The 144,179-nt window shown below is 45.9% G+C and overlaps 3 protein-coding genes across 4 annotated transcripts; all 3 read right to left on the minus strand.

Moving 5' to 3' along the window:
- Window positions 1-5,422: 5,422 nt before the first annotated feature.
- LOC311338027 (tripartite motif-containing protein 16-like) lies at window positions 5,423-107,434 on the minus strand. Of its 2 annotated transcripts, none has more exons than XM_084488946.1 (5): window positions 107,290-107,434; window positions 106,833-106,904; window positions 104,688-104,738; window positions 102,219-102,521; window positions 5,423-5,982 (listed from the first exon to the last, which is right to left on the minus strand). In XM_084488946.1, exons 1-5 carry the CDS (start codon window positions 107,378-107,380, stop codon window positions 5,438-5,440), a joined length of 1,062 nt encoding a protein of 353 aa, XP_084345072.1. In that variant the 5' UTR covers window positions 107,381-107,434; the 3' UTR covers window positions 5,423-5,437. The 2 variants fall into 2 exon arrangements, with proteins under 2 accessions (XP_084345072.1, XP_084345073.1); XM_084488947.1 differs by lacking the exon at window positions 5,423-5,982 and adding an exon at window positions 96,022-96,682.
- LOC311338029 (fibroblast growth factor receptor 1-like) lies at window positions 6,724-17,957 on the minus strand (the record flags this gene model as incomplete). Its single annotated transcript, XM_084488948.1, has 5 exons — window positions 17,922-17,957; window positions 14,953-15,090; window positions 8,662-8,733; window positions 7,677-7,979; window positions 6,724-6,767 (listed from the first exon to the last, which is right to left on the minus strand). The coding sequence occupies exons 2-5, from the start codon at window positions 15,029-15,031 to the stop codon at window positions 6,724-6,726; spliced, it is 498 nt and encodes a 165-aa protein (XP_084345074.1). The 5' UTR covers window positions 15,032-15,090; window positions 17,922-17,957.
- Window positions 107,435-109,369: 1,935 nt separating the features above from the next.
- Window positions 109,370-118,916, minus strand: LOC311338037 (fucolectin-like; the record flags this gene model as incomplete). The annotated part of the gene is made up of 5 exons (XM_084488954.1): window positions 109,370-109,462; window positions 113,988-114,067; window positions 115,458-115,597; window positions 116,712-116,949; window positions 118,907-118,916. The coding sequence occupies 5 exons, from the start codon at window positions 118,914-118,916 to the stop codon at window positions 109,370-109,372; spliced, it is 561 nt and encodes a 186-aa protein (XP_084345080.1).
- Between the last annotated feature and the right edge of the window lie 25,263 nt (window positions 118,917-144,179).

Below are 144,179 nucleotides of genomic sequence, written 5' to 3' on the forward strand. Positions count from 1 at the left end.
TATTTAATGTATGCACACAAGAGTCTCCTCTGTATCAGAGTGAGCAGTGATCATAGCCTTAGTCTTTTAACAGTTTCACACCCTGGCAGGAACGCTACGTCATTTTACAGAGAGCAGGGGCCTCATGTACTAAGACTTGCATGGATTTCTGACTAAAACTTTGCGGACGCCAAAATCTGGAAAGCTGCTGCGCACAAAAAAATCTGGATGTATCAATCCTTGCATAAGCACGATTCCACACAGATTCTCTTTGTACATTCCAATTAACGTGAAATTGAGCGCACATGCACGAGCCAGACTCTCCGCCCAGTCTCCTCCCTCATTTAATATGCTAATTAGTATAAATAGGCCTGCAGTAGTGCCATCGTTAGGAGAAATACATAGTTCCAAGAGGATAGTTCTTAGGAATCCGAATCGGCTGATAAGTCATCAAAATGAGCCAAAAAATCATAATAGTCACGGAATACCTGTTAATTTTGAATATCTTCTAACAAGGCCAACACTGCACACACACACGCACGCACACACATACATCGATTATAGACACATTTTGCGCATGCTTTTATATTCTAATTCATTTGGATGCATGCTGACGATAGGTTGTTCCCATACACCCAAGGTGTCAATAATGATGGATTGATTTTAAGTGACAATGGCTTGTGCTTACTCCACTCAACATCACATAATAATATTGCAGTCAAGAAACAAATGCGTGAAGAGAGATCAATTAGCCCAGATGTCCAATTTAAACTAGACTCATATTGCAATATTACTTCATGACTTGTGATCGAGTAGGCCTAATGTTAAGCCAGGCAATGGTAAGCCAGGCATTTAGTTTGCGTGGAGAACCGCACTTTCTCACGTCAAGTCAGTCTTTGTACTTCTGAACGTTTGCGTGAGAAGTTGCTTACGCAGCTTTTTTGTGTGTAAGCAAGCTTTGTACATGACAGGGGAGACAAACAAGGTAGTACTAATATAGTTAGTACTATAGTATAGTACTAATTATATCAGTAGTATATTGTCCCACACTTCACTGACTGTTTTGTTTCTTCTCGTCTTTGGCTCCTCTGTTCCGTCTCCCTCTCCCTCCTCCTCCTCCTCCTCCTCCTCCTCCTCGGATTCCCAAGAGCTATCCTCTTGGAACTATGTATTTCTCCTAACGATGGCACTACTGCAGGCCTATTTATACTAATTAGCATATTAAATGAGGGAGGAGACTGGGCTGAGAGTCTGGCTCGTGCATGTGCGCTCAATTTCACGTTAATTAGGATGTACAAAGCAGACTCCAGGCCTCTGGCAGCAGGGGGGCAGGTGAAGAGGGGTGATGCGGTGGGGGTCCAGGCAGAAGGGGGACGTCTCTGACCACGTTGTGCTGGCCCAGAGCAAGCTCCAGTTTGGCCAGTACCGCGGCCCAACGCTCCAGAGGCTGCTGGGGGAATGCGGTGGGCGGTACGGCCTCTCCATCTCGGCGTCCCACCAGAAGGAGAAAGAGGGAGGGAGGGGACACCGGCCAGTCTCCCCTCATGGAGAACAAGGACGCCCTGGCCCTCCTACGCCAGGCTGTTGGTCCCTGAAGGGCATTCACCACTTCAACACAAAGTCAGAGAGTTCCAGAAGACTGAAGCCTGAAAGGCACGGCAAGGCAACTTTATTTATATAGCACTTTTCATACACAAGGCAGACTCACAAGTGCTTCACATATAAACATTGTGTAGCCCAGGCTTCATAAGCTGTGAAAAGGTTAAAAGAAAAAAGAGTAAAAGTCTGCTATTACTCTGTATGAATGTGTGAGAGAGCGATAGCTGGCATTTATGGGGTTAACTGCGTCGGACAGAGCAGAGAGACGTGCGTCATGACGTCACGGTGCAGCGGCGTTGCAGGTGCGCATAACTCTGCGTGATAATTAGTGGGATAGGAGAAAACGCACCGTTCGGTTGCACGAGGAACGCTCTGATTGAAAAATATCTAGAAGTAGTTAAAAGTAAGAGGAAAAGTTGGAAAACACCACGAGCTGACTCACCAGTCCACGGTTGATGTTGCCCGCTCGGCGGTGAGTTTAATGTGTCTTTTGAATGTGGGGAGCATCGAGTGGAGGTGTGTGTGCGTCAGTGCTAACTTGTCGCTAACTGCTGAATTGATACCTTGTGCGTTAGCCGCTAGTGTAGCGACCAAGGCGAATTAGCATTGAACTCGAGCTAACGCACAAGTTAACTGCTAACAACGTGGGGTAATTCTAAATGTTAAGCTATTGTGTGCATTGTATGGAAGGAGAGAAAAAGGGGAATAACACCTTGTTTCTTTATTTAATTCGGACAATTGATGCTAAAAGGCTATTTTGAGTTATTTGAGTTTTTTATTTCATTCACTGGTAAAGTGAGACCTATGTGAATAATATATTTTTGTTAATTGATTTAAATTAATATATAGGTCATATTTATGTTATTATTTATTTTAACTGAGAAACAATGGCCTGTTGTAATTTAATTTACTGAGATGTATGAATGTGGCCTGTTCTACAGGTCAGGTTTTTGTGAAAGGATTTGATTTGGTGACGCTCGATGTCGAGGGGACATCAGCGACACCGGTAGTCGACGATAGATAGGACACCAGCACTGGATAGCCACCAGGCGGCTTCCAGACATCCGCTGGAGATAACCAGATGGCGAGCCGGAACTAAAGAACCAGAGTCAACTGAACTACCTCCCAAACCTGCGGTGTGGTAGGAAACACACAAAGATCAAAGGGCCCCAACGATATAAACTGAACTCATAACAAGGAAGAGAAGACCATAAAGACACTTTTCTTTATATTTATTTTATTTTGCGCGCATTTTATTATTTTCCATGTTGAAAATTGTTGTTAAGAATACAGTTTTTGAAACTATATTTTGTGTGAGTGTGGTCAATGTTGACGTTCCATCCTGGGCTCCATGAGCGTTAACCTAGAATCCTGGTAACTGGTCCAACTACGAATTGAAACCGAAACCCAAAAATACCTGTAACCTCATAAGGCAAAGAGGGGTTACAATTGTCATACAATAAAAGAAAATAATAGATAAGTAAAAAGTCTAATAGATAGAAAATAAAGGCAAAGTTTAAAAAAAACATTTTAGAAAGGCAAAGTAAAAAAAAAAATACATTTTAGAAAGTGAGAAAATAAAGCCAAAGTTCTACGCCAGGCTGTTGGTCCCTGAAGGGCATTCACCACTCCACCTCCACCATATGGAGGCTCTCCACACACTGCATGTTCAACAAGCTCTGGCCCTAACTCTCACCTGGGCAGCCATACTGGTGGTGTCCTACAGCTGTTGTCCTTGAAGGGACTCTGTTCCTCCCATACTGCCCCCATGGTGACGGCCGTCGCCAGGCGCAGGAGACCAGGGCTCCCAGTCTACCGGGGGGGGGGCCAGGGGGGGACCAGGCGCAGGAGGCCAGGGCTCCCAGTCTACCGGGGGGGGTGGGGACCAGGGCTCCCAGTCTACCAGGGGGGGGGGGGGGACCAGGGCTCCCAGTCTACCAGGGGGGGGAGACCAGGCGCAGGAGGCCAGGGCTCCCAGTCTACCAGGGGGGGGGGGGGGGGGCTCTGGGGTCAGGGGTCACCTCACACCAGACCTACAAGTCCCTGTACGGCGCGGGACCAAGAGCCGGTCCTGAGGAGTGTGTGTGTGTGTGTGTAGTGTGTACTGTGTGTGTGTGTGTGTGTGTGTGTGTGTGTGTACTGTGTGTGTGTGTGTGTGTGCTTGTGTTGATTTTGTGTGTATATGTATATGTATGTGTGTGTGTGTGTCTCTGTGTGTGTGTTGTTGAGAGTCTGTCACTGTCGCGGCTACTTTAACTTTAATAACCAACCGCTCTGTCGCGGTCCCCGAGGCGTAGACCCTACTCGTCTACCCCGAGCACCCCGAGCACCACCACCCCGAGGAAGCCGGGCCCTAGGTGGGTCCAAATCACCCCTCACCGTCGTGAAGCTTCTCAGCGCATGACCCCGCCCTCTTCCCCCGATGGGCTTCGGGACCTGAGTCACGCCTGTCCGCCCTGCGTCGGAGGCCCTCGGTCTAGTCTAGCTCTGTCGTGTCGAGACCCCCAGTCCTACAGGCTCGCTCCTCTCAGTCGGTCCCTCTAGGATATATTCAAATTTTACGCTGGCACGCTTCGATCAACTCGGACCGTTCCCCGCATCAACAACACTGCAACACAACAACACCAATCCTTTGTATCATGTGCTCCTCACCTGTAGACGACCGGGAGAGCGGGTCCTCGCGGTGGGGGGGGGGGGGGGGGGGGGAGACCCCTCCTGGGTCACCCTCCAAAGCAAGAGTCAGAAACGGGGGTTGTAATTGCCTACTACAACACGTAGTCAGGTAGTTTTATTCCAATGAATCCAATTTGTTTTATGCTTTTTATTAGAAAAGTAAAAAAGTAATACAAAGTAACTATAAAAAAGTAAAGCTGTGCTCTCACTGACTGGCTGTCCCTAGAGTCTATCTATCTCCTACGTGTGACAAGCAAGAGTAAGAACAAGAACAAGTGCAAGTGCAAGAACAAGAGGCCTTGCCGCGATGTTGCGTGGTCTATTTATAACTTTTCCTATTCTCCTTCTCGAACATTCTAGTTCTAGCTGGTTCCAAACGGTACATGCAAACAGGTGACATTTGTTGCTACAGAGGTCAAACTGAAGTCAAACCACATCCTGCCTCGTATGTCTGGCTCTAGGTAGGGGGCCCCTTTGCAAAAGGTGAGCATGTTGCAAGAGGGGGCCTGCTGCACAGTAGTTTTTCTAACACAACACAAAGGTTTCCATCAGACAGTATATTTCTATCAGACAGACAATATAATGGTTATATAGGTCCTTTAGCTAAAGCATGAATACATGGTAGGCGTGAATACATGATGTGCTGGCATATAGTGCCTAAGGAAATGCACTTTTGAAATTGAATGCAAAATGATAGGAAGCAATGTCCACATAAGTGCGCACAACTGGACTGCAAGGGTAATAAGTAACGTCCATATGAGGACTGATGGGCTGGAGAGCAGAGTGCGTTCTCAGGTGCCTCCTGGGGGCCACCACAGTGTGCGCATGCATGTGTGTTTGTCTCTACGTGTGTGTGTGTGCGTGTGTGTGTGTGTCATGGCCTAGGGTAACCAGACAATGAGGGAGGACGGAGGTGTGATAAGGTTTAACAACAATCAGGCTTATTTGATAAACCACAATGTTACATCACACAAATTATCAATTATGGCAAGCAGCGGCAGCAGACACCGCAAGCAGGTGCGCCAACCCCGTGAGCGCTGGAACCAGGCTCATATATAGGTCGACCATCAGTCCTAATTGGGAGACAGGGAAACAATCACCGGCAAGGCCTTGCGGCCGTCACTGTCTGTCTGTCTGTCTGTCTGTCTGTGTGCGCGCAGCCGCCCGTCCGCCCTTTATTTCTTTTCTACAACCGACACAGAGACACTGACCCCCACAAAAACCTAAACCCAGGGAGGAGGTCCTCCTGGGTGAAGGTGGACCTGAAGGTGTGGATGTGTGTCAGTGTGTCTGAGGACCCTCCTACACCTCGGGACACTCTGTAGAAGGACAGAGTGCCAGCAGGCCGGTCCAGATACACTCCTACTCTGGTAGAGCCAGCGGGGGGGAGACGTATGTCTGTCCGTCTACCGTTGTACATGGCAAAGTAACCATCATCATGACAATAAAGAGTCCAGGACTTGTTCTTTCCAAGCCAGCTGTCATCACCCCCTCCTCTCCTTGTGATTCCTCTGTATGTCACTCCTATATAAACACGTCCTTTCCACTCTACCTCCCAGTAACAGCGGCCAGTCAGAGCCTCTCTACACAACACCTGGCCCCAGTAGTCAAATCTCTCTGGGTGATCCGGATACGACTGGGCATTTCTAACCAGCGTCACATTTCTGTTGTCCTCAGACAGAGAGAGTTGTCTGTGGGCTGTGTTTGGGTCCAGTGTGAGTTCACAGGCATCTGACGGGAGAACAAGACATGATATTATTCATAATTCCCAAGATATTCCAGGTTATTCCCCCAAAATCCCCCCATTCGTTTCTATTGGAAAATTCAAAGAATGCTGATTCATCCTCTTCAACCACTTAAGACATCATAACTTGGTCAAAATGACCATCATTACCGTTTACCGTCGTTCAAACAATTAAACAAATCTACACATTTGTATCTTCAATAATATGTAAACAGAATTTCAATATCATTCATACTTTTTTCATAATCACAGTTTTAGTTTCATTCCGGATTCGTTTTCAGTTGGTCTCGCTCTAGCCTTCTGACTCAGCTGTTGCTCGTTGAGCAATCAGCACTCTGGAGGAGTCTGGTCATGTGGTGGAGGGTAGTGTGGTCTTTGTTAGCCTCTCTCTCTCCCTCATGGACTTCAACAATGGACTACAATAGTGGACTACAATAATGGACGTTAGCGCTGACGTTAGCGCGGATGTTAGCGTTAGCGCTGAGGTTAGCATTGACATTAGCATTAGCGCTGCAGTTAGCGTTGACGTTAGCGTTAGTGCTGCAGTTAGCATTGACGTTAGCACTGCAGTTAGTGTTGATGTTAGCGTCAGCGCTGAAGTTAGCGTTGATGTTAGCATTAGCGCTGAGGCTTGCATTGACGTAAGCATTAGCACTGATGTTACCGTTGAAGTTAGCGTTAGCACTGACATTAGCGTTAGTGCTGACGTTAGCGTTAGCACTCAACCCTCAACCGCCTGAGGACAGGTATGGGACGCTTCGGGGCAGCAATGCTGAAGTGGGGCATCACAGACAGTGCCCAATGCGAGTGTGGAGACCCAATACAAACTGTGGAACACGTCCTAACCAGCTGCCTCAAACACCGGCCCCCAAACACCGGCCCCCGAACGGCGAGCGTGGTCTAATTGACCTTGATTATAGGACGCTGGACTGGCTCGCCTCAACAGAATTGAAGGTCTAAGGACATACGACAGAAGAAGAAGCGTTAGCACTGAAGTTAGCGTTGATGTTAGCATTGACAGTAGCGTTAGCACTGATGTTAGGTTTAATGTTAGCATTAGCACTGAAATTAGCGTTAGCGCTGACGTTAATGTTGAAGTTAGCGTTAGCAATGACGTTAGCATTAACGTTAGCGTTGACGGTTTGCGTTGATGTTACGTTGACATTAGCGTTAGCACTGAAGTTAGCATTAGTGCTGAAGTTAGCATTTACGTTAGCGCTGCAGTTAGCGTTGACATTAGCATTAGTGCTGATGTTAGGTTTGACGTTAGCATTAGAACTGATGTTTGCGTTTATATTAGCGTTAGCGCTGACATTAGCATTGACATCAGTGTTGGTAATGACTTTAGTGTTAGCGCTGACGTTAGCGTTGCCGTTAGCGGTGAGACTCAAAACCCTTCACCTCATTCATACTTCATTCTACAGACTTGAATCTACCTTCAAATTGTTCAGCAGATTTCCTGGATTCATTGTAATATTCAACATTCAGCTTCAGCAGTGGAGTGGAGCATTTCAGCGCCAGCATTCACACCGCAATAACTTCAGGAATTGCATTATATATATATATATATATATATCAACAACAATGTTATGAATACATCAACAACAACAATGTTGTGAATACATCAACAACAATGTTATGAATACATCAACAACAAACTCTTCTTGTATCCAGATCTTACCAAAGACAAGCAGCTCAGCAGTGTGATTGGCCGTGCCAGCGCTGTTGCTCACCATGCAGCAGACCGTGTTCACGCCATACCTCACCCCTCTGATAAAGAGGAACCCCCTCTCCACCCAGGCCTCCGATTGGTCATCTGTGCCGTTCCTCTCCAGGGGCCTGCCATTGTGGAGCCACTCGACGGTGGGCTCCGGCGTGCCGCTGGCATTGCAGGTGAAGCGGGCCATTTGGCCCACAGGCAATCGCAGGGTAGAGGAGTGTAAATCTATGATGCTGGGGGCCTCCTCCTCCTCCGTGGGCATTGCTGAACCAGAAGAAACCAGGAGGAGCGGAGTGAACATTGTACACGTATCTAGAGATGCACCATCAAACAGTCCCTTCACTCTCTCCTAATACCTGTCCACCAGAGGGCAACCAATAAGATTCTGACCCAGTTTTCTCACCTGCCTTTTCCTACATGATTGAATAACACAGCCGTATCTACAAAGATTTCCCAGGGAGGGGAAGACACTCCCGCTTAGAGATTAACGAGTCAGGGGTGGAGCTTGCGGTGGAGAATGCAAAACCGCTAACCAGCTCCAATTGAAACTAATGAAAGCAAACACAGAAAAAGACGCTATGTAGCCGCTAGTAATGTGCATACAGAGTAAGACATGAGTAATGGGCCCACGTGACACCCCGTGCATAACCCCAGGTCTAGGCGTGTGGATCAGCTTTTTTCTTTTTTTATATATGCAGGTTTAATATATTTAATATGTGCAGGTTTAATATATTTAATATATGCAGGTTTAATATATGAGGGTTAGTTAAAATTAGCTTCTAAATTTCTTGCAATTCTTGCTATTTCTTGTATGCATCCTAATCATTTTGTCAAGTTTGGTATTACATAACCTTTAATGCCGTTATAACCTGTCCTACAAAATATTTGTAGGACAGTATTCTGATCTCTTGTCCATCATATTCAGGAAGATATGATTTAGACTCACTGAAGCGCAGGGAGATTAGGAGGATACTCAGCAGTCCGAAGATCAGAATGATAATGCTGCACGACTTTAGGGCTGTTAAAGAGTAGGACACACACACTCACACACATTAATGTACACAGAGATATATTCATACTGCATGGCTATCATTCACAGTCCAGACAGTCTCTCTACGGTCTGCAGAATCCCTCCCCGTCTTGAAGAAACACCTGAAGACCTCTACTGAGAACACCTCAGTAAGTGATGACTGGTACTGTGGCTCTTGTGTTGAGTTTAGAACACACTTAAGCACAAGTACTGGTCTCTTGCATACATGTTATTATTCCCTCATTATTGAAATATAGGCACACATACAGTAATACATACAGTAATAAAGTAATACATACAGTAATACATAGGTAATCATAGAAAGGGGGAGGGGGGGCAATATGTGGCCTGCGTGTCACCAGGGTCATTAACAACGGCTCACGCAGAAAATGTGAGGATATGTATTCTGGGATCATTTTAGATATGTTTAATAAACTTAATGTATTTTTTTTAATTCCATAAGTCCCCTTGATATCACTTCAGTTAAATGAGCAGCCTTTATATATATGCATAAAAAAATTATTGGCACACAATGCTTTCTTTTATTATTGGCAGGACATTACAAATGTTGGGGACCCCTGCAGTAAAACATACACACAAAAATACACACATACATACTTAGATACATGCAGAAACATATATACACACACAAACACACACAGTAACATACATACAAACATAAATACATACATACATAAATACATACATAAGCATACACACATTGTGGCGACCCGGTTCACAATTGTCTTATCTCACGGCAAGCACCACACCACGAATCCAGGTTAAGCCGAAGTCGGCGTTTATTCACAAAACCACTAGTGAACAAGAAATATACTATATTGACTATGGCCTCCGAGAGACTCAAGTCTGGCGGTCTTCCACAGTGCTCGTCCTTCTTGTTCCCCCTGGAATGAGTCCTTGGTCGCCTTTTAAGCTGTCCCCCAGGTCTCCTTCTCCCTCCGGCTAGGTGTACTTCATCTGGGTGATTGCGGTGAGTGAAGTCGTGCTCTCTGCCGCCGGCTAGTGGGTGGCGGCGGTATACGCCGTCCACCACTAGCCCACGGTTCCCCCTGGTGGGAAGCGGGTTGTCACACTCCTTCCCCGTTTGCTGAAGCCTCCGGTCGCTTGGGGACCAGCCCAGGCATGCATCCCGGCGTGACAGGGAATCGGCATTGGCGTGCTCCTTGCCGGGTCGGTGGTCCACCTTAAAACAGTCCTGGAGTGCCAGGAACCACCTCGTCACCCTGGCATTGGAGTCCTTAGCGCTGGCCATCCACTTCAGTGGGGCATGATCTGTGACCAGGGTGAACTCCTGACCTAGAAGATAATATCGTAGTTTATCCAGTGTCCACTTGATGGCCAGGGCCTCCTTTTCTACAGTTGAGTAGTTCCTCTCATTGGGGAGGAGCTTCCGGCTGATGTATGTTATGGGGTGTTCTTCTCCAGACCGGACCTGGGAGAGAACTCCCCCCAGCCCCACCTCCGAAGCGTCCGTGTGTACTATAAGAGGGAAGGCAAAGTCAGGGGTTATGAGTACCGGCTCCAAGCATACGGCTCCCCGGAGCGTCTCGAAGTCCTGTTCGCACCGCGAACAGGACATGGGGCAGCAGCTGGTCCCAGTTTTTCCCGTTGGTGTCCATGGTCTTCTTCAGCATCTGTTTCAATGTCTTATTAAAACGCTCCACCAGGCCGTCCGTCTGGGGGTGGTACACCGACGTCCGGAGCTGCTTGACCTGGAGGAGGCTAAGCAGTGTTCCCGGGTTTTGTCCATGCCCAGATGCGCCCCCAGGAGGTGTGTGTGTGCCATAAATAGCACCTTGCTAACGTAGGATCGTGGGACCACTAATTGTTCCGTCACCGCCCCGTCCTTTTCCACCACCCGGTATAGCAGCGCCCCCCTGGTGCTAAAGTGTGGGTGCGGAAGGCAACTCACCGAATCCCGGGTCTGTCCGTCATGGGCGAGAACATGGCTCCAGGCGTGTTTTAGGGCATCGTCCTGCAGTTGGGCGCTAGCGAACTGACCCGCCCGAGCAGTTCCTTCCCCCCCTGCCGGTAAGAAGTCAGAGAACTCGGTGAGAGGGGAACTCTCGGACCCCTCGGGTGGGTCGTTCTGCTCTGGCGCTGTCAGGGTATCTGAGGTGTCGGGGCCGAGCCCCTGCGATCCGGGCCAGGCGGACCCCCATTCCGTGTGGAGCGGAGATCCCGGTGGTGAGGGCCCGTTCCCCTCGGATCCTTGGTCCTCTGCCGTCGACTCCTCCCGGGTCGCCGGAACCCACGTGGCCCCGTACGCTGGCCGAACCATCCTCCCCCCTCGGCGAGAGGGCTCTCTCCCGGGGCCGGTTTTCCTCCTCATCCTCATCCTCATCCGCTTATCCGGGGTCGGGTCGCGGGGGCAGCAGCTCAAGCAGGGGGCCCCAGACTTCCCTTTCCCGGGCCACATTGACCAGCTCTGACGGGGGGATCCCGAGGCGTTCCCAGGCCAGTGTTGAGATATAATCTCTCCACCTAGTCCTGGGTCTTCCCCGGGGTCTCCTCCCCACTGGTCGTTCCTGGAACACCTCCCAAGGGAGGCGTCCAGTGGGCATCCTTACCAGATGCCCGAACCACCTCAACTGACTCCTTTCTAAGCAAAGGAGCAGCGGCTCTAATCCGAGTTCCTCCCGGATGACTGAACTTCTCACCCTATCCCTAAGGGAGAAACCAGCCACCCTCCTGAGAAAACTCATCTCGGCCGCTTGTATCCGCGATCTCGTCCTTTCGGTCATCACCCATCCCTCATGACCATAGGTGAGGGTAGGAACGAAGATCGACCGGTAGATCGAGAGCTTTGCCTTGCGGCTCAGCTCTCTTTTCGTCACAACAGTGCGGTAAAGCGAACGCAATACCGCCCCTGCTGCTCCGATTCTCCGGCCAATCTCACACTCCATCGTACCCTCACTCACGAACAAGACCCCGAGGTACTTAAACTCCTTCACTTGGGCTAAGGACTCATTTCCTACCCGGAGAAGGCAATCCACCGGTTTCCTGCTAAGAGTCATGGCCTCAGATTTAGTGGTGCTGATCCTCATCCCAGCCGCTTCACACTCGGCCGCCAGCCGATCCAGTGAGTGCTGAAGGTCACAGGCCGATGATGCCATCAGGACACATGCACATCATCTGCATGGGCATACTCCCAGGCCCCCTCCAGGATCCTTGCGAGAGTGAAGAGCTGATCCGTAGTTCCACGTCCAGGGCGGAAACCACATTGTTCCTCTTCAATCTGAGGTTCGACAATCGGCCAAACCCTCCTTTCCAGCACCTTAGAGTAGACTTTCCCAGGGAGGCTGAGAAGTGTGATACCCCGGTAATTGGCACACACTCTCTGGTCCCCCTTTTTGAACAGGGGAACCACCACCCCGGTTTGCCACTCCTTTGGCACTGTACCAGACTTCCACGCAATGTTGAATAGGCGTGTCAACCAAGACAGCCCCACAACACCCAGAGCTTTTAGCATTTCTGGCTGGATCTCATCAATCCCTGGGGCGTTGCCACTGCGGAGATGTTTAACTACCTCAGTGACTTCCACCAGGGAAATTGACGACGAAACACCATCAACCTCGAGCTCTGCCTCCATCATAGAGGACGTGTTAGTCGGATTCAGGAGTTCCTCAAAGTGTTCCTTCCAACGTTCGACTACCTCCTCAGTCGAGGTCAACAGAGTCCCACCCTTACTGTACACAGCTTGGATGTTTCCCCGTTTACCCCTTCTGAGGTGTCGGATGGTCTTCCGGGCCGGTTTTCCCGCTCCAGATTCCAGAGTCTATGAAAAATCGGGCAATCCCTTCCGATCAGGAGTGGTACCGGTAGGTGGGGTACAATCCCCACCCGGGCCGTGAACACCCCGTAGGGGGTCCAGACGACCACGTGGCAGGTCCCATAGGTCCGGGTGTCCCCGTGTACACAGGCAACCTCCATTGGTTCCCCCTTCTTTCCTCCCGCCAGTTCAGGACGAAGAAGGGTTACCACACTACCAGTGTCTAGAAGGGCCTGCGTGTCCTGGGTCATGACCCGTGCTGGGATTGTCGGGGTCCCCGACATCCCCTACGCCCAACAGGTGGCCAACATGCAGAGTTGGTGCGTCCCCTCGTCCGCGTAGGCCGACGGCATCGACACATCCCGGTCTCCGGGGCAGCATCGGGCCAAATGTCCGGTCTGTCCGCAGGTGTAGCACCGCCTCCCTTCGCGGCCCTCCTGGGACACGATCTGCGGCTCCGGTGGGGGTATCCGTGGCGATGTCATGGGTCCCCGCCGGTCTCGACAGGTCTCGGTAGACCGAGGGCTGGCGCTCAGCTGCTGGGCTACCTGCCAGTTCTCCAGCTGACGGACCAGATCGTCCACCGTGTTGGGGTGATGGTGGGCAGGATCCTCTGTGCGTCTGGCGGAAGCTGGCGAATGGTATTGTCTATGAGGACCCTGTCCAACGGGCTGGGTCCCTCACCCGTCGCCAGCCACCTTCTCACTAGGCGGCCATGCTGGGCGATCTGTGTCCATACTGCACCCCGGATGTCGAATCGCCAGTCGTGGAAGCATTGGGCCCTGGCCGCGAGGTTGTGCCCATAGTAGGCCAGTATAGCCTAAAGGTGAAAGCCTGAAGTGCGGGATACTGGCTGGCGGTCTCGGACGAGAGGTCCTGGCTCGCCTGTTGTGCGGGTCCGGTGAGAAAGGGAGACAGGATGTGGGCCCACTGCTCCTCCGGCCAGCTCTCCCTCCGGGCGGTCCTCTCGAACACCTCCAGGTAAGCCTCCACGTCGTCTTCAGGGCTGAGCTTGGTGAGCCGACTGGTCGGGGCGGCGGTCGGAGCGTCGCGGTCAGCGTGCTGGGTGAGACGGAGCACCGCTTCGCGGAGCAGGGCTATACTCTACGCCGTCTCCCGCTGCATAGCGGCAGCCTGTGCCTGAAGCTGCTGCTGTCGCTGGGCGACAGAGGCTGCGGTGGCGCCGTCGGGGTTCTGCATGCTGGGTGGGTGGGTACTTTACCGTGAGTTGTAGTGGTTTCGAGTTGTCCGCATTTCACACCATATGTGGCGACCCGGTGGTTTTCCCTGATTCCCCCTGGTGGGGAGTGGGAAGTCACATACATACTATACATGCAGACATAAACATACACACACACACATGAACATAGATATAAACATAAATACATACATACATAAAGACAGATACATACATGAACATAGATACAGTTCCTACACAAGCGTTTACCAGAGATGGGGACTTGAGTTAGAGACTTGGAGTCAAGTCGCAGTTAATTTGCCCACACAGTGACTTGAGACTCGCCTTGAGACTCGTCTAATAACAAGTATGCAAAAGACAGTACTTGTTCTGCTTAAGTGTGTTCCAAATCGTCCTCAAAAGATGAGTCCCAAAACTCGAGATTTGGGACTTGCGAACAATCATATTTTTGTTTATTTTTTTGGTGCATTAACCTTCAGGAAATGTCTGAAGAGGGGATTATAATTCCTGGGTGTGTGTTATCCTCACAGTCTATGGTATTATCTGTTATAGCTCCTTTCATGCTGTCACATCTTTTCTTAAAAGGCATACAGGGAAAGGCTGTTTTCAGGGAAAGGCTGGAATAAGGCCTGAAGTGAGGGAGGAGTTGATGAGGGTGGTGAGGAATGGCAGGACGTCACTCGAGACGACCTGGAGGAGTGAGGAAGGGATCGAGTCAAGGGGGCACATGGTGTTGTGGTTAGACTTAACTATTCTGTTGACATCACCAGAGGAGAGAGGGATAAAGTGGGTAAAAACAGAGGTGGGGATAGGGGGAGGGAGAATGGCGGCAGGGGTAAAAGAGGAGCTGATGTCCTTCACCTTTTGGGTAATGACGGCTAGAAAGTCATCAGCTTTGATGGAGGAAGGAAGTGGGGGGAGGAGGGAAGGGAAGATGGAAAACAGTTTCCTGTGGTTGGAGGCGGAGGAGTTTATTTTGGTCGGAAGAAGGCAAATTTGGCTGTTGACACAACGGAGGTGAAGGTAGTGAGAGAGATCATCAGGACAGTCTGATCTCTTCCATTTCCTCTCAGCTTCCTGCAATAAATCTGTCTATGCGGTCATCAGGTTGGTCTTTTAGGCTACAAACGTTTGCTAAATTTAAATCTTGAGATGTAGATAGAAATATTTGTTTTACTGGTTTATTTCTTTTAAATTCTTTAAAAAGGGCACCTACCACATCTTCTCTTCCTGGTCTCTTTCAGGTCCAAAGACGTGTCCTCAGGTCCCATAGTGAGTCCAGAGATGGTTTCCATGGTTTCTCTCTGACAGCTTCCACCACTTCTGCCCTCAAGCTTCAGCTCTGCTTCATCAGCTGGAAAAAACAATGTCGCATGTTTTAATTCTGACCAATCAGCTTGCATCTAATACCATCAGTATCAGGTAAGGTTTTGATATTTCTCTTATCAGATGCCTTCATTTTACACATTCAGGCAACCACACACACACACACACACACACACACACACAAGATTATTATTCATATCATCTAAAGATACCACATATACAATTTAAAGATACAACATATATAATGCAAACATACAACATTACACATAAAGATAAAACATAAAATGTAAATATATAACGTATATCACAAAGATAAAACATACAGAGGGAGAATACAGCAGGTAGCATAGTAGACATATCAGGGAGTGGTCAAGCTGTATACTAGAAGGTAGTGGACATGTCTAGGAGTGGTCAAGCTGTACACTAGAAGGTAGTGGACATGTCTAGGAGTGGTCAAGCTGTACACTAGAAGGTAGTGGACCTGACTAGGAGTGGTCAAGCTGTACACTAGAAGGTAGTGGACATGTCTAGCAGTGGTCAAGCTGTACACTAGAAGGTAGTGGACATGTCTAGGAGTGGTCAAGCTGTGCACTAGAAGGTAGTGGACATGTCTAGGAGTAGTCAAGCTGTACACTAGAAGGTAGTCTAGTGGACACGTGATGGTCCTTCTCTTTCACAAACTCCATCATCATTCTCAAAAGTTTGTTTATTTTTTGAAAGACACACACACACACACACACATACACAAACACACACACACACACACACACACACACACACACAAAAGCTGAATGTCAGGAGATTATCTTGCATGGACTTTGGGCTCGATGAATAAAAGCAACTCACCAATTCTATTCCACAGCAGTTAGCTGGCAACTCTGGCAAAATATCGATTAGGTTGAGAAATATCACTGGATTAGGTTTTAATTTTCGGTCAGAACCTTAATGAGGGGTGTGTTTAAAGCTCTATCACTGTAAGAACCTTAATGAGGGGTGTGTTAAAAGCTCTATCACTAAGGACCTTAATGAGGGGCGTGTTTAAAGCGCTATCACTGTAAGGACCTTAATGAGGGGCGTGTTTAAAGCTCTATCACTGTAAGGACCTTAATGAGGGGCGTGTTTAAAGCTATATCACTGTAAGGACCTTAATGAGGGGCGTGTTTAAAGCTCTATCACTGTAAGGACCTTAATGAGGGGCGTGTTTAAAGCTCTATCACTGTAAGGACCTTAATGAGGGGCGTTTTTCAAGCTCTATCACTGTAAGGACCTTAATGAGGGGCGTGTTTAAAGCTCTATCACTGTAAGAGCCTTAATGAGGGGAACACGCCTCTCATTAAGGTCCTTACAGAGATAGAGCTTTAAACACGCCCCTCATTAAGGTCCTTATAGTGATAGAGCTTTAAACATGCCCCTCGTTCTGACCGGATATCAAAACCTCATCCAGTGATACTTCTCACCCTAGCCAATATTTACAAAACTAAAAGGTCTTATTTAAACTCAGACTGAAAAGGGACAAAGAAACGACTCTATCAACTAATCAAGCCTATACTCAAACCTCAATATAACTTTATACAGTCCAGGGTCTGACAGACATTTGTCCTTCTCCCTTCATCCAACATGGCAACTCTATCTGCCAGCTAACAGCTGTGAAATGGAAGAACAAATAAATGCTGTACTAACTACTAATAAATTAAGCACAATTTTCTCATTGTTATTGTCTGTTTAGTTTTAGGTGTTGATCTTTGTCTCCAAAAAGGGAGAAGTAACTCCACGTTGTGTGGAATTCTCATTTCCTGAAAAAACATCCCTCCCTAACCACGGATGTTTCATAACAGCCTGGGGCTCCCAGCTTTAGAAACAAGCACTTCCTCAATCAGCGGTCTGGTCTGTACTTGTGTTCTTGTGGACTTGGGAAACATCCAACATACTAGGGCTAACATGAAATCTGTTACATACGCCCCCCCCCCTCCAACTAGAAATGTCCCTGTTTCTTATCAGCGCTGTTAACAGAACTAAGGCTCATGAAGTTGAATGTGTGTTATTTAACACACACACACACACACACACACACACACACACACACACACACACACACACACACACACACACACACACACACACACACACACACACACAGTTTTGGGAAGTCTAATAATATTCCCCAAACACAGTGGAGCTGAGCAGCGAACATAAAAGGGAAACACACCCTGTCATTCTAGTCCAGGGTCCGGAGAGAGACAGTGGACCATTAGTGACTGTCTGTTCTGCTAACGTCATCATAGACAGCTGCTCAGGGTTACATATATAAAGACTACACAGATATGTCATGTTGTTTTACTTACTGATTCATTCTAACACACATTATGAACACACAAACCAGTTCATAAAATGATAGCACATTGATTTGGATTCATATAATACATTTATCTTTACACATGTTATTGATTGGTCCATATCAGTCTACTTTATGGAGCAAAGGTCCATGCTACACGCCACCTAGGTGGTCTGGGATACATTTACTGAATTTTAACGGTATAAGCATTATCTTAACTACATGACTGAAATCAGTACGGGAAAAAAGCAGAGTCAACGAAGGACCACATTCTGAGGGAAACCCATGTGTCCCTCATTACACCTCCTGATAGCCCTCTGAAAGGAGGTCCTCGCCTCATGTTTAGATTAGAGCTAAAACAAAGTCAGTTGGAGACCTCACCCAAATGTACAGTCACTCTGAGACCCCACCCAAACACAGTCAGTTAGAGACCCCCCCCCCCCCCCCCCCCACATTGTTAGCAGAAGAAATTCCCAGAAAACAAGTTCAAACATAGTCACATAATCTTTTCTATTCTCTGTGCTCACCTTCTAATGTTTCTCCCAGACCTCTCGGTTTAAAAGGTGTTGCTCTCTGTCTCCAGAGAGAGAGAAGTGACTCCACGCCGTGTGACTTTGGTTTGGGCTTTAAACTTGGCTTTCATTTCCTGAAAAATACTTCCTGTTCTCCCCTAACCACACACACACACACACTGATGGGCAAAACAGCCCAATGAGCACACCACATGATATGTACGTTATGAACACACCACATGATACGTACATTACGAATATAGTTAACCCGTGTTCTAAACTAACACACACATAACCAGCTATTCTTCAGGTCAAGGCCTGAGCCAGAAGCCGGATGTCCCAACATGGAGAGATGCTAGAGACTCAGACAATGCCCCACACATTCGCAAGAACAGGTGTGTAGTACGCCTTTCAACTTTTATGTCATGACCCATAAGATCCAGTCAACCCAGAAGACGGTTCCCACCGTTGGACCACAGTCATTAACACATAGTCTAACCGCAGCCCAGGGCGCCTCCCGCCTTTCCCAAGGTTAGGGAGCTGAATGGGGAGCTGGATCCAGGTAACCCCCACGCCAGCCCTGATAACATCCAAAAACACACACACCAACCCAAACGCACACACACCTCGTTAGGAGGAAAACACAGCATAAGACTGTACCACACAGATTATCACACACTCTTCTGAAGCAGAACTTCCACGGAGGTGAAGCTCCAGACGACCTCAGCGCTGTTAGGGACTTAGAAATATTCGATCTCTCACGCTTTATGAACCTGTACCACTTTTACCACTTTACTTAATAAATCCGAGGCCCTCGTGCTGACAGACTTTATTACCTCTCCGTCTCATTTTCTCTGGTCAAGTAACTAGACAGACTGATTTTCCCAACAAATTGGTGACCCCGACGTGATTTTTTCCGAATTGAACCGCAACTGGGAAAACCACAGAGGACGGAGAGGGGCACGCCCCGGGACCCCGGAGCGCCGGACTGATTCCTGCAGTCTCATCTCGGGCCCAAACAAAAGGTAGGCAGAACCTGTTGATAAAACCCGAACTCTGCATAGTTATATAGGAATCACATTAGGAGATGAGGCTGTAAGAACGGTCTGCTACGGGGTATCCCGCGGGGACGAATCCCACTGCAACGTAGTGTTAACCCGTAAAAACCCGATTGACCCTAAACGCGTGGCCTATCGAATATCGGCTCGCCGCACGGTGAGACCATCACGGCCTGTAACTAGTCGGACCTAGGTGTTACGAAGCCACCGACGGCCAAGGTAATGAAGAGAAATGGAATGAACTGGGCTATGAGAGAGACCCAGAGGAATCACGGCCTGTAACCAGTCGGATCCAGGTGATACAAAGCCACCGACGGCCAAGTTGAATAGGGCTCGACCTATTGACCCATTACATTCAGGATGAAGTCCATCTCCTGAGTCGACAGCTGCGGGAAAAGCAAGAAGGCGGAGACCAGCGTAACTCTGGAGGTGAGACCCGCGGGACGGACACAGATGCACGACAGAGGGACCTGATCGAATGGCTCGACGCGAGCCGATCAGGGAACTGAAGAAGTCCCACCCCGACTACGGCCGCCACCAGCACCCCCAGGGGACCCCAAACCCCGGGTCCCCCTGCACATGGACAAAGGGCCACCACCAGCTCCCAGGAGCGCCACGACCAGGACGGGACTCCGGAACCAATGTGTCCACTGATGGAGACGTCCCCTGGACCCACCGCGACCTCAGGGGACTAGTGGACGACCTCCCCCCTATCAAGGAAGGGGCGGGCAAGTGGATCAGAACCCTCGAAGAGCTGACCTCGGCCGATCGGCTCACCATGGGGGATGCCCGAGCAGTCCTCATGAGAGGGGAAGGACCCCGAGCAGTCCAAGACGTGGAAAACGTGGCCAAAACCACCAGAGAGCCCGACGACTCCCCCTTCGACCCCTACCGTCCCGCATGGTGGAACGCTCTGAGGGGCCTCTATCCCCCCAGAACTCTGTGGCATGCATGACCGGCCTGAAAAGAAAACCCGGAGAATCGGCGGGCGAATACCTCACCCGAGCCACTGAAAGATGGAAAGACGGATTCGGAACTCGGCCGGGAGCCAGCACTGCCACGGAAGCCATGTTCCGAGTCGCGGTTGAAGCGGGTCTCAGCGCCAAGACCCGCGAGGGCCTCAAGACAGTGATCGGGCTCGGAAGAATGAACGCCATGGACTGGGAGGAGGCTGTCACACACCACGTGAATCTGCAGCAAGACTGGGAGGACGAAGACGCCAAGGAAGATCATGACCTGAGGAAACGGCTCCTGTGAATGGATGTGAAAAAAGCGACCCAGGAGCATAACTGCGACAAGAAAGAATCCAACAAAGACCAAGCCTCCAAGATCATGCCCCTCGAAGTGGCACCGCCACCAGCATCCAACCCCTCGGTTCAGCCAAGCGGCCCGCCCCCAACCCAGGGACAGGCTCCCCCCACCCAAACCTGGGGGCAACCTCCCCCGCAGACCCCACAGTACCCACACCCAAACCCGCCACCACCAATGGGCCACGGAGGGTACCAGAACCAGCAGCCCAGACAGTACGCCCCCGGCCCTTCCCAGGGTCGGGGCGGATACAGAGGAAGAGGAAGAGGCCACCCAAACCGGTACTATCCCTGCCATTCCTGCGGGCTCCTGGGACACTGGGCATACGAATGCCCCCAGAATAACCCGGGAATGCAACAACACCAACAAAACCAACAGAACCAAAATGGACCCCACCCCGACCAACCAACTGGAAACCCTGGAAATGGACCGGCACAGACACCCAACCCCGGTTCCCCGATGTACCCCGTCTGGAATGACCCGGGCTACGACGCCCAATGCTGACAAGCCCCGAGCACCCCAGGTGGTAATCCTGGGATCGGGAGCCCCGATGGTGGAAGGACTTGTAAACCAGACCCCGGTTAGCTTTATGGTCGACACCGGAGCCACAGTATCCACCATTGGGGACCTGAACCACCAAGTCCCACCCCTCTCCACTCGAACCCTGACAACCATGGGGTTCTCAGGAATTGAAAAAGTCAGCCCCTTCACCACCCCCTTGCCGCTCACCATACTGGGCCAAACATTCCACCATTCCCTTCTGTATGCCCCCAAGTGCCCCACCAACCTCCTAGGTAGAGACGTCCTGAGCAAAATCAGCTGTCACATCAGCTGCTCCCCGGAAGGCACTTCAATAACAGCAGACACCGACCAGCCCCTTCAGATGATGATGATGATGTATGAACCCCCGCCCCTGAGTCCACCCGGATCTCCTTTCCCCGCACGGCTTCCTGGGGAGTGGCGGAACGGGTGGAGTGCGGCCGCACGCCCAACCCGGTAGTTACCAACACCCCTGCTCCCCCGAAGGAAGAAGACCCCGACGTAAAGACCATGTTGGACGACCTACCTCAGAAACTCTGGGCCACAGGAGCCTACGACATGGGGTTTACTCCCCAGCACAACATCCGCGTACCCCTCAAACCCGACCAGCCCCCTGGTTCACCAACCCCAGTACAAGGTCAGACCCGAAGCAGAGGTGGGGATCACAGCCACCATAGAGGGCCTCAAAAACGCAGGAGTGCTCCGGCCCTCTCAGTCCCTTTGGAACACCCCAATTCTCCCAGTCAAGAAGGCAGATGGACTCACGTGGAGGATGGCCCATGACCTCCGCCTAGTGAACGACGCAACGGAAGGACCCCCCGAAAGGGTGCCAAACCCACAAGTAGCGCTCCACGGGGTTACCCCCGATCACCTCTGGTTCTCTGCAGTAGACCTGGCCAACGCCTTCTTCTGCATCCCCCTGGACGAAGGCTCACAAGACATCTTCTCTTTCACTTGGAGGGGAGAAAAACTCACCTACACCCGTATGCCACAGGGGTACCGATCAACCCCCACCATATTCAACGACTGCGTGCGGAAGGATCTCAAAGACACCGTACTACCTGAGGGGGTGGTAATGATCCAGTATGTAGACGACATCTTACTCGCCGCCCCCACCAGACTGACATGCATAGACGCAACCAAGACCTTGCTCGAGACCCTGGGGAAAGCAGGGTATAAGGTCAAGCGATCTAAACTCCAGGCTGTCCGGCCCATGGTCAAATTCCTGGGGAGGATGGTCGGTGGAGACGTCAGAGACATGACCCAGGACACCCGAGAAACCATCTTGCATTACCCAAGACCCACCACGGTCCAGCAAATGTTAGCTTTTCTGGGACTGTGCAACTACAGCCGCCAGTACCTCCCAGACTTCACTGAGCGAACGACAGACCTCCGCCGGTTGGTCACCACAGCCGGCACCCGACACCTTCAAGCCCTGCTGGAATGGGACTCAGCGGCAGACACCGTCTTCCAACAACTGAAGCAAGCCCTCCACTCGGCCGCAGCCCTCCAAGCCCCAGACTATACGATCCCCTTCCACCTGGACGTCACACAGAGGAACGGAAATGTGGCGGCCACACTCTGGCAGGCAAAGGCCGGCACCCGGAAAATCCTCCTCTACCACAGCTCGGCCCTGCCCACCCCGGGCCTTGGACTCCCTCGCTGCGCCAGACACCTCATGGCCATCGCTATCGCCCTACGAAAGACACAGTCCCTCACTATGCACAACCCCACAGTGGTGCACACCACACACGGAGTCAAAGCTGCAGTGGAAAGCTCACTCTTCACGCTGTCAACCGCCGTTACCCAAGTCCGACTGACCGAGGCCCTGATGGATCCCTCGGTGAGTTACTCAACGGAAGGAGTAAACATGACCGGGGAGTATCCCGCAAACACAGACGGGACCCCCCACAACTGCGCGCCTCACATCCTGTCGGAACTCCGAGCGCGCCCAGACCTCCAAGGCTCGCCCCTAACAGCCCCCAAGACAGTATGGTACACCGATGGCTGCTGCTACAAGGACGCCCTGGGGACCAACATCGCCTCCTGGGCGGTGGTGGAACAAGGCCCAACAGGACTCTGTCACACCAGACACTCGGGAATACTCCCTGAGTTTCCCTCGGCCTAAAGAGCTGAACTCACGGCCGCGGTCGTCGCCCTCGAAGCCGCAAGTGGCCTACGCCTCGACCTCTACACCGACAGCAATTACGTATACGAACTCTGCCATATGAACGCAACCCAGGCTGAAAGACGGGGCATGCTGACCTCCACGGGTGCGCCCCTGAAGCACCGAGACCTCGTCATCCGCCTGCTACTCGCCATCCAGCTGCCGGAATCTGTGGCCATCATCAAGTGCCAGGGACACACCAAAGGAGAATCTCTAGTCACTTGGGGTAACAACGCCGCCGATGCGGCCGCAAAGGAGGCAGGAGGCTACACACCGCCGCTTATCCTCTACCTGTTTGACCCCATCCACGGAAAGCCATGGAAGGGGTCTCAGCGTGACTACCTGGTATCCCTCGGCGAGATGCAACACCATGCCCTAACACCCTATGAAAAGAGCACCTGGATCGACCGAGGATGCACCCAGGACGCGTCCGAGGTCTACCGCTACTCAAACGGCAAACCGGCACTCAGCACCCGAGCTCTCTCTCTCATGGCTCGATCCCACCACTCCCGCACCCACCAGGCCGCCACCGCGACAATGGAGACAATCCAGCAAGACTGGTGGCACCCTGAGATGAAAACCTACATCCAGGAAGTGATCAGAGACTGTCATGCCTGTCAGATACACAACCCATGCCCGACCTACAAACCTCCTAAAGGAATCTTCCCCGTCCCCCAACTGCCCTTCCAAGAACTCTACATGGACTACACCGACATGGGGGCGGACCACCGTGTCAAGGGGAAGCGCTACCTCCTGGTGATCATCGATCGGTTTACCAAATGGGTAGAAGCTTTCCCCACCCGCCGTGAAGACAGCGCGTCAGTGGTCAAAATCTTACTGGACGAGATCATTCCCCTCTGGGGCTACCCCAAGTTAATCTGCTCAGATAATGGGTCACACTTCTCCAACGAAAAACTGCAGGAGGTAGAAGCCGCTCTAGGGATAGCACACCGGTTTGGCTCCGTCTACCATCCCCAGAGCCAGGGGCTGGTGGAAAGGGCAAACCGGGCCCTCAAGGGCGTGATCACTAAAACAGTTAATCCTGGGGACACGGGTCCCCAGCAGCTACAACTACTGAAAGAGGAGCTAGCGGGCTACGCCACTACGAAGAAGATGAACTGGATAGAAGCCCTCCCATTGGCGCTGTTCAGCGTGCGCTCCCACCCTAGCTCACGATCTGGACTAAGCCCCTTCGAATTAGTGACAGGGATGTGCAGGCCCTAACTCTGGCTTCCCGAGCTCTGTACTCACAGGTCACCTCCCCGCCGCCCCCCACAGAGTCCACACCCGTGCTCGTCAACCCCGGAGATTGGGTCTGGGTCTGGGTCAAGGTCCACAAGAGACAGTCCCTTCAGCCAAGGTGGGACGGCCCCTATAAGGTACTTTTGGCTACACCCTTTTCTGTCTCCCTTGCAGGAAAGAACGGCGCCCGCTGGCACCATCTGACCACCGTCCGCAAGGCCGACAACCCCAACGACCGCTCCCTTGCCGCCACTCAGCGCGACCTCGTCCAGCAGCACCATGAGGCTACCGACGACGGCGCTCCAGGCCCGAGCCAATAGACATTGCATCATCGGCATGGTGGGGCTAACCTGGGCTCTGCTGGGTTTCCTGATCCTGTGGGGGATTGAGGTCCATCGGATCTCCCCGGCAAGGGCCTTCACCACCGAACCCCCGTCTGCAGTGCTGCAACTCTCCCCGGAACCCCCGACCCAGGGTCCACAACACCGCAAGAGAGAGACCTCCCAGCGGGCCATCAAGTCCCCTGATGACCCCTGCCTCACCAGGTACGGTGGGTTATCTCTAACCTATACTTACGGTTCCAGCTCTGCCTATGCCTTCCTCCTATGCGACATCATCCCGTGCGTTGGCGGGCCCGCAGCCTGGGAAGGGTACGACGTCTACATCTGCGATGCCCCGAAGGGCTCCTTCACGGGGGTCCAAGGCAATGGGGTAATGGTATCCGCCGAAAACCGAGGTTGGTGTCGAGGACGGGGCAATGTACTATGGATGACAGGGGGGTACCGGAATCACTATGTCACTAACCGCTCTCAGACTCTCCACAGGCCTGACGCAACGGCCGCGCTACAAGCTAATGGCTTCCTTTCGGGAGGCAACGGCGGGGTCTCCCTCACCCTCAGGAACGTTACCAGCAACCCCTACCAAGGATGGGGCAGCCCCACGCTACGGTCGACTCGGGCGTGCGGCGTGGACACTGACTCTATGCCTATTTTGTTTTCGGTGTATCTCATTCTGGCGCTGACACGATGGCTTTGTTAAAGATAAATTTCAGGAAGGCCCCCGCCGCGCCCGCCACACCATCCCCTATGGCCAACGCGACAACTCCTATGCCCCCAGTCCGACCCTTAATTACTCACGACGGCCCGGTTACGGTTTTTGATTTAGATTCCGTGGGGGACCTCCCCACTCATGACTCTATCGCGCTCGCGACCGGCTACACCGACGACAACGCGTGGCTCAATTGGATTGCCGCTACGGTCAGATTCCAGGGCCTGTCCGACTGCGTAGCCTGTGCATCGGCCCGCCCCCATCTCGTCTCGGCCCTAGTACTGTTCAATTTCACCAGCGACCCCATCGGTTCTCATTGCATGTTAGCTCTGTTTACGACCATCTCCCCGGCCGAGTGCGGCCTCCTTAGCTCTCTGTTTCCCCCCGGCCTTAATGACTCACTTCCCCCGGTGTATTCACCTGGGGGGTCGACCCACTCGTGCATTACCAGGGTCAGAACGGTAAGCGTCGGGGCGGTACCACCGTCGTGGTGCCACTCCGACACGAACGTCACACTTTGGTCCAATATGACCAACCCTTGCGTAGGACGCCAGGACCTATTCTGGTCCTGTGACGAGTACACCCTTAGACTGACTCTTCCGGCACAATGGTCCGGTACCTGCATTATAGTACGCCTACTGATGCCCGTCACGCTCTTTACCCGGGGTTTGCACGGGCCCGGCAACCAGACTACCTCACGCAACCAAACTACCTCACGCAACTGAACTACCTCCCGAAGCCGTCGCTCCACCGCGCTGACCGACCACTTTGACCTGACCAAGAACACTCCCACGTACATGGATGCCATAGGCATTCCTCGGGGCATGCCAAACAAGTTTAAATTGTTGTTTGGGGCTCAGTGCTGCACCTTCATTCCCAACAACACGGCCCCTGACGGGTCAGTGACAAGAGCACTGGGCGGCCTTCGGGCTCTTTCCGTCCAGATGGCCGAGGACTCCGGGGTCGATAACCCAATGGAGCAATGGATGACTGACATGTTCGGTAAGTGGAAGGGCCTCCTCATGGCCATCATGTCATCCCTGGCCTGTTTTGTCGGAATTGTGGTCTGCTGCGGGTGCTGCTGCATCCCCTGCGCCCGCACCCTCTGCTCACGCCTCATCACCACGGCCCTCGAGAAGGAGAAACAACAACCCCCTCCCTAATCCGAAGCAGCCCCCCTCATGCCCCTACTGGACCTGCCTGTCCAGCTTCCCCACGACGACCAGGAAGACCAGCTAGTGCCTGTGAGCTTTGGCTGTGAGTACCTTCGACTACGTCCCTGGCGGCCCGGACATCTTCCTGTGATGTGCTAGTGGTCTCCCCGGTAACACGGCCCGGCTTCCGGTTTCCACCTTTGGCTGCTGCCGCCCCGCCCCCCCCCCCCTCCCCTTGCCCCCCACCCTGCCTGTGAAGTGCTAGTAACCTCTCCAGGAGGGTGGCCCCCATTCCCCGTCTACGACGTCGCCCCTCCTCCCACCTGCTGCACCCGTGCCGCTCGGACCAGGGACCTGCGTTCCGATACCAGGGGCCCGGCCCGTTCCCTTATGGCTTGAGGGCGCCCCTGGCTGTATTTGCTTTTGTACGCCTCAATATGTTTAGCCGCTCCCGTATCTATACCTGTGCCTTTTGAGATTGTTTGATGACTCGTTTTTATCCTGCACCGCACTTAGCCACACGCTGGTACGGACGATGTTTTGCTATGGGTTGATTTGGTTTGTTATGATGTCCCCCGCTGTATTGCTTATGTTCACCAGGATAGCGCCCTGCCGGGACCGTTGAATAAACGGGTCGTAAACTAGTATGGGGGTAGTACCGCCCATACTCCCTTGTGGCTCCCTGGCAGGGGCTAATGAAGGATTTCCCCGCTGCTCGTATATTCATTGTTGTTTCTTTTGATTGTTGTTTGATGTTTTTTGAGATTGTGTGAAGTTGATTTTAAGGTTGTATGTTGTTTGTTTGATTGTTGTTTGATGTTTTTTGTGATTGTGTAAAGTTGATTTTAAGGTTGTATGTTGTTTGTTTGATTGTTGTTTGATGTTTTTTGCGATTGTTTGAGGTTGATTTTAGGGTTGAATGTTGTTTGTTTTCGTGTTGTTTGTTGTTGTTTTTTGTGATTGTTTAGGGTTAAGTTTAGGGTTGATTGTTGCTTTGTGTATTGTTTGATGTTTGTTTGATTTCCTTATTCACTTTCTGTTTATTTAGCAATCTCGGATTCTTCCCTGATCGCATATTCTCATTTTGCCTTTCCTTTTGTGTAGTTTTGTCACGGGGTGCTCGCATTGTGAGGCCGGGGTGGATGCCACCCCCTATAAGGGGTGTGTATGGCATACTCATGTCCGAAGCATGGGTAGCGTTTCTCCCACGTGGTTCCCCATACACCCGGTCGAACGAGTTATTAGTATCCCGTGCTCGTTGTTGCCTAGTTTGTATTCGGGTTTGTCACCTTTCTAGTGTTTTTGCTTGTGCTACATTTTTGCGTATGCGCTGAGGTCCTGGCCCTTCATATCCATAGTAGGTTAAGTCGCCTGGCGGCGACTTGAGGGGGATGTGATGGGCAAAACAACCTAATGAGCACAGCACATGATATGAACACGCCACAAGACATATACATCACATAGTTAACCCTTGTTCTAACTGATGGGCAAAACAACCTAATTAGCACAGCACATGATGTGTATATTAAGAAACACACCACAAGACATATACATCACATAGTTAACCCTTGTTCGAACCAACACATGCATAACCAGCCATCCTCCAGGTCAAGGCCCGAGCTGGAGGCCAGATGCCACAACATGGAGAGATGCTAGAAACTCAGACAATGCACCACACATTCGCAAAGCCAGGAGTCGGTCTGCTGATAGTATACCATAACTCTGGGTCAAGATACCCCTCGGGAACCCCTCGCACCTGGTTAGAAACACAGAAGACACTCATAAATTATATCAGTGCCCAGAGGCTCAAGGTCAAGATAAGCATTCAGAGACACACACAAACACCAACCCTAAGCACACACACCTCGTTAGGAGGAAAACACAGCATAAAACCATACCACACAGATCATCTCACGCTCTTCTGAAGGAGAACTTCCACGGAGGCGAAGCTCCAGACGACCTCAGCGCTGATAGGGACTTAAAAATCAAATATTCGATCGTTCACGCTTTACAAACCTGTATCACTTTTACCACTTTACTTAATAAATCCGAGGCCCTCATGCTGACAGACTTTATTACCTCTCCGTCTCATTTTCTCTGGTCAAGTAACTAGACAGACTGATTTTCCCAACACCACCACAGAGTGGTCCAGTGCCATCCGTCTCTTCCTCCTTCTTGGGGTACTCACAGAGAGAGATGGCGAGGATGCCACCGCTCTCGGAACAGCATGGGTGATGGGGGAAAGTGGGGTGGCGAGGGCTGGTGAGCTTGACTGACACGGTGTGGAGGATCTCGTCGATTCTGGGCTTTCTGTGGTCCCGGCTTCCGAATCTGACATAGATCCTGAGCCACACAGCTGTGAAGCCTCCGTCGCTTGGTCGCACATCTGTGAAGCCTCGGCCACTGGGCTATATCTATATATTATCCCCTTTCTAGTGCGACTGAAGGTTCCTATATAGCCCTCATACTATAACAACCCGTTATAGGCGAAACACTCAACACCATCAATAGGTATTTACAGTGGTGGGCCGTCAGGGCCAGCAGGGCCTTCTCTGCTGGCCCTGTCAAAATCTAAATAATATATATATATTTTATTTTATTACATTAATGTGTGTCTGAACGCATCTTAATTCCATATTTCTTTCAGTACATTACAATATAATTCCAGAAGGAAAACAGTCCTTTTTGTAAGGCTGAGCTCAGCTGAATAACGCATCACAGCTACATGGACCAGCGGGGCCAGCACTAGAAGTATTGCTAGCCTTCTGCTGAAGCTACCACCTCCCATTGGATAATAAATTTGACTGACGTGTGTCATCAGCCAATCAAATGTTGATGTGTAGTGATAGAACGCCCCCAGGGCCCAGCAATATGCCGGCGTTGATATGAACTACTATGGCCACCGCCTTCACACCACCTAGCGATCCTGTTTCTGATCTCCTTCGTTTGCCTTTTTCAAGGCGATCGTTTGGAGAGAAGACAGAGTTAATTTCAAGCGATCTTTCTCAACTCTCAAGCGCATTAAAACGTACTCACAGAGTCGCGGAATGCAACCGGACAGACCCGACTCTCTGGCGTCTATTGCCATCGAGAAGGAGCTGCTCATTAAACTAAAACAGGACGCCCGACTGCATGAGGTCATTTAACGTTTTTCCCTGAAAGGATGGGATCCACCGATCCGAAGTGATGGGTGAGTGTTACTTTGTACTGTGTAGGAGGAGCGATAATGTTGTTGTAATACTTTAGTTTATAAAGCATTTTTTTGTATTGATTGGAAACATAAATATATTGCTGGAATTTGGGTAGTAGGCTAAACGTTAATGCTGTGTTTCAGTGATGCCGCTTAATAAGTAGGCCTGTGTTAAATGAACCCGTTCTCAACTACTCCTGGGCTGGAGGCGGTGCACTTGTAATATTGTCGCTATACTTAATTGAATCCATTGAAGTTGAAGTTGTGAAAGCATCTGGTGAACAATATAACAATAACTTGTTTTTGTGTCATCTGTGTGATGTACAATCTGGTTGCAGAGTGACGTAATGAAATATCTGATGGTGATGCTGCTTAAGTCTAGCTGTGGTAAAGCACAGTGGTGTGCATGTGCGCTGTTGTTGTTGAAGATCATCTGTCTTGTTGTTGATGTAATGCAGTAGCGCATAGTGTGATGCACATATGGCTTTGTTGGCTGTATCGGCACCTAATATGATATTTGTGGGCATGTCTGTGGGTGGGGGGGGCGTTGTTGGGTGTTGGAGTTCGTTAGTGAAGGCCCTGACTTAAACCCCACGGTACGCTACTGGGTATTTAATATACATTTCAAATAATAACTTAGCTTATCTAAATATGGAAGATATTAAAAGTTGTTTATCATGGTTTATCATATACTTTTCAGAAGGGAGAGAGAGAGGGGTAAAGAAAAAGAGAGAGAGGGAAAGAAAAATAGAGAGAGAGACAGAGACCAGTGGCGGTTTTAGGCACGGGCGAAGCGGGCAGCCGCCCAGGTGGGCATTATTTTATGTCACATTGGGGGCGGCATGAGCACACAAGCAAAAAAAAATCATCCGCGACGCGTTTTTCTATAATCTATCATATCACTGTGGGGGGAGTTGAAGCGTTTTTCTATAATCTATCATATCACTGTGTGGGGAAGCTGTGTGAGAAGGGGAAAGGGGAGGGGGGCGCGGGACAGTTCACCTCTGGGTCCCCCGAACGGACAAGGGGGGGAACGGGGGGTCCACTGTATAGAGCAGTAGTGTGCAGTGACCCTACATTTCAGTGGGGCAGAAACTACTGGCGTATGACCACACCCACAATTTATATATTTTTAATATGTATATTTTGAGCTACATTAAAACCGGCGGAATAATTTGAGTTAAAACAACACCAGTTCTAGAATATGACCATGGGGCAGACTACTTTACGACCATATTAGGCGTCTATTAGCGTGGATTGAAATCCTTATTGAAGCCTGCAGGGTTATGCGATAAACATACGGAGGAACGCGGTCGCTAAACTAAACTAAACATTGCTTGACACGTTAAACTCAACTAGAATCGTCGTCCACCATCATCCAAAATTTGATGTCAACAGACCAAAAATAGTCAGAAAGCCTACAGAAACTAAAGATAGTTAATGTGACAATCACATTATTAAAAATAGACTTGTAGCAATGATTTACTGAGGAAGTATTTTATTGGGAGCTTGCTTTTGCAAGTAGTTTGCCCCACCTGCCCATATGGACGGCACGAGCCCGGTATAGAGCAACACTCTAATGGGATTAGTGGGCTAAAGTCAGGCACACCTCCACTTTCTTGCAATTGAGAAATATAAGTTTCTCTTTCACTCATATTGTTACAATAAAACATGGCTGCCGGACGATGACCCCGTCCCACCCTGGGTGGGGGTGGGGGGGTCAGCCCAGCCCGTCCTGTTACCATAGAAACTGTTGTCTCCTGAGTGGACCCGCCTTGACCCCCTCAGGTTTGACGGTCACAACCTAAACCCCGGCCGTGAGTCGCTCTCTGTGACGCAGAGCTTTGTCCACCTGTAGTCCATGTGTCAATCATGGATAACAATAACAATCAACAAGAACAATCACTCGCTGAAATGCAGACACACACAAACACACACACACACACACACACTCTCTGACCTCTGGGGAGTCTCACACAGGGCTTTCAGTGCTTTTCTATTTGAATACATGCACACCCACACACGCTTACACAAACAGAGAAGCACACACGCAGGTACACACATGCACACGCAGACAGACGGGCACACAAAGACACACACACACACACATGCAGATAGATAGAGACACACACACACACACAGGCAGGTGCACACAGGCAGGCGCACACACACACACGCAGGCAGACACACAAACACACACACCTACACACCCAAACACACAGAGTCACGCACACCCTCAGAGAAAGTTGCACAAAGTGACAAACCAGCATATCACTTGAACACATGAATGATTCATGAGGGTAGAATAAGATAAGATAATACTTTATTGTCCGTTTGCACAGAAATTTCTCTTGCAGTACACGCTCCGAACAATTACACATGAGGACATGAAACAACATTAAAAACACAAACAACAACAGTGAATAATAAATATGATGGGGGGGTCCAGCCCTGCAAGAGTGGCCATAAATAATGTGGGGTTAAAAAGTAACTTCTTCGCTGTGCTGATTCAGCAGTGCTATGGACAAGGAAACAAATGAATGTTTGTATTTGACTTTCCTGCACTCTGGAGCCTACAGCGCCTCCCAGAGGGCAGGAGCCGCTACTCCCGGTGATACTCAGTGTACTATGATGAAGTGTTGACTGCATGGAGCTCAGAGGGGTGTTCCAAGAACAGAGGTTTAACAAACACAGAGTTAACGCTGAACTCTTAATTCAATTAATTCTTAATTAATTCAATCAACATGGGGTTGGTTAACACAGGGTTGTGCACGTTCACGGCAAACCTATAAAGACGTGATGTATGGACCATGGAAATCCTGATCAAAATGGCGAAACGGGCCGCATATTTTACCGATCTCGAGCAGAAATTCAAAGTGGACGATGATGATATTGCTATTCAAGGTACTAATTATTCTTTTTTGTCCCTCAGCAACTAAAGAATAAAAATGATGGAAGAAAACAGTGTTTGGTGTGTTTTGTTTTTTTTAATTGAAATGATTTCTGCAAATGTGGTCTTGCATCCTTTGTCCAGCCCTTACAACCATTTGCGGAATGTGTTCCTCCTCGAGGAATGGGTCAAAGTGGGGAGTGTGACATTTTTTAATTGTAATATTCCCTAGCGATACATTTTTACTGTAATACTCTCACATAGCCATATCCAGTAGCACCAAGCATAGTTTAGAGGTAATTTCCCCTCCTAATCGCCTGAGGGCAGCACTGAACACATTTGACAAAGTTACGAAACATTTACACTAGGGGCAGCAACGGACACACAGAGGAAGTGGGAAAACCATAGATGAAAGGGGGCGGGCTTTTAAAGCCACAGAACACGCCCACCTTTTACCTTCTTATTTAACTCGGACTCCGCCAGTTTATATTCAGAATCTCTCAGCAGCGTATCCTGGATGCTAAGCTCTGAGACGCTCCGCGCGTGTTATTTACCATTCCTCTCCTTTTGTTTCATAGACGATAGACAATAGACCAATAACCTCAACCAAATAAAGTGAGTTAAAAGCGATCCTGTCTCGGCGGCCTTTCCTGGACCAAAATCCACAACAATTTGGTGACCCTGACGTGATTTATCCAAGGAAAGGCAGACCTGGACTGACCGAGCCGATCGAACACGAGGATCTGATCATCCCTGCCACGGGCCCAATAAAATAAGGTAAGCAGAACCTATTGTCGCAAAGACTAATTCTGCATAGATTAGTTATAGGAACTTTAGGTGGCAGAGGTAATCAGTATTCGTTTTCGTGAAAGCTCCGTTATTCCGGTCCATAGTCATTACAGTTAAGCCAAAGTAAAGATGAACGATCGCTGATAACTCCGATTGGGAATTAATTATAAACAATGATTTAGTCGCCATTATAAGACTAAACCGAGGAAACAAAGGGCCAGAATTGTATATATGTTTGTCTAAATGTGATACCCGACGGGGTTTTAGAGGTGATCTGTATAAAGGATTTGTTAAGTTTTCGACGTGTCCGCGTTTTGACCGGGACACAGTAGCCTACTGATGAGCTTAATTGTTATCCAAGTTGTATTAAACAGTTCGTTGAGACCTCGAAGCTGGAAAGAGTGTTCAGAGCATTGTCGAGTCTGCAATACCGTGGTGTTATTAGGCCCAGAAGACTAGAATGGGAGTCCACACGTGGTGGTGTCTCTAGGTCCCATGAAACAAAGACAATCTGTATGGAATACAGTTCTCGTCGTGTCGGTGGCCATGTTAACGCATTTTTTAATGGCGATTATGGTCGACCACATGGTGGAAGCATTGTTTAAACATTGGGGGATGAGAGACATTGTCGTGAAGACTGCCTATCACACCTAGAGGAGCTTCAAAGGGTGGATCACCATCTGGTTAACAAAGAGAACACCTCCCCCCCCCCCCTCTCTCCCTCTCGACCCCTCCCTCCCCCTACGACCCCCCCCTCTCTCCCTCTCGACCCCTCCCTCCCCCTACGACCCCCCCCTCTCTCCCTCTCGACCCCTCCCTCCCCCTACGACCCCCCCCTCTCTCTCCAGTTCGACCCCTCCCTCCCCATACGACCCCCCCCCCCCCAGTTCGACCCCTCCCTCCCCATACGACCCCCCCCCCTCTCTCTAGTTCGACCACTCCCTCCCCCTACGACCCCCCCTCTCTCCAGCTCGACCACTCCCTCCCCCTACGACCCCCCCTCCTCTCTCCAGCTCGACACCTCCCTACCCCTACAATCACCCCCAGTCTCTCTCTCTCTCTAACTCTAACTCTAACTCTAACTCTAACACTCTCACCCTCACTCTCTCTCTGTCTCTCGTATTTTGAGCATGGCAGATGCTCATGGCTCAATCAATGAATGTTCCCTTCTATATTGTGTTCTTGCTTGAGAACCCTTGGCTGGGCCTTCAGCTGGCTGGATGTCTTACCAGGGCTGACAGGGCTTCATGCAGGGTGTCTCAGGAGGGCCAACTCGGGGAACCATCTACCTATCCCCCCAACTCTCTCTCTCTCTCCCTCTCTCACTGGGTGAAAAGTGGGATTTCCGTCCCGTTGCACGCCCGGAAATTCCTGCAAACCAGACCAATTTTCGGCAGTAAACGACAATTTCCACGTCGCGTCACTTCACGTTTCCGACGGACGCATATCGTCGTATACGGACTCTCTCGCGGAGGCATTCATATGCTAATCTCGCGGATTAGCATATGGATAGCAGCGAAACCGCGCTAGCCAGACGGATTCTCACCCAGGATTGGATGTAAACAAAACGTAAAATCATTTGTGATTGGCTGGCACCCTTGGCCGTTCTTTGCCCTGCCTAAAATTCTTCCCCAGCATTGGATGAAAAGCCTAGTTTTTAAACAGGAAACTCATTCGTGATTGGTTGACAGACATGTCACTCTAGGTCAGCCTGGGTCATTGTACATTTAAACCACACCCCCAACCCACATAAATGTAACCAGCCCCGCTCCTCCTATATCCAATAATATTAATATTAATAATTAATTATTAATATTTAAATTAATAATTGTAATTATGTTATATTATGACCATCAAGGACATGAATAAATTTACCAGGAGGAAAGGAAAATTTGCCAGGAACATGTTTATTCATAGAAAGATATAACCTTCATCCCTAGGGGAAATTCAGGGTCCAAGTAGCTTAGAGACAGATACATAACATACACATACAACAAGCAGGATTGCAGAAAGGAAATTTCTGGAATACAATCAACAAATAAGAATAAATATACTATACACTAGACAATAAGGATTAAGAAACTAAGAGAAATATACTAAGTAACAGACAAACAAGTTCCACATTAATGTGCTGAGGCAGTATGATAATGGTGACAGGGCAGGGACTAACCCTGTGGTACAGGAGATCTGGTATGATTTGTTGAGGTGCAAATAAGTAAGGCAAGACAGTGCAATTTTAAGTCAGTAGACCAGCATTAAATACTAAAAACTAAAAATGGGTAGCAGCACAGAGATGTATTGTAAACCAGTGTGTGTTAAGGTGCAAAAGGTAAGGCAAGACAGTGCAAGTATGAGTTAGGAGACCAGCATTTGATATTAAATATGGGCTAACTAGAGTAGTTATGTTTACCTATTAGGGGAGGCCTGTGGCAACGTAGCGATGGATTGAAGATATCGACAATAGATAAATAAATATGGCCAATAAAGTGCACAATGTACAATGTAAACATTGGAAGAAAAAATAACAGTCAATAACATGCAATACTAGAGTTTAAAGTGAATTTAGTCCAGGCTGTTGGAGGGAGGGAGAGGCATTGCATGAGGGCTAACATAGCCAGTAGACATTGTAATTAGTGAGGTAAAAAAAACTGCAATTTTGCACAGAGCTCGGTGAGCTCCTTGCTGCGGTAGGACGGAGTCCGTACTATCCATCCCGACACCACGCCAACGATGCCATCTTCCTCTTCCGACATCATATCTATGGTGGCGCTCTCCCAAAGGTCTCTCTCATCCTCAGCTAAAACACTGTCTTGCTTCCAGCAGCTGTAAAACAATAAAATAAAGACAATCAGTACTGCACGATGCAATGCGTATGGACAAAACACATCTATTAATGCACCTGAGAAATACTCATTCAGGGTAGAAAAAAACAATGATGGTGCAATGTAATGGTTAACTCATAGCTATAGCAACAGCAACACCTTCTAGTCTATATTGTGATGTGGTATTGACACATCACTAACTGTTGAAAGTTACCAGCCACTGGCTGGTAGCTTATTTATTGTACTGTCCAATTCAGCATTTGGCCGGTGCTAATTTTAAACCCTGCTCACATTAACCAAAAACAGATCTTATCTAGTCTTACCCTCTTACTTCTCGATAGACTCCGAGCTGAATTCTTTACAGCTTCTGCATGTACTGCAAGGTCTGGTTGCCTGTATCTGCAAGTCCTGCGTACCGTCTCATAATGTCTTGCAGGCAGCTGGGAAACAATTAAATGAGTGGAATGAATAGAAAAAAAACCTTAAGTCACAGTAAAAATTGAACAAGGAAGGAGAAAACAGTTCTGCAGTAAGTTACTTACACAATGTCGTCAGAATCAGCATGTTGTAAATCTGAACATGCAGACAACGCTCTGAGCAAATGTGTAGTCACAGACTCGTTATGAGGAGAGGACAGTCTGCGAAAACAAAATTAACGGTTAAGGTCGGCATCTGAATAAAATACTCCTGACTAATCACTCATACGGCACATAAATCGCTTATCTTAACCCATCTACAAGGCTAGGGTGTAATAAGGTTCTTAACATTTTAAACGAGGAAATGGCAACATACAATGGCGCCGCAATTTTTAATTCAAGACCCATCCGATAAGTCTATCGATGAAAGTGAATCTCAAAATCAACGTATTCAGGATCAGATGCGTACTCCACCATTTTAGCAAACTCCCATCATCTTTCCCCATGTAGGACAAGCGCACTGTCCTCCCTCCGTCCACAAACATTCCAAACATTCTGGCGCCATGTTAAAGCGACCTCCTGCTGAGCTCGGAACGCTACGGTCAGGATAGGCCACGACTTTACCGTAGACTATGGTCATTTTTAAAATATCTAAATCCGATTTACCACCGGAATTCCCCTTTCACGTATCTAGATGAGTACAGCAGAATGAAAGCATTATTGTTTAAATCTTACCCTTGCTCTGGGTCGTAGGGCATATGATTTGTCTCGGCGTTATGAAGTCGACGCACAGCTGCCTGTAAATCACAAGACCAAAACAAACAATTTAATAAAGCAACTTACACTGGTTCTGCTCATGGGTTATTTTACAAGGCTAATTTTAGCTGTTTGGGCTAGGCAGGCTACTTAAACGCTTTACTTTAAGGCTACTTTTAGCAGAGCTAGCTAGGTAGCTAGCAATCACTGAACATAATCTTACCGCGATCTTCGGACGGTGTACCCGCCTTCTCTTCTTAGAGTTAGCGGTAGTGCTGGAGTCTTCCGTACAGACCCTTTTCTCCAAAATGCTGCCATCCGATCCTCCATGGACTGCATCCTTGATTGCGTTATTTTTAATTCAGCAGACATCTGTTGAAAGCCGTCATTGAGCTGCCGAGACAGGCCCGAGATTGCGTTCAACAGCCGCTTCTCTGTGTTCTGCCGACTGGCGGTAGCACTACGGGTTCGCGTCGACGGTTCGCATGCTGAGGAGTTCCAGGAGATAATCCGTAAAAAAGACGGCGACTAGTCATAATAGCAGCTAGAGATCAAAAGTCAAAACCACATGAAACGTGAGAGTACAAGAACTCGTTTTAAAAGTACTCTTGGCCATGTCCTCGCACGTGATTGGACAAAGGGACCTTTGTGGCAAAGCCTGATTAAAACTAATTGTTGAAATGAATTGTTTTGTGTGTCTTTTTAACATAACATTGGCCATTGCTAATGACATACACTACCGTCCAAAAGTTTGGGGTCACCGGTTCATTTCTGCATTGAATTCCATTATATATCAGCTTCATGAAATAATCAACTGGAATGCTCTACGGTCATTATTATTGTACAAATATAAGTCAAGATGTGCTGAACACATATGGGATGGATTCGAGAGTGTTTGTCTTTGATTGTCTAATTCAAGGTGATTTTAGATATGCAGTCATTACAGAAGTTGAATTCTTTAAAATGTCTAAAAATGTAAACATTTCTCAAACAAAGCTTATAATCACACTTAGTTGTGTGCTAAACCATGAAAGAGTAAACAAAGCATTGTGGTTTATATTTTAGGCTCTTTAAAACTGCCAACTTTTATTGTGTTCACACAGAATTTTGCACACTTGGGATTCTCTCAATCACTTTTTAATTAGACATTGGAAATGGTTTGCATGGAACACTAAAATGTTCCCATAGTTGTTGAGCAAATCTTGACTAATTTCTGTGCATTCATAATGTTCATCAGGGGTCGGCAACCCTAGGCATGCGTGCCACCACTGGCACGTGGACGCATAATCATTGGCACACTTGCAATGCGCTACAATGCGGCAGCGTAATCATTACTACCGATTTGTTTTGCACTTTATTCAGTTTTGGGCATTTCCTCCCAGTGCAAATATGTTTAAATGAGTTACTGAAAGCAGTGTTCTGAATTGGGATAAATTAATCGTTTTTAAACCTATGTTGTGAGTAATAGAGAAGAAAATATTTAAAAGATTGTTGCAAGTGGCCTGTATGCATGGCCTTCACATGTTTTTTTGCAAAGCTGTACATGTCTTCAAGATATTGATGTGGATGTTTCCATCATTCTCATATAATGTAATTTTTTACATTTTACATTTCTCACAGTGCAAATCTGTTTTTGAGTTTCTGAAAGCAGTATTTTAAGATGGGATATATGTAATTATAATTTGTAAGCCCATGTTGCAAATATAACAACAACAAAAAAACTTTAAAATGTTGATGCATGATTGTGATTCTGGTTATAATGGAGTTTAATGCTGAAATGAGCAGGTGACTTAAACTTATGAACTGTAGTGTATTCAGTAATTAATCTAGCATACTTTCATTAAATAAATCAATTTAAGTTAAAATGTAAGAGTATAATTAGGCTATACTGAGCCTAATCTATTTATACCAGAGATTTTCTTAAAGTGAAGTTAATACCTTTGTATAGCTAATTTGCATATGTATAGCTCACAGAATCTGCATTTACATGTTAAAGCTTCCCCTACAATTAGGGGGAGGGGGGCCATGGGGGACGAAACCTGAACTTCTGCGACAATTTCCGGTGCTGTTTTTTGACGGGAATCCCGCTTTTCATGCAGTGTCTCTCCCCCCCCTCTCCCTCTCTCCCCCCCCCTCTCTCTCTCTCTGTCTGTCTGTCTGTCTGTCTGTCTGTCTGTCTGTCTGTCTGTCTGTCTGTCTGTCTGTCTGTCTGTCTCTCGCATTTTGAGCATGGCAAATGCGCATGGCTCAATCAGTGAATGTTCCCTTCATTATTGTGTTCTTGCTTGAGAACCCTTGGCTGGGCCTTCAGCTGGCTGGATGTCTTACCAGGGCTGACAGGGCTTCATGCAGGGTGTCTCAGGAGGGCCAACTCGGGGAACCATCTACCTATCCCCCCAACTCTCTCTCTCTCTCCCTCTCTCTCCCCCCCCTCTCCCTCTCTCCCCCCCCCTTCTCTCCCTCTCTCCCCCCCCCTCTGTCTGTCTGTCTGTCTGTCTGTCTGTCTCTCGCATTTTGAGCATGGCAAATGCTCATGGCTCAATCAATGAATGTTCCCTTCATTATTGTGTTCTTGCTTGAGAACCCTTGGCTGGGCCTTCAGCTGGCTGGATGTTTTTAACGGGCTGACAGGGCTTCATGCAGGGTGTCTCAGACGGGCCAACTCGGGGAACCATCTACCTATCCCCCCAACTCTCTCTCTCGCTCTCGCTCTCGCTCTCTCTCTCTCTCTCTCTCTCTCTCTCTCTCTCTCTCTCTCTCTCTCTCGATCCCTCCCCCAACACCCTCACCCTCTCAGTAACTGTATCACATACTATCTCTCACACACACAGACTATCTCACACATATACGTACAGGCTTAAACACACTAACAGAAACACTCTGTCTCACACACACACCCACACAAACTGTCACACACACTCAGTGTGTTTTTACTACTAAATAATTATATTTCTTTTTACCACATTATGTACATAGGATGTAAGAGGTATTCATGCATTGGAGACCTTCGTTATATGTGAAGCCGTAGAATTGATTTACGATAGATTGATTGATTTGTGTTTTTTGTGGATTTACCCCATTATGTACATACGACAGAGTAGGTCTACTTGCATTTATCCACATGTAGTGGAGACCTCCGTTATTATTGAACCATGAAGAAATTTATGGAGGATGAAACTGTATGAAACTGGATCCCTACTGTCAAAGATACCTTCATTATATGTGGAAGCCGTAGAATTGATTTATGGTGGATTTATTAATGTTCGATGTATTTGTTTTTGAACATTTTTTAAATGATCTATGTTATTAAAGTTGTGATAAGAAGTTGGCTGGAACCCAGAGGGCCTGAGAGGATTGCTCGGGGGTTGTTCAGTAAGATGATGTGATCAGTGTGATGTTTGTTCACAGATAGACAAACAGACAAACCGACCAGAGGTTGAGAATATTGTATCGATTAGATGTTGACCAACGGAAAACTAGATAAATATAATAATAATATTTTTGTAATGGTATAGATAGATAAGGGACTTGAATAACTAGGAAACTGTTTTGGAAATAATAATGAACAGGTTTGATACTCACGTAACTATAAGAATGTAAAGATGAAACCAGGTCATATGCACGTTTGATGTGGTATGCAGAAGGTAGAAGTGTGGCAAAGGATAGACAATATTAAATACAAACAATATGTAGCATAAATAAAGATCAGGTCATCCGATTTAGATAGTTGGGTTAAAAAAGAGACAATAGAATGATAGAGCATTAATTGTGATTATGAATAACTGTCAAAGCAAAATATTCGTCTACTATTGAAGATGCAAATCTTAATATTGTAATTTTTTTTTTTTCATGGGCAAACAATAAGGTGAAATAAAGCTGCAAACAGCATTTTACGGTGCCAAGCCTGAGCCGACAAATAAACGATCAAACCATTTTTTGCATTTTTGGACTGTTGCAATAGCGCCAACTTTAGACTGATTTAGATACAATTTGGACAGTTTCATCTTGACCCATGTACCTTTGACTATCCCAGGTTTGATGGTGATTGGGTTAAGTTAACCCTGACTTTTGACGTTAAATTTTGACAATTTTTGAGGATTTTGAGCCTCTAGCAGCCATGTTGTTTTGCCAATCACTTTCATTTCATTTAGCTGGAACTTTGGGCCCAACAGCCACGAAGTTGGTCCCGCTCAAAGCAAACATTGTGTCTATGAGCTGTGGTGTTTTTTGTGACAGGCCACACCCATTTCGATGCCACGCCGTATTTGTAAATATGTTGACTTTATCTTGTTCAGAATTTGACTTTTGCATTGGAGTCAAGATCATAGGAGTCCAACTTGATGTTCATATGAGCATTTAACTATTTTTGTGTTTTAAACCACGCCTCTTTTAGAAGTCAATGACTCATGGGTGCTTTAAACTTTATTGTACAGACTCATGCGGCAAATCTAGGAACCGCAAGTCATAGGTTCCTGAGGCATATTTGTCCAGCCTGAGGATATGCACGTGTGAACAAAGTTTCATGAGTGTAGGTCAAACCGGCTACGAAATATGCTTGTGCAAAGTTTGCATTTTTGGGCAGTTAGTATAACGCCACCTTTGGGCCAATCAGTGTAATATTTGCTCTCTGTTAATCTTGGGTCAACCTCTACAGGTCTAGTAAATTTCATAAAAAGGGTGCGAGCGGTTTAGACTGTGTAATGCAAACGGGGCGGAATAATAATAATAAAACTAACAATTACAATAGGTTCCTCGCACTTTGTGCTTGGCACCTAATAAACGTCCATGCTAATAATCGCCCCCCCTACTGCCCAGAAGAACACTTTTCGTTCTCCCTGATTGTCTGTGTAAATATTTGCTCTGTACACCTAAGATCCATCATGCACACTAACAGTGATACTTAGTTATTAAACCAGCATTTTTACCCATGTCCCTGTCTCTTCTAAGAGATAGGAAGAGACAGAGACACCGTTAAATATTATCTACAGATTATCGTCAGAGTAAACGTTTTCAAAATCAGCTACTAACCCATTGGTGTTTATTTTTGGATTGTGTTATTTTTTGTAATGTACATATTAGTTTGCAACTGTTCCTATTTTTTGTGGGAAATTTGAGTCCCCTTTTTTTTTTCTATTCGGCAAGTGGTTCCCCTAAGAGGGTTAAAATCCACCATGACGGTGTTGAATTTAGACGTGTAGGAATCTGGAATAACCAGAAAAGATTATTGAAAACCTGAAATCGGTCAGTTCGACTTATATGGTTCGAACTTGTAAATATGTGTTTAGTTATGATGAACATTATTTTTTGTGGTGTACGATTGTCCATGTGTTGAAAACCTGAAATCAGTCAGTTCGACTTATATGGTTCGAACTTGTAAATATGTGTTTAGTTATGATGAACATTATTTTTTGTGGTGTACGATTGTCCATGTGTTGAAGGAAACCCTATAAAGTGGAGATTGTTTTTAAGATTTTGTCTCCCACTAAGAGAAGTGGGACAAGGGTACTTCTGGGGGTTATCGATTTATGACCCCAGGTGCAGCCAAAAATGTTTAGAGTCAGAAAAAAGAGACACGCAGAGAGACAAAGGGCCCAGCCCAGAGGTAGTAAATCAGAGGAGAAAAACTTTAGAAGATAAGAAAAGCACCAAATGGTGTTTCAGGTGTAAACTCTTTTCTAGTAAAGGGACACCATGATCAATACGTCCCATGGTAATCGCAGAATTTAGGGGTTATTATCTAGACTCCATAACGTGAACAATTAGCATATAAAGTTGTCCATAGCACACACACCGCTCGTCCACAGAAGTCCAGGGGTCAACCAGCGCTGGGGACTCTTAGAGTTCAGGGAAAATCCTCTCTCACCAATCTGAGCAGAAGGACCCGCCCCAAAAGGACTCGGGGACGGCGGAGTTAATGCACAGTTCAACATATCACAAATATCATTGATATCACATAAAAAAAAAAAATAAAAAAAAAAAAAAGGGTAATAGGAAAAATCACACTGGAAAGGATAATTGAATAAAAATGGGTATGACGATTATGAGACTGAAATACATATAATAAAAAGTAAATCTAAAACTGTACAAGTAGAATTACTTGTCAATTAAATCAATTAAAATCTAGAATCATGGTCGAGTAACTGCTATCTGTTAGGAAGTGATCCTACATGCTATGTTCTCAATTTCAATTATCATTTAATGCTCATGGAGTTAACTTGGAGTTAACCATGAGCAAGGAGGGAAGTAGTGAGACTAATCAAACTTTTGACTCAATTGAATTGTGTAGAACAATACCACTAACACTAATGAGTTCTCACATGCAAGCTAACAGAATGACTCATCTAACCTCGCATGAAATATTTACTGGTTGATCCATGCCTTCAACTTCATTTCAAGGATCCCATAAGGGACTTCCGTTAAAGCAATTATATAGAATTAAGAACAATATGTTTGACGACTAACTGCTGTACATGAGTTTGTATTCCAACAAGAGAAAAGCAGAACCTCAAAGCCAGACGAGAACCCACCAAGGGGAGTGGAGCCGGGTGACCAGATCTACCTAAGGGTTTTCAAGAACAAACCCAGGAGAGAAAGACCATACAAAGTCATCAGAGCAACGCCAACAGCCATCCAGGTGGAAGGAAGCACCACATGGACCCGATAGACCCGGAGAATACAACGGAAGAGAATCAGCCGTGGCGACCCGTTCCGCCTGTTGCTGAGGGGTTGACACTGTAACCGTGGAGCCTTCCCTTCTGGAAGGTTAGACGCAGAGGTGTAGAAGAACGACCCCAAGAGGCATAGAGGCACGGGCGCCACACAAAGACGATGGCTGATACCACCTCCGCCCAATGCACAGTCTCTCTCTCTCTCTCTCTCTCTCTCTCTCTCTCTCTCTCTCTCTCTCTCTCTCTCTCTCTCTCTCTCTCTCTCTCTCTCTCTCCTCACACACAGTCACCAGACTCACACACAGTCTCTCTCTCTCCCTCCCCCCTCACACACAGTCACCAGACTCACACACAGTCTCTCTCTCTCCCTCCCCCCTCACACACAGTCTCTCTCTCTCTCTCTCAGTCACCAGACTCACACACAGTCTCTCTCTCTCACACACACACACACACACACCAGACTCACACACAGTCTCTCTCTCTCTCACACACACACCAGACTCACACACAGTCTCTCTCTCTCTCTCACACACAGTCTCTCTCTCTCTCACACAGGCTCCCTCTCTCTCACATACAGGCTCCCTCTCTCTCTCACACAGTCTCTCTCTCTCTCACACAGGCTCCCTCTCTCTCACATACAGGCTCCCTCTCTCACACACACAGGCTCCCTCTCTCACACACACAGTCTCACACACAGTCACCAGCCTCACACAGTCTCTCTCTCTCACATACAGGCTCCCTCTCACACAGTCACCAGCCTCACACAGTCATTGTCACACACACAAAAGACGATGACTGATACCACCTCCAGATGCATGGGATCCGTCCGGACCCCAATGCACAAAGATGCAACAATAACGGAAGTAACCACGTTGGCATACTTGTTACGGAATAACAACAATATTTTAACTTGATTTGCCATTTAAAGGACTGCAGACAAAGTGAAGACTCATTCTACAAGGCTGAGAAATATCTGTGTATATCAACTGAGCCTACAATATACTACCGCGGCCCCAGTGCCTTCAAGGTATGAAAGCAGACGTCATGGTTCACACATCCTGGGTACAAGGAGGGATACTATCTCTGTGCAAGCAGATAAATGGGAAGTAGAAACAGGGGGACATAATGTAAATATACGGTTAAAATGGTTGAATTACACGGCACAATCTCAGGGAAAGACCGACTGTATGATCTGCGCTGAAGGACGACCCACTCTAACCACAGCTCCCGCTAGGATTACCCCGTTTAACTCAAAAGAAGGGTTTGCATGCTTACTAGAACTGTTTGTAGACGGCCACATCACTGGGTGTATGACTAATGTAAAAGGCTTATTAGACATTATGTATCCTGAGACCCTAATTAGGGCTATACCCCCCAGCTTCGAAGTTAATCTTACTCCTGGCTACCATTGCATCCAAGGTAATGGCATAGGTAAGAAAGTGGGGTCCCTTCCTCCTGAAGTATGTAACACCACTAGAGTGATAGATCTGTTATCTAATATGACTCATGCTCATAGTGACATATGGTGGTTCTGCGGAGGACAAATCATCAGAGGGTTCTCCCCATAAATTTCTCAAGGACATGCACTGTAATTCAACTTGCCTATGCCTATCTATATTTTACCAGATAGCAAACATGTGATGAATCTCAAGATATGGAAGAATAGAGACTTCCCAAATTTTATTCGCCAGAAACTAACACTGAAACCGGTCTCAGGAAGCTTAGATAAAAATATTTACATAGACTCCATAGGTGTGCCCCGAGGCGTCCCCGAAGAACATAAAACTCCCAATCAAGTAATAGCAGGATTTGAATCTATTTTTGTTTGGTGGGCCACCATTAATAAAAATGTTGATTGGATGAACTATATATATTATAACCAACAGCGGTTTGTCAACCATACCACCGAAGCGATTAGGGGAATATCAGAACAATTAGATGCTACCTCTCGTATGGCCTATCAAAACCAGTTAGCATTGGACATGTGGACGGCTGAGCAAGGAGGGGTGTGCCAGATGATAGGAACAGCATGTTGTACTTATATCCCTAATAACGCAGCTCCAGATGGGTCAGTGTCCAGAGCGCTGGCAGGCCTACAGGCCCTCAGATTAGAGTGGGCGGAGAACTCGGGCATCACTAACCCTATCACCGGGTGGATGGAGAACATACTTGGTAAATGGATGGGTCCAATTCACTCAGTCTTCATGATGGGAATAGTAGCAATGACCGTGTTAGTTGTTATTTGTTGTTGTTGCATTCCTTGCATACAAGGACTACTGAATCGGTTGATCACCACAGCAGTGAGTGCTCCAAGACTGCCAGATGTCTTACAGGCTTATGTAGGAATCGAACCTACTCCAGAGACAATGAGTGAACAGCAACCCGAAGGGCCCGATGTGATCAGATTAAATTACATAGAATAGTCCCCGGTCCCCAGAAGTTATGTGCATGTATCTAAGAGAAGCCATATACCTGGTTTACTTGAATGAGGAAACATTGAACAAACCCATGAGAGTCATGTTTACTATTACAAAATGTTGTTTAGATTTAAATATAAAATGTCCAAAACTCTACATACATAAAGCTCACTGAGCCATTCAAACCTATGCATACTCGAAGGAAAATTTAAAATTGTGTTACTTTTTATGTTCAGTAAATTTTCATACATGCTGAAAAAATTGTGTTACTTTTTATGTTCAGTAGATTTTCATACATGCTGAAAAAATTTTGTTACTTTTTATGTTCAGTAGATTTTCATACATGCTGAAAAAATTGTGTTACTTTTTGTTATGTTCAGTAGATTTTCCATACATGCTGAAAAAATTGTGTTACTTTTTGTTATGTTCAGTAGATTTTCCATACATGCTGAAAAAATTGTGTTACTTTTTGTTATGTTCAGTAGATTTTCAATACTTACTGAAATTTTTTTTTTTTTTGTTTGTTTGTTTTGTTTTGTTTTTGTTATATTCGGTAAATTTTCAATGCATACTGAAAGGGTATAAATTCTGTGTTATGACAAACAAGTGAATTTAAAAAAAGGGTTTAACCATTTACCTATGCTGCTCAATTTTTTGTAATGTTGAAAGTATGTGAATTTAATTTTGTTTTATGCCTAGAAGTGTTTTGACAAAGTTTCCATTGATGAATACATATGTGCCTTTCTGATTATGCCTTTATGACCATATGACGTACTGATTGTATTGTGTAGTGTTGATTATGTTGATGATTGTTCCATTGTAACCAACCCATGGGTATGTACATATTTTCTCTTTTGCTTTTTACTCTTGTTTTTATATATACTGTTGGTAATATTAGTGGTTTGTAGAATGGTCATCTGAGATGACCAAGGAGGGAATTGTGACATTTTTTAATTGTTATATTCCCTAGCGATACATTTTTACTGTAATACTCTCACATAGCCATATCCAGTAGCACCAAGCATAGTTTAGAGGTAATTTCCCCTCCTAATCGCCTGAGGGCAGCACTGAACACATTTGACAAAGTTACGAAACATTTACACTAGGGGCAGCAACGGACACACAGAGGAAGTGGGAAAACCATAGATAAAAGGGGGCGGGCTTTTAAAGCCACAGAACACGCCCACCTTTTACCTTCTTATTTAACTCGGACTCCGCCAGTTTAGATTCAGAATCTCTCAGCAGCGTATCCTGGATGCTAAGCTCTGAGACGCTCCGCGCGTGTTATTTACCATTCCTCTCCTTTTGTTTCATAGACGATAGACAATAGACCAATAACCTTAACCAAATAAAGTGAGTTAAAAGCGATCCTGTCTCGGCGACCTTTCCTGGACCAAAATCCACAACATGTCAACCATCATCTTCATTCCCAGTAGGATCTGAATGAACAGACGTCATCTCCTGCTGTGTGGATGGACTTTACATCTCAATAGTTACAGTGTGTGTCGTGATGAATCAAACTAAACAGACACTTACACTTGTTTAGAGCTGGTTTCAGCCTCCACACTCCACCGTGCTCCACACTGGGGGGGGGAACAAAGTGAGAGCTATCTTATCTGCTACCAAGAAATATTCAGAGAATGTTTCATGAAAGAGAGCAAGGTTATGATTTAAGAGAGAAATCAAATCTAAAGGTTGGTAGAGCTCGTACAACAAAGAAAAGTTTCTGTATCACCATTTGTGGAGTAAAACTGTGGAATAATATGAGTACTGAAATCAAAAACATTTCGAGTGTAATCATGTTTAAAAAGAGACATAAAGAAATGATTCTCCAGAGGTCCATTGAATAATTCACACAAGGTGTTTGATTACTTACTATTTGGATTAAAATGTGTAATGTGTAAAATGTTTAATTAGAACATATAGTTAAAATTATAGGGGTAGGATTAGATAAGTTTATACTTCTTCCTACTCCTTTTCGCTCATGTAAACTGCGTTGCTTATGAGATGTTGTGTATACATTTTTCTGTTCACTTATTATATTATTATTTTATCTTATTTATTTATTATTATTATTATTATTTTTTTTACACTGTCGTTTACATGATCGAAATAAAGATATCAATCAATCAATCAATCAATCAGAGCAGCATGTTGAAACATTCACCTTCATCATCTGCTGTCTCATCACTCTCTACACAACAGAGTTACAGCTGCCTTTTCAAACCGCTTCATCTAGCAGCGGTTTCAACCCTTGTAGGAGACTTTGACCCTGAGTGGAGAGCTGTCCTCTCCATACCTGAGAGTGTCCAGTCTCCAGCGTGGATCCTCCAGTCCAGCAGAGAGCAGTGCAGCTCCTGAGTCTCCTGGGTGATTGTAGCTCAGGTCCAACTCTCTCAGATGGGAGGGGTTGGAGCTCAGAGCTGAGGCCAGAGAAGCATAGCCTTCCTGTGTGACCAGGCAACCAGACAACCTACACACACACACACACACACACACACACACACACACACACACACACACACACACACACACACACACACACACACACCATTTATTCTATCTAGCAGTTTGTACCAAAGTAACCACATTTAGAAAGTGTATTAATTCCATATGGAGGACAAGTAAAAGCTTTATTGATACTTTGGACTTGAAACAAATGCTTCTTTCTCAATAGCTACAACTCATTGAGATATTGTTCGGTTAGAGTCAGGAGAAGTCTGCTGTGTTTGGTACGCTAAGACCGTTTCTTCACATGTTTTAACATTGTGTAGAGTGTACAGTGTGGACTCCCCAGTCCAGCAGAGAGCAGCTTCACTCCTGTATCCTGCAGATCATTGGTACTTAGGTCTAGCTCTCTCAGACTAGAGGAGTTGGAGCTGAGAACTGAGACCAGAGCTTCACAGCATCTCTCTGACAGATGACAGCCGGTTAAACATATAGTCAGCCTTCACACACAATAAACACAACATGTTAGGAACTGTAATTAAAATAACTTGCATCTTTTACTTTTAAAATAATGAAGGAATTGTTTATTCAATATTGGGTGTCAAATGTAAAACTATTTAATCGTTGTTTGGTAGTGTTTGAAAATAGTTTAGTATATTAATTAGTGCTGTCAAAGGATACAAATATTTAATCGCATTAATGTCATAGTTAACTCGCAATTAATCGCACATTTTTATCTATTCTAAATGTCCCTTGATTTCTTTTTGTCCCATTATTTTTTTTCATTTTAATGCTCTTATCAACATGGAAAAGTGGATGGGCTTGCTTTGTGCAAATGTTTTTTTATTGAAAACAACATTGGCATATACTGTTGTATTCAATTTCAAACTAACATTCTCACTTGGATCAGTCATTCACACTTGGAGCAAATAATCTCTATAATAAAATATATTTTTTATAATAATATCGAAAAAGAATTTCGATATAATTTATACTTTATTCAGAATCACAGTTTAAGTTTCATACAACTTTGTTTTCAGTTGGTCTCATTGATTTACGTTGACACTAGAGCGTGAAGACGTTCAGGCAGTGTTGCCAGATTGGGCTGTTTTTCCCGCAGATTAAAGAATGTTAATGTCAGAATAAAAAATTTGACGCCGTTTAATTGGGTTTGCGTTAACGCCGTTAATAACACGTTTCACTGACAGCACTAATATTAATATTGCTTTTTAACCGAGTGAGCAGGAAAATACTTTTCGAGCACAAGAGCAAAGACAGCACTTGTCCGCGTGGGGGTGTCAGTTGCATGCTGCTTCACTTTACGTGCACACTTTTATGGATGTAAATCTGTTGAATGTCTTCTGATATTGAACCTTGTGGTGTAACTGTTTGACCATTGAGTAAAACTAACCTGAGAGTTTCCAGTGTACAGTGTGGACTCCCCAGTCCAGCAGAGAGCAGCTTCACTCCTGAATCCTGCAGGTCATTGGTACTCAGGTCCAGCTCTCTCAGACTAGAGGAGTTGGAGCTCAGAGCTGAGGCCAGAGAAGCACAGCCTTCCTGTGTGATCAGGCAGCCAGACAACCTGCGCGCGCGCACACACACACACAAACACACACACACACACACACACACACACACCATTTATTCTTTCTGGTTGAGAGCAGTTCATACTAAAGTAACCATATTTATAAAGTGTATTCATCATTCTATTTGGAGGACAAGTAAATGCTTTATTGATACTTTATGGGGACAAAGCTGTGTCACCCTGTCTGAGAACAGGAAGAGGAAGTGGGGAGATGACATCATCACAGACAGTAGAACTTCCTTCACATGGATGTGAAACAGGATCTTAAACAAATGCTCCTTTCTCAATAGCTACAACTCAGGTGAGATATTGTTTAGAGTCAGGAGAAGTCTGCTGTGTTTGGTATGCTATGACCGTTTCTTCACAGGTTCTAACATTATGCAGATCCATGGAGTGTTTTTTGTCATCAGGGAAAAGAGCAACAGAAATGCATCAGGCAGGAGCAGCACTTACTGGAAGCTAGAATAACCAGTTTGAAGAAGAGGCTGATAACTGACCTGAGAGTTTCCAGTGTACAGTGTGGACTCCCCAGTCCAGAAGAGAGCAGCTTCACTCCTGAATCCCGCAGATCATTATTACTCAGGTCCAGCTCTCTCAGACTAGAGGAGTTGGAGCTGAGAACTGAGGCCAGAGATTCACAGCAATCCTCTGACAGATGACAGCCATTCAGCCTTCACACACAATAAACAGGAACATGTTAGGAACTGTTATTAAAATAGCTTGCATCTTTTACTTTTAAAATAATGAAGGAATTGTTTATTCAATATTGGGTGTCAAATCTAAAACTATTTAATATTTGTTTGGTAGTGTTTGAAAATCATTTTGTAGAGTAATATTACTTTTTATTTCAGTATTATGAATGACATGTATTGTATTGTAATACATGTTGTAAGTAGATCTACAGAGATGTTTTGCTGATAATTAGAAGTTTTATTCCAATATTATGTATATTGTTTTGTGAGGAGAATAAATATCTGAGCGAGCAGGAAAACACTTTTTGAGCACGAGAGCAAAGACAGCATTTGTGTGCGATGGGGTGTCAGTTGCGTGCTGCTTCACTCTACGTGCGCACTTTTATGGATGTAAATCTGTTAGACGTCTTCTGATATTGAATCTTATGGTGTAACTGTTTGACCATTGAGTAAAACTGACCTGAGAATTTCCAGTGTACAGTGTGGACTCCCCAGTCCAGCAGAGAGCAGCTTCACTCCTGAATCCTGCAGATCATTGTTCCTCAGGTCCAGCTCTCTCAGACTAGAGGAGTTGGAGCTGAGAACTGAGGCCAGAGCTTCACAGCATCTCTCTGACAGATGACAGCCATTCAGCCTTTACACACAATAAACAGAACATGTTAGGTACTGTGATTAAAATATCTTACATCTTTTACTTTTTAAATAATTAAGGAATTGTGTTTAAATCTTAGTTGTATTATAATTGTTTTATTAATATAACCTGTGTATATGAGTCTATAAATTAGATAACTAAATTGTAATTCAATATTGGGTGTAAAATGTTGGATATTGAAAATGTTTTGATGTGTAATATTACTTGTTATTGTAGCATTATGTATAGTGTGTTGCGTGTATTGTGCATGTTTTAAGTACAACTACAGACATGATTTGTATGTTATTCTAACTTTTATATTCTAGTATTATATATATTTTGTTGTGTATTGTAAAACATGTTATTAGTGCACCTACAGAGATCTTTTGGATATTATTATAACCTTGTATTCCAGTTTTATGTATATTGTGTTGTGTGTATTGTAATACATGTTATTAGTGAACCTACAGAGATGTTTTGGAGGCTTTAACCACTGGCAGCAGCCTCTGAAGACCCTCCTTTGAATCAGAGTATTTCGTCAGGTCAAACACGTCCAGCTCCTCTTCTGATGTCAGTAAGATGAAGACCAGAGCTGACCACTGAGCAGGGGACAGAGATTTTCTGGAGATACTTCCTGATGTCAGGTATTGTTGGATCTCCTCCACTAGAGAACGGTCATTGAGCTCATTCAGACAGTGAAACAGATTGATGCTTCTCTCTGGACAAAGATCTTCTCTTATCTTCTCCTCGATGTAAGACACTGTTTCTTCATTGGTTTGTGATGAAACTCTTCTATGTCCCAGCAGATCTTGTAAGAGAATCCTATTGGTCTCCAGAGAGAGGCCCAGGAGGAAGCGGAGGAACAAGTCCAGGTGTCCATTCTCACTTTGTATGGATTTGTCCACAGCACTCTTGTAGAAGAGGAGGAGTTGGTCTTCCCCAGAGGTTGGTGGTTCTTCTGAGAGCAGATTGACACCTTTGTGGATGAAGTACCAAAAGACATAAAGGGCAGCCAGAAACTCCTGGATGCTCAGATGGACAAAGCAGAACACCTTGTCCTGGTTCAGCCCACACTTCTCTTTAAAGATCTGGGTGAACACTCCTGAGTACACTGTGGCTTCTTCCATATAATTCTTACACTCTGCCAGGTCTGCCTCGCAGAAGATCAGGTTGCCTTTCTCCAGCTGGTTAAAAGACAGTTTTCCCAGAGAAACAATGATCTCCCTGCTCTGTGAACTCCAGTATGGATCTGTTTCAGCTATCCAACGATACTTTCTGTCCCCCTGTATGGACTGAACCCTCAGGAATTTGCTGTACACCTGAGTCACGGTGGCCATCTCTTCTCCTATCTGGGATGTTTCGAGGATGTCCTCCAGAACTGTAGCAGTGATCCAACAGAAGACGGGGATGTGACACATGATGTGGAGGCTTCGTGATTTCTTGACGTGGGAGATGATTCTGCTGGCCAGCGTCTCCTCTCTGAATCTCTTCCTGAAGTACTCCTCCTTCTGTGGGTAGGTGAACCCTCTCAACTCTGTTACCATGTCAACACACGAAGCAGGGATCTTATAGGCTGCTGCAGTGCGTGTGGTTATCCAGATGCAAGCGAAGGGAAGCAGGTTGCCCCTGATGAGGTTTGTCAGCAGCACATCCACTGAGGTCGGCTTGGTGACATCTGTCCAGGTCTGGTTGTTCTGGAAGTCCAGAGGCAGTCGGCACTCATCCAGACCATCCAAGATGAAGATAACTTCTTCATTGAATCTGCAGATTCCTGCTTCTTTGGTCTCAATAAAGAAGTGATGAAGAAGTTCCACCAAGCTAAACTCTTTCCCTTTCAGTAAATTCAGCTCTCTGAAAGTTAAGAGAAATGTGAAGTGTATGTCCTGGTTGGCTTTGCCTTCAGCCCAGTCCAGAGTGAACTTGTGTGTTAAGATAGTTTTACCAATGCCGCCCACTCCAGTTGTCAATATTGTCCTGATTGATTTATCTTGTCCAGGTAATGGTTTAAAGAGGTCTTCACATTTTAATGATGTTTCCTCCTTGGCTTGGCTCCTGGAAGCTGTTTCAATCAGTCTGACCTCATGTTCCTTGTTGACCTCTCCACTGCCTCTCTTTGTGATGAAGTGCTCTGCATAGAAGTCATTCAGACCTGTTGGCTGTCCTGTTATAGCAATTCCCTCAAACACATGCCTGAACTTCTTCTTCAAACGAGACTTCATTTTATTTTGGCACTCAGCAGATTCTAAATGAGAAAACAACAGGAGACTTCAGTTAGTAAACATATCAATATCTCCTATAAAATTATCACCTTCATGATATTTAGTGGCTTTATAACTTGTGGTTATCATTATCTTGCCTACATGAAGGAAATCAGTGTGAAAAAAAGCCCAGAGTCAATGAAGGACCACATTCCAAGGGACATCCACATCGCCCTCATTCCACCTCCTGACTGCCCTCTGAGATGAACCTGTTTTACTTAGCAGAATTCAAGTGGATCCCTAAAATGATTAACCCCTCTATACCTGGCTCCACTCATCCTGACAGGATGGGTTACGCCAGTGGCGTAACATCATGGTGATGGCCCCGGTGCAAATATTTTTTTTGTGCCCCCCAAAGATTCAGCCAATGAGAGTACTGTTACAGCAGGTAGCAATCGCGTTGCCATGGCACATGGGTAAACAAATGACAAGACACCACACAAGTTAACTAACGATCGCTGTAGGTTTCAATATCATGCAAGCACTTTTTTTCCTTTTATTTTGTTCTACATCACAATTGCATGCTTTAATAAAGTATTGTTTTTTCCTACCATTACGAAAATAAAACAGAGCTTTGTCTCCCCGCGACCTTATATTGATTGAGTCTAAAACGTTCTCAATGATTCAGCCAATGAGAGTAGGGGTAGCAATCGCACACGGGTAAACAAATGATTGGAATGATTGAATGAATGAATTTGGACAAATTATCATTCCTCCTCCCATACCAGCCACTCAGCGTTAGCCTACCTTACCGACCCGCCCCCAAGCAATTTCATTCACAAGAACAATATATATATATTTATAAAACGGGGGGCCTAAATCAAGCGATCTGATTGGTTCCCAACCGTATACACACAGCTATGACGCCCGTTCAGTTTACAGAGTTCAGTATCACTCCGCGCCTAACTCTAACTGTTGTATCTGTTTCGACCTCACTCTGACCGTCACTACGGTCTAAAAAGGGAATGGTCACCTTCGTTCTGCCTATCACCGAGACCATATGTCAAAATAGTCATGTCCATGACCTCCGGAAGCAGAACGACTTGCGTTAATAAATAGCAGAGAATGCTCCCGGGTCAGTCTCTTTCTCCTTCTCGCCTCAGAGACCTTGTGAGTATTGAAGAGACTTCGAGACTTCTGTAAGGTAAGACATCACTTACGTAATTCGCTACCTGCGTGGTACGGGTGCATATTATTTGCCCCCGAGGATTGGAGTGGTGTTTTTCTTTCAGCTAAGCTAGCTCTTTGTTTAGCTTAGATTGCTGTTTTGAGCGCTAGTTTCCGGGCTATTTGTGTTGTTTATACTGTGCCTAGACGCCTGTTCGCAGCCGTGGGCTTTGTGCGAGCCCACTAGGTGCGTGCGCGCACTGGTGTGGGCCGCCGTGCGGTCTTCTGTGCTTTGTTGTCGTTGCAGCCGAAGTTTTTCGTAAGTCTGCCTGTTATCTTTTGTGTGTTACTGCATTGTGCAGCCGGATTTTGTGTTGGCCTGTCAGTTTGCTGCAAGCCACCTAGCGCTAGTTTGTTGTTTATTCTTACGTAAGTGATTACGTTATTTTGATATTGTGTGGTACTCTAGCCTGCTTGTGCAGTGGTTTATTGTTTGAGTGTACCTGGATTTATTTCTGGGGTGTTCTCTGTTGTTGTATAGCCTGTTTTTTGGCTTTATTTGTGCTGTTACTGTGTGCTTCTTGTTTGATCGCTGCAGTGCTCCTCTGTGTCGCCTCCCCTGCCACGCCCTATACCCCTGTCCGCAGACGGTGGGGCTAGTGTGCGCCTGCTAGGTGCATTCGTGCGCTGGTGCGGGCCACCGGAATACCCTGGTGGACTAATCAAGGAGGGCTCCAGGCATCAACACCGCCTAGGCTGGGCCTGCGATGGCTTCACACTGCTGCAGGATCTGCAGCGCCTCCATGAGTGCCAGTGATGGGCACAGGGAGTGCCCCATGTGTCTTGGGGCCGCACACGTCCTGGAGGACGTCGACCACCCCTGCAGCGCTGCCTGCGACCTCTCCAGGGGTGAGAGACAACGCCGGGCCGCCCTGATATGCGGCCACGTGCATGAGGGCCGACGAGAGAGGCGACGTTCCCCTGTCCAGCCACTCCCTTTCAGCGGGCATGGCCGTAAGCACACTCACAAGCGGGACCGACAGCGTGGATCCCCCCACAGGCCGTCCCAGAGAGCTGCACCCACTCCAGCTAAGCGTCCGGCTGAGCGACCGGCTGAGCGTCCGGCTGAGCGTCCTGCTGAGTGTCTGGCAACAGCTGCAGTGACCGAGGGTGGTAGCGCGGAGTCGCTCCAGATCCTCTCTGCTCTCCAGGCTCTGGCACAGAAGATGGACAGGCTGGTAGATCGCCAGGCCTCTTCTCAAGACAGCCTGCCCCCTGGCCAGGAGGGCACCCTCTCATCCAGGCCTGAGAGCCATGGTGAGGAGGAGGAACGGGACGATGCGGATGTGCTATCCCTCTATGCTCCCCGAACGGAGTCAGACCACACAGGAGACGACCTCATGGGCGATCTGCAGACTGGCTCTGCAGTGCTGGGTGACAGCTCCGGGGGGGCGGGAGAGGTCCCCGTCAGCTCCCTGATGGCACGGGTGCTGAGCGCTGCCAACATCCTGGGCCTTGAGGCGCCCACACCTGCTCCGGCTCCCATGGGAGGTATCTGGGAGGGCATCCCTTGTGCTACCCCACCACCCCCCGTGCCGGTGCCGCCTGACTACATGGCAATGCTGAGGTCGTCATGGGGTAAGTTGACGCAGCGCCCACAGTTCAATGCAGGCTGCCGCCAGCTAGCAACAGCCACGTACCCCGTGGAGACTGGACTCGGGGACATGCCACCGGTCGAGCCATCAATGGCCGCCTTGACATCTCTGGGCCTCACTGGTGTGTCACCCAACCCACGGTGCCCCCGTAAGGAGTGCGCAAAGACGGACCGCCTGGCCACTCGTACTTTTAATGCAGCAGCACGAGCGGCCCGGATGGGTAACGCTCTGGCCATTACGCTGGCGTCGCTTCGCAAGACGCTGAGTCGAGACGACCAGGACGCCAGGGCCCTGCTGGATGCAGCTCTGTCATCCCACGCCCAGCTGACACGTGATGTGGGAGACGCCATGGGTTCCGCGGTGTTGTGCCGCAGGCAGGTTTGGCTGGCACAGACCTCCCTGCCAGAGCCCATCAAGCAGGAGCTGCTGAACCTCCCAGTTGCCCCTGGGCATGTTTTCCACCCAGGATCCCAGGAGGTGCTCGACCGCGCTGAACGTGCTGCAGCGTCGAGGGAAGCTGTCCAGCGTGTGTGCCGTAAGCCTGCCTCAACGGTCAGCAGGGCGTCCGTGGGCGGATATAGGCCGCGGCTGCCGGCCCGGCCTCCGCCGAGGGGGAACATCCCACAGTCCTCTAGTGACCGGCGATTTCGTCCACCTGACCAGAGATCAGCCCCATATCCCCGTTCCAGGGGTAGAGGGGGTCAACACCGAGGCACAGGTAGGGGTGCGGGCCGCGGTAGTGGTCCCGCATAGCATCCCAGGGGCGCCCGTCGATTGTCCTTCCCAGTTGTCACGGACCTCCTGGGAGGGGATTGTCCCAGACCCTTGGGTCGTAGCCACGGTGGCTCGTGGCTACCGATTGCAATTTCGACGACGGCCCCCTATGTTTTCAGGGGTCAAGGTAACGTCTGTACAAGACCCGGTTTTAATGTCCGCACTTGCCACAGAGGTTCAAGAGCTACTTCTGAAAGGGGCCATCTCAGAAGTACCGCCCAGCGCACAGCTCGCTGGGTTCTACAGCAAGTATTTTATCATCCCAAAGAAAGATGGCGGTCTTCGGCCCGTTCTCGACCTCAGGCCCTTGAATCGGTACCTCAAGGTGCTGCCCTTCAAGATGGTCCACACAAGGGTGGTGATGCAGTCCATCCGGCAGGGGGAGTGGTTCACATCTTTGGACTTAAAGGACGCCTACTTCCACGTTCCGATTTGCCCGGAACACAGGCCCTTTCTGCGCTTTGCCTTCCAGGGCAGGGCGTTCCAGTTCCAGGTCCTACCTTTCGGCCTTTCACTCTCCCCACGAGTTTTTACTCGCGTGGTGTCAGCCGCGCTCTCCCCCCTTCAGGCTCGCGGTCTCAAAATACTGCCGTATTTGGACGACTGGCTCGTCTGCGCCCCCTCCCGAGAACAGGTAGTGCGCGACACGGAGACTGTTCTGGCCCACATTCAATTCCTGGGCTTCAAGGTCAACCACAAAAAGAGCAACCTGCAACCCCGCCAACAGGCAGAGTTCCTCGGTGTCCTCCTCGACTCGGTCGGCATGACGGCGTCTCTCACTCCACGGAGAGCAGACAGCCTGCTCGGCATGCTGGGTCATTTCCACTTGGGTGGTCTCGTGACTGCTCACAGAGTCCAGAAGCTGCTGGGTTTGATGTCAGCAGCTGCGGCGGTAGTTCCTCTTGGCCTGCTGAGGGCACGCCCCCTGCAGTGCTGGTTCAATGCCTTCGGTCTTCACCCGAAGAGCGACAGGCAGGTGAGGCTGCGTGTGTCCCGGGCTTGCATCAGAGCCCTGCGCCCTTGGAGGGACCGGGAGTTCTTACTCCGAGGTGTCCCACTGGGGGGCCTTCCACACAGGAGACAGGTCCTTTCGACGGACGCGTCCCTGACAGGCTGGGGAGCCGTCTGGGAAGGACGGACGGCGAGGGGCATGTGGCAGCCCCCATGGACGTTGGAGCACATCAATGTCCTCGAACTGAAGGCCATCCATCTTGCCTTGCAGAGATTCCTGCCGGTGTTACAACACCAACACATTCTCGTGAGGACGGACAGTACTGTGGCGGTGTACTACGTCAATCACCAAGGGGGAACGAGGTCCCAGCGGTGCCTCAAGGTGGCGGAGGCCTTATTGACTTGGGCTTGGCCGCGGCTGTCTTCACTGAGGGCAGTGCACATCCCGAGTGTGGAGAACAGAGCAGCCGACATTCTCTCCAGGACGGGGCCACTCCCGGGAGAATGGAGATTGAGCGCGGAGGTCGTAAGCCAGATCTGGATGCGGTACGGGATCGCACATGTAGATCTTTTTGCTTCAGCGGAGACAACGCACTGCCCGGAGTGGTACTCCCTCACAGGGCAGGGGGGCAGTTTGGGCCTGGATGCTCTGTCACAAGAATGGCCGACAGGCTTGTTGTATGCTTTTCCTCCACTCCCGCTCATAGCGCAGGTTCTCCGGAGGATCCAGGAGGGCCATCACTCAGTCCTGCTGGTGGCTCCACGGTGGCCAGCGAGGACTTGGTTCCCGGACCTGCTCCGGCTGTTGCAGGGTCATCCATGGCAGTTGCCATGCAGAGCGGATCTTTTGTCACAAGCAGACCGGCGGATCTGGCATCCGAACCCAGGGACCCTCTGTCTGTGGGTCTGGCCCCTGCAGGGCCCGTCGTTGAACAGGTAGATGTGTCTGTCCAGGACACGCTAAATAACGCCAGGGCTCCATCCACTAGAGCTTGCTACGCACTCAGGTGGGGGATCTTTTCAGATTGGTGTGTTGGCATGGGCCTCGAGCCAGCGACTTGCCCCGTGCCACAGGTTTTACGTTTCTTGCAGTCCGAATTGGATCAAGGCAAGGCGGCCAGTACCGTGAAGGTATATGCTTCAGCAATTTCGGCCTTTCACCGGGGTGTGGACAATGGTCCCCTTGGTAGGCATCCCTTGGTTTGCCAGTTCTTGAAGGGAGCCCGCCGGTTGCGTCCAGGTCGCACTTTGCGGGCACCGGGCTGGGATCTGCCCACGGTTTTAACGTCACTTACTGTAGGCCCGTATGAGCCTATTTTAGACGCAGATTTGCGTTCCTTGTCGCTTAAGACTGCCTTTCTCTTGGAGCTCTGTTCGGCGAAACGTGTCAGTGAGCTGTGTGCTCTCTCCGTTAGTGACGACTGCCTTAGGTGGCAGGCAGGAGGTGCTAGCGTGTCACTTTGGCCGAATCCAGCTTTCCTGCCAAAGGTTCTTAATCCGCAGTCCATTAACCAGGTTCTGGAGGTGACTCAATTCCAGCCTTCTTCCACCTCACAGGCAGAGCAAGACAAGTTGCTGACCCTGTGCCCAGTCAGGTCCTTGAGGGCCTATCTGGCCCGTACGCAGTCCTTGCGGAAGGCGCACTCTCAGCTTTTCATCTGTTACGGTGCAGCAAGGCAGGGGCTTCCACTCTCCAAGCAGAGACTCTCGCATTAGCTGGTGGAGGTTATTTCCCATGCTTACAGGGCGCAGGGAATACCGGTTCCTTCTGGTACGAGGGCTCACTCTACCAGGAGTATGGCTACGTCTTGGGCTGCCCTTAGGGGTGTAGCAGCAGACGATATCTGTGCAGCGGCCTCATGGTCGACGCCATGCACTTTTACCCGTTTTTATAGGGTGGATGTCACTCGCCCGCCTCCAGTCGGCGATGCCGCCCTCATGTCCGTGACCTAGCGAGGTTTTAATAATTGATTCTGGGTTCCTCGCGACCCTTTTGGTATGTGTTATCCCTTTTTAGACCGTAGTGACGGTCAGAGTGAGGTCGAAACAGATCGTAGGTTACGAATGTAACTATGGATCTGTGAGACCGAGGGATGACCGTCACTATCCTTGTCGCTCGGACCATTCTGAGGCGTTCAGGGATAGGAGACTGACCCGGGAGCATTCTCTGCTATTTATTAACGCAAGTCGTTCTGCTTCCGGAGGTCATGGACATGACTATTTTGACATATGGTCTCGGTGATAGGCAGAACGAAGGTGACCATTCCCTTTTTAGACCGTAGTGACGGTCATCCCTCGGTCTCACAGATCCATAGTTACATTCGTAACCTACGTTATGTATATATAAAAGCAATAGCGTAGTTCACTGAAGCCTAAAAAACATGTTGATTGCTGGAGAGGGTGGAAATGTTGTAAAGCAATAGGCACACGGTCGGCAATTTAGCCTACTATCGAGTTCGAGTGAACTCGATAGAAGGCTAAATTGCCAGCGAACCAAGCTACCGTCTTTAGCCTAGCCTTCTCTCTGAAGGACGCTACAGTGTGTTGCATAGCAACCGCCGTACACTTTTCCGGCAGCCAGGAGGGACTACTTTTTTGTATTCATAAAAAAAAATGCTTTTCCGACTTTCTAGCTTTTTCAAAATTGAGGGTGTCTATGACTTTCATTTCGCCATATTTACGTAACCGTTTTATAAAAGCAATAGATCACTTCAGTCAGTGATATACGGTCATTATACCACAGTTAAGGGGGTCGCCGCCCCTCCGCTGCGCGTCGGGACGGACAACGCCCCTTAACTGTGGTATAATGAGCGTATACCACAGCCTGTCGTGATCTATTGCTTAAATATATAAATATTATTCCTCCATGGGCCCCTGACGGCGTCTGGGCCCCGGACAGCTGCACCGGTTGCACCGTCGATATTTACGCCACTGGTTATGGCTAACTAACTCACTAACACAGTCACAGTCAAAGTTAAACCAAAGTTGCATGCCGTATGAGTGTATTAACCATATTGATACAGGAAGCCATTATCTTGCCCATATAAGGAAATAAGTGTGGAAAAAGCACAGTCAATGAAGGTCTACATTCTGAGGGACATTCATGCATCACACATGTGTCACCTCCTGACAGCCCTCTGAGATGAACCCTTGTTACTCTGCTGACTCCATGTTGGCCCCTAAATATTTGTAAACGCCTCTATACCTGGCTCACATCATCCTGAGTGGAAGAGCCAGGGAGGACTTTATGACGGCCACAAAGAAGAAAGGACTTTTCTTCCCCCTGCAGTCTTTCTCTCACTTAAGTTATACCTACTTATATGTTAAGGTTAACTAATTAATACTACAGTAAGATTCAAACACTGGCTGCTTTATGAATGTATTCCACAATAAAAGACAGTGGTATTGTTGTTAATTGTTTGAATACATACTGATTGTCTGAGGAGAAGTGATTGTCATTATGCTCATGTATGTCACACCTTTATGTTAACCCATATGTTTTGTATAGGAATTTGTTTTCTTTGGTTATACATGCTTTACTTAAGATTGTGTTTGTCACTCATGTAAACTACCTCAAGCCAGGGATGGTTGACAATTTCATCTCATAAGCACGTATGGTTTATTATGTATGTTTTATATCAGTTTAATAAAAGGGGTGTTGCGTGGATTTAAATCAAAGAGTCCCTCACTGCTCTACATCCCATATAACTGTAAAGAGATGTAAATTCTTCATGTTCTAATCTACTGAGAAACCGGTGGCGGAGGATAGGTTCATGTTCTTTTAATTGGGAACTGGGGTGGGGGACACGCGAGGTGTCAAAGTTGTACGCCTGATGCATAGGGTGTTGTGATTGGCCAGTGCATTAAGGAGGAATCCACACATAATGGGAACATAACATGAATTCCAAACAAACTCAGGTGTTACAAGTTATAATAAAGTCTTTATCTTTCAAACTTCGGCTTTCTCGACCTCTCTTAGTTTGTTAACATGTTTTATCCACGACCTTGAGAAGTTTTACTCAGACTAATGATGGAGTCATGATATATCACTGCTGAGCTCAGACAGTCACAGACAGTGAGAGATCTCTTTCTTCGAGATCGAGTTCTTCTTACCTCTTGTGGAGGCCATGTTCCCCAGACAGAGTGGTTTTAGAGGTAGGACCCCCTCTCTCTCCTCATTCATAGAAGACTGGAGACCTGGACATAAACACAACTACATATTGTTTCTGTGGATTATATTTGAGTAGCGAACCTGACATTTCTGCAGTGAAGACGTCCTATCCTTCTCCTGTCTGATATACTTGCATACTTTATTACTATCTTTGTTTAGATCACATTAACACTCGATATGTCTAGATCACATACACACTTTTTCACTACCTATGTCTAGATCTGATTCACACTATCAATATCTAGGTCTAGATCTTATACACACTCTATCACAATCTATGTCTAGATCTCATACACACTCTATCACTATCTATGTCTAGATCTGATTCACACTATCACTATCTAGGTCTAGATCTGATTCACACTCACTATCTAGGTCTAAGAAGGTTGTCTCATATCTGGCTGTAGGTGAGTCTTGATACTAAGAACTCTAGTGTATTAGCATTACAATTGCTTAGACTAACTTTAACTCTCTTGCTGCTGTGTTTGTTTTTGCTGTGTTGTGGTTGTTGTAGTCTTGTGGTTGTTGTTGTTAGTAAGAGGTCGTTCCAAGCTAGTTTCAGTCACAAGGTGACGACAATAGGCTTCATTTCTGGGCGGAGCTACGGCTGCCTGAGCTCCCTTGTGTATATAAAGGCTAGTTTTATTAGGCAAGGCAAGGCAACTTTATTTATATAGCACCTTTCATACACAAGGCAGACTCAAAGTGCTTCACACACAAACATTGTCACACAACAAAAGAAAACAATAGTTAAGTAAAAAGTAAAATAGATAGAAAATAAAGGCAAGTTTAAAAAACATTTTAGAAAGGCAGAGTTAAAAGAAATGCATTTTAGAAAGTGATAAAATAAAGGCAAAGTTACTAATAAAATAAAATAATGAATAAATAAATAAAATAGAAGCATTGTAGATTTAAGATTTAGCAGAAAGCTAAAGCAAACATAAAAGTCTTCAGTCTTGTTTTAAAAGCTGTCAGAGTTGGGGCAAGTCTTAAATCCTCAGGGAGTTTATTCCAGCTATTTGTCGCATAGTAACTAAATCCTGCTTCCCCATGTTTCGTATTGACTGGGGATAATTAACAGATTGGTCTCAGAGGATCTTAGTGGCCTAGAAGGCTTATGTAGTGGAAGCATATCAGTTAAATATTTTGGCCCTAAACCATGTAGGGATTTATAGTTAGCAACATGATTTTAAAATCAATTCTCTGACATACAGGGAGCCAATGTAATGATTTAAGAATTGGTGTAATATGTTCACATTTTTTGGTCTTTGTTAGAACTCTAGCAGCAGCATTCTGAACAAGCTGTAGTTGCCTTAGAGTTTTTTTGGGAGACCTGTAAGGAGACCATTGCAGTAATCAAGCTTGCTAGTGATAAAGGCATGTACAAGTGTTTGTAAGTCTTCGGTAGACATGAGCCCTCTAAGTCTTGCTACGTTTTTAAGGTGATAATATGCAGATTTTGTAACTGATTTGATGTGACTGTCGAAATGTAAATCTGAATCCATGACAACCCCTAGATTTCTGGCTTTGATTGAGGTTTTCAGGGACAGAGATTGAAGGTGTTGGGTAACTTTAAGCCTTTCGGTTTTAGCACCAAATACAATTATCTCGGTTTTGTCCTCATTTAGTTGAAGGAAATTTTGGCACATCCAGTCTTTGACTTGCTCAATGCACTGGCACAACAGATCAATGGGCTGATAGTCATTTGGTGATAGAGATACATAGATTTGCGTGTCATCAGCATAGCAGTGATGGTCAATATTGTTATTTTGCATGATTTGCCCTAGTGGGAGCATGTAGATGTTGAATAGAGAGGGTCCTAAGATCGAACCTTGTGGGACTCCACATGTCACGTTTGTTGATTCTGAAACAAAGTCGCCAATGGAAACAAAGTAGTTCCTATTTTGTAGGTAGGACCTAAACCAATTTAAGACTGTGCCTGAAAGCCCCACCCAGTTTTCTAATCTGTCCAAAAGTATTGTATGGTCTACAGGGTCGAATGCAGCACTGCAGAGATTGCAGAGATTTTGCCAGAGTCTGTGTTAAGACGGATGTCGTTTACAACTTTAATAAGGGCGGTCTCGGTGCTGTGAAGGGGTTGAAATCCGGATTGAAAGGTGTCATAGCAACCAGTTGATGCCAGGAAGTCACTAAGTTGCTGGAGAACAACTTTCTCAATGATTTTACTTATGAAGGGTAGATTTGATATTGGTCTGTAGTTGTTAATAATAGAGGCATCTAGGCTCCGCTTTTTAAAGAGGGGTTTGATAACTGCAGTTTTTAAGGCTTTTGGGAAAGTGCCTGATTGGAGAGAGTTGTTAACTATTTGCAATATGTCTATTGCTAGGCAGTCAAAAACATTCTTAAAGTGGTTGGTAGGTAAAGTATCAAGGCAACAGGTGGATGGCTTCAGTTGTGTCACAGTTTCCACAAGAGTTTTAGAGTCTATGACATTAAAGCATGTCATTGCCATGTTACTTTTGCCTGAATATGGTGGTAGTCCAGCATTTTTGTTTAAAGTGGAGACATTGATGGCGCGTCTGATGCCTTCAATTTTATCAGTATAAAATGCTGCAAACTCATTGCATTTCTGAGTGGAATGAAGGTCAGGTGGAATTTGTGTTGGGGGCTTGGTCAGTCTGTCAACAGTTGCAAATCGGGTTTTGGCATTATTAGTATTGGTTTTAATGATATTGGAGAAAAATGTTTCTCTAGCACTTTTTAAGTCTAAATTGTAGGCACAGAGGCTCTCTTTATAGATGTCATGGTGAATATGAAGTTTTGTTTTACGCTATATGCGTATATATATATTCAGCCTTCCTGCATTCTTTTTTCTGGGCTGTTACAAAAGCAACTTTTCTCCAAGGTGCCTTTTGCTTTCCAGAAATCGTTTTAACCTTATAAGGTGCAATGACATCTATGACTTTCAAAATTTTCAAATTAAAGTTTTCTAAAAGATCATCAGCAGAACATGGGTTGAGAGGTGGTAGCAAGGAGATGGCCTTTTTAAAAAGTACATTAGAATGTTCATTGATATACCGTTTTTTGACAGTATTTGATTTTGTCTGTATGTCGGGAATAAAATATATATTAAAGAAAACACAGAAATGGTCAGACAGTGAAGGATCAGTCACAGAGAGATCTGAAACATTGAGACCCTTTGTGATAACCAGGTCTAGAGTGTGCCCCTTACAATGAGTAGCCTCTTTCACATGTTGAGACATTTCAAATGTGTCCAAAATGGTAAAAAGTTTTTTTGCACACTTATCATTAAAATCATCAGTATGAAAATTAAAGTCACCAGTTATAACTAGACAGTCAAAGTCTGTGGAGATGCTAGACAATAATTCTGTAAAGTCATCAAAGAAATTTGCAGCGTATGTGGGTGGCCTGTAAATAATTAATAGGAGAACTCTGGGGGAACATTTCAATACAGCACAAAGGTATTCGAATGATGGAAAATCACCAAATAGCATGTTTCCCCTGAAATACATTTTTAAATATAGCAGCAACCCCTCCACCTCTTTTTCCAGATCTACATACATCAAAAAAGTTATAGTTGGGAGGAGCTGTCTCTATCAGAACGGTTGCACTGTTATTTTGTTCTAGCCATGTTTCAGTTAAAAACATAAAATCCAGTTGAGAAGTGGTAATAAAATCATTAACTAAAAAAGATTTGTTATTAAGAGACCTAACATTAAGTAGACCCATCCTGATGGTGTTATTGATAGGCTTTAAGGTTGATTTGGGTTTGGAGGGAATAGGTATGAGATTTGAGAGGTTAGCAGTGGGTCTAAGTTTCCCTTTGTTTACTCTTTTAGTGATTACAGCAGGAATGCAAAAGTTGCCATGTTTTGATGTAGGCAACCTTGGGTTCAACAGATTATGCAAAACTTCCTTTGTGCTGTGTCTACGGCTGAACCCTTTTTTGTCTCAGTAATAATCAGGACTACTATCAGTATAGGGAGGGGGGGGCTGGGGCACCCTCCGCTTGGGTGTTATCAGACTGTGATCATGACGTGGGGATGGTATCATTGACGCAGATGCAATTTTGATGCCAACATTTCTTAGTTTCTTAAATTCATCTGGAAAATCATAAAGGGAGGAGACAGTGGAACTGGAGTTGTCGTGGCTATGGGAGAGATGAGGCTGGTGGTCATCATCAACGGGGGACAGCTGGAGGTCAGAGGCAAAGGGGGGAGGCATGGTGTCGATGTTGTCGGGCAGGCTGTTGTCTCTCTTCAAGGTCTGTGGTCTGTCTGCTATCTGTGTGTCAGATAGTGGGGCAGTAGATGTGTGGGGGAGGCTGTAGTCTCGCTTCTTCTCATGGTGGGAGAGTGAGAAGAGAAGATTGTCCCTTAACAGTTTTGAGCCTAACCTGTTTGGGTGTAGGCCATCTGCTCTGAAAAGATATTTGCGCCCCCAGAACAAGTTGAAATTGTCAATAAAGCCCCTTCCTCTTTCATTGCAGACTCTTGAAAGCCATGTATTCAGTGCAAGTAGACGACTGAATCTGTTTATTCCCCTGTCAACTGCTGGTATGGGTCCACTGATGAATGACCTAACGTGTAATTTGTCCAGTGTGTCCAATAGTTCAGTGAAATCCCTCTTCAGAAGTTCTGACTGTTGTCTTTGAATATCATTAAGTCCTGCATGCACAATAACCTGTGAGATATTGTGGTTAGTTTCTGGTTGACATCACTAACCATCACATCTGGGAAGTAGCATGTTTTGATCTTCTTACCGGTTATATCCTTTATGGTTGAGTCTCCTACAATCAGAGTGTCTGGTTCATCTGCTTTCTGTGAGATGGGCCCTTGTTGGCTTGAGGTGGCGGTGGCAGACGCATGCACAGCTCGACTCCGTGGCGACTGGTTCTTGTTCCTTCTCTGTCCCCACCGTCCGTCCGGACGCATCCTGGGGCTCAGGGGTGCACGGGTGGCAGATGCATGCGCAGCTGGACTCTCTGGCAACAGGGTCATGGTCAGTCTTTGTCCACACCATCCGTCTGGACGCATCTCAGGGCTTAGGGGTGCATGGGTGGCAGGCGCGTTCGTGGACTCCTGGAGTGGCAGGAACCGGTTCTTCAGCGGCATTGTAAACTTCAGCGATTGGCTAATCCGGCTGATTTTAGCTTTGGGAAGCTTAGCATTTGGCGTTGAGTGAACTTGTTGATTCACTTCGGAATGTTGTTTGCGCTTAGCGCCGACTCTGTGCCAATGAGAGGCAGTTGGAATTGTCTCTCTCTTGTCCAGCTTCGGGAAGGATACAGTGTAGCTTTGATCATCCTGTTGTGTATTTGTCTGAGCTAGCTCAGCAAACTCACCCATCGGCACTGTATCCTGGAGGAGTCCTTTGCATTTTTCTAATGCTGCGAGCCTTGTTTCAAATAGAGCCACTGTCTGTTGCAGTTTGGTGCAGTCTGTGCATTTCCCAGTCTCTGTGCCTGAGACATCCGAGTACAGAGGCATGTTGGCGATAGGAAAGTCCAAGGCTTTTGCTGCAGTCTGATCCGGTAGTCAAAGTGCCAAAAAGTATTGTTGAATCGAGCAATTGAGGTTGACAGAAACAAACTATATATTCTTAAGTATTATGATCATGAAATAAAATAAAATAAAGTAGACCTGAAAGATAAATTAAGTAGTTTTTGCCACTGTCTAGCGGAGCTTCGGGAAACACAACCTCTCTCTCTGCTGTCTCTTATCTCTCTTATTAGCTTCAGTGGTAGCGTCAGGAAGACCCGGGAAACAAAGACAAAAGGGAGTCTCTCTGTGGGAGTCCCTCGAGGAGGCCAGCCATATTGTAGCTATGTGTCGTACTTCTATCACCGTCAGGGTCTCCAACCAGAGGAGACGCCACTACAGATCCTCTGCTTGGCGCAGCAACCCGTCCAATATGTGCCACCCATTGCCCTCTACCTACACCGACCTCGACTTTGTTGCTTTTTCTCTCCCCGTGAAGTCCTCTCCCTCCCTCCTCTCTACCCCTCACATTGTCACCAGCTGCCGTAACCTGAAATCTCTCTCTCCCTCTACGTTTGCCTCAACTGTTCTGTCCGCACTACCTTCTGTCAAACAATTCTCCCAACTATCCACTAAGGAAGCCTCAGACACTATGCTATCCTCCCTCTCCTCCTCCTTGGACTCCCTCTGTCCCTTCCACTCCAGACCTGCACAATCCTCACCCCCTCCACCTTGGCTGTCTGAATCTCTGCGGTCTTATAGAGCAGAGTTGTGGGCAGCTGAGAGGAAATGGAACAGATCAGACTGTCCTAATGATCTATCTCACTATCTTCACCTTCTCTCAGATTTCACCTCCACTGTGTCAACAGCCAAATCAACTTTCTACCGGTCTAAAATCAACTCCTCCACCTCCAACCCAAGGAAACTATTTTCCATGTTCTCTTCCCTCCTCACCCTTCCCTCCCCTCCACCTCCTTCCTCCCTCACTGCTGACGACTTTGTCACCTACTTTACCCAGAAGGTAAAGGACATCAGCTCCACTTTTACCCCTGCCACCATCCTCCCTCCACCCACCATCCTCCCTCCACCCATCCCCACCTCTGTTTTTACCCACTTCATCCCCCTCACCTCCGAAGAAGTCAATAGAATAGTTCAACTCCAACCACGCCACCACCTGCCCTCTTGACCCTATCCCTTCCTCTCTCCTCCAGACCATCTCAGTCGACCTCCTGCCATTTCTCACCACCCTCATCAATTCCTTCCTCACTTCAGGCATTGTTCTGGCATCTTTCAAGACTGCCAGAATAAAGCCTCTCCTCAAAAAACCAACCCTTGACACCACCGAGATCCAGAACTACAGACCAGTATCTCTTCTTTCATTCCTCTCTAAAACACTTGAACGTGCCATCTCTAACCAACAGTCCTCCTATCTCTCACATAACAACTTGCTTGACCCTCACCAGTCAGGCTTCAAGAAGGCACACTCCACTGAGACAGCTCTCCTCGCAGTAACTGAGTCCCTCCATGCTGCCAGAGCCTCGTCCCTCTCATCGGTTCTCATTCTCCTCGACCTGTCCGCAGTATTTGACATGGTGAACCACTAGATCCTCCCTGCCACTCTTGCCGAACTTGGCATTGCTAAATCGGCCCTATCCTGGTTCACATCTTACCTGTCGAATCGCACCTATCAGGTCTCATGGAATGGCTCCCTGTCCAAACCTTGCACACTTGACAATGGTGTCCCTCAAGGCTCTGTACTGGGGCCCCTTCTGTTCTCCCTCTATACCAGATCTCTAGGCTCTGTAATTACTTCACACGGTTTTTCACATCACTGCTATGCCGACGACACCCAGCTATTCTTCTCATTCCCCTCCTCTGACAAAGCCCTGATTGCAACACGCATATCTGAATGTCTGGCAGACGTCAGCACTTGGAAGACTGCCCATCACCTGAGGCTTAACCTCAACAAGACTGAGCTCCTCCTAATAGATTGAGAGATTGCCCTCACTTGGACTTACTGGTCACTGTCGAGAACATCACTGTATCTCTGTCTCCAACTGCTAGAAACCTTGGTGTGGTACTAGACAACCAGTTATGATCATCACCGCAGTGGCCCAATCCTGCAGATTTGCACTTTACAACATCCGCAGGATACGGCCCTTCCTCACAAGGGAAGCAGCTCAGCTTCTAGTCCAAGCACTGGTCATCTCCTGCCTGGACTACTGCAACTCGCTCCTAGCTGGACTCCCGGTCTCTGCTATTAAACCTTTGCAGCGTATCCAGAATGCAGCAGCGCACCTCGTGTTCAACCTACCTAAATTCTCCCATGTGACTCCCCTCTTCCACCACCTCCACTGGCTCACTGTAGTAGCCCGCATCAGATTCAAGATGATGGTACTGGCATACAAGGCAGTCGATGGAACTGCCCCTGCCTACCTCCAAGCCTTGGTCAAACCACACACCCCAGCTCGATCCCTCCGCTCAACTACCTCAGCTGGACATCTGGTACCGCCATCACTAAGAGCAACCAAAGGTCGATCAGCTAAATCACAACTCTTCTCTATCTTGGGACCACAGTGGTGGAACGAGCTCCCTGCTGATGTCAGGACCGCAGAGTCGCTCACCAGCTTCCGCAAACGACTCAAAACCCACCTGTTCAGAGTTCACCTAGACTCTACATAGCCATTCAGTCCCTTATTTGTCTGTTGCACTATTGTTTGTTGTACGTCCTGCCACTTGATGAACACACTTAATGCAGGTTGTAAGGACCAGAGGTTCCTATAAAAACACCCTCAACATAGTGAAATTAGTCATTGATGTTCTGACCCATATTCCTTTATTCAGACAGGCTGTCTCTCTGAGATCAATATCTCTTCTACAGCAGGATCCTGGGAACACTGAAATCGGACTGGAAACCGATTCATTTAGAACAGTGGTTCTCAAACGGTGGTACGCGTACCACTGGTGGTACGCGAGCCTTCTCTAGTGGTACGCGGAGTATGAACGATTTTTTTTTTTTTAAAGTTGAAGCAGAGCTGGGTTCAACGTAACTCTCACGGGTTCACCGTGTGACACACGCTTTTGCCTGCTTACACACACGCCACACATCCAACAACAATAACAATCCTGATCGCTCCCCCCCCCCTCGCATTGTTGACGGTTCATTTATTACATAAATGAACTGGCTACAACAATGAAACAATAAATGATTTACAATGCTCCGAATGAGCACATGTGTGATGGCCGTGCAGTGTTTCCCACACATAGGCCAATGTGTGGCCTATGTGAACAACGAGCGCCACAAATTGATTCCGCTTTTCTTATTTATTTTTACTTGAACGCATTTTTTTAAATGTAACTCCGCCAGCCCGTAATCGTGCCCCCGTAATGCTGCCAGTCCGACATGTTCCCATTCCGACAGTCCTGTGCGTGTATGCAAATTAGCCATGTGCGCCAAACAGAAGAAGGGCCCTATCTTGCGCCCGGCGCAATTGACTTTCTACACCGACGCATGTGTCGTTGCTAGTTTGCACCCGGCGCAAAGCTGATCTTCCCCCGCAGCAACCAGGCACCACTACACTTGCATGTTAAATATTATGATGTCAAAGATTATTCATACGTGTGAAACTGCATAGAAATAGCGTGTGGATTGTGGAAACATTTTTTTCCCATAGGGCTGCATGAATGAACATGAATGAAGTATAGTAGGCTATGCCATGCGTTAAAATAATAATAAAAATAATACATTCGAGCAAAGTATATTCCAGGCTTCCAAAACAAAATCTAGTTTTAGGGTAAATGATTGGTTAAATGATTTGGGAAAGAATAGCTGATACAGCGGTAAGTTGTAGGCCTACTTTTAAATCAATGCATCTGCAAACACACATATGTTCTTGACCCAGACATCGTGTACAAGCCCATTACTTTTAGGATTGAAGAGTATTTGATCGTGAGAAAACATAGGCTAGTTTTACCACGAGTGAGTGTTTAAAAGAATGAATGAATGCGGGTGATGCTTGGTGCGCGTGTGTGTGCGCGCCCATCTGTCTAAACACACGCAAATTAAACACGTAAGTGTATGAGAAGGAAATCGAGTCAGTCGACCTGCGATAAGCAGCTGATTCTGAACGGACTCGTCTTCGAGATGGACGTGTTCTAACACATTTTTAATCAATGAAATGTTAACAACAGTATATATCTGACCATTTAATTTTCCAAATTTTAGGTGAAGCCGAGCTTCCATTGCAGTCGAGAAGTCGCCACTACGAAAGAATGCAATGTATCCAACTAGCGGGATCTAAACAAACTAAGCTCCAGCGAATTACTACAATGCAGAAGTACTTGGAGAGCCAAATCATTTCTAAGGTGGTACTCATGGTAAAAAGTTTGAGAAGCACTGATTTAGAATATATTAATACAGTGAGAATATATGACCAATAATCTGAAGAAAACGGTGGTGAAAATGTGTTCAGCGCCGCAAAGTATGAAAGAATGAAAATATAAAAGGACAAAAGCAGGGAAAGTAAGATCCGTTGGAGGAAGAGATTCAGGTGTTCACCAAAACACCAAGGAAGTGTTTAGAACCGAGACAGAACATTCACACGGTTCTAAGGTTCTGAGAGTAAAGATTGAGCTGCTGGGCTCCTCAGTGAAGACAGATGGAATGAGGAAGGAGGCTTTGAACGACAGCTAACTCCACCTACATCCTTTATGATGGTTCCAAAGGTCTTCTTCAGGGCTGGGCCTCCACCAGAACACACAACCTTAACTGTATGAGCTGATAAGATAAGACAAGGATGAATACGGCAAACCTACCTCGATTGAACCTTTGTCAATGACACAACTACACTCAGACTTCTATTGCCTATTTAGCTTTATATTATAGTAGCCTACCATCAAATCGGAAGGATTGGTCTAAGATGCATTTAATATATTTGGGTTGTTTCAGACGGACGGCGACACACACACACACACACATGCACACACACACACACACACACATATAGACACACACACACACACACATACATACATACACACATACACAAACACGCACACACACACATACATACATACACAGACACACACACAAACACACATACACAGACACACACAAAGAGTGCTACTGACAAGTGGTTTAAATAAAGTTACATGAGTTACAGAGAGACGAGAGGTGTTATGAAGCTTTAAGGACGCTTCGGTTATTGACAGAAATAATCACCTTGGAAAGGGGAATTGATTCAATACTGAATCAAATAAATAGATTAAATAAAAATCTATTAATCCTAAAGGATCGATTCAAGTAGGACATCCCCAATTCACAGGTTGGGTGAATGGGTTTAAATTCAGTACAGCAAAGCGTGACAACTCTAGGCTAGGCTCTGAACTGATTTGGCTACGAGTGAATTTCCATCAGCAGTCCCTTTGAATCCATTCAAATGTGTTGGATGAAGGGAGGACAGGGGAGGTCACATATTCTACCACATAATGGTCACATATTCTACCACCAGGTGTGAGTGTGATTTGCCGTTACAAGCCGTTTTGAAAATCATTCTTTTCTGACATTACAAGTGGGCGTGTCCACCTAGATGTATGACGGATAGATGAGCAACGTTTGCTACAGTCCACTGGGTAGGCTGGTAGACTGATCTATCCAGCACACATCTAGGTTGACACACATACTTGTGATGTCAGAAGAGGCAGATTTTCAAAAATGCTTGTAACAGCTAATCACACTCACACAAGACCTTTTAGTTTTGTAACATTGGCTACAGTGATAAGCATCACTGGATTAGGCTTTAATTTATCTGAAAACTAAGCTCATCCAATGAAAATTAATTTCATGGAGATTAAGTTAAAATCTGGGTGAAGGATTTTTTGTCTAGTATAAAGTTACACAAAATAAAAAATGCAAGAGAAAAAACAGAGGGTTGTAAATCAAAGTAAATTAGGATTTACTTTGATTTAAGGAACGATTCAGAGTTCAGGGCTCCTCACTGCGGAAGACTGAAGATCAAATGAGGAAGTAGACTCAAACGTCTACCTGTGGAACCTTAATGAGGGGCGTGTTTAAAGCTCTATCACTGTAAGGACCCTAATGAGGGGCGTGTTTAAAGCTCTATCGCTGTAAGGACCTTAATGAGGGGAACACGCCCCTCATTAAGGTCCTTAACTAATGGTGCATTCCCACCGAGTGGTGCGGCTAGGTGCTGTACAGTTAGGTGTGATAGGTGCGCGACAGCTCCGTTACGGCTCGCGTTTCCACCGCCGACAGTACCCTTATGGTAGGGCGGGGTTTTAGCCGGACAGCGATAGCCACGGCAGCTACGTTAGCATTGTGATATCATAGCAGCAAGAAACAGTGTAGCCTGCTAATAAATCCAAGGAAAAAGAAGAACACGACAAACACAATGAACAAAGAGCAACAATGTAGGACGTCCAAGAAGGACGACAAACTTTTGCGCAACATTTTCTTCAATAAACAAAGCTTTCACCGTTGTCCAGAAATACCTTGCTGTTTGTTTGTTTTTATCCCCCTGTTGCACAGAAGTGACGATTCTGTCGACCAATCAACGGACGGCGTGTGTAGCTCAACCTTTTCGGTACCCTTTCAGAGGCTTGGCCGCTAACCGCGGCTAGGCACTCTGAGACCCCACCCAAACACAGTCAGTTGGAGACCCCCCCCCCACAATGTTAGCAGAGGTCATTCCCAGAACACAAGTTCAAACATAATCACATTATCTTTTCTATTCTCTGTGCTCACCTTCTAATGTTTCTCACAGACCTCTCAGTTTAAAAGGTGATGCTCTCTGTCTCCAGTGAGAGAGAAGTGACTCCACGTCGTGTGACTTTGGTTTGGGCTTTAAACTTGGGTTTAGGTCCGTGTTACAGTGATAGAGCTTTAAACACGCCCCTCATTAAGGTTCTTACAGTGATAGAGCTTTAAACACGCCCCTCATTAAGGTTCTTACAGTGATAGAGCTTTAAACACGCCCCTCATTAAGGTCCTTACAGTGATAGAGCTTTAAACACGCCAATCATTAAGGTCCTTTGTGATAGAGTTTTAAACACGCCCCTCATTAAGGTCCTTACAGTGATAGAGCTTTAAACACGCCCCTCATTAAGGTCGTTACAGTGATAGAGCTTTAAACACGCCCCTCATTAAGGTCCTTACAGTGATAGAGCTTTAAACACACCCCTCATTAAGGTCCTTACAGTGATAGAGCTTTAAACACGCCCCTCATTAAGGTCCTTACAGTGATAGAGCTTTAAACAAGCCCCTCATTAAAGGCCAATGTGCAGGTTAAACACCACTGTCGATTAATGGGTACATAAAGCACTCAAGATATGTATATAAAGTTAGAAATGTCTCCAAAATGGTGTTAAAGTCCAGTTTTTGTAGTTTTTGGTTAGTTTGGTTAGTAACGCGCTCTGCGATGACGTCACATGAGGTAGTCGTGGTGGAAGGTAGCCTCAGCCTTGAAGCTGCTACTAGAGCACTATGCCGTCTAACTGGGATGAGGAAGAGGCTCAATGGGAAGAGGTGGCAAGACCCACAGTTAACATTTATGATATTTCGAACCGGTTAGACGTGAGAGGGCGAATGAGGAAATACCGAGAGCCGATGGCCGTGACTGGAGAGTTGGTGAAGTGTCCTGGTGAGCTATTTAGAAACGCAGCAAGGAGCGCTGAAGCTAGTAGTCTATGAACAGCAGTGCATACAATAACAACTTCTTTTTTTTTTTTACTGTCAGTGAATAGCATCGAGTGAAAGTCAACGTTTTCTTTATATCTAGTGACAGTGATTATGTCGTTGGCTTTATTTCTAAGCTTTTACCTCTTTCTCCGGTGAAAATGTTGTTTGCAAACGTATCTGAAGCCGAGTAGGCTGGTCATGTCTTCAGTGTGATTATTTTTGATAGTGCTAACTAGTTTTCCTCGTGATTGATTGTCATTGACACCGTCAGGGTACCGCTTACCGGGACAGGGAGAGAGTAGTAAGCGTGTCTTTGTCGCTGTGTTTGGCAGGTGTCTGTGTGGGCGGTGTCGTCCCATGGAAACTGTGGTGGAGAGCTTGTGTTGTAGGGAGGTGAGCGCGTTTTGGTCGCTGGTCGAGGAGCTCACCCCGATGTAAGATGCAGATGTAATGTGCCTAACTGAGCATCCTGGATTTGAGGCATGCTGCCTGAATCCGTTTGTGCTAAAGATAGCATCAGTGTTTCCCACAAATAGGCCAATGTGTGGCGCTGCGCCACAGATTGAACAACGAGCGCCACAAATTGAATCCGCTTTTCTTATTATTTTTACTTGAACGCGATTTTTAAATGTAACTCCACCAGCCCGTAATCGCGCCCCCGAAATGCTGCCAGTACGACAAGTTCCCATTCCGACAGCCCTGTGCACCAAACAGAAGAAGGGCCCTATCTTGCGCCCGGCGCAATTGACTTTCTACACCGACGCATGTGTCGTTGCTAGTTTGCACCCGGCGCAAAGCTGATCTTCCCCCGCAGCAACCAGGCACCACTACACTTGCATGTTGAATATTATGATGTCAAAGATTATTCATACGTGTGAAACTGCATAGAAATAGCGTGTGGAATAGCGTGTGGATTGTGGAAACATTTTTTTTCCATAGGGCTGCATGAATGAACATGAATGAAGTATAGTAGGCTATGCCATGCGTTAAAATAATAATAATACATTCGAGCAAAGTATATTCCAGGCTTCCAAAACAAAATCTAGTTTTAGAGTAAATGATTGGTTAAATGATTTGGGAAAGAACAGCTGATACAACGGTAAGTTGTACTTTTAAATCAATGCATCTGCAAACACCATACAGCGAACATATGTTCTTGACCCAGACATCGTGTACAAGCCCATTACCTTTAGGATTGAAGAGTATTTGATCGTGAGAAAACTGTTTTACCACGAGTGAGTATTTAATAGAATGAATGAATGCGGGTGATGCTTGGTGCGCGCCCATCTGTCTAAACACACGCAAATTAAACACATAAGTGTATGAGAAGGAAATCGAGTCAGTCGACCTGCTATAAGCAGCTGATTCTGAACGGACTCGTCTTCGAGATGGACGTGTTCTAACGCATTTTTAATCAATGAAATGTTAACACAACAGTATATATCTGACCATTTAATTTTCGAAATTTTAGGTGAGCTTCCCTTGCAGTCGAGAAGTCGCCACTACGAAAGAATGCAATGTATCCAACTAGCGGGATCTAAACAAACTAAGCTCCAGCGAATTACTACAATGCAGAAGTAGTGGAGAATGGCGAAACACAGCAACTCTAGCCTACTCTCAACCAAAATAAAACTAATCGCCGCCCGGTGCAGCAGTGTGAACTGCCCCGTTTTTAGAATGTCTCAGCCCGTCTCGTCGCAAGGAGTTGCGAGTTGCAAGCAGTTGCGTCGCGAATCTTTGGTCTGAACTGGGCTTTAGCATTATAAGCAGTGGCGGTTTTAGGCACTGGCGAAAAACGAGACACACGAGAAAGAAAATGATCCGCATTTTCTATTAACGATAATGCCCCCCCCCTCAACAAATCCGACACACATTGCTACCTGGTCTGTGGGAAACACAGTAGCATACTTACATTTCAGGCAGGATCATGGTCCCCTTCAAGCCAGCAGGCACGAGTATGTTCATTAGGCATGGGCGATTCGCGAACGATTCGGTCAGAACGAAAGAATCCCGAAGGTGAACGACGAGATCTGATTCCCAAAAAGAAGAGAACTGATTCCTTTTTTTTTTTTTTTACATAAAATAAAAATATGGTCACGTAAATAAAAGATACAAACGAACAGAGCTTCGTCTCCCCTCGACTTCATATTGATTGAGTCTAAAACGTTCTCAAACCACACGTGTGTCATGTTTTGTTATTCTATCTATCTATCTATCTATCTCTATCTATATATTTACTTATATAATCTGACACTGTCACTCTCTCACTAGCTGCTACTCGTCTCTCTCAAAGATATCAAGGCGGGCTTTCGGCTGTCGTCCCAAAGCGGAGTACCTCATGTGACGTCATGCAATGCATTGTGGGAGAAATAAGAATCATCGCTAACCTGTTAGCTAACCGCTAAAATATCACCTACTTTTCCTTATTATATTTCTTTTTTGTGATACCCTACAACATCAAATACAATGGATAATTGTTTAAATGTTTATTACCAACTACAAAACTGCCAGAAAAGAAAAAAAAACAAACCTGCACATTGGCCTTTAAGGTCCTTACAGTGATAGAGCTTTAAACACGCCCCTCATTAAGGTCCTTACAATGCTAGAGCTTTAAACACGTCCCTCATTAAGGTCCTTACAGTGATAGAGCTTTAAACACACCCCTCATTAAGGTCCTTACAGTGATAGAGCTTTAAACACGCCCCTCATTAAGGTCCTTACAGTGATAGAGCTTTAAACACGCCCCTCATTAAGGTCCTTACAGTGATAGAGCTTTAAACACGCCCCTCATTAAGGTCCTTACAGTGATAGAGCTTTAAACACGCTCCTCATTAAGGTTCTTAAGGTTCAAAAATCTAAAAATCCTAAACCTAATCCAGTGATCTTTCTCACCCTAGCCAATATTTCTGAAACTAAAAGGTAGTTTTATTTAAAGTGAAAAGAGACAAAGAAACGACTATCATCTAATCAAGCCTATACTCAAACCTCAATATAACTTTATACAGTACAGGGTCTGGCAGAAATCTGTCCTTCTCCCTTCATCCAACATGGCAACCCCCTGTGTGTGTGTGAGTGTGTTGATTTATATATGCTTGTGTGTAGTGTGTATATTAATACGTATGTGTGTTTATTCATATATGTGTGTGTCTGTGTGTTCTCTGTGTATTCATAGATATATATTTTTTGTGTGTATGTGACTCTGTATGTGCATATGTATGTATATGTGTGTATTCATATATATCTGTGTGTGTGTGTGTGTGTTTGTTTGTGTGTGTGTGTATGTGTTGTGTGTGTATTCATATGCGCATGTATGTAGTGTGTGTACTCATGTGTTTGTGTGTAGTGTGCGTATTCATATATACGAGTCTGAAGTGTTTATTCATATAAGCGTGTCTGTATGTGTGTGTATGTGTTTGTCTTCATATATGTGTGCGTATGTGAATATGAATGTGTTTGTTAATGCATGTGCTTTTTCATATACGTGTGTGTGTGTGTGTGTATATATATGTGTGTGTATTCATATATGTGTGTGCATGTGAAAGGGTGTGTGTGTGTGTGTGTGTGTTTGTGTTTTCATACATGTGTGTGAAAATATGTTTGTTTTTAGGGTGTGTAGTATATATGTGTGTGTATATATTTTGGTGTGTGTGTGAAGTGGCTAACCCTTGGCTCGCCATCCTTATTCCATCCTTAGGCCCACAGGAACACAGATATAATGTTATCAATAAAGAGACTCATAAACATAATGAACAGAAGCACACTCAGAGTCAGGGCAGGCATGTCTGTACTGGCGTGTGATTCTATAATAGCAGGGTTATTTTCATCCTTTATTTTTCTGCAATGAGTCATCTTGTCGGGCTGGATTGGGTTGGGTTCATCTTGTTACACCCTTTACAGGCACACACACACACACACACACACAGTATGAACACAGACACATACGCACACGCACACACACACACACACACACACACACACACACTCACATACACACAGACAAATAACCACAGCTCAAATCATACACTCCTATGGTGACCACCTTAAACAGGAGAGAGAGACGGGGAGAGAGAGAGAGACGGAGAGAGACGGAGAGAGAGAGAGACGGGGGGAGAGAGAGAGAGATGGGGAGAGAGAGAGGGAGACGGGAGAGAGAGAGACGGAGAGAGAGAGAGAGACGGGGAGAGAGAAAGAGAGACGGAGAGAGAGAGAGATGGGAGAGAGAGAGAGCGCCACACTGTCACTGTCCTCCACAGACCACAAGGCGCATGCGTTGAGCCGTTCCATTATCTTTGTAATCACACCGCGGGTAGAGAGAAGTTGTGTTGTTTTACTCACCTTGTTGCGGTTGCTGTTGGTCAGACTGTGTGTGTCCCAAAACGCGTTGTGTTGTTCTCGTCGGGTTACTGTGATCCTTAAGTTTCGTCTTCTGAGCAAAACACGTCCTCTCCTGGCCCCGCCCCTAACTTCTGGCTCCAACCCCACAGACAGACACATGTGTGTGTGTGTGTGTGTGTGTGTGTGTGTGTGTGTGTGTGTGTGTGTTTTTTTAACAATGAGTTTTCACTGTGTAACATAAAACACATCTTATAGGCTACACCTTAAAATATTAAATTCAAGGCTATATTAGTGCATATGGAAGTCTTTAAAACAAATGCTACGTACCATTACCCCAGGTGATGCATAACAGAGCATACATGCTCGAGTTTTAAACATAAAACACCACAAATACCGCAAATAACTTCACCACTCTCTGTACAACAGTAAACATAAAGGTTCACACACAGCTTCAGCGGTAAAATGAGGAGCTTCCTACTGAGCCTCGTGGAAACACAGAGCAAGGCTAGCAAGGTTAGGGATGAGCATTATCACTAACCATGAGAGAAGGAGGGAGGGAGAGAGGGAGGGAAGGAGGGAGGGAGGGAGGGAGAGAGGGAGGGAGGGAGGGAGAAAGGGGGGGAGAGAGGGAGGGGGGAGGGAGGGCGAGACACAGAGACACTAACCCACTGTGGATCAGAGTCAGTGTCCGTTAACCTGCTGACCACTGATTGGTCAACGAGCAACAGGTGTGCCGCCTCCCCCAGCCCCAGCGTCCAATCAGACTCAGAGCAGGCGAGGCTGCTGAGACCACACCCAGTTTGGTTTTCAATTGTCCTTTGATGGAGTCTCATGAGCACCCTCCCTCTCTCTCTCACTCCCTTTCTCTCTCTACCCCACCCTCCCTCACTCACTCCCACCCTCTCTCTCCCTCCTCTCTCTCTTGCCCACCCTCCCCCCTTCCTCCTCTCTCCCTTCCTCCCTCCCTCCATCTCCCTCCCCCTCTCCCTCTCTCCCCCGCCCTCTCCCTCTCTCTGAACAGAAGCACACTCAGAGTCAGGGCAGGCATGTCTGTACTGGCGTGTGATTCTATAATAGCAGGGTTGTTTTCATCCTTCTCTGCAATGAGTCATCTTGTCGGGCTGGATTGGGTTGGGTTCATCTTGTTACACCCTTTACACACACACACACACACACACACACACACACACACACACACACACACACACACACACACACACACTCACTCACTCACTCACTCACTCACTCACTCACTCACTCACTCACTCACGCATAGAGAGAGAGAGAGAGGGGGAGAGACTCTCTCTCTCTCTCTCTCTCTCTGAGGTTCTGGGTTCGATTCCCAATGCAACATTCCCTCTGTGAGCCCAACCCTCTCCCTGTGATTGGACGACACTGGATCAGAGTGAGCGTCCGTTAACCTGCTGACCACTGATTGGTCAACGAGCAACAGGTGTGCCGCCTCCCCCAGCCCCAGCGTCCAATCAGACTGACTCAGGGACAGGTGAGAGAGTCTCTCTCTCTCTTCCCCTTTCTCTCCATTTTCATTTTGTCTCCCTTTCTCTCTCCCACTTTCTCGCCATTTTCCCTCCCTTTTTCTCCCCCTTTTCTCCCTTTCTGTCCCCCATTTTATCACTCTCTCCCCCTCCCTCCCTCTTTCCCTCCCTCCCTCTCACCCCCCTCACTCTCTCCTTTGCTCCCTCCCTCCCCCTCCCTTTCTCTCTCCCCCCTCCCTCCCTTTCTCCCTCCCCCGTCTCTCCTTCCTTCCTTCCTTCCCTCTCCCCCTCTCACTCACACACTGACACTGTGGATCAGAATGAGCAAACGTGAGGCTGGTTCAACCTGATTGGTCAACGAGCAACAGGTGGTCCGCCTCCCCCAGCCCCAGCGTCCAATCAGACTCAGACCAGGTGCGCAGCCTCAGCCAGTCACTCAGTCGTCGATTGAGTCTCATGAGAACCGTGAGACTCAATCGAAGGACAACTGAACTCTAAACCCAGTGGTGTGATCCACTACCCCTAAACAGACCCCACACACACTACTACATATTTCTATCATTTGCACAACATTTCACCGTGGCGGAGAGAGAGAGAGAGAGAGAGAGAGAGAGAGAGAGAGAGAGAGAGAGAGAGAGAGAGAGAGAGAGAGAGAGAGAGAGAGAGAGAGAGAGAGAGAGAGAGAGAGAGAGAGGGGGTTCTCATGAGACTTGAAAACCAACCTGGGGCTGGGGGAGGCTGCACACCTGCTGCTCGTTGACCAATCAGTGGTCAGCAGGTTAACGGACACTCACTCTGATCCACAGCGTCAGTGAGGAGGAGAGGGAGAAGGAAGGAAGAAAGGAAGGAAGGAAGGAAGGAAAGAGAGCGAGCAAACCCACAACACCTATTCATTTAGTCGTGGTCAGTGAGTGAGTGAGAGAGCGAGAGGTGATGAAAAAGCGTTTAGATCCTTTTTGGTTCGGTCGTCTGGGGCAGATTTGACTCAGAGCGGTAAATGTTCATCACTATTCCAACAGAGACATCAGGGTGAACACGCTCGTGTTCTGGAGGTGGTCCATGGAGCGTCTCTCCAACACACCGCTAACACAGTAACAGTTTGTATCGGAAGTGGGCGGAGTGGTGAATAAGCCACGCCCACAGGTTCTAATTGACCCAGGTCAACCATTGGTCTGTCTTGGCTTTGGCAGGAAATGGCAGAGTCGCCATGTTTGTAGTTCTTTAACCTCTCTACAAACTCATAACACCTTATATGGTGTTGTCCGTTATGTGGAGAAGAAAGCATTCATGGCTGTTGCTAGCTTGAACCATGTCCTCAGAAATAGACTAGACTAAAATAATTTACATCAGAGAGAGAGAGAGAGAGAGAGAGAGAGAGAGAGAGAATGGGCAAGTTAGAGCAAGAGTGAGAGAGCAAGAGCGATGACGTGAGTGAGTGACCAGTAGGCATGGGCAAAATGATTCTTTTCCGGGAATCAGTTCTTTCAGTTCCCTTCACTATCACAAATCGTTCGTTTGATTCGTTCGTTCAGTTCGTTCAGTTTGTTAAGTCATATGGTCAGTTACGTCATTTGGCAGGGCATCTCAGGTGTCTGGCCTCACCACTTTGCTTTTAAATATGAGGTACGCCCGCAAACGGAGCCTTTAAAACCACCAGAAGGTCTCAGACGGTGACGGTACTCGGGAAAACAGCTAATTTCTGTAGCATTAGCCTACGACGCCGCTCGAGCATTACACGTGTGGTTTGAGAACGTTTTAGACTCAATCAATATGAGAACGTTTTAGACTCAATCAACATGAAGTCGAGACGAAGCTCTGTTCGTTTGTATCTTTTATTTACCATATTGATTGAGTGACCATATTTTTATTTTATGTAAAAAAAAGGAATCAGTTCTCTTCTTTTTGGGAATCAGTTCTCGTCGTTCACCTTCGGGATTCGTTCGTTCTGACCGAATCGTTCGCGAATCGCCCATGCCTAGTGACCAGACTAAAATAATTTACATCAGAGAGAGAGAGAATGAGTGAGCGATGACGTGAGTGAGTTAGTGAGAAAGAGAGAGAGAGAGAAGGCAAGAGAGAAAGCGAGCGAGTGAATGACTGACTGACTGAGTGAGAGTGTGTGAGTGTGTGTGCACACACTCTCAGCGGGAGTGTGTGACCTTGCGGGCGTCCAGGCAGCCGAGGGCGACCGAGGCCAGGAAGGTGTGTGTGGTGCGGTGGGCGAGAGAGAAGGGGGCGTGGCCTACGCTCCTCTTCGTCAGGACGTCGGTGAAGAGGAAGAGGCCGAGGTCACACACACACACACACACACACACACACACACACACCCACAGGTACGGGTGGTTTATAAGGTCTTTTTTCCCATACCAGTTCATACCATGGTTTATGGAGGCACCACTTTCCTGTGGTTGTAGAGAGCTGTAACAAACATTAAGCTGGTACTTCTGAATTTAGAAAAATTCCCCACTATTCAGAATTCAATTCTAGTAAAAGAATCTGGAGATATGAAGGCCTGACATTCTACAGGACTGTGAGGAGGGGGCGGGAGGAGGCGTTTCCAGACATGAATATGACTTAGGAGGACCATCCTGGTATATCGAGACATTACAAACACACACACACAAAAGCCTATTAAACCCTTAGTTGTGAGGACCAACCTGCTATAACTGGACATCACTCATACACATACACAAGCCTAGCAAACCCTTAGTTATGAGGACCAACCTGCTATAACTGGACATCACTCATACACATACACAAGCCTATCAAACCCTTAGTTGTGAGGACCAACCTGCTATAACTGGACATCACTCATACACATACACAAGCCTATCAAACCCTTAGTTGTGAGGACCAACCTGCTATAACTGGACATCACTCATACACATACACAAGCCTATCAAACCCTTAGTTGTGAGGACCAACCTGCTATAACTGGACATCACTCATACACATACACAAGCCTATCAAACCCTTAGTTGTGAGGACCAACCTGCTATAACTGGACATCACTCATACACATACACAAGCCTATCAAACCCTTAGTTGTGAGGACCAACCTGCTATAACTGGACATCACTCATACACATACACAAGCCTATCAAACCCTTAGTTATGAGGACCAACCTGCTATAATTGCACATTACCTATACAAGCCAAGAAGCCAAGGACCAAAGGACTGAACGACTTCATACCTCTTGTCCTGACCTCTGTGCTTTTACATCTGAAAGCCATCACTGACCCCGTGCAGTTTGCCTACAGAGCCAACAAGTCTGTCGGAATTGCAGTAAACTTGGCCCTTCACTACATCCTCCAGTTGCACCTCCAGTCATCGGTCATGTCTGATGGTGATGAGTCTGCCTACAGATGGGAGATTGACAATCTGGTGACTTGGAGCAGACAGAACAACCTAGATCTCAATGGCCTAAAGACAGTGGAGATGGTTGTGGACTTCAGGAAGAACTAAGCCTCACCTGCCTCCATCACCCTCGGTGACTCCACAATTGACGCAGTGGAGTCTTTTCGCTTCCCGGGGACTACCATCTCCCAGGACCTCATCAAGAAAGCCCAGCAGAGGATGTACTTCCTACGGCAGCTGAAGAAATTAAACCTGCCAAAGACAATGATGGTGCACTTCTACACTGCCTTCATCGAGTCCATCCTCACCTCTTCTATCACCATCTGGTTCGCTGCTGCCACTACCAAGGACAAGGGCAGACTGCAGCGTATCATTTGATCTGCTGAGAAAGTGATCAGCTGCAATCTTCCATCCCTCCAGGACCTGTACAACTCTAGGACCATAAAGCGTGCAGGTAAGATTGTGGCTGACCCCTTCCACCCCGGTTACAGACTCTTTGAGACACTCACCGCTGGCAGGAGGCTGCGGTCCATCAGGACCGAAAGCTCTCACCACAAAAACAGTTTCTTCCAATCCACTATTAGCCTTATCAACAAGTTCTGGAGCCCCCTCTGACACTGACTCTCTCCCTCTCCCCATCCAGATAGACATGCTACATTAACGTAGCATCTTCAGACTTTCTGCATAACATTAACAGTCTTTATTTATTTGGGACCACTTCAGCCTGTTGTATATCTGCACATTTATAGAATTCTGTGAATACATTGTAAACTCTCACTGTTACATGTCATATACTTGCGCCTCAGTTTGCACTACAGCTCCTTCGTTGTAGAAGATTTTGTATATATGTTTATATTGTTTAGATTTTAATACTTGTTTTTTTATCTTCCTATATTTTTTACTTAATGTTTATTCTGCACTAACTACACCAAGTCAAATTCCTTGTGTGCAAACCTACTTGGCAATAAACTTCTGATTGAACTGATGAGTCTGAAGCCTATTAAACCCTTAGTTGTGAGGACCAACCTGGTATAACTAAACATTACCTATACACAAAAATCCATAGTAAACTAGCTCAGCCTTGATCAATGGAACAGAGCACTAATTGTTGGGCAAGTTTTAGTTCTACAGTATGATTTTGCTGAGTTCAACCTCTCTAGTTAACATCTGTAAACAATGACAACCTCAGTAATATGAGAAATTGATTTATTTTAAAAGGGATAAAATGGGCATTTATTAAACGAGTGGCTGACATGCTCAGCAGCTTTAACTTCTGCCCGAATTTCTCTTGTTTTACATTCACCTTTTCAAGGGTTGTTCTTATTGAAATTGTGTCAGCAACTAGAGGAAAATAAATTAAATGTTAGATCACAATTTCTTTCAATGAAAAATACTTTTATTATAATGAGACTTTGAATCTTTATAAAACGTTCTATAAAGGTTTAACATAACACGTATGCATAGAATTCAAGTGCAAAAAAGGTTCAGAGTAAAATAATTGATAATATAATAAAAGAGCACAATAGTCAGTCAATAACAACAAAAAATTGGGCAATATCTACTAGTATTACTAGTACTGCTCAAAAGTACTGCTCAAAACAAACGTGAAAAAGGGCTCTATGCGACCTGTTTATTTTTAAGCCCCCTGTTCCTCACAAAATCCCTGATATTTTGAAGTTCTATGCTGCAAAACAGGATCTTCAGCAAGCCTGCACTGCTCACACTCCAGTTTGGATGCAAGGTGTCCCTTAGAAATATGAGTTCCGAAGTATTTTGTGACTGCTTTGACTTCACTTTCACTCCATGGCTTTTTCACATATCTTCTTGACACTGCCAATCACAAGAACATATTTTTTTTGCTTAGATTGTGAAGATATCCAATACAGCTAAATAGTTGACTTTGTTTTTATATGTTCTATACAAATGTAATGTTCACCACTGTAATAGAATAAAGTGTTATTCAATTACAGTGGTATATGAAGACAGCTGACAGACACGAATGGACGACTCAAAAGACACAACTAAGATCTAAACTGAACAAATACCATCAACGCAACACAACCAGCATGCCTTGGGAAACCACACAGATAGGGTCTTTCCAGAGGATATAAGATGAAGTATATTAAACCTAATTCAATTTAGTCAAATTCTTTCTTGGGTCATCACTTCGACTGTGCTACTGCACTGTTGTAACTGTAGAAAAGCAGCTTTTACCTTGGGAGCTGGTGACCTCCTGGGTTTTCAACTGTTTTGTTTTTCCTGCAGAAAACAATTTTCAAAGCCAAATTATAATATTTACAGTATACAGACTGAATAAGCTGTATCTTACGAGAAGTAGACACTATAAGATAAAAAATCATTGTGGAAGTGAACAGCCAGTCCCTCTGTATGGTGCTATGTGTTTTTGCAACATGCTTACAAGTGTCAAAAAGAACTAACTATAAAAGATCGCTCACTTAGCTAACAAAGTAAATGGTCTTCTTCACAGTATCCCCAAAGTTACAACACATAAAAGACAATCTTCTTTTACATAGGCTGATAAGACTCTAGCCCTGGAGGAGCTGTAGATGTGTATAAATGGAACTCCCACCTGAGGCTGCATTTATTGTTTTGTGACAACATTGACAACAATTTGTGACAACAATTGACATGATTTAAATAAATTTCTTTGCATAGCATGTTCAAAACTAAAGCATTTTTTAATGTGCTTTCAGTGTGTTCAAGATCATGGCACAAAAAATGTTTCATCAAAAGCAATTCATCAGCGGTACGTTTACTCATCCACCTCATATTTTAGCGTTAAACTGTGACTTGGAGACCGTTTTCAACACTTTCATTTAGTCCTTCTAGTTGCAGAAAACGCTTGTGCTAGGCTAGCGCAAGTCGAGGGGATCTGCTAGCCTGCCAATAAAAACAGTTTTACCCACTCCATAGTACACCCGAGGCAAACCAATTATAACGCCCGACTATCGATGTAAATGTCTGTGTTGATAGAATAATATTAGAAATAAAACTATCCTTGTATCGCAATGATCACATTACATTTTGGGGGACTACTTTCTGGTAAAGGTAAACAGAGAAGCACACTCCAGGTTAATATCAGTCCGCCGCTGCCGTACCCTGCTTCCAACTACAGGGATTATAAACTAAATGTAATGCGATGCAAGGGTAAGTTTATTTCTAACATTATTCTATCAACACAGACATTTACATAGACAGTCTGGCGTTATAATTGGTTTGCCTTGGGTGTACTGTGGACTGGAGTGGGTAAAACTGTTTTTATTGGCAGGCTAGCAGATCCCCTCGACTTGCGCTAGCCTAGCACAAGCGTTTTCTGCAACTAGAAGGACTAAATGAAAGTGTTGAAAACGGTCTCCAAGTCACAGTTTAACGCTAAAATCTGAGGTGGATGAGTTAAATAAAGTAAACGTACCGCTGATGAATTGCTTTTGATGAAACATTTTTTGTGCCATGATCTTGAACACACTGAAAGCACATAAAAAATGCTTTAGTTTTGAACATGCTATGCAAAGAAATGTATTTAAAAGATGTAGGTAACTCCAGTAAGAACTTATCTATACTTAAATGATTGTTTAGCTGAAATCTGTCTTTGTGACAATGATACTCACATTTACATGTCAAAGCAAGCCATTTTAGACTGGAGACGGGTCCACTGCAGTCTTGACAATGGTTCAAAGAAGAGACGACTGCACTGACAACTTGGTGGTGGCACTAAGAATAAATAAATTAAAATAATAGTTACAAAATTAACTACACAACATTTCTGCCACGACTAATATTTGAGATCTAAGCATTTGAGGCATATGTCAATTAATCTTTGAAGCAGAATATCATATGAATGTGAAGGTTATGATGCTGCTATATTGCCACCTAAAGAACAAACTTTGAGTCATATATGAAGGAATACGATGGCCCTCACAAGGAGAGCTGTCCTTACAACTCAGTTTAGAGATGCACCACTGACACACAAGTGACACAACTTACTCACACAATGGGCTCACCTCTATTCAAATTTGAAAAGTTATGTGCTGTCCTTACAAGACACACTGCGACCTGACAGCCCTTAACCTTATCAGGTATTTTGAAACATTCCACCAGCTTCTGTCTGACCCAATGTGCAGAGATACTGGAGTGCAGTGTTTCCCCTATATTCATTCAGATTACGCTAGATTACGAGCGCCACTGCTGAAATTTCACAAGGTCATTAATGTCAACGCGCTACTAAGGATTTTTACTCACACTGTGTGAGCACAATGACACAGCGTTATTTTGGACTTTTGAGTCATTAATTCGCGCAGCAAATCATGTGGGACCCTCCTCTCATTCTTCAGAGGACATTTACGTAAAATGTAACGCTCATGCTTATAAACGTTAGAGTAGCATGAGTAGCGTTAAGTCAGCATAACGTAGAGTAGCGTAGCTCCTTATGGAAATGTGCAACAAGTGAGCGAGCAGAGAAAGTGACTAAAGTGATAAAAGCGAACAGAGCAGCAACAGCACAGAAAGAGATTAGCAGGAAGTTGGCAGAACATGTAGTTTGTCAGTTAATAAATGCTACAGCTTCTGAAGCCAACAGTAACAGTACGTTTTTAGCTGCTGAGTAGCATTAGCTACATTAATTAGCTGCTTGTCATTACTATGTGTGTGTGTCCAGAGGAGCAGAGAGAGATGCAAGGAGAGGTTCGAGGAGAAGGATCTAGAGAATTTTCCACAATGAATATAGTTCTTACTTCATACAAACGAGTGTCCATCTAAAAACAGCCCAGTGCAGTACTTTGCCCTAGCCACCTGCATCAAACATCTTGTGAGTGTGTGAAAGAATATATTCTAATACTCACTTCATCAGCTGGCGTGTCAGACGTTGCACTGCTGAGTGTCAGAGCCTTGCTCGTCTCACCACAGAATTCCTGGAGATAAGAGATAGGTGCAAATAAAACAATTGGAATAGTAATGAACAGTAATAATGAATTGTCATGCAGCAATTATTGTGCTACAACACTGGCAATATGTACAACAGACATCACATTGCAGCAAGTAGGATATACGATGGTCCTCACAAGGAGAGCTGTCCTTACAACTCAGTTTAGAGATGCACCACTGACACACAAGTGACACAACTTACTCACACAATGGGCTCACCTCTATTCAAATTTGACAAGTTATGTGCTGTCCTTACAAGACACTGCGACCTGACAGCCCTTAACCTTATCAGGTATTTTGAAACATCCCACCAGCTTCTGTCTGACCCAAAGTGCAGAGATACTGGAGTGCAGTGTTTCCCCTATATTCATTCAGATTACGCTAGATTACGAGCGCCACTGCTAATGTCAACGCGCTACTAAGGATTTTTACTCACACTGTGTGAGCACAACGACACACAACGTTATTTTGGACTTTTGAGTCATTAATTTGCGCAGCAAATCATGTGGGACCCTCCTCTCATTCTTCAGAGGACATTTACGTAAAATGTAACGCTCATGCTTATAAACGTTAGAGTAGCGAGTAGCATGAGTAGCGTAAAGTCAGCATAACGTAGAGTAGCGTAGCTCCTTATGGAAATGTGCAACAAGTGAGCGAGCAGAGAAAGTGACTAAATAAAACAATTGGAATAGTAATGAACAGTAATAATGAATTGTCATGCAGCAATTATTGTGCTACAACACTGGCAATATGTACAACAGACATCACATTGCAGCAAGTAGGATATACGATGGTCCTCACAAGGAGAGCTGTCCTTACAACTCAGTTTAGAGATGCACAAGTGACACAACTTACTCACACAATGGGTTCACCTCTATTCAAATTTGACAAGTTATGTGCTGTCCTTACAAGACACTGCGACCTGACAGCCCTTAACCTTATCAGGTATTTTGAAACATTCCACCAGCTTCTGTCTGACCCAAAGTGCAGAGATACTGGAGTGCAGTGTTTCCCCTATATTCATTCAGATTACGCTAGATTACGAGCGCCACTGCTAATGTCAACGCGCTACTAAGGATTTTTACTCGCACTGTGTGAGCACAACGACACACAACGTTATTTTAGACTTTTGAGTCATTAATTTGCGCAGCAAATCATGTGGGACCCTCCTCTCATTCTTCAGAGGACATTTACGTAAAATGTAACGCTCATGCTTATAAACGTTAGAGTAGCGAGTAGCATGAGTAGCATAAAGTCAGCATAACGTAGAGTAGCGTAGCTCCTTATGGAAATGTGCAACAAGTGAGCGAGAAAGTGACTAAAGTGATAAAAGCGAACAGAGCGGCAACAGCACAGAAAGAGATTAGCAGGAAGTTGGCAGAACATGCAGTTTGTCAGTTAATAAATGCTACAGCTTCTGAAGCCAACGGTAACAGTACGTTTTTAGCTGCTGAGTAGCGTTAGCTACATTAATTAGCTGCTTGTCATTACTATGTGTGTGTGTCCAGAGGAGCAGAGAGAGATGCAAGGAGAGGTGCGAGGAGAAGGATCTAGAGAATTTTCCACAATGAATATAGTTCATACTTCATAAAAACGAGTGTCCATCTAAAAACAGCCCAGTGCAGTACTTTGCCCTAGCCACCTGCATCAAACATCAAACAAAGAATATATTCTAATACTCACTTCATCAGCTGGCGTGTCAGACGTTGCACTGCTGAGTCTCAGAGCCTTGCTCGTCTCACCACAGAATTCCTGGAGATAAGAGATAGGTGCAAATAAAACAATTGGAATAGTAATGAACAGTAATAATGAATTGTCATGCAGCAATTATTGTGCTACAACACTGGCAATATGTACAACAGACATCACATTGCAGCAAGTAGGATGACGTGTTGTGTAGGTGCTTTTTTCACACTATAACCAAAGACAACAAGTGGCTGTGATTTTACAAAACACAACTTGCCGTTTTATTTTCTGTTGAGGCTGTTTTTTTTTGTCTTGGACGTTTGGGGTTCCTTATGTGGTGCCTGCAATTGTACAGAGGAAATGTATGCTATTGTCATATAATTTCTCTATAAATCTGACCTTTTAGTACATCATATTTCATAATTTACAGGGATGTGTTGATTCACAACATATATACACTACAATACATTATTTCACTCTAACAACTTTGACTGCTCAAGCCCCCCAAATTACTGATTACTCATTGTCTGTTGCTCTCTTACCATTTCAGTGTTTCCCATAAGTTATGAAAATAAATGAAAATTAAATATATTCCTACATGTATTTTATGTAGGGGGACCATATTTTGATTGCCAAAAAATAGGAACCTCGAGACACAAATTTAGACAGGTTAATGAATAAAGTACCGCAGTATTCTGTGCAACGCGCCAGTCAATTCAAGTACATTTAAGTACAATTTTTGTCCCATGGAGGAGGCACATAAATGACGTAACTGAAACGCTGCTGCTTATGTGTATGTATGTATATATAGCACAACACTGTAGCCCACTGTTCTTATGGTTTCCTCGACGATCGTGTGAGGCATTGGAGCAGTTTTTAACGCAGCAGTTATTTCCAGGCATTGTTAAAACAGTACAGAGTTGCATCAACCTCCTCTGCTAGCAGCTACCGTGTCAACAACAACGCAAAGCTCAGCTGCACTCGGAGGGGCGTACCTTCCAACATGGCGGAAAGGGGAGGGGCTCTGTGCCGTGACGACAACTCCTCATTCTCCATGAGGAAAATAGCCTACTATTTCTCTAGATAGCCTCGTCAAATTACAGTGGTGCCAAATAGTGACTTCTCACTAAATAAACCATAGCCTACTCATTTGACTTATTTGATTGTCACGATCATGAACGTGATCGTGTTATCTTTCACATACTAACCTGTCGGTCTTTAAACTCCTTGTACAACTCTGCGTGCTTGTCGGCTACGCCAGGTTACGCCAGGTTCGAGCTGTTGGCTCCCTTTGCTTATATTTGTTTGTAGCACTGACGAGAAACAGGTCTCGGTTCCTAAGCAAAATTGAATATACGACTGCACCCAGCGTCTCTATTAACGTTGTACCAGAAAACACCGTCTATAACGGAGACTCTCGCCCGCCCCTCCCTTGGTGCTTACCTGCAGCTACACGAGAGCGAGTGCCACTGCCCACTAGTTAATCACTCGCGGATAATTTTCTCAGACGGATAAAATAAAATTTAACATTATAAATGGCCCACCAAATAAAGCCTATTTGTGGGAAACACTGCATTTACCTAGTTTATGCTATATAGATGCTGTATATTTTAGGTGTGTTAAAACGTGCTTTCATGCTTGCCCTCTTCGCTGCAGGTAATAGCCACTGCCATGTACTTACCGAGGAAACTAGGTTAGAGCAAACAATTCACTGCTCACAAACGGCTGGCACAAACAGCCAGTAAATTAAAATATTACCATCCCTAGATACATTTTTATTGCTAATACATTTATAGTTCGTCAGTATCACTTACCAATTTTGTTAATCCAAGTTTCTGCCTGGGGCCATGGAAAAATGCACACTCTCTTCGGTGCCACTTCGCGCCAGTAGGTGATGGACAACTCAGCAGCCAAATCACAGATCAGAATCTGCCTGATTGACGTCAGCTTCAGCCAATCACTGATCAGGTGTTCAGCCAATGAAAGGCTCTCATTCAGTGTAACCCGATCAAGAAATGTGTATGGAGCTGCGGTACCACAAACCAGCAGTAGTAGGCGATTATACACAACGGGCACACACACACACACGCTAGAAATCAGGTCAACCGTAACTATGAGGACAATTCGAGAAAAAGCGGGAGGGAGTTATTTGCATCATGCTAAGTGCTTCTACGCTGCGAGACTTATGAGGACATCGCAACTGTCCTCACAATTACGGTATGTCCTTATAAGGTCGGTGCGTAAACGGATGAAATGTCCTCATATACAGGTGGAACCAACGCACACACACACACACACACACACAAGGCATCAATATGATTGACGAGGGCGTCGGTGAAGTGGAAGAGCAGAGGACACACAAACGCACACGCGCACACGCACACACACTTAGACAATCAAACATTACGCAGTGTGTGCAAATTCATTCACATTGAATGTTTGAATTTGTGCATCAGTGAACGTGTGAATAAGTGTTCAAGTGAACAGCTGACTCATTATTGAATGAGTGGGTTATTAAATGAGTGAATGGAATCATTTGTGATTGTGTGGATGAGTGAAAGAGTGAACATATGAATAAGTGAGAATAAGTGAATGCCTAAACAAGTTTTTAAGTGAACAGATTTATAATTGAATGAGTGAATGGATTCATTTGTGACTGTGAATAAGTGAATGGCTGCAAAAAAGTTCACAGCTTCATTATTGAATGAGTGGATGAGTGAAAGAGTGAATGGATTCCTTTGAGAACAGTGAATGAGTGGATGTGAAAATAAGGGAATGCCTTCACTAGTGCTCAAGTGAACAAGTGAACAGATTTATAATTGAATGAGTGAATGGAATAATTGTGTTCAAGTGTTCAAGTGAACAACCAATTTGTTATTGAATGAGGGGATGATTTAAAAAGTTACAAATAATTTGTGATTGTGTGGATGAGTGAATAAATGAAAGAGTGATTTGGTGAATGAGTCCCCCCCTGGATCGCCTTCGTAAGGACCGAGTCGAAACCGAGGGTCTAATAGCCTACTACACAACGTAGTCAGGTAGTTTTATTCAGAAGTTACAATTTGTAATAATAAAAATAATAAAGAAATGAAAGAAAAATAGAAAAAGCTATTTGCTGCTCTGAGCGCGGGGGACAAAAGGGAGAGGGATGTCAAAAAGTGAAGAGCCGTGTCTTCGTGTCTCGGTCTATTCATACTCTTAACGTTGTTCTGGTTCTAGCCAGTTCTAAGCAGTATATTGTATACAGAAGATAAGAGTGTCTGAACGTCATTGAGGTCAAACCGCATTCTGCCCTGTACATCTTGTTTCTAGGAAAGGGCCTACGTTTCAGTATGGGACATGTTTCAGGTGGAACAGCTGCACAGCACAGTTTTTACATTCAACAGTCAGTACAGTTTCCACAGTTCAACAGTTTCCTAACAGTTCAACAGTTCAACAGTTCAATAGTTTCATCAGTTCAACAGTTCAACAGTTCATTTTCTATCAGGTAGACAGCATATTGCAGATATACAGCTAAAGTGGTTATACTGTGATGTTTTTTTTAATCCAGGAAAGGCCGCCGAAACAGGATCACTTTTAACTCACTTTATTTGGTAAAGGTTTTGGTCTATTGTCTATGAAAGAAAAGGAGAGGAATAGTATATAACACGCGCAGAGCGTCTCTAAGCTTTATAGCTACGATACGCCGCCCAAGAGATTCTCTCTTCTAAAAGTTTGTTCTTATATAGAGAGGTAAAGGTAGGCTTCTTCTACAACGTTTAAACCTGCTCACTTCATCTGTGTTCAAAGTGCTGCCCCCTTGTGACTATGTGAGAATATTACCTCTTAACTATTGTATGTGCTCGGTGCTGCTCCCTGTGGCTATGTGAGAATATTACCTCTTAACTATTGTATGTGCTCGGTGCTGCTCCCTGTGGCTATGTGAGAATATTACGGCTGAAATATATTACAATACGGGTTCTTTAACTGAGGCGTGGATATATGATGTGCTGGCATATATATTGCCTAAATAAATGCACATATAAGGTAATGCTGAGGATACATGGTGTGCTGGCGTATATTGCCTAAAGAAATGTCCATGGTCTGGACAGCAAGGTAGAAGCAATGTTCATCAAAAGGGGCACATGATCTGGATAGCAGAGTGCGTTCTCAGGTGCCTTCTGGGGAGCACCAAAGTGTGTGTCTGTGTGTCAGCTTTTCCTGTTCCACGACATTCTGTACGTCATGTTTGCGGTACGGGACGAAGGGAGGGCTAATCATTTAATCTGTCTTCAATGTTCATCGGCCAATCAGATTGACCTCGACGCGATGGCAACCAGCCTGAGCCGATAAATGTTACGTGGACTGCAACCCCCCCCAACCGCCAAAAACTCTGCCCGCCCGCACCCCCCTGCTCTCCCGCACCCCTGGACGAAAACAACTTACCACCTACCGCGCCTGGTGTGTTTGTGTGTGTGTGCGTTTGTGCATGTGTGTGTGTGTGTGTGTGTCTGCGCACCGGTCTGCCCGTTTTTTTTTCTACAACCGACACAGAGACACTGATCCCCATACCCTAAACCCAGGGAGGAGGTCCTCCTGGGTGAAGGTGGACCTGAAGGTGTGGATGTGTGTCAGTGTGTCTGAGGACCCTCCTACACCTGGGGACACTCTGTAGAAGGACAGAGTACCAGCAGGCCGGTCCAGATACACTCCTACTCTGTGAGAGCCAGCGGGGGGGAGACGTATGTCTGTCTGTCTACGGTTGTACCAGGCAGAGTAACGATCATCATCACAATAAAGACTCCAGGACTTGTTGTTCCATCCAAGCAAGCTGTCATCACCCAGTCCTCTCCTTGTGATTCCTCTGTATGTCACGCCTATAAAAACATTTCCTTTCCACTCTACCTCCCAGTAACAGCGGCCAGTCAGAGCCTGTCTACACAACACCTGGTGATAGGAGTCAAATCTCTCTGGGTGATCTGGATACGACTGGTCCTTTCTAACCCGCGTCACCTTTCTGTTGTCCTCAGACAGAGAGAGTCGTCTGTAGGCTGTGTTTGGGTCCAGTTTGAGTTCACAGGTATCTGACGGAGAACAAGACATGATTAGTTCTCTGGGGCCCCCGTCTGGATTTCTAGTTCAGATTCCTGTCCTATTTCACTTTCCTTCCACTTGTCCATTAAGTTTGCACGTCTGAGTTTGTTTTGAGAATGGGTCTGTGGTTTGAGGCTAGGTTCAATTAGACAACATACATTGTCTGCTTCCAATAAAAGCTTAACATCAATGAACTTAAAAACATCTCTTTCACGTCATGACATCCACAAAACAAGGGAAACGGTTCACAGAATTCACTGTTCGGTTCATATCACGGTTTTGGGTTCGCTACGTTTTGGGTAAAGCAGGGGATGACACAAGTGACTATAAAATAAAGTACACATATAAACATATAGACACACACACACACACATATATATATACACACTGTGACAACCCGCTCCCCACCAGGGGGATCCGTGGGCTAGTGGTGGACGGCATATACCGCCGCCACCCACTAGCCAGCGGCAGAGAGCACCACTTGACTCACCGTCATCAGCCCGATGGGGTACACCTGGCCGGAGGGAGGAAGAGACCTGGGGGACATCTTAAAGGGTGGCCGAGGACTCACTCAGGGGCGAGCAGGAACGACGAGCACGGAGGAAGACCGTACTCGAGTCTCACAGAGGCCATAGTATATATAGTGTATTTCCAGTTCACTACTTCGTTTTGTGAATAAACGCAGATTTCGGCTGAACCTGGAATCGTGGTGTGGTATTTGCCGTGAGAATACAGACATTTGTGAACCGGGTTGCCACATATGGTGGAGAATGCGGGCAATCCGAAACCCACTACAACTCACGGTAAAGTACCCACCCACCCAGCATGCAGAACCCAGACGGAGCCGCCGCTGCCTCCATCGCCCAGCGACAGCAGCAGCTTCAGGCACAGGCCGCCACTATGCAGCGGGATACGGCAGAGAGTATAGCCCTGCTCCGCGAAGCGGTGCTCCGCCTCACCCAGCACGCCGTCCGCGACGCTCCGACTGCCTCCCCGACCAGTCGGCTCACCAAGCTCGGCCCGGATGACGACGTGGAGGCATACCTGGAGGTGTTCGAGCAGACCACCCAGAGGGAGAGCTGGCCGGAGGACCAGTGGGCCCACATCCTGTCGCCCTTCCTCACCGGACCCGCACAGCAGGCGAGCCAGGATCTCTCGGCAGAGACCGCCAGACAGTATCCCACACTCAAACAGGCGATACTGGCCTACTACAGGCACAAGCTCGCGGCCAGGGCCCAACATTTCCACAACTGGCATTTCGACATACGGGGAGCGGTACGGACACAGATTGCTCAGCACGGGCGCCTAGTGAGAAGGTGGCTGGCGACAGGCGAGGGACCCAGCCCGCTGGACCGGGTACTTATAGACAATACCATCCGCCAGCTTACCACCACAATACCATGGCCCAGCAGCTGAGTGCCAGTCCCCGGACCATACCTCGGCCGACCGAGACCCATCGAGACCGGCAGGGACCCATGACATCGCCACGGACACCCTCACCGGAGCCGCCGATCGTGACCCAGGAGGGCTGCGATGGGAGGCGGTGCTACACCTGCGGCCAGACCGGACATTTGGCCCGATACTGCCCCGGAGACCAGGACGTGTCGATGCCGTTGGCCTACGCGGACGAGGGGACGCACCAACCCTGCATGTTGGCCACCTGTTGGGCGCAGGGGATGGCCGGGACCCCGACAATCCCAGCACGGGTCATGAACCAGGACACACAGGCTCTACTAGCCACTGGCAGCGTGGTAACCCTTCTTCGTCCCGACCTGGCGGGGGGAAAGGAGGGGGGACCGATGGAGGTTGCCTGCGTGCACGGGGACACCCGGACCTATGGGACCTGCCACGTGGTCGTCCGGACCCCCTACGGGGTGTTCACGGCCCGGGCGGGGATTGTACCCCACCTACCGGTACCACTCCTGATCGGGAGGGATTGCCCGATATTTCACCGACTGTGGAATCCAGAGCGGGAAACCCGGTCCCGGAGAGAGCCCCCTCGCCGAGCGGGGAGGATGGTTCGGCCGGCCTACGGGGCCACGCGGGTTCCGGCAACCCAGGAGGAGTCGACTGCAGAGGACCAGGACTCCGAGGGGAACGGGCCCTCACCACCGGGTTCTCCACTCCACACGGCAGGGGGGTCCGCCCAGTCCGGATTGCAGGGGCCCGCCCCAGGCACCACGGATACCCTAACAGCATCAGAGCAGAACGACCCACCCAAGGGGTCCGAGAGTTCCCCCCTCACCGAGTTCTCGGACTTCTTACCAGCAGGGGGGGAAGGAACTACTCGGGCGGGTCAGTTCGCTAACGCCCAACTACAGGACGACGCCCTAAAACATGCCTGGAGCCACGTTCTCGCCCACGACGGACAAACCCGGGACTCGGTGAGTTGCTTACCGCACCCACACTTTAGCACCAGGGGGGCGCTGCTCTACCAGGTAGTGGAAAAGGATGCGGGGGTGATGGAACAATTAGTGGTCCCACGACCCTACGGTAGCAAGGTGCTATTTATGGCACACACACACCTCCTGGGAGCGCATCTGGGCATGGACAAAACCCCGGACCGGGTCTTAGCGAGGTTCTACAGGCCGGGGGTAAAGAGGGACGTGGAACAATATTGCCAGACGTGCCCCGAGTGCCAGCGGGTAGCCCCTAAGGCCACGGTTAGAAACCCCCTCATTCCCATGTCCATCATAGAGACTCCATTCGACCGGATAGCCCTGGACATTGTGGGGCCCCTCCCCAAGACCAGCCGGGGACACCGGTAATATCCTGGTGCTGGTGGACTACGCCACCCGGTATCCCGAAGCCCTACCCCTACACACGGCCACCGCTAAGGCGGTAGCTAAGGAACTCATGCTTCTTTTTAGCCGGGTGGGGATAGCACGGCAGGTAGTAACCGATCATGGCTCCTGTTTCATGTCCCGTGTAATGAAAGAATTGCTTAGCCTTCTCCAGGTCAAGCAGCTCCGGACGTCGGTGTATCACCCCCAGACGGACGGCCTGGTGGAGCGTTTCAATAAGACCTTGAAACAGATGCTAAAGAAAACCATAGACACCGACGGAAAAAACTGGGACCAGCTACTGCCCCATGTCCTGTTCGCGGTACGGGAGGTGCCCCAGGCCTCCATCGGATTCTCTCCGTTCGAGCTGCTCTATGGGAGAAGGCCCTGGGGAATCCTGGACGTCGCCAAGGAGGCGTGGGAGAGCCAGCCGTCCCCCCACCGCACCACGCTGGACCATGTGGAGCAGATGAGGGACCGCATGGCCCAGGTGTGGCCCATCGTCCGGGACCACCTCCGGCGAGCACAGCAGGCCCAGGCGAGGATATACAACCGGGGAGCCCAGCTGCGCGTCTTCCACCCAGGAGAACTGGTCCTGGTCCTGGTCCTCACGGCGGAGTGTAAGTTCCTGGCCAAATGGCAGGGACCGTGCGAGGTGGTCGAACGAGTGGGAGAGGTGAACTACCGGGTACGACAGCCCGGGAGACGTAAGCCCACCCAGCTGTATCATATTAATATCTTGAAGCAGTGGAGGGGGGGAGTGGTCCCTCCCGACCCGGCACCCCTGGGGTTGGCGGCCCGACGCGGAATCCCGGTGTTTCCGGTGGGAGAGGACCTCAGCCCGGCCCAGAAGCCCGCCCCTGCAGCACTAGGTGTTCTCCGAGCTCCCGGGTAGGACATCGGTCATCCACCATGATATCCGGACAGCGCCAGGAGTGACGGTGAGAGTTCCCCCCTACAGAGTCCCGGAAGCCAGGCGGGTTGCGATCCAGGAGGAGGTAGGCCGGATGCTGCGGCTCCGGGTCATCGAGGAATCCCGCAGTGCCTGGTCCAGTCCGGTCGTCCTCGTGCCGAAACCTGACGGGAGCTTCCGGTTCTGCAACGACTTCCGGAGGCTGAACGAGGTGTCCGAGTTCGACGCCTACCCCATGCCCAGGGTGGACAGTTAATAGAGCGGCTCGGTCCGGTCAGGTATCTCACCACCCTGGACCTGACCAAGGGGTATTGGCAGGTGCCGCTAACCCGGACCGCCCGGGAGAAGACGGCGTTTGGGACCCCGGGGGGACTGTACCAGTACACCGTCCTTCCCTTCGGCGTCCATGGAGCCCCAGCCACATTCCAGAGGATGATGGACCAGCTCCTACGGCCTCACCAGGCCTACGCCGCCGCCTACATAGACGACATCATCATCCACAGTGACAGCTGGGATGTCCACCTCCGGCAGCTGCGGGCGGTGCTGGGGGAGCTGCGGAAGGCGGGCCTCACCGCCAACCCGGCCAAATGCCGCCTCGGGCCGGAGGAAACGGCCTACCTGGGCTACCAGGTAGAATGGGGGAACGTCCGGCCGCAGGAGAGCAAGGTGGCCACCATCAGGGACTGGCCCCGCCCCACCTCCAAGAAACAGGTTAAATCGTTTTTAGGGCTGGTAGGGTACTACCAGCGGTTTATACCCGGTTTCGCCACACTGGCCAGCCCTCTAAGCGACCTGACCCAGAAGGTACTGCCGGACCGGATCAGGTGGTCGGAGGCCGCCGAGAAGGCCTTCGAGATGCTCCGGGGAGCCTTAAGCTCGGAGCCGGTGCTCATAACCCCTGACTTTGCCTTCCCTCTTATAGTGCACACGGACGCTTCGGAAGTGGGGCTGGAGGGAGTTCTCTCCCAGGTCCGGGCCGGAGAGGAACACCCCATAACCTACATCAGCCGGAAACTCCTCCCCAATGAGAGGAACTACTCTACGGTGGAAAAGGAGGCCCTGGCCATCAAGTGGTCCTTGGATAAGTTATGTTATTATCTTCTAGGTCAGGAGTTCACCCTGGTCACCGACCATGCTCCACTGAAATGGATGGCCAGCGCCAAGGACTCCAATGCCAGGGTGACAAGGTGGTTCCTGGCCCTCCAGGACTTCCATTTTAAGGTGGACCACCGACCGGGCAAGGAGCATGCCAACGCCGACGCCCTGTCACGCCGGGATGCATGCCTGGGCTGGACCCCAGGCGACCAGAGGCTTCAGCAAGCAGGGAAGGAGTGTGACAACCCGCTCCCCACCAGGGGGATCCATGGGCTAGTGGTGGACGGCGTATACCGCCGCCACCCACTAGCCGGCGGCAGAGAGCACCACTTGACTCACCGTAATCAGCCCGATGGGGTACACCTGGCCGGAGGGAGGAAGAGACCTGGGGGACATCTTAAAGGGTGGCCGAGGACTCACTCGGGGGCGAGCAGGAACGACGAGCACGGAGGAAGACCGTCGACATACCGCCATACTCGAGTCTCACGGAGGCCATAGTATATATAGTGAATTTCCTGTTCACTACTTCATTTTGTGAATAAACGCCGATTTCGGCTGAACCTGGAATCGTGGTGTGGTATTTGCCGTGAGAATACAGACATTTGTGAACTGGGTTGCCACAACACACCTCAACAACAATGTTATGAATATATCAACAACAATGTTATGAATACATAAACAACAACGTTATGAATACATCAACAACAAGCATCTCTTCTTGGATCCAGAACTTACCAAAGACAAGCAGCTCAGCGGTGTGATTGGCCTTGCCAGCGCTGTTGCTCACCATGCAGAAGACCGTGTTCACGCCATATTTCACACCTCTGACGAAGAGGAAACTCCTCTCCACCCAGGCCTCTGATTGGTCGTCTGTGCCGTTCCTCTCCAGGGGCCTGCCGTTGTGGAGCCACTCGATGGTGGGCTCTGGCGTGCCACTAGCATTGCAGGTGTAGCGGGCTGTTTGGCCCACAGGCAATCGGTGGGTAGAGGAGTGGAACTTTGTGATGCTGGGGGCCTCCTCCTCCTCCGTGGGCATCACTGAACCAGAAGAAACCAGGAGGAGGGGAGTGAACGTTGTACAACACGTATCTAGAGATGCACCATCAGACACTCCCTTCACTCTCTCCTAATACCTGTCCACTGGAGGGCGACCCAGAAGATTCTGAGCCAGTTTTCTCACCTGCCTTTTCCTACATGATTGAATATGACAGCAGTATCTACAAAGAGTTCCCAGGGAAGGGATGACACTCCAGCTCAGAGATAAATGAGTCGGGGGCGGAGCTTGTGGAGGAGCAGGGCAGGCGATTGCCATAAGAGACCTAGGTGGTCGCCTAGGGCGGCAAATGTGTGGGTGGTGCCCTCTAGTGGCGCCCTTAATTAATTTAATTTAATTAAACAAGCAAAATAAAACATGTTTATTAAACATGATCCTCCTAGGGCACCCCCCAGCCACACATTTACTTATTAGATTTACTTGATGATTTTTGTAAATCATTTTCCTATAAGTGTGTGTGTGTGTGTGTGTGTGGGGGGGGGGGGCAAGTTATGTCAAGCAAGCTTGACATACATAATATTGATTCTCAAAATGAAGAGCTCTAAACCCTCTGGTGCACAGGGATGAAAACGCAAAAAAGAAGAAAAGAAAGCCCAGTATAGAGGTAATTGACCTCAGCCATTATAGTGTCAAACTAAATAGTATTGTGCATCACCTAATATTGCTGCCACTCAGCTATCACTAACTAGCGACTGTTAACCTACTTTGCTAGCTTGCTACGTATTACTAGCTAACATAACTTCACTGATAACCTACATGAGTGTAAATGTCAAACGAACAGTGTTTTTTTAATTGGCCAGATGAACACCTGATCCTTCATGTTACCTCTCTCTTAACTTGTTAGTAGGTACAACTAGTACTATTGTTGCTGTTTTTGCCATTAGGAAATCTAGATGAATCAAATTCTAATTCTCTGAATAGAAATGCCAGATACAACTGTTCAACTATAATTTGAGATAGGCAAAGAACGTCTCTCTTTTAATTTTGTAGTGGTACATACAGTATCCATAATAGCACTTTTGTTTGTAGTTTGAGTGTATAGTTAATCCAGTTCATGGGTCATAAACTGGCACACATAAAAGTGTCCTTACAGTGTGCTTAAGAGCTTTTGAACAGTTTATGGTGTTCATCGATTGTCATAATCTGTTAAATATCCTTGAACATTCTTTGTAGCATTTTTGTGTGTGCAATTTATTAGACTTGATCCTTTTTGCTTATTTGCTAATAGTTAATTTCATGTAAAATATTATTGAGCATCTTTAATTTATGTATGGAGGTTGTTTATGTATGTTTATGTGTTTATGTATGTATATAAGTTATTTAAAATAATTAAAAAGTAAATGTTCTAAAACTTTTCAGTTTGTTGTCCATGCATCACACATTGTTTAATTGCAACAGCTATAAGTGGGTGAAAAAGCTGCTAAGCAAAGTAAAGATGAATCACTTAATATGTGTCTTCAGTGATATTCATTATAGTAATGTAAATTAACAGGGCAACGCTCCGCTCGCTATGGGAACGGGGGGGGGGGGGGGCTCAAAACTCAATCTCACCTAGGGCTACCAAAGGGCTACAACCGGCCCTGTGGAGGAGAACGCAAAACCTTTACCAGCTCAAATTTAAACTAGTGCAAGCAAACGCAGAAAAATAAGCTACGTAAGTGCTAGAGATGCGCAGACAAAGTAAGAGTATATTGTTTCATATTTTAAACTGTTTAATATATGCAGGTGATTTGCGGTTAATTAAAATGAACCTCTTACTATCAGCTATTTATTGTATGCCATCCTAATTATCTCAGACAAGTTTTGTGTGAAGACCACAATCAAAATCGGTCCATCTTTGCCTTTCGTTGAACTGTAACCCTCACTTAATTGAGCGCATAACAAAGACAAGCTCCTCTTGCTCTACTGCTCCCCCTGCTGGAGGAGGAAACTAACAACACCTGCAGTACCACCGTGCTGCCAGAAGGGGGACATCCTTTATTTATTTATTTTTGGTTAGTAGTTCAACACTGTTTATGCTCTGTTAGCCTGATAACACAAAAAAATATATTATTAGTAAGGAGGGATGTTCAAACATAAATCACAAAAGCCAAGAGTATTTTTGAATGAAATTACATGATTGAATAACATAACTTCTATAAAACCCTCACCAAGTTCATCCATTATGTGCTCTCTCCCCTCCGTCCAAGGTGTCGCTGAGTCTAGGACAGGACAGAAGAGAACAGAAGAAATTAGCTCCAAAACCAAATGACATTGTCTCAAACATCACAGGACCCACAGCCAACCAAACACAAAGTCCATCCCCCCTGAAAGAAAACATAAATTTACAATTAATATTCATACTAATTATTATCATTATCATTTTATTATAATAATAAAGTATTATTGTTTTTATTATTATTATTGTAACTATTATTATTATTATTAGGTGCCAAGCACAAAGTGCGAGGCAACCTATTGTAATCGTTAGTTTTATTATTATTATTCCGACACGTTTGACTTACACAGCCTAAACTGCTCGCACACTTTTTATGAAATTTATTGCAACTGTAGAGGTTGACCCAAGATTAACAGACAACAAATATTACACTGATTGGACCAAAGGTGGCGCTATACCAACTGTCCAAAAATGCAAACTTTGCATTTAGCATATCTCGTAACCTACACTCATGAAACTTTGTTCACACATGCATATCCTTATGCTGAACAAATATGCCTCAAGAACCTTTGACTTCCAGTTTCCAGATTTGCCGCCATTTTGAATGTAGTTAAAAACTGTAAATTGCCTAAGGATCCCAGGTTTTTTGACGTTGACAGAAATCCTTTAGCCCATACCATCTATGGACCATTATCTTCAATCTGACATAAAGATTAGTCTGTACAATAAAGTTTAAAGCACCCATGATCCATTGACTTCTAAAAGGGGCGTGGTTTAAACCGCAAAATTAGTTAATTGCTCATATCAACATCAAGTTGGACGCCTATGATGTTGACTCCAATATAATAGTTGTTCAGAATCAAATTTTGAACAAGTTAAAGTCGACATATTTTCAAATAGGGCGTGGCATCGAAATGGGCGTGGCCTGTCACTAAAATCGCCACGGTTCATAGACGCAATGTTTTATTTGAGCGGGACCAACTTAGTGGCTGTTGGGGCCCAAATTTCCAACTGCTCAAGTAAAATTAAGTTGATTGACAAAACAACATGGCCGCCAGAGGCTCAAAATCGTCAAATTTTAACAAACTTCCACTCTGCGGAGACCGTAATAGTTATGAATATGAAATTCACAGGACACGTGTAGACTGGTGCCTGTAGCTCACATACCAAAAATCGTGTTTGTCATGTTTGTAGCGCCCCCTACAGGATCTTTAAAGAGCAGCCCCTGCGCCACGTTTCACCAATATGTATGAAACTCGGTAGGCACATATAACGTGCCATGACCTACAGAAAAGCCTCTTGGACCCATGCCCACAGGAAGTCAGCTATTTTCATTTTCACTCTCGGCGGTCATTTTCACTTTTTCGCCTTGTATTTGAATGAACTCCTCCTAGGGAATTTATCGGATCTGCTTCAAAATTGGTCAAAAAATTGTGCTGAATGAACGCTGTACAATTTGTGACTGTACGTTGAAGGGAGTGTCCGTGGCGTGACATCAAAGTTGGCCATTTTGAATTCCGTGGTCTTGTATTTGAATGAACAAACTCCTAGGGAATTCATCAGATCTGCTTCAAAACTGGACAGTACACTTGAATAATGTTACTGAATGAATGCCGTGCTATTTGTGACTGTACGTTGAAGGGCGTGTCCGTGGCGTGCCATCAAAGTTGGCCATTTTGGGTTAGGTTATAGGTTAGGTTAGGTTATACTTAATGGTTAGGGTTAGGGTTAGGTTTATGGTCTGCGTCATGGTCTTAATGGTTAGGGTTAGGTTATGGTTAGGGTTAGGATTAGGTTAGGGTTAGGTTATGGTTAGGGTTAGTCTATGGGCTTAATGGTTAGGGTTAGGATTAGGTTTGATGGTTTATTGGTCGGTAGGGTTAGGGTTAGGTTTGATGGTTTATTGGTCGGCTTATGCTTGGCACCTTAAATGCTGCTCGCAGCTTTAATTATTATTATTATTATTATTACTAATAATAATAATAATAGCAATAATAACATTTATATTTTTTATATATATATATATATATTTATATTTATACTTCTTTTATTTATACTATATTTATACTATATATATTTATATTTATACTTCTATTATTATTTTAATTGTATTCAGGATGATATGATTTAGACTCACTGAACGGCATGGCGATTAGGAGAATACTCATCAGTCCGAAGATCAGAAAGACAATGTTGCAGGACTTCAGAGCTGTTCAGGAATAGGACACACACACACCCACACCCACACACACACACACCTATATGTATTCATACTGCATGGCTATAATTCACAGTCCAGACAGTTTCCCTACGGACTGCAGAATCCCCCCCGTCTTGAAGAAACATCTGAAGACCTCTAGTGAGAACAGCTCAGTAAGTGATGACTGGTACTGTGGCTCTCATGTTGAATTAAGAACACACTTAAGCAAAACAAGTACTGGTCTCTTGCATTCTTGTTATTGTTCCCTGATTATTTACATATAAGCACACATACAGTTATACAGTAACACATTCGTACACAGACAGTAATACAGTAATACATAAACATAATACATGAAAATATTTATTTTAAATGCTCAAAAAAGGGCATCTACCAAATCTTCTCTGGCTGGTCTCCCTCCGGTCCAAAGATGTGTCCTCAGGTTCCTCAGAGAGTCCAGGGTACGGTTCAGAGATGGTGTCCATGGTTTCTCTCTGACTGCTTCTACTGTTTCTGCTCTCAGGATTCAGCTCTGCTATATCAGCTGGAAAAACCATGTCACGTGTTTTAATTCTGACCTATCATCAGCTTGCAATCTGATTTCATCAGTGTCAGGAAATGTTTTTCTTCTAATCTTATCAGTTGCCATCATTTCACAAACAGACTCACAGACACAAACACACACACCACATTATTTTTCATATCATCTGAAGATACAACATATATCTCATAAATATACAACATATATCGTAAAAAGATCTAACAGAATTTATATAAAGATACAACATAAATCATATAAAGATACAACATATCATATATAGATACAACAACATGTATCACAAAGATAAACATACAGAGGTAGAATACAGCAGGTAGCATAGTGGACATATCAGGGAGTGGTCAAGCAGTACTCTAGAAGGTAGTGGACATGTCTAGGAGTGGTCAAGCTGTACACTAGAAGGTAGTGTATTGGACACGTAATGGTGATGAAAATGGAGGTGGTCCTTGTCTTTCCAACTCCATCATCATCCTCAAAAGTTTGTTTATTTTGTTAAACACACACACACACACACAAGCTGAATGTCAGGAGATTATCTTGTCTTGCATGCACTTTAGACTTAATACAAGGCTTTAATTATTTATACAAGGCTTTATTGATTCAGGTTTTACTTGCCTGAATAAATGCGTTGCTTAAAAGGAACTAATATGTGCTTTGTGAAAATATTCTCATTTGTTTTGTTTTATGTTTATAGCATGTTTTCACAGCAACATGTAGGTTATTGAATGTAGTTTGTTGCTGTAATCCTATTAAGAGTATTTATTTGTTCATCTAGTTTAGATGCCAACTCTATTTGCCAGCTAATATGTGAAATAGATAAACTAATAAATGCTGTCAATTACATCACACCAATATGTATTGGTGATAATATCATCTGGCTATTTAGTTTGTTTAGTTAGTTAGTTTAGTTTGAAAGGTGTTGTTCTTTGTCTCCAGAAAGAGAGAACTCCATGTCATGTGACTTTGGTTTGGGTTTAAAGCTTTCATTTCCTGAGAAAAACATGCCTCGCACACACACACACACACACACACAGTACACACACACACACACCCACACCCACAGACACACTGATTGTCTAAGTATAAGTGATTGTCATTATGCTCATGCATGTCACATGGGGTATAGGGATTTGTTTTATTTGATTATACATGTCTCATCTCATAAGCACATGTAGTATATTATGTCTGTTTTAAATCAGTTAAAATAGTAAGTTGATTTTAATCACAGAGTACCTCACTGCTCTACATTTGATATAACTGTAATGTTTAAGGTGTAGATTCTTGCCACCTATTTGAATGCCATTCAAATCGGTGAGTGAATAATCGGTGAATAAGTGTGCACGCACACACACACACACACACACACACACACACACACACAAGATTCTGAAAATGACAAAGGAAGTGGCTCCTACAGTCAGAGATATTAGTTATTCATTAACTCATCTTATAACTGGGCTTAATAGTCAGTGATATTAGTTAATCATTTACTTTAGGTTATCTTATAACTGGGTCAAATGGTAATTCATTAACTTGCTATTATGGGGTCGTTGAACAGCTAAGGCCTTTAGTAAAGACTGGATCCACAAAGAGGAGACATAATGTGAATAAGAAAGAGGGAAGGATTTGACAGATTGAGATTGTTGTGTTGTAATATCTTCCCTCCACACACTGATGAAGAGGTGAATGGAGACTCCACTGTTGTTGTGACGTGTTGGAGGAAACGTCTCCAGAGGTCAGAGCTTATTGTCCCCCAAGCCACCAGTGAGTTGAGGAAGAGCCAGCGGAAGGGACTGAAGACTGGGCCCACGTCAGGGGGCAGGACCCCTTAGAGACCTGCTGGGACTGAAGACTGGGCCCACGTCAGGGGGAAGGACCCCTTAGAGACCTGCTGGGACTGAAGACTGGGCCCACGTCAGGGGGCAGGACCCCTTTGAGACCTGCTGGGACTGAAGACTGGGCCCACGTCAGGGGGCAGGACCCCTTTGAGACCTGCTGGGACTGAAGACTGGGCCCACGTCAGGGGGCAGGACCCCTTAGAGACCTGCTGGGACTGAAGACTGGGCCCACGTCAGGGGGCAGGACCCCTTAGAGACCTGGGACTGAAGACTGGGCCCACGTCAGGGGGCAGGACCTCTTATGCCGCCAGTACCAACTCGACTCGACTCGCCTTGACTCAACTCGGTTTGGTTGCGTTTCCATCTAAAAAAGTACCTCTTCAATGTGGGCTGTCGTGGCAATTCCCCTTTAACAGAGATTGCGTCTAGGCCAGATGAGATTCCCACTGCAATAAAGCACACAATACATTGGAAAGTAAAATGTTCTAGGTTTAATGCATGCATACATTAGACTCCTCTCTAGCAGAGTGAGTCCTGATTACAAGTTGACATGGTTTTTTATACAGTTTCAGACCCTCCCCACACAAAAGGTTCATGAAAGAGGAAATGAGCAAATTCTTCTCTTTACGGCCCTTCGGTCCAAACACAGAGGAATGTATAGATTGGGGTTCCCGACAAACAAATGCAAATTCCAGATGCTTATCTTTGTGGCGTTATCACCTAAAGACAAGGGTCATTAGACAGCGGGGAGGAAATGGGCAGGACAATTAGGGTTGAAACTGAGGACACTACATGTTATACAAGAACAGACAAACTTATCAAACAACAATTCAAATAAGAGGATTTTTCCATCACAGGGCGGGTCGTAGAAAAGAACCTCTCCACCATGGGCGGGTCGTCATTAGGTTTTAATCACGGGAGACGCGATTCCCGGAAAATCTGAATCTGATCAAGACTATTTCCTGATTCCCGGGAAAGGTTATGATGGGAAATAAAATAAAATAAAAAGCGCAATGACTGCGCGTCTATTGTTGTCATACGGTAACGTTGATAGAGGTGAAACTCGAGCCCTAGGAAAGGAACGACACTGAAACGAAACAGTGAAACGCTGATCCTCCGGAGCCGGTCCGTGGACTCCAGCCACGCCGGACACACACAACCACGCCCGCCACACATAACGACGCGCAGCCTAACTCTAGCCCCGGGAAAGGAGCGACACACACGGCGAAACGCTGATCAGTGTCCCCCTCGGGAGCGGGTTCGTGGACTCCAACCACGCCGGACACAATTTAACTTTGAGTGATTATTCCCATTTACAGCCGCTGGCCAATCAGTTACCAGCAGCCTGTTTACGTCACACAAAAGTACCTACTCCTCTCGCTTGGAACCTCGACGGAGGTAGTACTAAAAAAAAGTACCCGGTACTAGGTACCAGGTACTTTTTTTGCCAATGGAAACGCAAAAAAGGCGTGGCGAGTCGAGTCGAGTCGAGCTGGTACTGGCGGTGGAAAAGCGGCATTTGAGACCTGGGACTGAGACTGGGCCCACGTCAGGGGGCAGGACACCTTACAGACCTGGGACTGATGACTGGGCCCACGTCAGGGGGCAGGACCCCTTAGAGCAGTGGTTCCCAACCTTTTTTCCTTGAAGACCCCCTGCGTAGTACATAGTACAACTAAGTACAACGGCAAAATGCTAACTTCCTGACTGTGGGAAACACACCCCTGGTTGACAAGTAATCGTGTGGCTGAGTAATCGTGTGGCTGAACATGTTTAATAAACATGTTTTAATTCGCTTGTTGTTCTACTTTTATGATTAGTGGGACTTTAGTTGTGCTCTTGTATTGTCCTGGGGTGCGATTCCCAAAACAGTCAGGAAGTTAGCATATGCCGACATATTACTAAGCCCAGTTGTACGATGCATCAGCTGAAGTACGAGTGTTTCCCAAAAATCTCCAGCTAACATAGCAATACAGAGCTGAGTTCTTCGTCGAATAGCTGCATACTCATCAGCTAATACTCAGTGAACAGATGTTTATCATCAGCTAATACACAGTGAACAGATGTTTATCATCAGCTAATACACAGTGAACAGATGTTTTTCATCAGCTAATACACAGTGAACAGATGTTTATCATCAGCTAATACACAGTGAACAGATGTTTATCATCAGCTAATACACAGTGAACAGATGTTTTTCATCAGCTAATACATAGTGAACAGATGTTTTTCATCAGCTAATACATAATGAACAGATGTTTATCATCAGCTAATACACAGTGAACAGATGTTTATCATCAGCTAATACATAGTGAACAGATGTTTTCTGAAGGCCGAGTTCAGAGTTGCTCTGAGGCATTCAATCATTCACAGGTGGAAGCCTCACAAACTTTGATATTTAGACTAGAGAGATGTCTGTCTGTCTGTCTGTCTGTCTGTCGGTCTCATCTAGTCTCCTCTGGTCTCATCTGGTCTCGTCTGGTCTCGTCTGAGTCTGTCTGATTGGACTCTGGGGCTGGGTGAGGCTGCACACCTGTTGCTCGTTGACCAATCAGTGGTCAACAGGTTGAATGGGCTCTATGCACGCAGCACTTCCGCATTGGTCTCAGAATGCTTCTACAAATCCGGTTCCGGTGTTACACCCAAGGGGGGCGCTGTTGAACATTTTCTGAACCATGCACAAGTTTGAAGCGTAGACAGGCATGAAGTCGTTCATGTGCGGAAACGTGCACAAGCTTAAAACGTAGCATTTGTATCGTCATCGACACCCTGATTTGAATTGATTAGCATTTTACAGACCCATAGTATGGATCAACGTGCTATTTCGGTATCCGGTAAAAAAAAACGGATGACGATACAAATGTTACGTTTTAAGCTTGTGCATGTTTCCACACGTGAACGACTTGTGTCGACGCTTCAGACTCGTGCATGTTTATAAAAAAATAACTGTGCCGCCTAGGGTCACACTTTGTGGTGGGTCGCAGAAATTGGTGTAACAGCAGAACCAGATTTGTAGAAGCATTCTGAGACCAATGCGGAAGTGTTGCGTGCATAGAGCCCATTAATCTGAGGACTGACCCGGTCTCACAACCCAAACGTGTGTTTGGATCCCATAGTTCCTGTTGTGTGACTTCATTCCAAACATCACTTTAAAGTTTGTAGTTATTGTAAAGACACCTAGACACAAGGTGTTAATGTTTAAAGCCGGTTTATTGTAGAGTTTGCAGACAATGAGACATGAAGATAGTGATCCATGTTGCCATGTAGGAGAGCTCCCTGAGTGTGTGTGGTGATGGCTGGCTGAACCTGTGTCCATTGATTACTCAATGCACAACAGGTTTATAGCCTCACCCAGCCCCAGAGTCTGTCTGACTTGGGCCAGGTGAGGTACCCACTCCACAAACCCCCAACACCAAATTGAGGCTGGGGAGAATCCCCAACCGATGTTTACTTTCCCCCCACTAACAACCACTAACCCAAAATTACATAAGCTGGACTCTGACCAGGGTTACCGTACCCAATGAAAACAAGGGATTATATATTTTACCATACCTAGAATAAATATAAAAAAGCCCCACTGTCCTCATACCTTCCCAGTGTGGCCTCTAAGCCACCTCCCCCCTCCATCCTGGAGACCAGAGGCCTGGGCTGCTGCCTTGACTGGCCATGTGTTGCAGGGCTGTCTGGATGGGCTAACTACAGCGGGGCAAATGATGTCATTTATTTATACAGTCAAATTATTGGTTTTCGGGTCAGTGATATTAGAATTACACTAGCAAACCAACATTAGCTATGTAACATTTATATATGCAAAAGAGACACAAACCAGCACGTTCACAACTGGATGAAGTGTTAACATTATTAAAACACACATTAATTATATATATATAACGATTGACTGGAAAACATGAGTTAAACTTCAGAGTCTGATCTTCCTTGAACATCAGAATCAATAAATAAATATAACCCCATCTTCAATTCCCTCAATTCAACCATATCAATCAAAGTTTGAGATTAAACCCTACTTTTGTGTATAATTTCTAAATCAGCCAAGCCAGACAGAGACAAAAACCAACAGATACTTTATATAGTCTTTTGATACCATCTTCAACTTACAATCTCCACAACTACATCTACTCATAAAGAAGTGAATTGATTATGTACTAAATAAATGTATCATATATGCTTTGCTAGCACAAAATGTGGCCAAATGCCCAAAATGACAATGAATGAATACAGAACAAGCCAACTACCACAGACACTCACACTGAGCTATAGCATTCAGAAGCTTCACTATGTTGGACGTCATCGGAATCAGCAGCTATGCTCCCCAGTGAGGCCAAGTTAGGTGCAGCGAATTTGATTCTCTCTTGTGGAAGTATAGAAGTGCAACTTCTTCACTCCCTCTGTCTGACCTGCAGAAAAATAAATATATACAATATATATTAATAAAAGTGGCGTAAATTACCTACAGCTGGTTACACTCATTCACATCCTTAGGTTGAGTGTAGTACTTATGAGGACTTTTATTTTCCCAAACAGGAAGCTTGATCCTCTTACTATTTCCATCTGTTTGTAAAGCCTCACAAACTTTGATATTTAGACTAGAGAGATGTCTGTCTGTCTGTCTGTCTGTCGGTCTCGTCTAGTCTCCTCTGGTCTCATCTGGTCTCGTCTGAGCCTGTCTGATTGGACTCTGGCACAGCACAGCCGCCTCCCCACCAGAGTGATGTTCCTCCCCATCTCCTGAATGCTGACGGAGGGTGGAGCAGGCCCTAACTCTGGGGGACCAAAAGACGAGAGGAGAGGGATTTTCACTCTCAGCCCTGTCAGTATCCCTTTATGTATCTTTGAGCAGACACCTTAACCCTACCCACTATTAAGACATTTAGCAGACACTTTTGCATTTCCAAAAGTGTTATTTTGTATCAGTTTTTTTCCGTCTGATTGCAATATAATGATTCTTTCTTTTTAAGAATATACTTATTGTAAGTCACTTTGGATGAAAGCGTCTGGCAAATGCCCTAAATGTAAATGTATAGTTATTTTTTACACTAAATCACCAGTCAGTGTGGGATGTGTTTAAATGCATAAACAACACCTTCAGACACTTTACTCGCTCACAGAAATCTCAGCCCACTTGAACTCAAATGTTGTGAAGGGCTTTGAGTTGTCTTGGACCATACAGAGGACCACTTACTTTTATACTTCACTCTGAAAAATACAGACATTCAGAACTGTCAACAGTCCGTTATACACAAGTGTTGCTGCAAAAAGGCCATTGCCAGTGGGAAACAGTGGAAAGAAGAAGTTATCTACACTCCTTATGCTTCCTCCCTCCCATAGCAACAAAACATCAATGGAAATAATAACAAACCATAAGACTTTATTAACTGAATATTTATAATATATTTACATTTGATTATTTTATTGTACATTTGTCTATTTCAAGAATAAAATCCCACGTACCACCTGCAGTACCCTCGTGTACCACCTGCAGTACCCTCGTGTACCACCAGTGGTATGAGTACCACCTGCAGTACCCTCGTGTACCACCTGCAGTACCCTCATGTACCACCAGTGGTATGAGTACTACCTGCAGTACCCTCGTGTACCACCAGTGGTACGCGTACCACCTGCAGTACCCTCGTGTACCACCTGCAGTACCCTCATGTACCACCAGTGGTACGCGTACCACCTGCAGTACCCTCGTGTTCCACCTGCAGTGCCCTCGTGTTCCGTCTTTCAGGTTGAAAACACTGTATGCAGATTGTACTTTGCTGGATGCTTCTACCCAAAGCGTCTTACAATACTGCTGGTGCCTACATTAGTATAACAGGTAGTGGGAGACCAACCCCTGACCCTGGCCATGTTAATGCCATGCTCAACTAGTTGAGCTATAAGGAACAGCAGCATTTTACGTTTGACCACTGATGTTTTACCACTGGTACTTCCCCCTCTGATGATACTGGTACACCCATCCCCCCCTCTGATGATACTGGTACACCCATCCCCCTCTGGTGATACTGGTACACCCATCCCCCTCTGATGATACTGGTACACCCATCCCCCTCTGATGATACTGGTACACCCATCCCCCCTCTGATGATACCGGTACACCCATCCCCCCTCTGATGATCATGTAATGATGGTCGGGGTTCCTACCTCCGTACACTTTGACCTCACACAACTGCAGGTAGCTTGCTTCATCAGAGGACCTGTAGAAATTGATAAACCTTCCTTCCATTCCCCAACACTTGACAGTCTGAGTCAAGCAGCCTGGGTCATCGTTGATGATGGCACACCTGAGGAAAAGAGACAGAGAAGATACAGTAGTCTGGTGAAGGTATCAGAGACCAGAATCCAGTAGCTGGTGGCTTTGGTAGTTGGCCATCACTTTGATTCAGGGAACCTGAGGTCTGAACTTCAAGTCCTGTATTCAGATCAGGACTTGCAGGATGGCAGGGGAAAGCTATGTGATTTCTTGGTGTTCCTTAAAGACATGTAGTTGGACAGTGCAATGCCTCAGCTTTACAACTGTTCTCATTAGTGGCAACAATTGGAGCTACATCTACAGGTATAGAAAGGAGCTTCTCCTGTTTAAAGTGTTATGTTATTTTTAATCCAGGAAAGGTCGCCAAGACAGGATCGCTTTTAACTGACTTTATTTGGTAAAGGTTTTAGTCTATTGTCTACGAAACAAAAGGAGAGCAATTGTGTATAACACGCGCGGAGCGTCTCTAAGCTTTATATCTACAATACGCCGCCAAAGAGATTCTAACGAGATTCTAACGATACGGCTAGGGCAGGGTTAGGGTTAGCCCTAGGGTTAGGGTTAGCCCTAACCTTTCCCGGGAGATTCTGTTGTGGCGATTCCCCCTCTGGTTTGTGGCAATCTCTCTGGCTTGTGGCGATCCCTTCCAAAGCTGAAAATGGTGCTTAAATAGACAGGTAAAAGTAGGCTTCTTCTACAACGTGCTCACTTCATCTGTGTGTCCGTTGTTGCCCCCTCTTGACTATGTGCAAGTGTTGCAGCTTTACTGCATGTGCTCGGTGCTGCCCCCTGTGGCCATGCGAGGATATTACCTCTTAAATATTGTATGTGCCCAGTGCTGCTCCCTGTGGCTATGTGAGGATATTATGGCTGAAATATGTCACAAAAGCGGCTCAAGTCCTACACCCATAACACAATGGGCCATGACCGTTTAAGCATCCTAGCTCTGCTGTCCATTGAGAGGACACTGGTCAAGTCACTGGAAAATACAGCTAAAGTTGGTATGACAGGGTCTACAGAGCATTTCCTTGAAAAGGAACAGAGAGCAGAATTTACGTATAGATAAATTGACAATTTATATGATGTAGGCCGAAAATTAGCTTCCCCTCTTTGAAAGACCATCACTGGTGCCACCAGTGATTCACCTTGGATTGTCGATGCCGTTGTTCACCAGTGAATCTCTGATGAGTATTTCCACGCCATTGAGCCTGTCTCTATAGGCATTCCTATTAGTGACCTGGATCTCTGACACCCGGTACACACCAGTCAGCTCCAGCCTCCACCATGCTTTGGTCTGATAGGCGGTAGCGCTGCAGCTGTAATGCTCCCACTGAGGGTCGCTGTTCTCATCGATGGCGTGTTCAGCCTTCCCCAGGTTGTAGACTGAATAGCCGTGCCGCTCAACGCCACGTTAAAGCGGGATGCAGCTTAATGGAGAGTAAAACCACAGAGTAGTTTGTCAAGAAGCATTTTGGTATTCAAAACAAATTGAAATATATGCCTGTTTGGATAACTTGTCATCAGCCACTAATTGGGGTACAAAGAAATACCTGAAAATCCAGGTGACTTCCATTGGAGGACCAGAACACCTGGTGATGAGAAAATAAAAAAAGTAATTTACTTAATATAAATATTTCAGCTTTTATTGACAAGCATATATGCAACTATGCAACTACTAGGTATCTCTGAGATCATCAAACTATTTGTGGTAGGAATGTTACACATGCCGACAATCACAAAGACAAAGGAGGTTGTCAACAGTCAAAAGTAATTGCAGGTCCATTTATATTAATTCAATACAATGAACTGGATAATGATAAATACTGTAGTGCTGTGTGGAAAACATACCAATGAAACTGCAGATGAGACGACTGGACCCCATGGTTCTGGAGAATGGTTCAGACAATAGATAATACTAGCTACTAGGTATACATTCCTTCATATTAACACACCATTAAAAGTTCAAACAAAAAGATCCTTTTGGATGGAGATATAAGTGACTGAAATATTACATTAATCTGAGGCGTCAAAAATTTGGAGTATTACATCACAAAACAATACAAAATAATCTTAAAATAGTTTTTCTCTCTGAGTTAAAGAGGCTACTCACTGGGAAAGATGTTGTCTTGAATGAAGCGTCTGCATCTAAGACTAGCATCAGATCAACTTGGATTTGCATTAAGTCATGCAAATGCTCTTGTTTGCAAATCCTACTGCTCAAGCACTAACTATGAGGGTGATTAGGGGAGGTTCTTTGCAGGAAAGAAACCGTGAGAGACATGAGGTGAATTTAACAAAAAATGGCTCTCTTTATTACAACAGAACCTGCCTTGGTTTAAGGGACAGGGGAGAACTGGTAAGCAAGGCTGGATGAGCTCAATGGTCGGGCCAGGGTGGAGCCAGTTGCCTGTTAGTTAGTTAGTTAGTTGGGTGCGTCGGTGCTGACGGAGAGGGTAGCTACGTGCTATCATAGACTAAAAGCTACGGAGCTAGCTGAAGCCTGTACAACCGCAGAGGTTGCTGGGTAGTGTAGTTATGTTTGTTACAAACACATAACACATTGTGTGTATATTATGCACTTTGCATCAAATATATTGCAATGTTCAGTTCCTACAATCAATCATTTCCCATTTGGCCAACAAACTTCCGTCAGCACATGGGGGACCTGCTAGCTAAAGGAAGGGGCGGGACCACCCAGCTCTATGTGGGAGCCCGTTAGCGTAGCCGCTAGCATCCCAATAGCCCCACAGAGGAGATGTTACACCTTTGCAGGGATTGACTCCCTCTGTATAGGCGTGATATGATGCAAGTATTCCTGAGTATTTCTTGTTCAACTAATAAAGTCGAGCACTTAGGGTCGATGTTCACAACTTTTCAGGTCATCAGATGCATCAACAGAAGCACAAGATTTGACAACCAAAAACTGCAGGGTTATCTAAATCCCTGAAGGCAAACAGTCTGTGAATATACAAATACGAAGGACTCTGGTAGAGGCAGAAGGGAGAGAGAGAGCAAGAGGGGGTTGAAGGGAGAGGTAAATATGTGTATATTTGCATTTGGTCGTGGCGTCTTAAACCAGAGTGTGTCACGGCTTGTGCAGGCAGGTGAACCCAAATGCAGAGATCAGACTCAGAGGGTTTAGGTGCAAATTGAAGCTTTACTTACTTCATGTACACAGACAGAAACAAACAATGAACCGACAAACTGGGGAACCTCCAATATATAGAATAAAATTTAATAAATAGATATGTGTGAATAGAATAAAAAAATAAAACAGGTGATAAACATTACACTAATGACACAGAAAATACAGTGTGTGTGTGATTAATGACAGCATTACCTTTGTGCATGGTTTCTTGGTGTTGATGTATGTGTGGGTGTATGTGTGTCCATTGATTGTGTGTGTGTGAGGATTTGAAGATCACTGACAGAATTGGATAGAATTTGTGCGTGATCGTACCCGTTCTCGACGTCAGCGCTGATTAGAGGCAGAGATGCTCACTAGTCTTTTATTGCAAGGCCAAGTTAAGTCTCAAGTCTCTTATGGCGGTCATGGTTCGTTACCGATACTGATTGTTCAAATCCCTGTAGGCAAACAGTCTGTGAATATACAAATACGAAAGGAGGAAGGGAGACGAAGGGAGTGACAGCGAAAGGAGAGGGAGGTTAATATAAGTATATATATTTGCATTTGGCGGGGGCGTCTTAAAACAGGGAGTGTGTCACAGCTTGTGCAGGGAGGTGAAGCAGAACGCAGACATCAGACTCAGAACTGTCGGTGCAAAGAAGCTTTACTTCATGTAAACAGACGGAAACAAACCAACAACAAACAAGGAACCGACAAACTAGGGTAGAAACTAGACAACTTTAAATAGACGGAACACAGGTGAACCGAACGACTCTGACAACCCCCCCACCACAGAGGGAGTGCGACCCCATGACCCCAGACTCTGGCCCTATGACGCCGGGTCCTCTGAGCCTCTGAGCCCTGGGGTCAAGAGACTGAGGCCCAATTCACCACACACACACTGTTATGTGTTAAAATGGCAGCAAAGGCAGGAAGAGAGTCATGGATGAGTTTCAAATATTTATCTGAAAAACTTCAGCATTAAGGTTTTCATAATTCACAATATTACACTACTTTTTCCCTCTTTCCTAAACACAAAGGTTCACATTCAGAAGAATGTCCATTAATGTCCATCGCGACCATGGAGCGTCGGAGAGCGTCCAAATAATAAGGCGTCCACGAGAGCGGAGAGAGTGAAGAGCGTCCAAACGATCCAACGATCAGGTGCGTCCAAACGATGAGGCGTCCGCGAGAGCGGAGAGAGTGAAGAGCGTCCAAACGATCCAACGATCAGGCGCGTCCAAACGATGAGGCGTCCGCGAGAGCGGAGAGAGTGAAGAGCGTCCAAACGATCCGGAATTCTCCGCTCTATATATCGCATGTAATCAGGAATGGGCCAATCACCAATCACTAACCCTAAACACGCATGTTGATCTGATGATTGACAAAACTAAATTAGATGACCTTATGACCACAAATAAAACATAGATACAGAATCATGTCATACAGAATCATGTCAAAATAAAACAAAACAATGTAGAAATAAAATATAAATGTAGGTTCATTACACACACACACACACACACACACAGGCAGACACACACACACACACAGGCAGACACACACACACACACAGGCAGACACACACACACACACACAGGCAGGCAGACAGACAGACTCCTACTACAGCCAGAGAGAGAGGGAGGGGAGAGAGAAGGAAGGGGGAGGGAGGGGAGGAGGGAGAGAGAGAGAGACCAAACTGGGTGTGGTCTCAGCAGCCTCACCTGCTCTGAGTCTGATTGGACTCTAGGGTTGGGGGAGGCGGCACACCTGCTGCTCATTGACCAATCAGTGGTCAGCAGGTTAATGGATGCACATTCTGATCCACAGCGTCAGTGAGGAGGAGAGAGAAGGAAGGAAGGAAGGAAGGAAAGAAAGAAAGAGAGCGAGCGAGCAAACCCACAACACCTATTAATTTAGTCGTGGTCAGTGAGTGAGTGAGAGAGCGAGAGGTGATGAAAAAGCGTTTAGATCCTTTGTGGTTTAATATTTTATATATATATATATATCGTTTTTATAATTGTTCATAATAGCATTACAAACATATATTGAGTCAACTAACCCACCCATTATGTCATTATCAAGCCTTTACTAAAAAATTTTGTTTCTACTTATTACAAGGTTACATGTACTACATATATTGGAAATCTTCTCAGTTTTGCTCATGTTTTTAATAGATTGGTTGGATGAAAAGATGCCACTGGTTGGGGAGGTCTCTGGAGAATCACATACAACAAAAGGTAAGCTGTTCAAAGTTTTTGGCTGGACCGCTGAACAGCGATCAAGGACACCACTCAATATAATGCATGCAGGCCTGAGAACAGTGACGTACAGGTCGTGCGCGAGTTTCAGTTGTAGTCAAACAAATACCAGGAAGCAGCAGGAAGACCATGGAGAAAGATGCTAACGAAGCTATTCGGTCTGTTGTGGAAACTCTGCCGAATATAGATAAATTAAAGCCGGAGCAGGAACAGGCTTTGCTTAGTTTTGTTGGTGGTCAAGATGTTGTGGCGCTTCTTCCCACGGGATTCGGGAAAAGTTTAATTTTCCAGCTGGCTCCGTTAGTGGTGAAGGAGTTTGCTAAGCATGAAATACGTCACGACCAAACGTTTGGTCGTGACGCGATTGGTTAAGGCAGATCCGGAGTGGCACTGGGCAGAGCCAATAGGTTTTAAGCACCCGCTTTCAAGTGAGCAATCGTTTGTCTCTATAGCAGTTCTAGACCATCGGTATGAATGAAATGAGTACGAAGGTCTAGTTAGGACTAGGCTACTACTCCTACACATTTTGAGCAATTGTCATCAAATTTGGTGCAGAACATCTCTGGACCAAGCCAGAAAGTTTTTTTCAGATTTGTGACATCCCATACAGTTTTATAGCTGTCCCTTAAAGTATAGTCCCCTTTTTCAAGAACATTAAATGAATGTCTTATTTTATTCAGGGTCATCACAAACCAAAAGAAAAAAGTGGACGAAAGAAGAAATCCAGGCAGTGGAAAAAACACTCATGGACTACATAACCACTGGAAAGGTTCCTGGGAAAGCCCAGTGTGTCAAGTGCATTGAAACATCACCAATAGCACTTCGAGAGAGGAAATGGGAGGGAGTGAAATTTTATGTCAAAAATCACATTGACGCTTCAAAGCGAGAGACTGTGAAACAAAGATAAGCTGGAAGATACTTTTTTTTTCAGGTATAGTTTTTTTCAGGTATAGTTTTTGCTGGCATTTTTGAACAGCAATAGAGTTGTTGCGTTGATTTTGAGTCATGTCCAACTCCTGACTTGTTGGTGTTCTGAAATCTGAAATGTTCCAAAATCCCCCCCCGACCCCCTCTCCCTCTCAGTAACTGTCTCACACACTGTCTCACTCACACACACACAAACTATCTCACACATATACACACTGACTTAAACACAGACTCACACACTACCTCCGACACGCACACTCACTCTGTCACACACACACACACACTGTCACACACACACAGACAAGCACACACACACAAACTGTCACACTCACACACACACTGACTTAAACACAGACTCACACACTATCTCCGACACACTCACTGACACCAACACTCTGTCACACACACACACAATTAAAAATATGTATATATCACTTTACTATTTTGCAGGAGATTTAAGTCCACTGCTTATATTTTACACAGACACACACACAAACTATATATATGTATATATCACTTTACTATTTTGCGGGAGGTTTAAGTCCCTTGTTTCTATTTTTTTCATGATATATTTTGTAACCCTATTATGTACAAAGGATGTAGGAGGTAGTCATGCATTAAATCAGCATGCATTGGAGACCTCTGTTTTATTTGAAAACCGTGAAGAGATTTATGGTTGATGTTGAAGGTGGTCTTCATCCAGACCGGCAAAGAGACCTTTGTTATATATAGAAGCCGTAGAATTGATTTATGGTGGATTTATTTATGTTTTTTTCAAAAATTTATGTTTTTGAACTGGACATGTTTTAAATGATCTGTTATTAAAATTGTGATAAGAAGTTAGCTGGAACCCTGAAAGGCTAAGAGGATTGCTCAAGGGTTGTTCAGTAAGCAATGCTGTGATGTTTGTTCACAGACAGACAGACAGACCAGAGGTTGAGAATATTGTATCGATTAGATGTTGACCAACGGAAAACTAGATAAATATAATAATAATAATAATACTTTTTTTGTAATGGTATAGACAGGTCAGGGACTTGAATAGCTAGAAAACTGTTTTGGAAATAGTAATGAACAGGTCAGGGACTTGTGTAGCTATAAGAACGTAAAGATGAAACTGGGGTTTTACTTTATTAGAATAAGTCATATGCACGTTTGATGTGGTATGCAGAAGGTAGAGGTGTAGCAAAGGTTAGACAATATTAAATACAAACAATATGTAGCATAAATAAAGATCAGGTCATCCGATTTAAATAGTTGGGTTAAGAAAAGAGACAATTGAATAGAATAATAAAGCATAAATTGTGATTACGAATAACGGTCAAAGCAAAATATTCGTCTACTATTGAAGATGCAAATCTTAATATTGTGATTTTTTTTTTCTTTATTTTTTTTATATTTTTTATCATGGTCAAACAATAAGGTGAATTAACGTCCTTGTAACAATCGTCCCCCCTACTGCCCAAAAGAAGAATCATCTCCAACTCCTAACAATCGCCCCCCTACTGCCCAAAAGAAGAATCACCTCCAACTCCTAACAATCGCCCCCCTACTGCCCAAAAGAAGAATCACCTCCAACTCTTAACAATCGACCCCCCCCCTACTGCCCAAAAGAAGTAACAACCAACCCACCGAAACACCGTTAAATATTATCAACAGATTACGGGACAACTTCTATACACTGATCAAAAGTAAAAGGTGGATGTTACAACATTCCAATATGAATATTCGTCAGAACAAACGTTTTCAAATCAGCTACTATCCCATTGAGACTGTTTATTTTTGAATTGTGTTATTTTTTGCAATGTTTGCAACTGTTTCTATTTTTGCGGGAGATTTGAGTCCCCTGTTTCTATTCGGCAAGTGGTTAAAATCCCCTATTAGGGTTAAAATCCCCCATGACAGTGTTGAATTTAGACGTGTAGGAATCTGGAATAACCAGAAAAGATTATTGAAAACCTGAAATCGGTCAGTTTGACTTATATGGTTCAAACCTGTAAATATGTGCTTAGTTATGATGAACATTATTTTTTGTGGTGTATGATTGTAAAAGATTATTGAAAACCTGAAATCGGTCAGTTCGACTTATATGGTTCGAACTTGTAAATATGTGTTTAGTTATGATGAACATTATTTTTTGTGGTGTATGATTGCCCATGTGTTGAAGGAATCCCTATAAAGTGGAGATTGTTTTCACAAGATTTTGTCTCCCACTAAGAGAAGTGGGACAAGGGCACTTCTTGGGGTTATCAATTTATGACCCCAGGTGCGGCCAAATGTTTAGAGTCAGAAAAAAGAGACACGCAGAGAGACAAAGGGCCCAGCCCAGAGGTAGTAAATCAGGGGAGAAAAAACTTTAGAAGATGACAGAAGGTGAGAAAAGCACCAAATGGTGTTTCAGGTGTAAACCCTTTTCTAGTAAAGGGACACCAAGATCAGTACGTCCCATGGTAATCGCAGAATTTAGGGGTTATTATCTAGACTCCATAACGTGAACAATTAGCATAGAAAGTTGTCCATAGCACACACACCGCTCGTCCACAGAAGTCCAGGGGTCAACCAGCACTGGGGACTCTTTTTAAGAGTTCAGGGAAAATCCTCTCTCACCAATCTGAGCAGAAGGACCCGCCCTAAAAGGACTCTGGGACGGCGGAGTTAATGCACAGTTCAACATATCATACATATCATTGATATCACAGTAAAAAAAAAAAAAAAAAGTATAAAAAGGATTAATAAAAAAAAAAAAAAATTATAAAACATATATTAAAAAAAAGGGTAATAAGAAAAATGACACTGGAAAGGATAATTGAATAAATATGGGTATGACAATAATAAGACTAAAATACATATAATAAAACATAATCTTAATAAACTGTACAAGTAGGATTACACCAATTAAAATATTGAATCATGGACAACAGGAAGATTAGCTGCTATCTGTTAGGAAGTGATCCTACATGCTATGTTCTCAATTTACATTATCATTGAATGCTCATGGCATTAGCCATGAGCAAGGAGGGAAGTAGTGAGACTGTAATCAAACGTTTGACTCAATTGAATTGTGTAGAACACTACTACTAACACTAATGAGTTCTCACATGCAAGCTAACAGAATGACTCATCTAACCTCACATGAAATATTTACGGGTTGATCCATGCCTTCAACTTCATTTCAAGGATCCCATAAGGGACCTCCGTTAAAGCAATTATATAGAATTGAGAACAATATGTTTGACGACTAACTGCTGTACATGAGTTTGTATTCCAACAAGAGAAAAGCAGAACCTCAAAGCCAGACGAGAACCCACCAAGTGGAGTGGAGCCGGGTGACCAGATCTACCTAAGGGTTTTCAAGAACGAACCCAGGAGAGAAAGACCATACAAAGTCATCAGAGCAACGCCAACAGCCATCCAGGTGGAAGGAAGCACCACATGGACCCGATAGACCCGGAGAATACAACGGAGGAGAATCAGCCGTGGCGACCTGTTCCGCCTGTTGCTGAGGGGTTGACACTGTAACCGTGGAGCCTTCCCTTCTGGAAGGTTAGACGCAGAGGTATAGAAGAACGACCCCAAGAGGCATAGAGGCACGGGCGCCACACACAGACGATGGCTGATACCACCTCCAGATGCATGGGGTCTGCCCGGATCCCAATGCACAAGATCTCTCTCTCTCTCACAGTCTCTTTCACACACACACACACACACACACACACACACACACACACACACACACACACACACACACACACACACACACACACACACACACACAGTCTCTCTCTCTTTCACACACACACACACACAGTATCTCTCTCTCTCTCACACACACACACACAGTCTCTCTCTCTCACACACACAGTATCTCTCTCACACACACAGTCTCTCTCTCTCTTTCTCACATACAGTCTCCCTCTCACACACACACACACACACACACACACAGTCACCAGCCTCACACACAGTCACTGTCTCACACATGCACACACACACACACAGTCACTGTCTCTCACACACACACACACACACACACACACAGAAGACGATGGCTGATACCACCTCCAGATGCATGGGATCCGTCCGGACCCCAATGCACAAAGATGCAACAATAACAAAAGTAACCACGTTGACATACTGTTACGGAATAGCAACAATATTTGAACTTGATATTTGTCGTGTAATGGACTGCAGACAAAGTGAAGACTCATTCTACAAGGCTGAGAAATATCTGTGTATAACAACTGAGCCTACAAGATACTACCGCGGCCCCAGTGCCTGCAAGGTATGGAAGCAGACGTCATGGTTCACACATCCTGGGTACAAGGAGGGATACTATCCCTGTGCAAGCAGATAGATGAGAGATAGAGACAGGGGGACCTAATGTGAATATATGGTTAAAATGGTTGAATTACACTCCACAGGCTCAGGGAAAGACCGACTGTATAATCTGCGCCAAAGGGCGACCTACCCTGACCACAACTCCTGCTAGGATTACCCCGTTTAACTCAACAACAAAAAAAAGGTTTGCATGCCTACTAGAACTGTTTGTAGACGGCCACATCTCTGGATGTACAGCTAATGTAAAAGGTTTCACTATTTCACTGATGGGTCTCGTGACAATGTTCTGACAATGCCAAGACGAGGTTCACATGGGTTCATTTCTTTCATATGAATTGTGCTCCTGACAGACAAGACAAACAATGAACTCATGAACTATCTGACCTGAGATCTAATGGAAACTGGAGCAAACACTACACACACAATGTAAAATGTCCGAAACTCTACATACATGAAGATCACCTGAGCCATTCAAACCTGTACATGCCTGAAGGAAATTGGAAATTGTGTTATTTTTGTCATATTTTGTAGATTTTCAATGCATACTGAAAGTGTATGAATTTTGTGTTTTGCAAGCCTGAAGAGAATTTTAAAATTTAACTGTATACTTATGTTGCTAAATTTTTTGTAATGTTGACTTTCAATATATGTTGAAAGTATATGAATTTTATGTTGTTTAAGTGTTTTGACAAAATTTCCATTGATGAATACATGTGTGCCTTTGTGATTATGCCTTTATGATTGTATGACATATTGATTGTATTGTGTGGTGTTGACTATGTCCTAAGTATTTTTTGAAACACACCGAGGTGAATACCGTCCATAATAAGAGACGCGGCAGGTTTTTTCCTTCCATTTTCATTGGGAGTTTTCCGAAATAAGTCGGTTGGTGATGTTGATGATTGTTCCACGGTAAAACAACCCGTGGATTATTTGTTTTTCCTACTTTATATGGTCAGTAGTGATTATGGCTTGTAGAATGGTCATCTGAGATGACCAAGGAGGGAATTGTAACATATTTCAGCCATAATATTCTCCCATAGCCACAGTACTGAGTACTATAACCAAAGTCCTTCTAGGCAAGTCCTCTCACTCGCGGCCATTTTGGCCACGCCTTTCGGGCAGCTATTTGGTCTTAACAAGACCAGGGCCCTATCTAATGAATAGGGAGAGAGCTGTATCTCCATTTTCCGAGATCTAAGGGGCATAAAAAACACATGTTTGAAATCACGATGAAAAACAGACTAAAATCGCTGAAAGGGTTTGGTGGTTTTGTATCAAATTAACGTTTTAAAAGCCCTTTTTCTTACAGGTAATCTTGGACTGCGCATGCGCAATGCTTCACGACACAGTTTTAATTTACGGCATAACAACACCGGCACTGCACTGACAGCAAGTTAGCTTTAAAAGTTAGCTTTGCTGCTGAGCCAACAAGATAACAGGTAGTCAGTTTTCCAGTCGATGCTGCTTGTGCCGCTCCAGCTGCTGGTTCTTCCCTCCTGATTGAAAATAATAAATGTCGCAAAATGCGTGACCGTGTAGGACCTGCAAAATGATTGGAGCAACGGCACCGGAAGAGGCGGGACATGTGCAAACAACTGCCATCTTGGCGTTACGAAGTTTCCCCATGCATTTCAATGGGTGATTTTTTCAGTGATGTGTCTCCTCCTTCTATAGTGTCTCTGCTATAACTAATAAGCTGTAACACATGCGCATAGCCACAAGGGGGCAGCAGCTGATCATACATAGTTGAAGGGGGCGGGCTTTTAAAGCCACAGAACACGCCCACCTCTACCTGCCTATTTAACTCGGACTCCGCCATCTTAGAATCAGAATCTCTTGGGCGGCGTATCGATTAGATGTAAAGCTTAGAGACGCTCCGCGCGTGTTATATACCATTCCTCTCCTTTTGTTTCATAGACGATAGACAATGGACCAAAACCTTAACCAAATAAAGTGAGTTAAAAGCGATCCTGTCTCGGTGGCCTTTCCTGGACTAAAATATCATTACATTGTGCAGTGAAGATCACACTGCAACAAGAAGTAGGGTAATCAAGTAGTTATTTAAGTAGTGTTATTTTTATATTATCTGAAAAATATTGTGCAACCCTGTTGGAAGCTATGACCGTGACAGGGTTGTTAAGCTCTTTATACATTTTTATTGAGTCCAATATCAGAATCAGAATCAGAATCTTAATTATTGCCAAGTATGTTTACACATGCAAGGAATTCTTTTTGGTGTGGTGGTGCAAAAACAAACAACAAACAAACATAGTGCAAAAAGAGGAGACAGTGCAAATAACAAACAAATATAGTGCAAAAAAGAGAAGACAGAATGAGGTAATAACAGAATGAGGTAGTATGATGAAGTATAATATCAGACAAAAATGAGTGCAGTTGTAGGGACTTAAGTGTGTTGGAGGGGGTGGATGAGAGTCAGTGTCAGTGAGCCCGAGATCTGTTTAACAGTCCAACTGCGGATGGGAAGAAGCTGTTCTTGTGGCGGGAGGTTTTAGTTCTGATGGAGCGCAGCCTCCTGCCAGAGGGAAGTGGCTCAAAAAGTTTGTGTCCGGGATGAGATGGGTCACCCACAATCTTCCCAGCACGCCTCAGGGACCTGGAGTCGTACAGGTTCTGGAGGGATGGGAGGTTGCAGCCGATGACCTTCTCGGCAGTACGAATGATACGCTGCAGACCACTCCTGTCCTTGACAGTGGCGGCAGCGTACCAGATGGTGATGGAGGAGGTGAGGATTGACTCGATGATGGCTGTGTAGAAGTGCACCATCATCGTCTTTGGCAGGTGGAATTTCTTCAGCTGCCGCAGGAAGTACATCCTCTGGTGGGCTTTTTTGATCAGGGATCTGATGTTCAGATCCCATTTAAGGTCTTGGGTGATGATGGTACCCAGGAAGTGGTAGGACTCCACAGAGTCGATATGCACAGATCATTACTCATACAAACACTAGTCAATGAATATGAAAATGCTAAATAAAAATTAACAAAAAAAACGATAATACCTTACTCTTGAGTGAAGCTTAACGATCATGATAGATTAAGCATTTTGATGTGTTTTTAAGCGCATGAATTAAGACAAACAATAATAATTGCTTTAAATTGAAGAAAACTTTATTAATCCGTTTTTATGAGACGTTTTGGGGCCCCTGGTCCGCCCTTGACAGTGCCACCTGGTGGTTGTTTGAGATAAGACACAATGGGAGCGTCCCCACTGGGATAGAAAAATCTGACAAAAAGAAAGCTTTCCAAATTTGAGAAAATTTGATACTAGACTTGAGTTTTGGGATTTAAAAAAATCTGCAAAAAATTGTGAGGTAAAACCAAGCCTGTATCTCATTTAGAAAGTGGTGTCCCCATCTGTAACCACCCAGTCAGGACAAAATTTAGGTCCCCACAATGTAGCAAAAACGTGTGTGTGTGTGTGTGTGTGGTCAAAGGTTACCAGTGCTCAGTCTGTACAGCAGCATCAAACAGAGCTGATTAAGGTGTGTAAATGTCCAACAAGATATTTTACTGAAGCGCTACATGAACATTAAATAGCATCTCCATCTGCTAATAGTTTCTAGGCACAAAGCTCTGCCTGATGGAGAGGAACCAGCTGATACAATGTTGGGCAGTAAGAGACTCTTATTTTGAAAACAGAATGAATAATTATCTTGAAGTGCAGAAGAGACTCTTATTTGTTCTGCTCACACTAAATGACATTCTGAGATTTTTTACATCCATGACTTTTCAATGTCAAAATATCTTTCCTCGGGTTAGGGTAAGGGTATCAGGTTAAATGGTTTGTTCCAGATATGTAGGGTTGTTGTGGGATATCAGGTTAAATGGTTTGATCCAGATATGTAGAGTTATTATGGGATATCAGGTTAAATGGTCTTATGTGTAGGGACCCTATTCATGCTACAGTGGAGGTTTGGTGCTATTTTGAGCAATATTAGTGGGTAAAAAAATGCAGATTGGAAGCGTTCGGTGCATCGCCCCTAGCCAATGCACTGTTAGCCATTTGGGCTCTTAGCGTTGCTCTGGGCAAGCACTATACTGGTTGGTCAACGAAAAAAATATCTGAATGGCTTATTTGATCTGTTTTCCTGCAGAAAAATTTTCGCCGGACTAACACTTAAATATTCCTGAACATTTTGAATCTGTAGTCCTTGTTATGACCAGCTTCTTCGACCAAAGTTATAAAGCCCCTAAATATCATGAAGTTCATAATTTAAGAGGAAATATTGACATGTTTCTACTGATCTCACCATCCACTATCTGTGGGGTATACTACGATCCTCGCTGAACATACCCAGGCTTTCTTGGGAAAACCTGGATTGACAGAGACGCAACTCACGATCAGAGTTAAATGGTACTAAGACACTCACTTAGGATTCGATTAGTCAAGCCGGGTTTTCCGCTTTAGGTTCAACGTGCATTCACGTGAAAGGGGCATTTATTGTGTCATTTTACTCAACTTTACAAAATGAATAGCGCAAGAGCAGTCTATTGCACTCAAGAGGAACAGATTGTCATAATTAACACCTAGAAGTTAAAAAATCTGATAACAGCTAGGGGCAACACAATTGTACATACTGGCTAGGGAGGCGTGCTGGGAAAAAATAGTTTAAATTCAATCGTGCAAATTTGTGTGAAAGGATTCTGCATTTAGTCTATAAAATAACTATGCCAAATGATGAATTGTCTGCCATTAATCCCAATAGAGTGATGCTGATTTCAAACTGCATGAGCAACGTCAAACCTGCCTTGTTCTATAATTTAGGGAATTTGCTTTAAATACACCCTATGTAAGAAATGTATTGCATATGTTTTCGACCGCTGTGAGGTAGCGGCGGTGGCGTAGTGGATTATTAAAAGACCCGAACTCCAGCGACCATTCAAATCTCACCAGTCCATCATCATGCCTTTTACCCTCATACTTGTGGTGCCAGCACGGTCGTGAGAACATGGATTCAAGTTCGAAATAAGTACAAAAATATAATTCCATAACCTTCAGTAAATTAGTATTCCATATGACTTGTGACTTTTTAAGCTTCACACAAATGCGCATCACTTGGGAGACGAACCCCGCACGCAGAAATTCAAGACTGACATCTACATCCACTCTACCCCTCTCTCACGGAGACACCCTGCGCAACAGCAAGCATTGTCTACATAAGGTCCAACAAGGACGATAAAGTAGCGAATACCCTCCAATGAGAACCTGTATCTCTCATAAAGATTATTCTCAGGCAATGCCAAGGGATGGGATCTGTCCCAAATTACCCTCTGTCTCCGGCGAGACCCCTGTATAATACTGGCTCCAAGGTCTACGGGGAAACCCACAAATGGTGATGTCATTGTCAACGGAGGGGCGAGGAAGCTGTGCTTATCTTGGCTGAAAACTTGATCCCGACCAGGTTTGGTTGACAGCATAAGTCACCATGGTGATACAGCGACGCTAAAAGAGATAGACTTTCGTGTCCCAGCTAACCCAGGCTTTGAGCACAACATACCTCGCTAACCCACTAATCGAGGTTTGTAGTACAGGGCACAGATGTCTTCTGTTTGTTTGTTTTCTGTTGGATCTGCTGCTGTCGAGTGCCAACATAGATTCTCTAGATTCTCATTTGAAGAAGAGGTTCAAGTGTGTGTTTGAGGGAATTCCTATAGCAGGACAGCCAACAGGTCTGAATGACTTCTACACAGAGCTCTTCATCACAGAGAGAGGCAGTGGAGAGGTCAACAAGGAACATGAGGTCAGACTGATTGAAACAGCTTCCAGGAAACCAGCCAAGAAGGAAACAGCAATCAAATGTGACGACATCTTTAAAGCCTTACCTGGACAAGATCAACCAATAAGAACAATAATGACAACTGGAGTGGCCGGCATTGATAAAACCGTCTTAACACACAAGTTCACTCTGGACTGGGCTGAAGGCAGAGCCAACCACAACATACACTTCACATTTCTCTTAACTTTCAGAGAGTTGAATTTACTGAAAGGGAAAGAGTTTAGCCTGGTGGAACTTCTTCATCACTTCTTTATTGAGACCAAAGAAGCAGGAATCTGCAGATTTGACTGGTTCCACGTTGTCTTCATCTTGGATGGTCTGGATGAGTGTCGACTTCCAGAAAAACCTGATCAGAACTGTTGTCACAAAGCCGACCTCAGTGGACGTGCTGCTGACAAACCTCATCAAAACACGCCTAAAGCACCCCTAATTTATCTGTAAGGAAACCTAACATCTTCATCTACCAGGGAGCCTCCACAACCAGAGGGACCGGGGCAGACGGCGCTGCACCTGGACGCCCGCTAAGCCACCAAGCAGCTGCTGGACTCCAGCGCCGACGCTAACGTCCAGGACAACACGGGCCCCCTGCTGTTAACTTCTTAGAGGGACATGTGGCGTACAGCCACACGGGATTGAGCAATAACAGGTCTGTGATGCCCTTAGATGGTAAATGACATCCCCTTGTACTTTAATTTGTATATCTACTGGTACATTATAGGCGATAGTCCTCAACAAACTCTACTGCCAGCTGGCCAAGACGGATTTTAATTAAAAAAAAAAAAAAATAGCAGAGTCCCCCAATGTGGGGGGGTGGATGGCGGGTTAAAAATTTGAAGGAAAAAAAAAACGTTGTCCTTTTTAGGGAGCGCCTTGCAGTTTGACATTCACAGTTAATTAATGTCGGGGAAAACGATGTAGTGGATCAAATTGTTAATTGTCTTAATGTACTCGAGATACAGCCTGACTCGTTTTTTGTAATTCAACGTGCACGGAACTGTGAACTTTTGCAATACGAAAAAGGAATCAAGCCAGGAATCAATGACATCCCCTTGTACTTGAATTTGTATATCTACTGGTACATTATAGGCCATAGTCCTCAACAAACTCTACTGCCAGCTGGCCAAGACGGATTTTAATTTTAAAAAATTAATAAATAGCAGAGTCCCCCAATGTGGGGGGGTGGATGGCGGGTTAAACATTAGAAAAAAAACAAAACGTCATCCTTTTTAAGGAGCGCCTTACAGTTTGACATGTAGCGAATCAAATTGTTAATCGTCTTAATGTACTGACTCGTTTTTTTGTAATTCAACGTGCACGGAACTGCGTGAACTTTTGCAACACAAAAAAGGAATCAAGCCAGGAATCAATGACATCCCCTTGTACTTTAATTTGTATATCTACATATACATAGGCGATAGTCCTCAACAAACTCTACTGCCAGCTGGCCAAGACCTGTGCCGTGGAGGTCCTGGTGGACCGGGAACCCCCGCCCGGAGGCATCCTGAGGGCCACGGCAATATACAAGAAGACGGAGCAGGTGGTGGATGTGGTGCAGCGGTGCCCCCACCACCTGAAGGACGGTGAGGTGCCTCCACAGTGGCTCCATTAGGGCCAAGAAACACCAATCAAATGTCATCTTTAAACCGTTAAACCTGGAAAAGAACAACAATGACAACTGGAGTGGCCGGTGTTCTGCCAATTTCTGCTCCCTTGTCAGATTTTGCTACCGTAGCACGACTCGATAGCGGAGTCTATCAAATCATGCTACCCATCAGAAAATGCTACCCTACGTCACAAGCGTGACGTAAGGTACGCTTGTGATCTGTAGAACAATCGCCTCTATCAAATAATGCTCCCACTGCAGAATCACGTTATTTTACACCACTACTCACCCTATACAACCTGTACACTGTTGATGCTGTTTTATAACATATATTGAAGATTTCAGTGGTACAGTATGTGCAATGTATGTAATGTAAAAATAATAAACACAAAAACCCCATCAATAATCAATTAAACTAAATAACTTCAACAAGAAAAGTGTAGCAAAGTATTGTTAAAACTTGTATATATTTGTGAAAGGGATTCTGTGTGTGTTTATATATGCAATAGATAAGAATTATTCAAAAGATCCAATAATAAAAACAACCAAAAGATCTCAAATCTTTATTTTATTGTAAGGCATTTCTTGCAAATATATACAGCCTTTCTTTCATGGGCATATTGGGCACACTCAAAATGTGCCCACCGACTGCACAATTCGCACTGCACCTACCAAATAAAACAATTAAAAGAGCATTACAATGAGATACATTGTATGGTATTATGCACACACATTTTTGAGTAAATGAATAATACAAAGCACATATTTTATGTCATACTTTACCTTTTCAATGCTCTCATCTGCATTTTCTTCGGCAAAGGAGCACACCACACAGAAGTCCTCTGCATTTCCTAGAAACAATGGTTTTCATAAGCTTTTAAACTGTGGCAACTCCAATCATTCTGTGAGTAAATAAATCATGGTACACTACAAATGTATAATTTGTGAATAAAAAATAAAATACATTTCAAAAAAGTATTCACACACATAGTATACTTAAATATATACGTGTATATGTGTCACAAATACCTCCCTATTGTTTATGCTATATAGACACTAAAAGCATAATGTTTTCTGTAGCACTGAACAAATGACGACTAAAATAAAAGTGTAATAAATAGTTATGTTGAACAATGTAAAAAGTAACCTTGCTGTATAGTACATTACCCACACAGACTGATCAACTTATGTGCCTGAGGTGAGGGAATTGTATGGATTTTGACTACGAAACTGTTTTGATGGCACTGCTCTCGTGCAGTGTTTGATGCCACTGACCTTTACACTGAAGCAGTGCAGTAGCAACATGACACCGTGCCTGATGAACAGCCCGTGGAGATGTCTGGACATTACTGATGTCTCCGTACCGGAGATAATCATCTGCAAACTGCAAAATTGCATTTTAGATGGCAACAGTAAGTTAATAAGTAAGTTACTTATAAATGGCTATACAATTATTACAAACATGTTTACCCTCAACACTAAAATCCCACAGCTGCTGGAATCTTGCTGCTTGTTGTGCTGCATTGTTTGCACCGTCCATGTTGCTCCCTTGTCTCCATAGTCTGTAATCCTCAAGAAAATCCTAATTTTTGTTTCAAAAAAAGGAAGAAAAAAACACAGGGAGCGTGTAGCAGACCAATTCTCTTAACATGAAAAAGATTAAAAATTTCTGGTGTGAAATCGCAAAGGTCTTCATCAAATCAGAAAAATCTCTATGTTTTTAAAGTTGAAACTTTATCACAAGCACTGTTACCTCCAGTTTCGTAGGAGTTTACGAGCATGATGACCTTCGTTTCCCATTGGATCCATGACCACAAGTACCTTGTCTGACATGTTGACAATCTAAAGAGGTTAAGTGCATTCATGTTATTCTCTCATCAGATTACGACATTTACATTGATTTAGCAGATCCTAATAAATAAATTACTATGAGCTCTGCTGCATCAGAGGTCAATTGAAATATCTGTATGCATGATTGCAACACGTAGGGAGAGACGCCAAGTTACGGCTGGCTAACAGAGTTAGAAGGAGTCCGGTAGGACTAAGCAAAGAAAGGTAACCAAACCACTAAAATCCAGTGAGCCCCAACATTTACAGGGCACATCCACATTTCTTCCACTGGAAACTTCATCTGAGGAATGGGTTTAATACCAAGTTATTGACTGTTAGTTATTGTTATTGATAATCAATAATGCTAGATTGTTACAGATTGGGTCGCAGCACCCGACAATGAATGTGAAAAATAAATTACCTTTTTGAGGGGCTTGAATTGTCCACCAAACAATGATGTGGCAACAACAGCACTGAGCTGGTGAATAGGCTTCTGTTTAAAACAATATAAGTTTATAATGCTGAATTATAGTTAAATAAAAATCTAAAGTTAGATAAATGTAATTTCCACTTGCCTGATGATCTCCAATAAGGATGTGCACGTAACCATCAATAACCTGCATTGAAAAAAAACCAATAGTAATAGAAACAATAATAAATACAAAAACAATTTTAATTGTTAACTTTTAATACATCTTCGACAGTGCAGTTCAGTCTCTTACGTCATCAGCCAGCCAGTTAGACTCATGCAGTGTCCGGAAAGATGTATCAAATATTTTATATGGCCCAACCACTGCTTCCACTTGGCCATGATCTTCTGCAGCCCACAGCATTTAAACTGAAAGCACAACATGAATGTTAAACCACGGATACTTTTTAATCAGTATCGGATCGATATCCAATATCAGTTTCAGCCCACATGCACAGTTTGAACAGGCCATACCCTCTTCATGCAAACAATAATCTTGGGTAGGCCAAATAAATGACCAACCAAACTCAAATGACTAAACGGTCAGAACTCAAATGACCAACAGGTCAGAACTCAGAACTCAAATGACCAACCGGTCAGAACTCAAATGACCAACAGATCAGAACTCAGTAACTCAAACCTCTTTCTTGTGCACTCAGCTTTTTCAAAGCGGAATCTTGTGGATGCTTCAATATTAAAGATTATTATTCGTCACATAGACAGTTATACATAGTTACACCATGCATGTAAAATGTCATGAAATTTCAACTTGGCATACTCTCCAGTGATTGTGTACTTAATATATTAATACATGAATAAACTGCAGAATGGAAGAATATATTAAATAAACATTGAACAAGGGGCATTATATTAAAGCAGAAGTATGGAGGCTTTTCAGATATTGATTTTACCTTGATTGTGAGATCATCTTTTGGGGGGGCAAAATGAATTACCGAAGGCCTCTGTGGCATGGAGATTTCTTCAGTCTGCAAATCATCTGCAATGGTCAAAGAGTGTGGGCTACTGCTCTTGTTCTCTTCAGGGATTGTGTGTGATTCCTGACAGGAGACTGCTGTACTGTCGTCAGTTTGGCTCCTTATGTATGGCTTGATGTGGTCGACGTTGTATTTGGTCTTTAAAGTTGCCCCTTTGGAGTTAGACAGAGTAACAAGCTTGCCATTGATTAGTTGGATCACATACGGTCCTGAAAAATCGGGCTTAATTCTTCCTCCCTTCCTTTCCCTCTTCCTCGCGTTGAACAGAAGCACCTCATCGCCAATATGATAGTGTATTTTGGTGCTTCTTCTGTCCACGTTTATTATATGCCTGCTTCTGTTTGTCCTGAGACTTTTGTTGTGTTTTCCGCAGTTGTTGTTTTTTACAGACTCCATTGACTTGAGTTTCTCAGCCAAAAATGAATGATAAGTCCTCTCATTGGGCAAAATGATGGTGGAAAGCTGAAATGACAAAAAAAGAGTAACTTGATTCCAAGTATTAGCAGTTTGATGTCTAATTAAAAACAGTTTCAACCTTTATGTGCAATTTATGTTTGTATACTGTGCTGTAGCTCTGACTGGTGAAGAAATAATAAGCTATTATGATTATTTTTTAAAGGACTTCTGATACAAACTGACCGGCATTTCAACAGGAATCTCAGAGGGGAAAACAGCCTCTCTCCCATACATCATTAGGAAAGGACTGTGTTTGGTGGTGGTCTGGATCTTTGACCTCAATAAAAACAAGGTAGCATCTAAGAAGACATCCCAGTTGTTTTGCTTCTCATTGACCAATTTTGTGAGAGCTCTAAAATGTAAAATAAGAAACACAAGATAAACAAACTAAACAAAGCCTGTCTCACAAATAGTTCACAATGTCTGGCTCCAACGATGCACTACATACAACTAAGATATAGATATGAAATACATATCGATAGTGAATAAATAGTAATAGATTGAATCTGTGAATAATATATATCATCCATGGTTAAAAGCAACACAGTTCCTTTTCCAGTTAAAAGTAACATCAACGAAACAAGCCTGGCTGCCACAAAGCTCTAATATAAAAGCGAGAATAAAAACTTGCCGCTTTATGTTGTGGTTTGTTTTCTCATCCAGGCCATTGGTTTGGGGATGATAGGCAGCTGTCACACTTCTTTGAATAGCCAAAAGAGAGCTGAAATAGAAAAAAAAAGCTGAAATAAAAACAGTTACAGTAAAAAAATATATACATTCCAAGCAGAAAGGAATAATTCCTGAATTGTATTTACTACAATAGCATTATTAAAATGCACGTTGTGGTGACTCGCTTTCGTTGTGGTGTGGTTCAGGTAAGTAACACACAGTCGGTTAAGGTTTAGGCCGTACTCGGCTTTTATTGCAATGATCAGGCACACAATAAATCAGCACTACTAGGGTCTCCGTGAGCCTCTAGTCCCTCTGGCCTTCCGATGTCTGTTCCTGGGCTCCCTTTTACATGGCTCCCAGGTCTCGGTCTCTCCCTCGCCAGGTGTCCCCAATCGCGCTGATTGGAGAGGGAGAAGCTCTGCTCTCTGCTGCCGGCAAGTGGGTGGCGGCGGTATACGCCGTCCACCACTACACCTTGGACCCGCCTGGGCCGAGGTGTAAGGGGCGGGATGCCACACTCCTCCACCGCTTGCTCAGGCCTCAGGTCAACCTGGAACCCACCCAGGCAGGTATCCCGGCGAGACAGGGCGTCGGCGTTGGCATGCTCCCTGCCCGGTCGGTGGTCCACCTTAAAACAGTCCTGGAGTGCCAGGAACCAGCGCGTCACCCCGGCGTTGGTGTCTTTGGCGCCGGTCATCCACTTTAGGGGGGCGTGGTCGGTGACCAGAACAAACTCCCTCCCTAGGAGATAGTACCTCAGTTTGTTAATGCTCCACTTGATGGCCAGGGCCTCCTTCTCTACCGTCGAGTAGTTCCGCTCGTTCGGTAGCAGCTTTCTACTGATGTACATGATGGGGTGTTCCTCTCCGGCCCGGACCTGGGACAGGACTCCCCCCAGCCCCACCTCCAAAGCGTCCGTGTGCACTATGAGCGGGAGGGTAAAGTCAGGGGTTATGAGCACTGGTTCAGAGCATAGGGCCTCGCGGAGCGTCCCAAAGGCCTGGTTGGCTGCCTCGGACCAGGTAATCCGATCTGGCAGGGCCTTCCGGGTCAGATCGTTCAGGGGGCTGGCCAGTGTGGCAAACCCGGGTATAAAGCGTTGGTAATAACAACTAGACCTAAAAACGACTTCACCTGTTTCTTGGTGCGGGGTTGGGGCCAGTCCCTGATGGCGGCCACATTACTCCCCTGTGGCCGGACGCTTCCCTGCCCGACCTGGTACCCCAGGTACGCCGTCTCCTCCTGCCCGAGATGACACTTGGCCGGGTTAGCCGTGAGGCCCGCCTTCCGCAACTCCCCCAGCACCGCCCTCAGCTGACGGATGTAGACGTCCCAACTGGGACTGTAGATGATGATGTCATCTATGTAGGCTGCTGCGTAGGCCTGGTGGGGCCTCAGGAGCTGGTCCATCATACGCTGGAAGGTGGCCGGAGCGCCGTGTACTCCGAAGGGGAGTACGGTGTACTGATACAGCCCCCCTGGTGTTGAGAACGCCGTCTTCTCCCGGGCAGCCCGGGTCAAAGGTACCTGCCAGTACCCCTTGGTCAGGTCCAAGGTCGTGAGGTACCGGGCTGGTCCCAGGCGTTCAATCAGCTCGTCCACCCGGGGCATGGGGTAGGCGTCGAACTCGGACGCCTCGTTCAGCCTCCTGAAGTCGGTAGGTCCCATCCGGCTTTGGCACGAGGACTACGGGGCTGGACCAGGCACTGCACGACTTCTCGATGACCCGGAGCTGTAACATCCGGCGTACCTCGGCCTGGATGGCCTTCCTCCGCACCTCCGGGATCCTGTAGGGGGGCACTCTCACCTTCACCCCTGGCGCCGTCCGGATATCATGTTGAGCGATCGTGGTCCTCCCCGGTAGCTCGGAAAACACGTCCTGGTGCTGCATAACGATCTCGCCGAGGTCTTGCTTCTGGGCCGGGCTGAGATCCTCCCCCGTTGGAACCTCCGAGATCTCGCGTCGGGCCGTCAGCGTCAGGGTAGCAGGGTCAGGGGGTTCCCCTCCCCCTCTCCACTGCTTCAAAATGTTAATGTGGTATAACTGGGTAGGCTTTCGCCTCCCTGGTTGTCTAACCCGGTAGTTTACCTCTCCCACGCGTTCTACCACCTCATAGGGTCCCTGCCACTTGGCCAGGAACTTGCACTCTGCGGTGGGGACCAGGACCAGGTCCCCAGGCTGGAAAGTTCGCAGACGGGCTCCCCGGTTGTAGACCCTCGCCTGGGCCTGCTGGGCTTGCCGGAGGTGTTCCCGTACGATGGGCCACACCTGGGCCATGCGGTCCCTCACCTGTTCCACGTGGTCCAGGGTGGTGCGGTGAGGGGACGGCTGGCTCTCCCACGCCTCCTTGGCGAGGTCTAGTATGCCGCGGGGCCTTCGTCCGTACAGCAGCTCGAACGGTGAGAACCCGGTGGACGCCTGGGGAACCTCCCGTATGGCAAACAGAACATGGGGTAACAGCTGATCCCAGTTCTTACCGTCCCGGTCCATGACCTTTTTGAGCATCTGCTTCAGTGTCTTATTGAAGCGCTCCACCAGGCCATCCGTCTGGGGGTGGTAGACTGAGGTCCGGAGCTGAGTCACCTGCAGGAGTCTCAGTAGTTCTTTTAGCACACGAGACATGAAGCAGGAGCCGTGATCTGTTAATATCTCCTTTGCTATCCCTACCCGGCTAAACAGGAGCATCAGTTCCGGGGCGACCGCCTTCGCGGTGGCTGCACGTAGGGGCAGAGCCTCGGGATACCTGGTGGCGTAATCCACCAGTACCAAGATGTATCGTGTCCCCGGCTGGTCTTGGGAAGGGGCCCCACAATGTCCATGGCTAATCGATCGAAGGGGGTTCCTGACTGTGGCCCTAGGCGCTACTCTCTGGCATTCTGGACACCCCTGACAGTGACGCTCTACATCCCGTTTCACCCCCGGCCAATAAAATCTCGCTAGGACCCGTTCTCTGTCTTGTCCATGCCCAGATGGGCTCCCAGGTGGGTGTGTGGCATGTACAGCACCTTGCTTACATACGTTCGGGGTACCACTAATTGCTCCCTTACTCCCCCCTCTCCCCCCCCTTCTACCACTCTATACAGTAGACCCCCCCTCGTGCTGAAGTGAGGATATGGTAAGTGACTCACCGAGTCCCGGGTCTGTCCGTCATGGGCCACCACGTGGCTCCAGGCATGTTTGAGGGCCTCGGAGCTGGGCGCTGGCGAACTGGCCTGGTCGGGCCGAGCCTTCCTCCCTCCCCGGTACGAAGTCCGAGAACTCAGTGAGGGGGGAACTCTCCGGCTCCTCCGGGGGGTCGTGTCGTTCAGACGCTGTGAGGGTGTCCGGGGTGTCGGGGTGGGGTCCCGGCGACCCGGACCGGGCGGACCCTCCTCTCCCGGTGTAGATCGGGGAACCCGGAGGCGAGGGTCCGTTCCCCTCGGACCCCTGGTCGTCTGCCGTCGACTCCCCGGGTGACGTCGGGATCCTGGTGGCCCCGCAGGCCCGCTGCGCTCTCCTCGCCCCTCTAAGGGGTGGCTCTCTCCGGCCCCGGGATTCTCGCGCCGGGTCCCACAGCCGGTAGAATATCGGGCAATCCCTCCCGATTAGGAGCGGCACCGGTAGGTGGGGCACAATCCCCGCCCGAGTCGTGAACACCCCGCACGGTGTCCGGACGACCACGTGGCAGGTTTTGTAGGTTCGGATATCTCCGTGTACGCATGCCACCTCCATGGGTTTCCCCTCCCTTCCCCCGGCCAAGTCGGGGCGGAGGAGGGTGACCACGCTACCGGTGTCCAGCAGGGCTTGGGTGTCCTTGTTCATGACTCTTGCTGGAAGGGTCGGGCTCCCGGACGTCCTCTGGGCCCAACAGGTCGCCAGCATGCAAGGCCGGCTCGACCCATGGTCCGCGTAGGCTGACGGCATGGACACGTCCCGGTCTCCAGGGCAGTAGCGGGCTATGTGGCTGGGCTGGCCACACTCGTAGCACCGCCTCCCCTCCCGACTCTCCGTGGTCACGGTGGGTGGGACAGGTGAAGGCGCCGAGGCCCCTGTTGTGGGTCTCGGCGGGACTCAGCTGGTCTGGGGTAGATGGCTCTGGTACTGGCGCTCAGTCGCTGGGCCACCTGTCGAGGTGTCGTGGACGACGTGCTGGGTGAGCCGTATTACGGCTTCGCGGAGCAAGGCTCTCCGTGGTCTCCTGCTGCAGGCTTGCAGCTTGTACCTGCTGCTGACGCTGGGCTGCGGTGGCCGCGGTCCCATCCAGGTTCTGCATGCCAGAGTGGTGGGGTCGTCTTACCCGGGATTTGTAGTGGGTTCTTCAAGTTGCCCGCATTCTCCACCATATGTGGTGACTCGCTTTCGTTGTGGCGTGGTTCAGGTAAGTAACACACAGTCGGTCAAGGTTTAGGCTGTACTCGGCTTTTATTGCAATGATCAGGCACACAATAAATCAGCACTACTAGGGTCTCCGTGAGCCTCTAGTCCCTCTGGCCTTCCGATGTCTGTTCCTGGGCTCCCTTTTAAGATGGCTCCCAGGTCTCTGTCTCTCCCTCGCCAGGTGTCCCCAATCGCGCTGATTGGAGAGGGAGAAGCTCTGCTCTCTGCTGCCGGCAAGTGGGTGGCGGCGGTATACGCCGCCCATCACTACACCTTGGACCCGCCTGGGCCGAGGTGTAAGGGGCGGGATGCCACAACGTACTTCATTAACAAACTCTCTTCCCTGGTCAGATAAGATTCTTTTGGGACAACCATGTCTATAAATCATCGAGCAGATGTGGCGTCCCACTTCAGCTGCAGTTTTTCTCTTTAATGGGAAAGCCTCAACCCATTTTGAGAAATAATCTGTGGCTGTTAAAATGTACTGGAAGCCATTTTGGGAGAGGTCCTGTCAGGTCAATACCAATTAGCTCCCAGACAGCAGACACCTATCAAGGTAAAACAAATGTTACACTCAATACTTCTTTATTAATAGCTGTTGGATAAGATACCACTGTACACATGTACCTGTATACACTGTAATGGCTGGGCAGCAGTCAAAGGTTTTCCAACCATCTGGCATTTATCACATTCCAAGACCTTTAAGAAAGTAGTTGTTAATAAAAACACAAAAACACAAAACAACAATAACTCAAACAAATAGTCTACCCAGTTGTTAATGTCCACTGACATGCCAAGCCAGTAAAATCTGGAGGATATTGCTGTGCAGGTTTTCAGGATGCCCGTATGTCCCCCCATTGGAGAGGAGTGAAACTCTAAAGAGTTGTCTTGCCTCCTCTTTGGATTTAATGGCTCTTCTGCTCCCAATGTAGAGCTCTCCTTCTGCAGTGAACATTCATTAAAGAACTTTCATCATTAAAGAGCTATCTTACCAAGACACTATCCACATTTTATTGTATGTATATTGGTCTATCTACATACTGTACCCCTGAAATCTTCAATAAAGACGTTATAAACAAGCATCAAAATATGCTCCCCATATTCTTATAGTGTACATAGGGTGAGTAGTGGTTTAAAATAATGTGATTCTGCAGTGGGAGCATTATTTGATAGAGGCGATTGGTCTATCCGCATAGGCTACTTTACCCCTGCTATCTTAAATAAAGACGTTATAAACAAGCATGTATTTCAGATACTCACCCTTTAACTTGAATTTTGAAGCGTACCTCCTAAGGTTTAATTTCTGGGACTTATCAAAGCCATCCGGGAATGTTCCCAGAGACAGGAGGTCAAACGATTGTTTCCATCTTTCCTCCATAGCTTTACAAACACAAGTATTTAGAATTTATGTAACACGATAAAGATCTTGTTATAACATGACAAGATGTCGTTGCCCCCCTCCCCCTCCACCACTGACGAAAACTTTCTCCGCTCCCAGACCCGTAAAGATAACACATATATCATCTTATTTCTACATTCAGCAGAAGTGTGCACATATTTACGTGCTTACAGGTGAAAAGGCGCAATGTTAAACATATTTGTAAGATAATTGCGCAGTTAAAAACATGTTTTAAAGAAAATACTCATCATCAGCCTAAAGGTAGCAGAAACTGATCGGTGCACACGCAGGATCGTGAATTTTCGAGATGCGCATGCGCAGAACCACTAGGTAGCAGGATTTGATGGGTAGCAGAAATTGGCAGAACACCGGCATTGGTAAA

This window comes from Micromesistius poutassou (assembly GCF_964030765.1).
Source record: "Micromesistius poutassou genome assembly, contig: SUPER_1_unloc_1, whole genome shotgun sequence".
NCBI lineage: Eukaryota > Metazoa > Chordata > Actinopteri > Gadiformes > Gadidae > Micromesistius > Micromesistius poutassou.

Coding starts and splice junctions, on each gene's coding strand:
- LOC311338027 (XM_084488946.1), bottom strand. CDS start 107,380: ATGGACACCATCTCTGAACCGTACCCTGGACTCTCTGAGGAACCTGAG. Junction 104,739..106,832: donor CCTAATCGCCATGCCGTTCA/GTGAGTCTAAAT, acceptor GTCCTGTCCTAG/ACTCAGCGACACCTTGGACG. Junction 5,983..102,218: donor CGCTGAGCTGCTTGTCTTTG/GTAAGTTCTGGA, acceptor TTCTCCCGTCAG/ATGCCTGTGAACTCACACTG.